The 132747-nt window shown below is 44.3% G+C and overlaps 2 protein-coding genes across 3 annotated transcripts in view; both read left to right on the top strand.

Annotated features, from left to right (window-relative positions):
- The first annotated feature begins 11813 nt into the window (after positions 1 to 11813).
- CPVL (carboxypeptidase vitellogenic like) lies at positions 11814 to 108190 on the top strand. Of its 2 annotated transcripts, none has more exons than XM_084897027.1 (13): positions 11814 to 12031; positions 27686 to 27874; positions 32429 to 32547; positions 45867 to 45981; positions 47117 to 47175; positions 48899 to 48978; positions 53618 to 53684; positions 65973 to 66095; positions 66595 to 66726; positions 69472 to 69567; positions 71163 to 71336; positions 86641 to 86823; positions 107938 to 108190. In XM_084897027.1, exons 2-13 carry the CDS (start codon positions 27709 to 27711, stop codon positions 108040 to 108042), a joined length of 1419 nt encoding a protein of 472 aa, XP_084753153.1. In that variant the 5' UTR covers positions 11814 to 12031; positions 27686 to 27708; the 3' UTR covers positions 108043 to 108190. The 2 variants fall into 2 exon arrangements, with proteins under 2 accessions (XP_084753153.1, XP_084753154.1); XM_084897028.1 differs by having other exon boundaries at positions 11931 to 12042.
- Positions 108191 to 132144: 23954 nt separating this feature from the next.
- TRIL (TLR4 interactor with leucine rich repeats) overlaps positions 132145 to 132747 on the top strand; it is a 7631-nt gene continuing 7028 nt past the window's right edge. Inside the window, exon 1 of the mRNA XM_084897026.1 lies at positions 132145 to 132747. This exon is cut by the window's right edge and continues 7028 nt beyond it. The gene's annotated coding sequence lies outside the window, so the exon portion shown is untranslated.

Genomic DNA, 132747 nt, shown 5'->3' with positions numbered 1-132747 from the left:
AAACACACTTTAAATGTTCTACTTAAAAAATAATAATAATAGTTTTTGTTCCACCCAAAGCCAACTATCAACCCAGGTAGTTTTCCATTTCTACCATCCAAAGCACATCGGTCTAGAATAATTGTCCCCACCTTCAGAAAGATGAAATCTGTAGTGTCAGGATGTTATAGAGATCTGGGGCTTAACCTTGACTGTTCCTCTAACCAGTTGGAGATCGTGGGGAAAACCATTTAATCTCTTCTATGTTCAGTTTCCTCTTCTGCAAATTGAAGGAGCTGAAGAGAATGATACCCAAGGTCCGGCTCAGGTCTAAATGCTGTAATTCCTGGATTTAAAGCACCTCCTTGCAGGAGTCTGCAGGAGGCTCTGTTCACCTGCTCCAGGAGGGCTCCTTATGCCCTGAAGCCCAGCAGGGCAAGAAAGCTCACAAACACTGAAGAGCCACCTAATGACCCAAATGATTTAATGGGATTTCATATGGGCAGCTCGGTTTTAATCTTCTCTTCTAGCACTTTCCCTCTGGTAGAGTGTACTTTCTAATGGAATAATAACTGCACAGGATATTTTGATTGCTGGAGGGTATCTCATATGGAAATCAGATTTAAGCCATGTTCCTCTGGTAGTTTTTATTATCAATACAAAATAAAAGCCCCCCAAAGAATGTTTATACTTAGAATTAAGAACTGTTGGAATGTTGAAAGGATCTTCTAAGAGTTAAGCATCTGTAAATATTTAAAACAGGATATCACAAATACTGCTTCTAATAATCTCCTTGAAGTTTGAGTAGAAGCCAAAAGAAATGAGCAAAATCCCAGGGAACACTTTGATATATTTAACTGTTGACTCCATGGTCATGCCTAATAACTCAAGTTATAACAGAGAGTTGGGAGAAACTCATCAACTGTCCCTGCAAACACACAATCAACTCTCCACATGAAGAAATGGGTCATGTAGAGGATGCTGAAGAGGGCTTTTTTCCCCTTTCCGATAAACTTTGGTAGATTCTTTATTCACATCATCTTATTTAATCTTCTCAACAGTCCAGAGAAGTAGCAATTGTTCATTTTATTACATGCTGGTAGAAACTGAGATACCAAGGTTTTGTGTGAGCTATAAACTACTTTTGCTTCAAATGCCAAAGAATATTGAAGGAAGGCAGTCATTGCTCATAGTCATTCACTTATTCATTCATTTATCCATCTATCTGTCCATTCATCCATTCATCCATCCATCCATCCATCTTTTCATCCATCTATCCATCCATCAACTCATTCATTCAGAAACTCCTATTTTTAACATACACTAATCTAAGGAAAGCTTCATATAAATCCAGCCCACTTCTTCTTTCTTATTCAGTTTTCCATGGAGATGGAACTCAGAGAAACCTCCATTGTGTCTTTGCCTCCATTATTTAGTTATCCCTTCATCTTGCCTTTTCTGGGTTAAATTATAAAATTTCCTTTTTGTTTTTCTTTAGCATCATTTTCAAAAGACATCTTTTCTCATAGGGCCAGAATTGTTAACGAGAAAACAGTATTTTAGTAGGGAAGAAGAAAACAGAAAGATCATCATAGCGTTTTTACATTAGTGCCATGACATTTCTAATAATCTACAGAAAAAGATTTTTTCCCCTAACATCCTCCTAAGTGCCTCTTGAAAACCTCTAAGACATACTCAATAGCTACTGACTAATTTTTTCTGGCAGAAAAATGAGTTCAGTGTTGCTGAAAATACGTTTCCTCTCACCAGATCTGATTCAGGTCACTGAGTGGCTTCTCACTGATGGAAAGGAGTAGGATTTACCTTCAATGAAACGTTATTGAGAAGAGAGAGAAAAATAACATTTTGACCCACTCTGACATTAACAAATGCAAATCATAGTCAATTTTCTAGGAGGTAATATTTCAATAGTTTGCATTTTTGGAGTTGTGCATCAACCTGAATAGTTGAATAAAAGGCGCATAAAGGGAAAAACTAACTTGAAGCAGCTGGCAGCTTAGTGACTGAGGTAACACCATTTCTTAGGGAAGTACTAGGTATAGCAGGATAATAGATAGCATTCACCACAAGCTCTGCAGCTATACACCCACAGTGTGGGGGCATTGACTGGGGTAGGACTGGACAGTCCCACAGCAATTTGGGAGATTAAGGATCACTAGCTACAGGTTCCCATGGGTGTGGCAAGGTCAGGGAGGGGTCACTTCTGATTCTTTCCCCCCACCCCCCATGCAGAGGTATAGGTAGCTGCAATACAGATTGCACACTTGGTGATCAGAATGTTAAGTGGGAGAAAAGCAAGCTCTTCATGACTCTTCTTTGGGAAATAAAGTGGGATACAATTCAGCAATCATCAAGCCTCTTCATTCCTCTTCTTCAATTTCTCAGCACCCTTAGGGTGCCAGCTTCCTCTCTATAGTGAGAGTTCTTGCTGCTAACATCAAGGTGGGGGGGAGGGGTGTCAATGCACAAATATGTGAAAAAGAAAACCCCGCTCTAAGAGTAGCTTTAGTTTTGATATTTCCTAGATGTCTATTCCTGTGTTAAAATTCAAGATGTTAAAATGATGTTAAAATTCAAGATGTTAAAATGCTGCCCTGTGTTCTCAATGATAAAATCCTGTGGCTGCCAGTAGGCTACTGGCAGCCACAGGATTTTATCATTGAGAACACAGGGCAGCATTCTCTAGAGCAGTGTTTCCCAAACTTCTCTCATGATGAGATCACCTGGTGGAGTTGTTAAAATACAGATTCCTGAATCCCAACTAAGTGCTAAACTAGAATTTTTGGGAACATATAGGTAAAATTGTATACTCCACTAGTGCTATACAATTTTACCTGTATGTTACCAAAAATTCTAGTTTAGCACTTAGTTGGGATTCAGGAATCTGTATTTTAACAACTCCACCAGGTGATCTCATCATGAGAGAAGTTTGGGAAACACTGCTCTAGACAAATCCTCAGATGCATAAAGCAATTGTTAGCTTTAATAAAGAAGTACGGCCTCGTGGCTTTTGTCTTTAGCTATGCAGAACAGATAAATCTGAAAATGGAACATGATGCCCTGGGTAAGTATGCCAGAGTACCAGTCGCTTCTACACTCAAAATCACATCAATACATTCATATTTAATTAGAGCGAATAGACATCTAAAGAGAAAAAGTTCAAAGGTTCCCTCATAGATGACCTTTCTCAGATGCCACAGGGCAAAATTTCAACCCAAATGAAATGAGCTGAGCTTAGGTTGGCTATTTAATAATATGTCTTTAAATAGAATTTAACTCATTTATTTTTTTCAGAGTGAGAGCCTTATACATATTTTGGAGGTGACCTGGTGTAACAGAAGCTTAGACTGATAATATTCTAATTCAAATGATATCCTCTATATCAACTTTAGAGAAGTAACAAGCTTAATCCATGGCATTTAATCATTGAGATTCATTTTGACATTTTTAGAACATAGAACCTAATACTGACTTGTAATAACTGCAACCGATTTGCAAGGAAGGTGACATGCTATACAGAGGGGGAAATGGTCTAGTCTGGGGTGAGAAGATAGAAAAGGTCTCCAGGTTACAAAAAAAAAAAAAAAAGAAAGAAAAAAAGAAAGAAAGAAAATACGTGGTTTTCAAATTGCTTCCCTCTGAGGTGTAGGAAGAACCTGTATACATTATCTAAACTTTCCTCCCTCTCATCACTCTTCATTCTTCTACCCGACAACCCTCTTTAGATTTAAAGGGGGAGAACAACAAGGTTGAGTGTGAAAGAAAGTTTCCTACCCAGTTGCCAAAGGGTGAATGCTTGGTCTGCTCTGTAGGAAAGAGCACGTGGCTGCTTCTGGACCATCAACTCTCAGACCCTGACAGATGCCCTAACTGTCTATACAAGGACAGAGGGCATCTAAGAAGTGTCCTTTCCAGTTACCCTGCACACTATAAGAAATTTACCAGTTCAACAAAAAGATAATATATTTTTTTGGTGTGCCACAGAATTTTAGTAATTAGTGTGTCAATGAGATGGAAAAGGTTGAAAATCACTGGTTTAGAGGGATAGGGAAGAGGGATGGGGAATGTCCCTTCTCCTCGCCAGGGACTTGCTTGTTCCTCGTACACAAATAGGAAGGGGCCTGATGTTGAGGTTCACAATCTCCCTCATCCTGATCGTTGTTCCTTCACTTACTCAATGCACTTCACCAGTTTGACTCATCTGTCTGTCAGCATCCTGTCCAGGCCAAGCACAGAGATAACCCTCCCAACCGCCCTCACCATAGACTACAGGCCTGTTCTCACAGCTACCAGGACTCCTTGTTGAGTGGAGCCCCTTCTGACACCCACAGTGCCATTACTATACTACGGATGTTCTATAACAGGGACTCCCACCATCTTTTCCCCCAGGTGTAACAGTCACAATAGACTAGGTTATGATGTGGTCACAAACAGGTCCCAAATACCAGCAGCTCACGTCAACAAAGGCTGATTTCTTCCCAAGCCTGCCTCTTTCTTGGGAAGTCTTGGGGGGGGGGGGGAGAATAAGAACATATAGGAAGATCCACATACCACGTCTAAATATTTAAAAGTTATAAACCAAGGTAACAAACTGGAAAGTAAAATAAGTTCTATCCTATTTCCTTGAAAAAACATACCTTTATGACAACCCTGGAAAACAAGATTTGAATTTAGAATTCTGAGACTCCTTGGAGTTTTATGCCAGGAACGTGGTGGAGTAGATGAGTTGTTAAAAATTCCATTTTCAGGGGAGGAAACCAAAGTTAAGAGAAAGATAATAGAGAATGAAGACACTTGGGATTGGTAGTGCATCTTCTCTTCCCAATCACTGTGCTCTCCTGGTGTAGCCATCTCAAACGCAAGGGCAGTCCCTTTAATCTATAGCAGTCACCCAAGAAAGAAGTTCCCCACAGTCAGCCCTGACCACCACACATAAAAAGCAACAAATGGCAAAGACTATGCTGCTCTTTGCCTATTATAATTGTATTAGAGGCCTGGTGCATGAAAATTCATACCCTAGAGGAGGGGTCCCTCAGCCCAGCCTGCCCCTTTTCACAGTCCGGGAGTCCTCAGGGGTGAGAGGTGACCCAGCAATCAGAAGGTGGCAATGCCACATCACACCTCTGCTGCTGCCACTGTCGGCAGTGCAAGCCTCTGCTTGGCCCTGGCAAGCCTCGGACAGCCCTGGGCAGCTGGATAGCCACCATCCAAAGCTTGCCTGCACCTCAGGCTGGCCCTGGGCTGCTGGGGGGCTGAGGGGACTGGGAGACTCTGGAGGCAGATACATGGGGTGGGCCCAGCCTTGCTGCACACTTGCCGCCCTGGTGGAATTGAGGGGACTGTGTGCCTCCATCTTGTGGCTGGGGGTGCCGCCATCTTTGAGGGTTGGACAGTCAGTTAGCATATTCCTTCTTTATTGGATGTGGGCACCAGCATCTTTGCAATGGTGTGAGGATCAATTAGCATATTCCCTCTATATTAGATAGGATTCCTTATTTGATGATATTACTTAATTCCTGAAGCTCACGAAGCCCTCAAATGTACAGAACCAAAAGAGTGGAGTCACTTTTCTAGGTCAATTCTACTTTGAATCATGCAATTAGCCATAGGCATAATATTTCATTAGTAAGTATAGCACCTGAGCAAACCACCATTTGAATTAGAAAAAAAATAAAACCTAAATAAAAGAAAAAGACAAGACACCACATGCCATTTTACTTAGTTTCTTTGATTCCTGTTTATCACTTGTAAATTTCCTGCCTTTAACAAATGAATGACCAGTTTGCTATGGGCCAGGCGCTGTGCTACCAGCTTCACATACAATTTCATTCAATTCTCAGATCAGTCCTGTAGGGCTGTCCTATTTCCATATATGAGAAAGCTACTGTAAGGCTTGAAGAGGTTAATTAACATAGTAAAGGTCACACAGCTAATGAGTAGCTGAGTTGGGATTCAAACCCCCATCAGTCTACTCCTAAAACCATGCTGTGCCCTTACTCAGATATTGTACAGAGAATATTGGCAGGTTCATCCTAACACCTTATAGGGCTGATATGAAAATTAAAGAGATGATGTATATGAAAAGTATTCGGCAAACCACGAAGTCTGACAAAGGTTTGATGGGATTATTCCTCACAGTCTTACACCGGGTTAGTTCTGCTGTGCTTCATAGCCAAGTCTATTAATCCCATCATTCATCCTTCATCCACCAAAGTCTGGCTTTCTTAATAGCCAAAGGAAACTGGAAATATGCCTTTTGTAAGAAAGGCTTAACACCCGCTTCAAAGAGTGCTGGGTCACCAGAGAAGAAGGGTTCGCTTACAAAAGACTGAGATTAATTTGGACATTGTTTCCCTACAAAAAGCAGACACCCGGAGGCAAGCAACTCAGGGAAGGATAATCATGCTGAGAGTGAAAGCACTTACCTAAATAATCACCATGGAATTACCCACAACCTCCCTGACTGAGTCTGTAGCCTGCAGCTAGTCTTAGGAGGTGGCCCTTCCTCAGCTATGTTTAAGGAGCTGGACCCTTCCACAAGTTAATCAGGGCAGGTGTCTGTCTGACAGCAGGGTCACCGCCATCTTGGCCCACTTCTCAAAGCTACGGTCACAGTGCAGAATAGATGTGGGGTCTCCTCAGCTGGAACCACTCTCCTCTCCCCTTTGAATAGCACAGTGGCATTTACAAGTGTGTGAATGCAACACATCTGACATTTTACTCAACATATTATTCTTTTTCAATGTGCCCCTAGCTGTGTGTGTTTTCAAGCTCTGAGGCAACCAAATTGAAGCCACGTAACAACACCGAAAAGAAGCAATGACTTCCACGAGGGGAATGTTTGTCTACAAGGTTAACCAATTCCCCTTGTTTTCATTCCAGGTCCACCTTTATCTCGGTGGCAGCAGCTACAAATGTGAAATGAAACATCCAAATCTAGACAACTGGAATTGTATTTACCTGTTCAAGATGTGCAAAAGCTATTCTCTGCATCTTAGCTGGAGTATCAGGCACACTGCAGAGCTCTGGCCATGTGAATGGCATGCATATTGTGGTGTCCAGTTACAATGGAAACCCTGCGGGGGAGAATATACTAGTAATTCAGTATCCTGGGTGAGGCAGTTGAAAAGAATGACAGTCACTGGCCTAGGATCTCACAGATTGTCATGATCATTATTATAGACTAGAGGCCCAGTGCACGAATTCGTGCACAGGTGGGGTCCTGCCGGCCCACCCCACTCATGGCAGATCAGGCCAGGCCAGTAGGGGAAGGGGCTGTCAGCGGTTGGCCGGTTGGCACCATCCCCTAGTTGAACTCCAGGTCAAACTCCTGGTCGAGGGGACAATTTGCATTTTAGCCTTTTATTATATAGGATGCTGTTTATTGAGCCCATACCATACCACATGCACTTTATGTCTATTGTCTCATTTCACCCTATAATCACACTGCAATGTAAGTAATATTATTTTACCATGAATGGATGAGAAATGTGAAATCAGGCAACTTGCTTAAGGTCACCAGATGGCGGGTTCTAGATGTGAATCCGAATCCAGCTCATTCTCTGAACTCCCAGGGCTTAACAAACCAGAACCTTCCAGAATGCACAGTGCAGAGAACACAAAGCCTTGGAGGAACCCTGAAACCAACTGGATTGATCAACCTAACAATTTTAAACCTTTGTTTGCAGAAAAGCTAATCAGATAGACTTAACCAATCTTTTTTTGCAAAGCCTTCTTTTGCCTACCTTTGAGTACTCTCAATACAAGAAAAGAGTTAAAATTTTTTATTTCCAGTAGTTTGATTTTTCTTCTATAAGTTATATACTTTGATTCTTCAACTGTTTGTTGTAGTTATGGTCATTTGGAAAGAAATGTAAAGAAATACTTTTTAAAATATTAGAAATATTTGACCAAAATATGGCTGCTGAATAGTATAGAGAAGGAATATACTTGACCCTTGAACAGCACATTTGAACCTCATGAGTCCATTTATAGGGGGATTTTATATATAGTCAACCCTCTGTAACCCTGGGCTTCATATCCACATATTCAACCAACCACAAGTTGAAAGCAGTATTTTTTATCCAAAGGGCCAACTGTATGCATTGTTCTATACCATTTTATACAGGGGACTTGGGCACCTATAGATTTGGTATCTGCAGGAGTCCTAGAACCAATACCCCATTGACACCAAGGATGGCAAGTTTGGGGAAAGTCAAAAGTTATATGGGGGTATTGATTGCATGTATCAATTAGCGATTGCCACCCCTAACCCCTGTGTTGTTCAAGGGTCCACTGTACATGTATCTTTTATGAAAGACCTATACCAGAATCATCTCTCCCATGCTGCTGCCAATTGAACCTGCAATCTGGCTAGAAGCATGCCCTTAATGAAAATTTATAGACTCACCCTCTTTGCCCATCCCATGTTTATCTGTCCCCAAATTCTCTCAGGGCATTTAAGTATATGTCAGTGGATTTTGAATAGGTCCCCCTCACAATCCATGTCCACCAGAACCTCACAATATGACCTGGCTTGGAAACAGGGTCCTTGCAGATGTAATTAGTTTAGATAAGGTCAGACTGGATTAGGCTAGATCCTAAAGGCAATGACTGGTGTCTTTATGTTATTGGTCCCCAAACTTTCTAATGCCACGACCCTTTAATACAGTCCCTTCATATTTGTGGTGACTCCCAACCATAGAATTATTTTCCTGGCTACTTCATAACAATAATTTTGCTACTGTTAATGAATCATAATGTAAATGTCTGTGTTTTCCAATGGTCTTAGGCTCTATAGCAGTGGTTCTCAACCTGTGGGTGGCAACAGGTTTTAAGCTTTAATTACTGTTGCAGCTCACAAGTTGAGAACCATTGCTGTAGAGCCTAAGACTATCAGAAAACACAAATATTTACATTATGATTCATTAACAGTAGCAAAATTATGGTTATGAAGTAGCCACGAAAATAATTTTATGGTCGGGGGTCACCACAACATGAGGAACTGTATTAAAGGGTGGCGGCACTAGAAAGGTTGAGAACCACTGCTTTATGTGAAGAGGAGAAGACACTCTGAGACACACAGAGAGAAGAAAGCCAGGTAAAGACTTGGAGTGATGCAATTACAGGCAAGGAATGCCACGTTTCCCCCCAGAGCCTCAGCATAATCCTCAATTTCAGGCTTCTCCCGAGCTGTGAGAGAGGACATGTCTGCTGTGGTAAGCCACCCAGTCTGTGATCATTCGTGAGGGTACTCCTGGGCACTAAGAGAGGGCCTCCCTCATTGTCTTTTGCAGGAATTATTTTTACTTATCAATTCTGCTCCTCCACCCCATGTTGCACCCTGCAAAGTAAAATATTTTACCAACAGAGTCCACGTCTTTGAACCTAGATAACCTTCCAAGGACCCTCTGACTCAGGGATTCTGCTTTCCAGATGTTTCTTTCCTAAGGGACTAATCAGATGCACATAATTTTTTATAGGAGAATATTTCTTAGTGAATTAATAAGGGAAAATTGGAAGCAACCCAAATGATCAGATGTTGGAAAATGGTTGAATAAATTACAGTACATTTCTATGATTGAACATTATGCAGCTATTAAAATCATGACTTTGAATTAATAATGTGTGAAAATAATTGGGATATAATGCTAACTGCTAAAAGCAGGGTAAATAATTCAATATAATATGATTCCAATTTTGTTTGCAACACATGTTACTATACATAAAAGACTAGATAGAAATACATCATTTGGTAATCTCTGAGGAGTCACAATGGGGTTTTTATCTGATCTTTTTGCATATCTCTATATTAATCAGGTATTATATTTCTATAATAATCAGGTATTATACTCATCAAAAGAAAAATAAGCAATATGTCTATCTTATTCAAAACTTTAGAGACCTCCAGTGAAGTAGCTTCCAAGCTTTTTTGACCACATTGCATAGTAAGAAATAATGGTTTTCCTTCTGATAATACAAAGTCCTCACTTCATGCCGTCTATAGGTTCTTGGACACTGGGACTTTAAGAGAAATGAAATCTAACAAAACCAAATTCACCATAGGCTATTGATATAAAGAAGAATTAAGTTTTTACACCCTATTTCTGGTCATGAAAACATCACCAAACTTTTAAATTAAGTCCCAAAATGCTTCTAATATTAAATTATTAATATTAAACATTGATATAAAGGTGAGCTCTATGTATAATACATGTGGGTGTCCCAAGTATGTTAGTGCAGTTTTAAGCTTTAATTACTTCATCAGTATAAATGCTACAAACTTTAAAAACTGCCACTTGAAAGCTTACTTCTTTTGACTCTAAGTTTTAATTGTTTTAATAAATGTATTTTTTTTTCTTTAGGCAACATATGCCATTTTTTAACTTGTGAGCTGAAACAAAAAAAATTGTGTTACTCAAAATTTACAATGCTAAACAAGTGTAAAATACATTTAAACTTTCAAATGTTGGTGTTTGTTTTTTTTTTGGTAAGTAGCAGCATGTATATTTCTGAAGTCATGAAAAGTTCAGTAAGACTTTTGCAACCCCGTCTTTGAGTGTGTACACTAAAGCATGACTCATTGTATGTGTACTGTAAGCTCCATTCGGTTTGCATGTAAGTGGCTCCCATGTGGGTGCAGGTATTCCCGGGCCAGGAGCTGTCCTTGTGCTTAGAGCAAAGGGCCTTGCCCAGGGCCCACAGTTTAGAAGGCCCCTCTCTGGCCCTTGATGGCTGTGCTCCTCCCCACAGACTGAAGTATCCATGGGGCTGTGCCCATTGCTCCCCCTGCCCCCAAATCCACACCTCCCCAAATCTTGTTCTGAGAGTCTAGGATCCTCAGATTGCCTCCCCAAATGGCACTGGGCCTCCTTCAAGGGCCTGTACACCAGCTGTGATGTCTGCATGTCTATGCTGTCAAGGCAGATAACACTGCGATGGGTGTGCCCAGTCCCAGGGCCAGGAGAAAAGCCAGGTTGCTGGTCTTCCTTCCTTCCTTCCTTCCTTCCTTCCTTCCTTCCTTCCTTCCTTCCTTCCTTCCTTCCTTCCTTCCTTTCTTTCTTTCTATCTTTCTTTCTATCTTTCTTCTTCTTTCCTCCTCCCCTTCCCTCTCCTCCCTTTTCTTCCTTTCTTTCTACCAAAGGATTCAAAGCCAGGTGGCTAGACTGGGGTCCTCTAAATAACTGTGCCATCTCTGAGCGCCAGGGCATCTGCGGGACCTGGACATGGGAAGAATTGTGTGTTTTGTCTTTTCTGCTTGCAATACCTTTGCATTCTGTCTTCCCCCAGAGTCTGGCTCAGTGCCCAGCGCCCAGTGATGGTCATTACTAATAAGTACTCAGGTCACTTACAAGAGATGTGACTCTCAATGGGATACCTAACCTCTCAATCTCAGTTTCCCGCCTGCAAAATGGGGCTAATTGTGGTCATAGCACACGCGGGTGCCCTAATTCCTGTGCGGTAACGCAGAGAAAGCTTTCAGCACTCAGAGCTGGCGCTGGCTGCTCTCCGTTAGCGCTGAGCCCGTGGACCATCCAAGAATGCGCCTGGGCTTTGTAAACGGCGGGAGTGAAACACCTCTGGGTTTCCAGATGCAAACTCTCAGCTTGCAAGCAAAGGGGCCTGTAAGGCAATGATTTCCAAATACAGCGCGGAGAGTCTCAGACAGCGGCTTTTTAAAGGCAGGAGAGAAAATCACAACGCACAGAGGAACAAACCCAGGGCGTTGACCTGTGCCCACCTTCCTCCTTTCATTTTTGAGATCCTCCTCCCCTTCCCCCCGGACTGCAGGCTGCTCCCAGGATGGGAAGTGCTCCCCGGGCGAGGCCAGGTCGCGGGGGAGGAGGGTGGGGTCCTACCTTGGGTCCCAGAAACCTGGGTCACGTGCGTCGCTGAGAGGGGCCCTTAAAAGCTGCGCCCTGCCGGGCACCGGGGACTGGGAGGAGCCGGGAGGGCAGTGTGGCCTCCGGACCGGACTGGGGACCTGCGGGCTCGGGCTGCGCGCACGGACGGAAGGAGCGCTCGGCCCAGCGTGAGTGCGCGGTGCGGGCGCGGGGCGGTCCTCCACGTTCCCGGACCCAGCGGGTGCGGGCGGGTGGTCCTGGAACCCTGGGCCCCAGAGGGAGGGGGAAAGCGCGGGGGAACACTACCGAGGACTGGACGGGTGGGCTTGCAGGCTCGCGATTCCCAGGGCGGGGTCTGCGGAGGCCTGACCCTCTCCCCTGCACGCCCAGCCCCGGGGACACCCCCAAAGCGCCAGGCCAGGCGGGATCCAGGCGCCGGGACCCGGGTTTCTTCCAGATCTGGAGGCGACTCCACGTCCAGGAGCAACTCCTCCCCTCGGGGAAGCAGGGAGCGGTGGGGTCTCTCCGTGGCTCTCAGTGTGAGGCAGGAACCCGTCTCCTCCTTCGCCCGCTTTGGGGGTTTGGATTCCGGGGTGCTGCGGAGGAGCGGAGCGGAGGATGCCTCTGAGTGGAGGGCGCCCCACAAAAGGAGAGCTGGCTTGAGCGCAGGAAGGAGGCACAGCAGGGAGACCATTGTTTCTGGGGTGTGGGATTAGGGGGACGCCAGGGGCGTGGGACAGGCGACAGTCCCTGCCCAGTGAGTGGATGGGGCCTGGCAGGGGCCTCTGGGAGCCAGTGGGATGTGCAGAGAAATGGGAGCGCCAGTACCTTTAAGGTCAACTTGGTCTCATGGGAAAATGGGCTTTTGCCATATTTATGGGTCCGAATCCCAGCTCCGCCTTTTATGAATTGGTGACCTTGAGCAGATTATTTGAATTCACTACACCTTAGTCTCTGCACATTTAAGACAATTGTTTCCTTAACCCGTTCGCCTCGGTGGATGATAGAGCTTTGGCCTGAGGACTGAAGGGTCCTACGTTCCACTCCTGGTCAGGGCACTTGCCTGGGTTGCAGGCTGATCCCCAGTAGGGGGCGTGCAGGAGGCCACCAATCAATGATTCTCTCTCATCATTGATGTTTCTCTCTCTCTCTCCCTCTCCATTCCTCTCTGAACATCCTCTCCCCTTAATGTACAACTATTTTTTACTGTGTGTGATGAGTGATGAGAAAGAACAAAGATGTTAGGAGAAAAAGAGATCCAAAGAAATTTTACTAACTTGAAAAGTAACTTTTAAGAGAGTTGTTTCCATAGGAACCGGAACTTTTTTTTTTCTTAAAGTAGACGCACTGGCTTTGTTGGCATATGAAAGCCTGTGTGGTTGCCAAGCCCCTTGGGCTGGTTGGGCTTTCTAGACGTCTGCCTCAGGTTAACCTAAGCCCAGGGGAAACCCTGTATATAGAATGCCAGTGTTCTTTCTAAGAAGTCATTTTATTCTTCTTTCTTAAGGAATTGGCTGTTTTGGACGGCAGATCCCAATATATGTGAATCTAGCTTCTAAACCAGTTTGTGTGGGTTTCTACTGGCCTGATGTTAGAGCCTGAGAGATAAGTGAGCTTTGACTGACAGGAGGTTCAAATGACGTAGATGAGTATGAAGCAAGTCCACCGGGCTTACCAGTTCACTCCCCTTGAACAAATAAAAACAAGGAGTGTTGTGGGCAGTGGGAATGGCACCAGGTGTCCGACCAGGGAGTCACACCAAACCCGGGTTTAGCTGCCTTGATACTTGGGTTCTGGCTGGGAAAGAATTCAGAGCCAAGATCCAAACCGAAAGAGAACATTTATTTGGTAAATCAGAGACAGAAGAAGAAATTCCTAGAAGAAATGGGCTTAGGAAATGAGTTATGGAGGTAAAGCAAGGGCCCTTGGAGCTTGGGAGTGAGGAAGCTAACAGTAACATGCCTGGGGCAGGGAGGGGGACATAGAGGAGGAGAGAAAGGGGGAGAAGGAGAGGGAAGGGGGGAGGGGGGAAGAGGGAAGGGAAAGGCACTGGCCTGCCCCTGGGAGATCACACTGGGTCCTCCCTCCTAAGGGTTTTAAGGGTGGAGATTTTCACTCTTCAATAGGGCTGGCCCTTCGGGTAGCTCTGGCTGGTTTTGCTGCTTTTCTGGGTCTGAAACTGAACTACAATTGAGGCCTAGATGTTATCTCTAGGGAGGAAAGGTCAGGGATCCAAACTGCAGGAGGTATTCGCCCTGGGGGAGAGGTCCCACCTACAATTGTCCTTTGTTAGGCATGCCCTGGTGACCTTCTGTACCTGGCCCATCTCCTTGTTCTGCTCACAACGTCTGTCTGAGTGCCTCCCACAGAAGCAAACAGCATGACAGTATTTTGTTAATGGCTTTGTTATGTTTCCAGAAGCATACCATTTGTTAGAGGAAACACTAAGTGTTGAATGCTACTCTGGTATGCACAGAACTAAGAGAGTGAGGGAAGGAGAGCTTAGTTACTGCCTCAGAAAACAGCATATACCCATTTATTAGCACCCAAATACCCACAGAACTGCCCCATTCTTAATAGGAAGCCTAGTGCACTTACAAGAGAGAACATGTTTATTTACCTTCAAGTGTGGCTCTGATACCTAAAGTACCTTTAGACGAAGTACTTCTGTTCTGAGTGGACAGATAGATACATGAGATGAAATACATACATGCTTACTGTGTGCAGGCATCATGTTAAATGTTTGCACCCATGGGGCCCTTCTTGTGCCCCTCTAGTGTGGCCCCTCAGTTTGGTTATTAGCTCTGCCCTCTGGCCTTTTCTTATTTCCACCCCACTCCTTGAACTCTGTCAGACTCCCTCAGAAATGCCAACTCCTGCAGCTAAGTTTAACACTCACTTCATTACTTCTTAAGATCACACACCCAGTCCTCTGTTGAGTTCTTTCGGAGTGAACTAGAGGAAAGCTCTAGTTTTGTTTACTTGTGTGTTTAATTCCATCAATCTTCTGCTTTTCCCATGGTCCTGCTCATTTACATATCTGTGGCCACTTTCTTCTTTCTCCTTCCTTTCCTTCCATTGTGAGACTGTAGAGAGTGTGGGATAGGATCTGGGGCCTCTAGCAAGATTGTATTGACTCTATCATCAACTCAGTTAGACACAAGGATTGTGCTCCATTTTATTTCCTGAAATCGAAAGTGGCCAGTTGCACACTGAGCAATATAGGATTTGGGTTGAGAGTGAGGTCATCACCCATGAGAACTTGAATTGAGTACAGTGCTGATTTGTAGTGGCTTGGAGAACTGAGCTTCTTGTACCCTATTCTAGCACAGTGGATGGCAAACTCATTGGTCAACAGAGCCAAATATCAACAGTACAAGGATAGAAATTTCTTTTCTGAGAGCCACATTTTTTAAACTTAAAACTATATAGGTAGGTACATTGTTATTAACTTAATTAGGGTACTCCTTCAATCGCACTGTATGTGCCCGCCCACACGTGGTATTTTGTGGAAGAGCCACACTCAAGGGGCCAAAGATCCGCAAGTGGCTTGTGGGCCGCGGTTTGTCGACCACTGGTCTAGCACATGCCCAGTCTTCCTGGAGTTGCTGGGTTTGTGCCGGTCTCTTCTCCGTGAAGGCAAGTATTATATCATTGTCACCTTTGACTCCACGAATTTTAGCAAAGTATCTCATAAAGTTTATCATCTGCCCAGAATTGAATTCTATTAAAGGAGAGGAAACTGTGTGTGGAAAAGAGTGTGGGGGACGCGCTGTGTTTGAAAAGAACAGGAAACATGATTGTGCCTGGGCAGAGTTGAGCAATAAGAAATGTAGAAAGTTAAAGACTAACCCATTCTGAGGCCTGTGTGGACCCCATGGTGCAAAGTTGATATTTGACACCTAGGGAAAGTGACACTCATAGCTAATTCTGAAAATGAAACAATTTTCTGCCTGGTTTTCTTGATGAAGAATAGTATTATCAATCAGCAAACCAACCAGAAATAAGGTTTTTTCTCTCCCTCTAAGGATTGAAATGTCTGTAGAATTAACTTGGTTTGGGAAAGAGTTCTGTACACTTGGGAATGGGGGCCGGTCTCAGAATAAGAGAGCCAGCAGCTGCCCTGACCTCTGGATTTATTGCCTCTTCTCTCTGTACTGTATGCTGTGGTCTCCCTAACTTCTCTACCTGGTCTCAGCACACCTTTCAAGGGCATGTTGACGTTCACTGATGAAAAACTACCAGGGATACACTTACAATGACACTGTTCATTTTATTAGCCTGATTGCAGCAAAGGAAGACACCAGGTCAAAGGATCAGGGATGTAGGTAGTAGGGGACTCGGAAAGGTTTGGCTGTGTGCCAGTGAAGAGGGGGCCCTGGATGGGCTGTTGTTATGTAGCCATGGCAGTTCAGCAGCTAACCACTCAGCAGTCTTTGTTCAGGAGAGGAAGGAACAAGTGGGGCTCGGGCACTTAGGTAAGAAACCAGGACTGCTCAAAAGAAAGGGTTGTCAGTCATCGGGCATTGGCACTGAGGCCTCGGTGTGTAGAAGCATTGTCGGTGTTCTGTGGGGAACATCGGTGTCATTAGCAGGGAGCTGATTTCCACTTTCTCAGGGATCTGGTATTCCCTGTTTCTCTGTCTCTTACACACACACACACACACACACACACACACACACACACACGAATGCACTAATGCATTTGTTTCACACAAAAATCACATAGTGAGGAATCTTAGTTAATGATGCCACCTTAGGCCCAGCCATCTAAGCCAGATTTGGGAATCATCCTAGATTCTGTTCTATTTCAGCATATAATATTTCATCACTCACAAGGTTCTGCTAATTTTACCTTCTAGTTATTTATTTTTAGTCTTCCCTGTTTACACTATTACTATCTCCGGCCTGGCATCATCATCTCTCTTCTGGGTTATTATAAAGCCCATTCAATAGTGTATCTCCCTTCTGTCTTTGTAGTTGAAGTCCATCCTTGCACCATGGCCATATTATTCTTCACAAATATGAAGCCCTAGGTAGTTTCTCGTTACTGGAGAGTGAAGACTCAGCACACCTCCAACATTCCCTGCAATCGCCTCTCCATGATTTCTCTGGCTTCTTCCTGCTCTTTAGCACTTTTACTCTCTGCGTATATCTTGCCTCAGGTAGTGGTTACCTATTGCCATGCAACAAAGTTGGGAAAAGTGTAACACCCACAGCCCAAGAAAACAGGCAACAGCGAATAAGGAGAGTAGGGAAGTCATTCAAGTAGGCATTAAAGTCAGAGTTAGGTAGTAGCTTGGAGTTTCACATTGGTCCAGGTAAGTAATGGAAAGGACCTAGATTCATACCTGGGAGTAGAGTTAGAGAGGAGAGGAAGAATTTGAAAAACTTCCAAGACATGCAGTGGTGGTTGGTTGGCTGTGGAAAGGCAGCAAGAGGAGTCAGTCAATCTGGGATGTCCAGCTTCAGAGCTTGAGTATTTCCAATCAAGACGAAATAGGGAAGTAGAGACATATTTAGGGAAGAAGGTAATGAGTTTACTTTTTTGAGTTACCGTTAACTACTTTTGATTTTTGTCAACATAATTCACATCCATGGGTGAAAAAGCCAAGTCATAGTACCGTTCTCATGGGGAAAAAAAAAAAAAAATGTATTCCTCTTTCTACTACTCTCCACACTGCTCTTATCTCTGAAGTCTTGTCCCAGGCTTTCCCCTGTTTCTTCTTGTGTTTACCTCCAAATTTCTCAGTAACCTGCCTAATCTATTTCTTGATTTCTTGAACTCTTTCTTGATTTAGAGTTGTACTTCAAAAAACTCAACTTGAGGTATTTGTCTATTAAGGTGAGAACCTATCACTCTTACTGAACTTACAACTCAACTTGCCTACCCTCTATCCTGACCAATGGTTACAGAATTCGTTGTTGTTGCTAAATCTGTTCCAGTTGAGGACTTTATTATGTAAGTATTGCTCATTGCTGAGCTAAGTAGTATGCTCTCATTGCAATACCTTTCTTGTACAGTTTGATATTCTTCATTGGGTTAGTAATTGCCTCTTTTCTGATTTTAGTTTTCTATGTAATTATCAGGACTTCTGTCCAAGCCTGCTGACAGAACTGTAGTATCCTTATGGATATGATTTTTCACAAAAATGCATGAGGTAGTTAGTTACATGCTTTTTTTTTTTTTCTTTGACCCTTTCCTATGGATTGCTCTGCCTCACTGCTCCAGTGGCCTTTAGGTAGAGCTGTCATCCTGGGACCTCTGTCCTGTTAGTTCCCCTGTTCCTGGGAACATCATTCTCCTTTTTACTTTACTTCCTCAGTTTGGTGGAACACATTTACCGCTAGGTTTCTGAGAAATGGCATATGAGAACCAATTTTTAAATCATATGTACACCTGAACATTCTTTATCTTTACACTTGTTTGATAGTTTGGCTGAGTATAGAATTCTAGCTTAAAATTCATTTTCCTCTTACAATTTAGCAGCTGTTGCCCACCCCTCCCTGCAATGTATTTTAGCTGCTTTTGAAAAGTCTGGTGCCATTTTGGTTCTTGATTCTTTTAGTGTTTGTTCTTTGCTCTCTCTCGCTCTCAGTTTATGTAGTCTTTTTATTCCTGGAAACTGTTCCATGTCTTTCCATGCCTTGATCTGGGAAAATTGTTATCCCTTTAATTCTGCAAATCATGTCCATACTTATGCTAAATGTTTTTGTACTAATTCTTTAATAATCTCCTCCCCTGAATTTTATCTGCCTTATTTTTTAATATAGTATGCCCATTACTCAGATATCGGTCTTTCAGAACAAATCTCCTACTGACCTTTTTTCCTCTTACATTTTTGTCCTTATATTTTCTGGGAGATTTTCTTGTCCCTTCTTTTATTAAAATTTTAAAACTGCTATTACCCTATTTTTAATTTTCAGGAGTGTGTTCTTGTTCTTTGTTTCTTTTCAAGACAACTTTCTGCTAGTTAGTGAATGCAACGTTTACTCTTATTCCTTCAAATAATTTTTTTGTTGTTTTTGAAGGGCTACCCATTTCATGCATTACTGTTTCTTTTGAGGTGTTTTTTTGTTTGTTTTGTTTTGTTTTGTTGTTGTTGTTGTTCAAGTGGTTTCTGTTAAAATAGAGACTTCCTTCCAATTTGCAGTGGTTCTTTGCAGCCTGGTTGCATATTAAATATGAAAAACGAAGTCACTGAGTGTAAGTTTTGCTGCATCCAAGGGATTTTTCAGCAGTTCCCTGGCTCCATGGAATTAATTGGCAGGACCGAGAAGTTCCACGGAAGACCTCTTATGCCAGTATTGCTAGGCCCTTTTTCTAAGAGGTTTCAGTAATCCCAAAGAGGAGTCCTCAGGCTCCTGTGCAGGATGAAGGATGGAGGCACATAGTATGTGCTGCCAGCTCTTAGAGCTGAGTGGTCAAGGCCTGGGTTCAGGTCACGTTCAAGTTCAAGGGGGAGTGTTCAGGGTATGTCAGTGTGGAGACAGCTTTCAATTGGGTGCCTCTTCCCCAGTTTTTACTGTATGTACTATTCCCAAGTCTAGAGTTCTCCTGGTTTCATTTTTCAAAGAATAAGTGTTTTACAAAATAAGTTAGAGCCAGGCAGGGGGCGGTGGGATCTGAGCCTTTGCCTGCTGTTACAGACTTGGACCAATCCTTCTCTGCAGCCCTGTGTCACCTTTGCCTTCTGCAGTCTCCAGCCCTCAGAATGTCTGGGCTTTTCTGTGGCTTTGTAACATGAATTAGCTGGTGCCTCATCTATAGTCTGCTTTTATTCTCTGCACACTATTCGTTCCCTTTCCACCTCACGACAGTAAAATTTGACCTGACTTATGTGCTGTTGTTTCTCCTGTTCTCATGGGCCCTAGGATTTATACCTTTTTAAAAATGTCTTTACTTCGCTCTAGAGCAGTTTTATGAGGGGGCAGAAGTAAATGTGTTCAATTCACTATGTCTTAGCACAAGGGTTAGATTCCACTTTGACAAGTTGCGTTCACTGTGCCCATGGGGCCTCGGGTGGAAATGTGTGGCAGACAGTTGGATGGATGAAGCGAGGCTTTTAAGAAGAGCTGTTATTCGGAGCGGTGTCAGTACAAGGTGCTACTTAAAGCGATGAGATTACCCTGGAGAGAGAGTGGAGTGAAAGGACCAAGGAGAGAATCTGAGGCATCTCAGTGTTTAAGGGAAGGCAGAGGAAGAGGGAACTCTGAAGGAGAACTTTCTAGAAGATCTATGAGAGCACAGATTACAGAAGGCAAGTCAAAGATAAATTGTCCTGAAGGATAATGTCATTGTGTCAGATAAATCAGTTAAAATAATGGCAGAAACTTTTGTTTTGAGTTTGGGGATATGGAGATCATTAATGATTTTGGAAAGATGGTATGGACCGAAGTCAGAATGCAGCAAGCCAAAGAGAAAAAATAGCTTTTCTGATTTTAGAAACTGCTGATAGGAGTGATATAGAGGTGTTTCCATGCTTTTTCTGTTGTCTCTGCTTTGGATACTCTACACACTTGATTTTAAAATACGTAATGAGGGGATTTGGTTTTCTATCCTTTTGTTCTCACTAACTCATTCTTATGTGACTTTGTTGAATATGATCATCCTGTGAAGATAGTTTAGCTGATTTAATTTTAGAAATTATTTCTGTGGATCAACTCTTCTACCTTCAGGGCTGGAGTGGCCAAGCCATACTGTGTGGGCTTCAAATTCTGGATATGTGGGTGATGCTGATACTATTACTCATGCCTTTGTGTAGTTACGTGTATGATGAAATGTTTGCAGCATAATAGAGACACTGGGGTACACTGAAAAAAAAATATTCCAGCCTATTACACTCAGAATAGAACCCAAATTCCATTCTGTTGAGGTCTGTGAGGGAGCCCCAAAATAGCAAACTTCTCTCCATTGCCTGAGTTTTGGAGAAATTGAGAAGACAAAAGAGCAAGGCAGGTGGATAGCAATAGATCACTTTGATTACTGAGAAAGGATGGGTTGAATTGGAGCTTTTACTTCTGGAACAATGGGCTTCCAAGGACTAAAGCCCACAGCCTGCTGTTCACAGGCTCACACCTGGAGGAGAGAGAAAAACACTGCTTCCTGTGTGACAAGGAAGTTGAGACTAACAGTTTCCCCAAATTTATCATCAGATATTTTTCCACCTCTTCCCCCCACCTGGTAGAGTGAGCAAGAAGGAGGCAAGAGGCCAGCCTCACCATTTATGGAAACAGCGTAGCTGGGAAGAAGTGAGCCCAAACACCCCCATGATTTGATTCCCAATCCCACTTGGTACCACCCTCCCATCACTCGCTGGACTCCAACCTCATTAATTAAGTTAGAATGGGGTCATAACGGCAACTGCAAAGATACCATTTCCAAATAAGGTCCCATTCTGAAGGACTCCCATATATATTCTGGGGGAAAACAATTCAATTTTTCATAATTCATGCAGCCAGCTTGGGCAAAAGACATCCTTGCTTCTTTCCATTCTATTTCAGTTTATTAACAAATATTCATGGATGTGCCTTCAAAATGTAGCTAACCACTTCCCACCACCTCCATGGATACTCCCTGACCCCGGCCTCTGTCACCTCTCCTGGATTATCACATCAGCCTCCTAATCCTTATTCTTTTAAAGTCTATATGCTGGGTAACAACCAGAGTGATCATTTCACATTTCACAATTCTAATTAGACTGGTATTGCTCCTTTATTTAAAAGCCTCCAATGGTCTCCCATTGAAACTAGAAAAAAATACGAATGCCTATGAATACAGATAAGACTTCACATGTGTTGACCCTGACTACCCTCTAAATTCATGTGCCACTTCCTCCTACATCCTCTCTATGCCTGTCAACCCACAAACAAAGCTTGTTTGCAGCCGGGACCTTTGCACCGCTTCCTCCAGGCTGGCTTCACCCAGAAAATTGTTTCCTGCACTGTTAGCCCAGACACTTTCTTGAGGTCATTTGGAACAGGGAGGGCCTAAGCTAAAGGTCACAGAATGGTGTTCTATTCCATTTTTTTAGATATTACACAAGAATAAAAAAGCCTCTTCTAATGAAATCTTGTTGGTTTGGGGAGTACTAGGATAAAGTTTTAACACATTTATTTACAGAAGAACTTCTCAGCAAAATAATAATTTAATTCTGGGAGAATAGAGTATGTTGTACTTCCAAACTTACTTGGATAAGGAGGAGGATCTTGGCCCATGTAGCACCTTTTGGGACATGCTGGTATTGGGACTGTAGAATGGACTTTGGAGACAGATAAGGACTGGCCTGAATTCCTTGTTCTACCACTTATTAGCTGTGTGTATTTGGGCAAGTAAGATAAATTCTCGGTTTCTCATCTGTAAAATGGGAGATAATAATACCTGCAGGATAAAGCTTAGAAATAAAAATATAAAACCATTAGCACAGTTTCAGTGCATAGGGAGCATTCAATAATTGATAGAAGTTATTGGTATCATTATCATGATAATGCCTTTTATCATGGGGATGGTCTTTCTGTTTTTCTATTTCAAAACTGTTAACATTTTGGGCCATGTCTACTTTTTATTTCCCCCCCTCCCCCCCCCCCCCTCAAATTTTCCTTCTGGTTAGAGTTTGATTTCAAGGTAAAATTGTCCTACTACACTGTTAATATTTTCTCTGGTTCCTGATCCTTTTCATTCCCTACCTGCCACATAACTCGTTTGTCTCTCTTTCCTGGGAATCCAAGGGTATGGTGACAGAGATAGGCACTCCCGATTCATTTACAAGATGAGATACCGCTGTGGGATGCCAGAGGGGTGGCCTGTGAGTAGGCGATAGGCGTGGTCCCAGTGCCACTTGTGCAAAAGTTGCTCATCACCAGATGTGTCAGGTGCTGTGTCCTCTCTGAGAACAGAGCACTTCAAATATCAATTTTAGAAACTAAAATGATGCCAAAATAAAAAAATGAATAGTAGTTTCTTCAAAACAAAGGGTTTCTTTTATCACCTGTTTGCATGGAAATCTTTTTCACAAAATACCTAGATTTGGGATCTGGGTTGGTATTTAATTGAGGGTTGCACAGGAGTCCTTTAACACAGGATCCAAATGCTGTGGATATGCATGAATAATCTTGAGAGGTGACTGAGTCTTTTTTTTTAACTAGAGGAACCACTTTCTTGTACTATTTTTAAAAATTACAGATTTTGTGGAAATGTCTGTTACTAGTTGGCCGGGTTTTGTTGTTTGGGGCAATGTTTTCATTGTGTTGGGAGCTATTAACGCCAATTCAGCATGTGACGGGGACCCATGTAACTTTTTGAATTTCGGCTATAACAATTACTACCTAAGTGAATTTTACCCTTTAGTTGGAATCATTTAAAATGGAGAAGCTGGGAGGAGAGACGAAGAGAACACAGGGCTGCTTGAAATGTTGGCTCTGTGCTTAGTCCTTGTTCTGGAATTTCTGTGTGCTTCTTTTCCGTTGGTGGAACACACACCTTCCAGCGGTGGGCTCCTTCCCTAAAGGCCTTGCCTGTGTAAGCAGGTCATTGGTTGCTTCCACACACAGATGACAACTCGGCAGGACGCTCCTGTTTGCCTTTTCTGTTGGTCATTTCAATTATAATTACATTTGAGTTGATAGAAAGTGGTTCTCAGCTTATTTTTAAAAATAAGAAACATGAGACCAACACATGCAGGTGTATATTCAATACCAGTTCTCTGGCGGGGAGTGTGGGGGACAAGAAAACCCTGATTTGTGGTGTTGGCTGATGTCCGTGGTGTAAATATTCCTATCATGGCTGACTGAAGGCCGTCGATAGATGTCACTGAGCACAGAGCTGGAAAGAAATGCCTGTTAACAAACTGTTATGTAATCCACCCACCTGACAAATACAGAAAAATTTAACTCCAGGACACAGAGAACAGGAAAATGAAGTAGGATAATTTAGAAGTGGTGAGTTTTAATATTATGACGCTTTTTTCAATATAACTTATTTAATGGTAAACTTTTATAGCATAGTTTGTAACAATGGCCATGCTGCACAACTGGTACTCACCGCTCCTGGAATTCTAGCTGTTGGTTTTAACACACTGACCAGGACCCACAGAAGTCACTGTCTTGCCCAAGGTCTACTGAGTCGGTTATGGCAGGCTTAGTATGAACTTTCGAAAACCGAATTTCCCTGGAAAGATTTACTTATTAATGTTTCTTTTCTATTTGTTTAACTACATCCTCTACTGGTCTAGGAAAGGATCTAGGATCATTACAGGCTGTTATTATCTTATCAAGACAATAAGAGTCAGAATATCTGAACGTAACTATAACCAAGGACAAGAAAGTGGAAAGCAGATTGGATTTGAGCCATACACAAATCCCTGCTTTGAGTATTGCTTGGCCTTACTACTCACTCGCAGAAGAATCTTAAGCAAGTCACTTACTTAATCCCCTGGCTTCCGCTCTCTGGTTGGTAAGATGAAAGAACTGGGCCACGTGAACATGTATTATCTCATGTAGGTCTAAAATCTCATGATTCATTTTTTGGATCCATCTGTTCAACAAATATTTGCTTAGTACCAACTCTATGCACATCTGTTACAGACTCTACTTCAGGTGGGATTAAACACAAATGTAAGAACGGTAACTGTTATTAGCACATCTCACATTTATGCAGAGCCTTCTCATTGACCAAGGAGGACATGTACCCTGAGTCTCCGAGGTTCTATGGCTTCAGCAGGTCAGGACTCGTCCTCTCAGAATGTTAGGGAGAGAAGGACCTATTATAAAAGAACAAACAGAACCTGACTCCTAGGAAACGCAAGAGGTCATAACAGGTAGTAATAAGGAATAAGAAACACGCATTTTTTGTTGTTGCCGTGTCTCTCAGTTGCTTCTCTTTGTCTTCAAAACCAAAAATTGTTTTTTTTCTGATTATAAGATTAATTATTGTAGAAGATTTAGAAATTCTTAAGAAGTATTAAATAAGGAAAAAAAAAATACCACCTATCCAAATTTAATAGCTTGCTTTACTTTACCTAATATTTTAGTATATTTTCAAAGCATTGTCATAGATATATTAATTGCTGTATATAATTTTATCTTTTCAGTGTACAGAAACTTAAGTTGGTTACATTGTTGACTGTTTTTATTATTCTATAAAACTCTGATAAATAACTTTGTTTATATTAAATATTGAATATTGGATACAATTTCCAACTCTAATATTTAAAGTTTAGTAGACAACGTTAGCAAATCATAAACTTCTGACCTTTAGCTTATTTGATTCTGCCAATATTCCTTTGTATTTGCCTAGATTTTATTCTGTTTCTAAACAGTTCTTAAGAGGAACAGTTTGTCTGAATCCTTCAGAATGGTATATTTGAACTGGAAATAGTGCCAATGTTTCATATTATTTCAAATAAACATACAATAAAGCGTATGGTGAGTAATTTTTTCTTTCACTTTCTATGGGTAGTCGATTCTGGTAAAGATTTATTAGTTTAGAAAGTACTCAATATGTGTTCAATAAGTAAAAAGATTCAGGCTAGTTTAGGATAAGCAAAAACATTTGAGATGGATGTTATGGAAAAAAAAAAAAAAAGGACTTTCCCATTCAGGGGAATAGCTTTCATTTCATTAAGAGAGATGACAGCTTAGCACACAATTCAGGAATTCTGACTGCTAAATGAGAACTGTGAAATGAAAAATATTGCTTTAATTCACCTACATGAGAAGCCATGACTAAGTGTTGTTTAATTAAATGTTAATGTGATCTTCTAAATTGACCCAACTCTTACTTTTATGAATTAGATATGTCAATTAAAATAAGACCAGCTCTGCCTTTCTTGAACATCTCTGAGTCAACATCTGCTCACAAGGGAACTTGTGTAACTAGCCTGGTTATTTAAATATTAATGGCTTCCATTAAAGGGGCCTGGAGGTTTGCAGCAGGAAGACTGAGAAATTAGATGGCATCATTAGTTTCTTGTTTCTGCCTCCAGGAAAAAACCTGCTTACTGGAAAAGCTTCTTCCACTATGGTTTTAATACCACAGATATTTTTTTCCTGGGTTAGAGTAAGATTGTTGATTTCAAACATTCCTTAAAAGTAACTGCTATTAAAACATCAGTGTAACAAATTCACATAATTTTAAAAAATTATTAGTATTGTACTAGTCATTACCTGTGGCTTCTTGGGAACCTAATTTAAGTTTCTAAATTCATCTTGTTCTTTATTATAGTCAATAATAGGTGAAAGCATTTTTTAGTTACATACTATAGATGATTGAGCAATTATGGGGAATTCTATTAAATTAACCGTGAAAGACTTTACAAGGATTACATTTTCAATCCAATTCTAATTATACATTTTTATCTTGTTGGGGAAGTATGGCTAAAAAGCTTTTTAAATTTGCTACCAGTATTTTCATATTGTGCCAAATTGAGTCGTGGTAAACAAGTGGTTAATAGACTTTTGCCCATTTTGTGTTTTTAAGATGTTTTAATAGTTTGCTATTTTAAAGCACCAAATAGCAGGCATTATATTTGCATGGTTGCATATTTCTTTTTGCATCCAGTAATCTGAGTGGAGTCTTTATTCACTTCATATACTTTACCTAGACTTTAGAGCTAAGAACTTGGACCATGCTTCAATAGCAGTGATGCCCAGTAAGTTACTAACTCTGATGTAGGCATCATAATACTTAGCAGGTCAGAATTAAGGTGAAGCAAGTGAGGTATCTGCCTTTGGGTGTAACATGTAACAGTCCCCCAAAAACTCAGTAATCAAGATAAGTAGTATTTTAATTTACTCTTGGGGGGGGGGATCAAAATCAATGCCAAAAAATCCATAGTGAACCAAATGTCAAAACTTTAGATAAAAAGATGTGATTTGACCCTCATCTCCACCTGACCCTAGTACTGACTCTGGCTGAGCTGTAGTTCTGACTTCTCCACTTTCCTGCTTTGCACAAAACACTCCTTGGAGGCAAATTATCTTATCTAATCATGATGGTGATAATCTCGCTTTCCTGGTGGAGTTATTAAGAGATTGGAATCGGCTGAAAATACAAGGGAAGGCTCACTGTAAATACAATTTGCATGTTTGTTTACAAGCTAGGGAAATCACCATGCCATTTTAATCTCCTGCTATTATCAACCCAGATGAACACTCTTAGCAAACATCAGATTCGAATATCCTTGGAAAGCTTTGTGCTAGTAAAACTTAAGGCCTAACTCCTGAGTTTCTTTATCAGGGAGCTCTAGGGGCAGGGACCTAAAGATAGGCCTTCCTTCTTTCTTTCTGTTCTTGGATGCAAAGTGTACTGATTTTTGTAAGCTATGGCAGAGGGACCCAGACATCCATTTTGTTTATTTTAAATTTCCCTGCAGAGTGCCCATGGACAACTGAGGTCTCACCTTTGCTCACGCTCACCCACCCACTGGGAATGCCTCCCCATTCCTCCTGCCTGCCTGAGTTCCACCCATCCCACTTTGCCAAGGCTCTTCTAGGTCTGCCCTCCTGTTGTGGATGAACTGTCACTACCCCTCATTTGGGGATCAGTTACTGAGCCCTTGTTGTCTTGAGGTGTTAATTAACTCCATTGAATTTACTTCCCAGACCAGGGTTTTGTAAATATAAACTGTTTCTCCAGCTACATAGTAAATCCCTTGTGTAACCCCCTATTAGACAGTTAATTTCAGGGTGAGCAGGAATTGGATTTATTTTACTTAAGTGGTAGCAAAAGGCATTTGCACACAGTTGTGTTTGGAGTGGGTAAATGGCCATGGTGCATGTGTGTAAAAGGGTGAGGGAGATATTTACTCTTTTGATTCATTTGTGGAATGTTGTTTCCATCCTAGGCCTCGAGGAAATAGTTGGTGCCATGTGGAAGGTGACTGTCCTGTTGGTCCTGCTGGTGCTCTGCCCCGGTGGGGACGGGCTGTTCCGCTCCTTATACAGTAATGCCTTGGTTTCCCTGCCGAATAAGGGAGATGCAGGGCAGCCATTACTTCTCACTCCCTATGTTGAAGCTGGGAAATTCAAACAAGGTAAGTTTAACCAGGAAACCACTGGTGTACTCTCAGCAGTTCTTTTCCTTTTTTAAAAAATCAATTATCCTACAGGATCCAAAATATATTCTGTTATTTATTTATTTACTCATTGGGATTTTTTCAAATATGAATGCTTTTGTATCATCTATTATCAGAATTGTGAGCTAAAATGAGAGTGTGTCAGGCCATTTATCTGGTGGTGGAGTCCCTGCACTTCTGTTGATGAAACTAGAACAGTGTCTGTCTACCACTGGGCACTTAGTAAGGTTAATAGGAACCTTACAACTTACTATGTGTCAGTTATGGGGCCAAATATATACACTAATAAAAGAGAAATATGCAAATTGACTGTGCCTTTGTGACACCCACCAGCCAATCAGGAGTGAGTATGCAAATTAACCCAACAAAGATGGTGGGTTTATTTGTATACACAGCCGGGGGCAAGATGCTTGCATCATTGCATGGCGATGTGATGGTGTTCCACACCATCCCAGCTGCTCTGGGCCTCTGGGCAGCATGGGGAGGCAGAAAGGTGGCTTCGGGCTGGAGCAAAGGCAGTGCTGGCAGATTATAAAAATGAGGCCCAGAGAAATTAAATCTCTTCCCCAGGGCTATTTAAACCTCGTAAGTGGCAGAGCTGGAATAAAAACCTCTCTCTGCTCACTCCAGAGTGTGAAATAGGAACCACTGAACTATGTGACCAGCTCCAGACTGGAGGGTATTGGGCAGAATTGGGGTAAATAGAAAAGGGCCTGCACATACTGAGTGAGGAAACAGCTTAAACAAAGACATAACGAGAAAGTGATGTCTGTATCAGACATAGGGTAGCATCAAGTATGAAGACTGTAGAGAGATCCACCTGAGAGGTTGTCCACACCCCTCTCATTCCTGAATTTCTTGATTATGAACATTTCAGCTCTGGTCAAAGTAGCAAAGAAAGATTTTGAGGGAGAGTGTTTCATGTTCTGTCCTTCTATGCCAGCCCTGATAGATCTTCATGTGATGAGTGATGATATTTAAAATATTAAATCTAATGTAATGTCACTGTGTAATCTTCTGGAACACACTCAGAATCTCGAATGGAATTTTAAACGGCTAATCCAAAATCTGGTACATTTGGGCATTCAAATGCAACCCTGATAACATAATCAAGGGTACTTTTATTCATCATCTTCAGTGAAAGTTCAGGAAACTCTCATTCTCCTAAATCTGTTTTGTTTATCGAGTCTGTCAAAACCTTAGGAACATGAGTCTTGATGCTGCAATGGAACATTTTGGGGATGAATAATCATTCACAAAAAAATGAGATACATTTTTTTTTTTCATCCCCAATTAGCTGGCTTCATTTTATGTCATTGTAATTGCATGTTTACTTTCTCTGCAGCTAGACCAAATCCTAACTCTCTGAAACAAAATGAAGCTAGGAGGCAAATTTTAACATGTTCACAAACACATACTCAGCATGTTCACAAATATTAAAGGCTCCCTTGCTATTAGGTCTCCATTTATCAGTACTGAGGGTCTGGTTGTGTCTCTGTACATCATGGTGATGGCCTGAGTCTTGGTGAATGTGAAGTCTGCCCTGATTAGCTGGTTCATGCTCTTCTGTGCTCAGACTCCAATCTTTTTGAATGTGGTAGAATTACTAACCCTGGCAACCACGGTCCATAACAAGGAGGAAGTGAAATCACTTCAAAGAGACCTTTTCCCTTTCTGTAACGGTTTTGAATGTTTGTGTTGTTGAGTCACGGTTCCAGGAAGAAAGAAACCTCTACGTCTTGGGGGTTTATTTTTCCACATTCCATTAATAGACTCGGAAGGATGAACAGAACACTTGAAAATATTTTTAAAAGTCATTTGAATTGAAAAAACTTTTTAAATTATTTACTGTGGTTTAGTTAAAGGAAGTTTAATATTTGAAACAAGGGTGAACCACTTTTTAAAAAATTTTTATTTATTTTATTTTTTTGTGGGCCAGAAAAATCTTTTCTGTACATTTCTGAAGATCTTAATAAGGCCTCTCTGCCCTAAAAGGCTTTTGTAGAAGGAAGCTAATTCTAGTGCATTATCAGTGTGGCCTGTTTTGTCTCATTCATTCATTCATGCATTCACAGTCATTCATTAACAGTATGTATTGAGTGCCATAAGTATATAAGTCAGCATGGTATGTCCCCAGGGATACAAAGATAAACTAGACAAATTCCTTGCTTTCCCATAGCCTCTGACCTAGAAGGGCAGGTAGGAAATGAGCCTGAGTAAGGACAGGTAGTAGAGAAACCACTTAGGGTGCTCAGAAAGGGAGGCTGGCTGAGCGGAGTCATTTGCAGAGCAGGACAGCGGACCTGCTGCAGGACTGCTCTCAAAGAGATGATGATTCCACCATCTCCTGTCCATCCTATATTTTCTCTTCTCCTCATTCTACTTTGACGGTTCTCATTGTTTTCTTTGTCTTTTTTCACAAAACCTCTCCTGCTCTCTTATCCCTCCTGATTCACACCTTTATTCATCCCCAACTCCTCATCTTCAGTTCTCTGCCCTCCTTTTTGGAGAGAGGTCTCTGATTTTCAGAAGAGTAACATCTTTGTGAGAAACACTTCAAAAGTGTTTTTTAAGTACAAACTTTTAGTTATTGAGGAAAAAAAACCATCGTGGGGATGTAATGTACAGCAGTTAGTTAATGATATGGTAGGGCGTGTTTGACAGTTGCTAAAAAAAAGTCCTCATGACAAGGAACAACATCGTACAGCTGTGTAGTGATGGATGTTAATGAGATTGACTGTGATGGTCATTTTGCAATATACACAAATGTCCAATCACCAGTTTGCACATCTGAAACTAATACCATGTTATATTTCCATTTGAAAAATGGCCCCCAAACAAGTGTTTTAATAGCTGCCCAACCCTGGAGGGTGACCTTTCTTTAAGCTAATGGACAGGCCAGCAAAGAAGGGGAGAGGGAAGCTTGTCTGCAGGAGGGAAGGATATGGCTGGGAAGAAGGCGTCAACCAATTATCTCCCTTTTCTTTTTTTCAAATCCATCTGTCTCCCTTTTTCTCTCTCTCCGTTGGGGAGGTAGGTCTCATTGGAAGAGGAGGAGCAGAGCTGGCGAGGTTGGATTAAGCAATCTTCGCTGGGGGACCTGGGCTGGGGCGGGCAGGGGAATGGTATGGATGTGTTTCCCTTTCAGGAGGCCGATCATTTGAAAAGGGAACCTGTGGCCCAGAGCAGTGGTGTCCTGGTGAAAGTTAACAGCCATCTCTGGGGCCGGGCCCTGATGGATTGCACTGATTCCCTGAGTGCACACGTTCTCACTGTGGCTGCTGCTCCCTATCAGGGCTGTCCCTGAATGCCCAGGAGGGAAGACATGCGAACCATCAGCACTGCGGGGCCTGAGGGCCCTGGGACCCACACTGGCAACTTTAGTCAGTGACTGTGTGAAGGATCAGGCTTCCTCTCTGATCCCATCCACTAACCAGTCTCAACTAATATGTCTCAAACTTAAATGGCTCTCCCTGAGTTGTTAGTTTTTATCGGGGACACTAGTTTTGCCACCACCACAGGACTCTCTTTACCTAGACTTCCCCTTCCACTTCCCCACGCTGCCTGTCACCTACTTTCTGTTCCTTCTCCACTCCTTTCCTAATCTCTGCTTCCCCTTCCACTCACCCCTTATGACTAACTCGCCAGTGAGAGGCAGAGGGGAGGGTGGGAGAGGTTTAAACCTCAGCTTCCCTTGACTAGCTGTGTTACCTTGGGCAAGTCACTTAACCTGTCTGTGCTTGTGTTCTGTCACCTGGCAAGTGAGGATCATAATTATACCTGCCACTCAATGTACAGTGACCTTTCCAGTGTTAGCTCCTATCAGTATTATCTCCTCCTGGGCGGCCTTAGCTATATGAACTCTTCCTCCTTCCCTTCCTCCCCCACTGTCCTTGCCCCTTTGCTGCCATAAGACCTCTGCCCTCTACAACTGTCCCATCGACTTAGTTGGCTCCCTCTGAACAGCCACCAGGCCCACCTCAGTCTCAGTGTCTGCCTTTCCGCACCCTCCCAGCCATCCTCAGCCATCCCGCCACCACAGGCCTGGAAACGTCCCTTCGTGGCCGGGGCAGGCCTCGGCCTCCATGATGAGGGGAGTGTGCAGAATCCAGGCCTCCCAAGGCCGAGGGCTACTTGACTATGCTGTTCCTCTGGCATCAGGTGGCTTTCCTCTGCCCTGGCCCTCCAGGTACCCCTTGGCTTACTTACCTTCCTCAAGTGGAACTGAGATTAGGTGATTGTTCTTTTAATCAAAATCTTATCATCACTTGTAAATTATATTTGGGGATTAAAAAAAAAAATCTGAAAGATGTCACTGTCCTTGGCTAAATTGTGTATGTAGATGACCAGAGCATGCTATGATTGCCTGCTGTGAGCTCCCTTCTGCCCACCCTCTTAGTCTCTCTGATCACTGCCTCCTAGACTTGACCCCTGGGAGGAGCCGGTCCAGGTGGAGGTGGCTAACCCTGTATCATCTCTCTCTAATCCTTGGGTAAATTTTTCTCTCACTAGGGAGACAATTGAGTGCGGTGGCTCCTTTCCCAGGACAGAATATGGAGAGCTACGCCGGCTTCCTCACTGTGAATAGCACTTACAACAGCAACCTTTTCTTCTGGTTCTTCCCAGCCCTGGTAAGCCTGCTCCAGCGCCCTAAGGGACCTGCCACTCCAGAGCGGCTGTGCTCCCTCCAGGGTAGAAATGTTAACCTACAACTCAACGAAGAGTTGTGGGCTTAAAAAAAAATTTTTTTTTTCCTTCTAAAAATAAGTGACTGTGTATGGTGTTCCTGTTTATGGGCAGGAAACAAATGTTTGCAGAGAGGTCCAGCTTTTAAGGTCCCGCAGCCTTATTAGGAACATTAATCCTGCCACCTCTTCCTGCCGCCGCCTTCTTCCTATCTCTTTGTTGTTTTGTTCTAAGAAATACCCGGGTAGTGGGAAGCCGAGGAGGATAAGGAGTGGGGAGACTCCTGAAGTTCACAGGTAATGCATACAAGCATGGCTGACTGTGGTTGATTGTGGTCTTGGATGGTTGTCTTCTCTGTGGGTTTTGCTAGGCCAGTGATGGGCAAACTGTGAGCCCATGCTGGGTAAATTTTTCTCGCGAGCCACATGTTGCTCTTTGGCCCCTTGAGTGTGGCTCTTCCACAAAATACCACATGCAGGCACGCAAGTACAGTGGGTTGAAACTTCGTGGCCCATGCGCAGAAGTCGGTTTTCGGCTCTCCAAAGAAATTTCAATCGTTGTACTGTTGATATTTGGCTCTGTTGACTAATGAGTTTGCCGACCACTATGCTAGGCCAATTAATATTCCTACCCTCACTCCTTCGTGACTTCAGTACCCATGAATTCAGCAGTACTCTGTGAAGACACAGGAGAAGAAACTAAACCCATCTACTCTGGACCTCTGGGGGAGGGGTGGCAGATTGTGGTAATATAGGTTGGCTTTCTGGACAAGGGGGCCACACACCCTCTCAAGTCCATAATAGACACAGGTAGGTATATCCTTGTACTTTACCAATTCTAATAAGCTTACTTCAAGGTCACATAGTCCTTCAGCATAAACAAATCACGTTAGGCTTCTGGGCGCTGTTGGGGGTATTGGTAGAGGTGCTGAGATGCATAAATGAATGCTATCCCACTGCAGGGTAATTTTCTATTTTTATTTTCCAAATTGGATTTGCTTTAGAAGCCAGAGAAAACAATGAAAAAGCTGTCCCTATGGAGGATCGTATTTACATTTGCATATGATTTGCATATAGCAGTGCTGCATGTATAATTACTGGGTAAATTGCTTAATCCAGGGTGGTTTTCAAATTAAATTGCTTCTATTGGTATTGTTGGGTTGTATTTTTAAAATATATTTTATTGATTTTTAAAGAGAGAGGAAGGGGGAGACATAGAGAGGTAGAAACATCAATGAGAGAGAAACATCATCCAACAGCTGCCTCTGGCATGCCCACTTCTGTGTATTGAGCCCAGAACCTGGGCATGCGCCCTGGCCAGGATTCAAACCAAAATATCTTGGTTCCTGAGTCAACACTCAATCACTGAGTCACACCGGCATTTTCTAGACTTCTCATTTCTGCTTTCCCAATCATGGCTTCTGATGGAATTCACAACCTAATTGTGGGTCGGGGGAGGCATGTAAGAAATGGTGAAGAATCCTAGACACTTTTTGGGAGTCCTTTGGCTGTCATCTACTCTGGAAAGTCTTTCTTGGACCCTAGAGAGTTCTGTATCTCTTCCTTGGAGTCACCATAGAGTGAGGCAGGTGAGGAACCTAGAGCACAAGTTCTAAGGAGGGATTGTACAGGTACAAGCTGGTTGTCCTCCAGATTCCTGCTGGTCCATCCCATTGGTGGAACCAAACTGGAACCCAGAGGGAGAGGAAGTTTGTCCATAGAGGTCTGCCTTCCAGGCCACAGAGCAGAGAATAGACCTTCAAAGTAAATCAGGAAAACATGCAAATACCCAGCACATCTATCTTAGGGAGAATTGATAGAGATTAAGCCTAGAAATATGAACTAATCTAACAGGTGGAAATTATCCATGTGTTCTTGGAAGTCTCTTATTAAACTTTACACTTTTTAGAAGCCATAATGCACAATCGTGTTTTAATATCACATTTGTTAATATAATTAAGCACAGACATTTATCATGTCTTCCATTTGTCTTCTATTGCTGCTGTACAAATGGTCACAAACGTGGTGGCTTACACAGCACACATGCGTCATTTCACAGTTCGGGAGGCCAGCAGTCTGACAGTTCTCACTGGGCTAAAATCAAGGTGTTGGCAGGGCTGTGGTGCTTCTGGAGGCTCCGGGGAGAGTCTGTTTGCTTGCCTCTTGCAGTTTCTGGAAGCTGCCTGCTGCCTGCTTTGGTAGGTTGAGGCCTCACATGTGTTGCTCTGGCTGACTCCACAGTCACTTTGCCTTCTCCGACTCTTGTCTTTTGCCTCCTTCTGCTACACTGAAGGACCTTTCTGATTACACTGTGCCCACCTGGGTAATCCCAGGAACTCTCCCTATTTGCAAGTCAGTTGACCAACTACTTTGATTCCATCTGCAATGGTTATTCCCCTTGGCCATGGGGTGAATGGGTTTGGGGGATTAGGGTGTGGATATCTTTGGTGATATCTCAGTCTTCTTTGTAAAGTGAATGCTTGAAAAGTTTGCCTAGATTAGTGGCTCTCAATGTGTTCTCAATGATTCCCACACTTTATTGTATTTGAGAATTATCTCCAAATCCCCTCCTGCCCATCCCCATAACCCCCAACGATTGTGACCTAAACTTGAGAGAATTAACAGGCAGAATATGCTTGAGAAATCATCACTCTAGCCTATGGACCTTCCCCCTGTGTTCAGTGATCCTGACCCCAAAGTGGCTCATACTTCTTTTCTCCAGAAACTTCTAGAGCAGGCAAACCCAGATACAGGTGGCACTGTCCCCTGAATTCCCCCAGGGATGAGGGCTGGAATGAGGGACTGAGGAGGCAAGTGCAGCCTGTGGGGATCAGGTCCCCTAATCCTGCTTGGTTTTCCTCTGAAGCCTGTTGGTCCTCGGCCTCCATTGCACTTCCTGTGTTCCCACCCCCACCCTCACCCCCACCTCCACCCCAGCCCTGGCCCCAGAAACCTCATTCCTTACTTCCTCTTCTGCTTTGTGGCTGCTTTTGATACCAGGAAGTTCCTCAATGACTTCTGCATAGTGAGTCTTCTCTAATAACGATCCTGATTTGTGAAAACGGGAATTAATTAAATTAACGGTGGGAGAAGTGATCTTTTGTCTTGAAAACAAAACAAAGACCCAGTCTTATCTTTCTTAGGTTGCCTCTTGGGTCACCTCTTAGGTCTTAGGGCGACCAGCTTTGTCTACAGTGCAGGTGCCACAGGGGGTGGGAAAGCTGGTTAGGAACGTGGGCTTAGGTCCTGCACCCTCTCCTGGTTGCGAGACTGAGCTCTGAAACCCCCGCCCCCTGCATGACACAATGGCTGAGCTGTTGGGATTCCTCCCTTAATTAAATGAAGACCTAGCTGTGCATCTCCTGACCAGATTCTGTTTTGGGGGATCAGTCATGTAGCCCTAAACACGTTCAAGATGATCCCAGAGTACAAAAGGCACAAGGCATTGCCATGCCTGGAAGGAAGACACAGAAGCATAGTGTCCTATTGGACACAATATACCAAGCTTCAGGGGAGAGGCAGAGATGAAAAGACAGTGTCGCTGACCGCTATCACCTCAAGGCATCCAGGATAGATTGTTCCAAGACCTCCTGAGGGGCGGGGGGCAGGGAGGATCCACCTGCAGAGCCTCTTCTCTGAGGCCCCAGAGCAACCATTCCAGCCCAGTCAGTTGGGTTATAAATTATGGAACCGGCCAGTTTGGGTGAAGGAGATAAAGCATACGGGAAGGAAAAACAGCGGTCACCCAGATGGGGGAAGAGTTCCTTTTATTTGGCAGAAATATTAATCCATTGCCTGTCTCGGGGAAGCAGCTGATATTGTCATCAAGAGAGAAATGACCCCTTAGAAAAACTGGAGGTAGAGAAAATAAGAGATCCAGGAAGGATGCCACATTTGTAATATCCTCCGAGTCATTTTTTTGGGCTGCTGTTTCTCAAATTAGTTTTGTTTTCCTGTTATTTCTGCGAGACTCCCCTGTTATTGTATACAAATCAGGTCATAATGGAATCTAGGACTGGAAATTGGTGTGCAGTGGGGATGCACTCTGCAAGCGAAATGAATAGGCATTTTGCATGGGGAAAAAGTATAATGAAGCCAATAAAAAATGTAACAATTATGATGGCTGTTGTTAATTGAACATTGACCCTGTGCTGAACGCTGTGCATTTTTAAAAATTTAATCCTTTCAAGAACCACCCGAGGAAGGAATTATTATCCTCATTTTGTAGATGAAGAGGTTACAGAGACTAAATAATTAGTCTCCTATTGCCCAACAAGAAGTTGGCAGAACTGGAATTTAAAACTAGATCTGGGACAGAGGGATCTTTGCTCTTGATGGTCACGCAGTGATCCTGAGAAAACCAAACCAGAAGACACTTGAGTTAGTCAAGCAGGCATAAAATCTTGACTCCACTCCTTGGGCCAAATATGACCTTGGGCACATTTTTTTTTTTTTAAAAAAAACTTCTTTGAGCATTGGTTGTTTTGTTTGTTATGTTTAAAAATGAAGACCAAAATACCTCCTTGACAATGGTTTTGAGACCAATGAGATAATGTTGGAAAGCCCTTACATTGGTGCCTGATTCATAGTAAGTAAAGTTGCTGTTGTTACAATTTTATTATTATCATCATTATCTTTATTACTTTTCTCATTATTAGCACAATTTGGGAGGTTAAAGGAGACAAACCCCCATATGGGAGGATGTGGGACCTCCACCAACCTGGGATGAAGTTCTTCTAGACCAAGTGGAGCTTTCAAGAGAAAGCAGCCCTGGCTGATAATTTGATTGCAACCTCATGAAAGACCCTGAGCCAGAGCTGTCCAGTCAGATACCCCCTGAATTCCTAACCCACAGAAAACAGGAGAGATAATAAGTGATTATTGTCTTAAGCACTAAGTTCTGGAGACATGTTACACAGCATTAGATACTAATACAGCCTCTTGTCTTTTGGGCTGTGACTGGACATCTTGGAACAACTAGAACTTCCAGAGTGGTGACTGCCAGTATTTTGTTACTGTTTTTGGTTTGTTTGTTTGTTGTTGTTTTTTTTTTTTTTTTTTTTTTTTTTTTGCTTCTCAGATTCAATTCTCCTCTCTTGCCTGCTCTTATGATAATAGAACTTGAAACACTGTCTTATGCAGCGAACATGATATGAAGCTTCGTCAGCAGAGGGTGCTGGAGGGACATTGCAGGAGGAGGTTGGCATCTCTTCCTGTTCCCTTGTCCATTGTTCTGCCTTCCCTTCACCCTGCTGCCTAGTTTGTCAGCAGTATGTGTGTGGGGACATTCAGTGGCACTCTGCCTGAGCTGGGGACCCAGACCACGAAGACACCCAGCAGGCACACAGTCCTGGCTATGGTCCCCTCAACATGGACACCATTCATCTCAGGCCTTGCCCATGAGCAGGCTTCCTACAACCCAGCTCTCTCTGCAGCCATCTCACCAGCCTTGACCACCTATACCCCAAGGGTGGCTTCCCACAGCCCTCCCATCATTGGTACCATGCACTCCAGGTGGTGTGTCACCCTTCAAGTAACTGGGCTCCGAATATTCTGACTTCCTTTGCACCTCCAACCCCGCCAGCCACAGCCCACTGCCTCTGGAGGCTTTTCCTATTTGTCCAGGATTGTTGGAAGCTTTGGGCCAGGCCCCCTAGTGAACTTCTCAGCCCCCACTTCTTGGGAAGAACCCCATTCACACTTTATGGGCTTGTCCATCCATGGGTGCTCTTCCTGAACCCAGGTTGTTTTTAGAATTCACTTTACATGTTTATGGTTATTCTCCCATTATAATGAATACGTTTTATATTAAATGTTTCCTATTCCCCAGTATTTGGCCAACACTGAGGATGTAGCTCCACACGCTTGCTCATGGCTGATGCAGGCCAGAGCAAACACTGGAAATTGTAACAGAATTGTAACATTGAAGGTCAACCTTTCCAGGTAAAATAAATAATAATACTTTTTTTTTAAAGGAAAATATTTTAAATTTATTTATTTACTTATTTATTTATTTATTTCAGAGAGAAAGGGAGAGGGAGAATGAGTTAGAAACATCAGTAAAAAGAGAGGATTATTGATTGGCTGCTTCCTGCATACCTACACTGGGGATGGAGCCACAACGTAGGTATATGCCTTGACAGAGAATTGAACCATGACCTCCTGGTTCATAGGTCAATGCTCAACCACTAAGCCATGCCAGCCAGGCCAAAGAAAGGAAAAATTTTAACATTAAAGTTACTGTGGTTTCTATCGTTTGGTTGGATCCTAATTTCAGATAGTCTCCCGATTCTAAATCTTTCTTTCCTTCCTGGAGACACCAAGGGCAAAAAGTGTTGTCTGGTTTAAGGAACCAGGACTTGAAACCAGGATCAAGGGCAGCCAGTCTTTCTGTCTCAGCCCTATTCTGCCCAAGATCACAGGGTCACCCATCTGTGCTTCATTCTTCTCTCTTGGCAGATCAACATGTGTTGCTTTTCCAGGTGTTTGGGAGAAGATGGCTACTCTAGAGTTTCTGAGTTTACCTGTTTCAATCAACAAAAATCAATTACCACTTCTCCTAGGGACAGAATGTGATTGGTCCGGTTTGGGTCAGGTGTTCTTTCTTGAGCCAGTTAGCTGAGGCTGAGGGAGTTGGGCCATGTGACATAACATGGGCAATGGGCCCTCTCTACTGGAAATGCGGAGTTACTTTTTAGAGAAGGGGTTGTGGGCTGAACAGATCTCTCAAAATATGTCTTAACCATAGATGGCTATGAAACCAGTAGCCACACAGCAAAGATTTGGAAGTCACGGACATTAGTTTTCTCTGACCTGTCACCATCTTCTCTTTGCTGTGTATGTAGGGCATCAGGAATTTGGAAGAATAGAAGGTAGGTGAGACAAAACAGGAAGAAAGTAGCTAAAATGATGTTATAGCTCATTCCATTCATAGATACATTTGAACTGTGCAGAAACCTATGTGTGTATGATCCCCTTTGAGAAATGAAAACTTAAGAGAGAAAGAAAGCAACTCTTTCAGCCATTTCTTTCTCTTTTTAAAAAAATATATTTTATTGATTTTTTACAGAGAGGAAAGAGGGATAGTTAGAAACATTGATGAGAGAGAATCATTGATCAGCTGCCTCTTGCAAACCCCCCACTGGGGATGTGCCCGCAACCAAGGTACATGCCCTTGACAGGAATAGAACATGGACCTTTCAGTCCACAGATCGATGCTCTATCCACTGACCAAACTGGGTTCGGCCAGCCATTTCCTTCTTTGCATCTTTGCATCTTTGCATCAAGTAGGGAAAGTCAGGCCTTTCCCTCCCCCCTGCCCCTTTCCTTCTAAAGTCCAACTTTCTGACAAGAAACACAAACAGAAGACATAACTACCTCGCAAAGGAATGAGAGGTGAGTAGAAAGATTAGGAAGGAGAAAGATGGGAAGGGTTCTAGTGTGGTCTGAGCTGGCTCAGATAAATGAGACAATTCAAAACTTGACAAGAACAAGTGGGTGCTTGAATGATGTAAGGAGGCTCAAAACAGAAAAAAAAAATGAATAAGTTAATTTTCCATCTGATAGTACACTGGCAACCATCATAAGAAAGGAAGATTTTGTGAGTGGTTAACACCAACCACTATCAGTAAAATTCCTCTGAAAAGCACAGAACATCTTAAGCAAGTGGCTAGTTATGCTGGCAGTGTGTGTGTGTGTGTGTGTGTGTGTGTGTGTGTGTAGAATTAAAATGCTATTAAGGTACCTAGTTAATGAACCAATAGCTTGAAATAAAAAGCTCTGCCCTGATAAACACTATTAGTGTAGCAGCTAAAGTATCATCTGAACTGGAATCTCTATGGCAAAATGGGAGTCCACTCAAACACACTTGGGGGGATTTCAAGACATTTGCTAGGGACACTAATGACTTCCATAAGATAGAGCATGTTACTTAAACCAAACAGATGATCCGCCTCTGCATATAGAAGTGCGAAGAGAGCCTTAATTAATTTACCAGTTGTGCTTCTCATCTTAAGCCGTACCATTGATCTTGGTCTGTTGGTGGTTTAGTTGCTGTTTTCTCTTATAAAGTGTGGTGTTCCTTGTTGGGGATGGGAAATAGGGGTTGGCTGGACTATATACCCAGCCCTGGGCATTGGCAGCAAATATTGCCCTAATATTTGCCGAGATACCCACGATTGCCTGGAGTCACTCCAATGAGTCCTCTGGGTAAATACAGTCATGGTACCTGAGAGTGCTGAAATTGACAAGTCTTTAGTCGACACCCTCCCCCACACCCCAGGGTATGAACGTACTGCCTCAGTGGTATGTGTAAGGCCTGAATAGAAGGTTATCTTTACCATGTTACATAGAAGAGGCTTGGGGGATGGACCAGGAGACGGGTATGGCTTGATAGGGGGCGGGGTGGAAGGAAGACTCAGAGTATCAGGGGATGCTATCCATAGGGGACAAGTCCAATGGGGCAAGAGGATTGGTACTAGTTTAGCTCCACTATGCTCGCTTAGAGGCCAGGAGAAAGGAAAAAACTCCCAGTTTCTAAGAATCTCTTTATACACAGAATGTTCAACCAAATAAATGAGTTTTACTTTCTTCAAATGGCAACCTGTAAAGACATCAGGACAATGGAATGCGCTGATGTGAGAAATTGTGGAATATTCTCCTTTGGGGATTTAATAAAAAAAAGGAAAACAAACAAACGAACAAACAAACAAAAAACTGGAATAGATAACCTGCCTCTGGGTTGTTCATTCTGGAGCCAACTCAGAGGAAAGCGTGCACAAGTTCAAGTTGGCCACCAGGGGTCACCAGAGAATTGAAGAGGGCTTCTGAGGCAAAGGCATAATTTATTGTTCATTAACAAGAAATGCTGGTTTGTGGGACCCACAGGCCCATACTCTTCAGTTGCAAGAGAGACTTCTCACTTAATTATGTAGAATTCTCTTTATATTTGGAATTTATTTGTCCCTTTTTTTATTCATCAGCACTTGCTAGACTACTCTAACCTATTTGTCCTTAAGAGAGATTTGATTTGATTTTTAATTAAATATATAAATGCTTATCAGTAGGGGGTTACTCATCTTTTAGACCAAGTGTTAAGCTATCACCAGAGGCATTCTTTAAGTATTCACTATCCTGTCCCTCCATTGCTCTCCAGTAGCACCCATTTATTTACTTCTTTACACTCCACCTCACCAGAAAAATTAATCAGATCCAACGTTTAGATAAGTATGCCAGGCACTGCTGTGAGTGCTGTGCATATGTTCATTAGTTGAATCTGCACCATAACCATATTACAATAGATAAACATTCTTGGTCTTCTTATTTTTAAGCAGAGGACACTGAGAAACAGAGAAGTTAAGCAACTTGCCCAAGGACACACAGCTGTAAAATCGTGTATTTGGAATTCAAACCTTGGCGGTCTGGTGTCAAAATCCATGCTCTTAATCATTCAGTATATGACCTGTCCACGAGTGGGAACGGGTCTCCATCCTCAGCTCTAGAGCAAGGCCTATAGATAGTCTGTGGTATAGGTTTAATGAATTAATACATTGTCATAACTTCAGTGTCATATTCCTCAGCTAGATGATGATATGCACTGACATGAAGAAATTTTCACAGCAGGCTGATAAATGAATACAGCAAATACAGAGTATTATTTATAGCCTGATACTATTTTTGAATAAAATATTATATAGCATACATAATTATCTATCAGAAAAATGTGAAAGACTAAACATCCGATGATCATCTCTAGGAAACTTTCGTATACCCTATTTGAATAAAGATTATTATGAATAAGTGCTTTCTTTGTAATATAAAATGTTTTAAGTAAAAGTTTTAAAACTTTTGGCAAAAATCAATGCCCTATCTCTCTTGGCTTCACACACTCTTGAATCAAGGCTTCAAACAATAAATATTTTTAGCCTTAAATTTTGTAAAAAACTGTGAATGAATTAAAGCAGTTTCTTACTTCATTTGACCATAAGCTCTGCAATGTATTTATGTTCAGCATGTTTTCATTCCCTTTTATTCTTGCCTAATTGCTGGGTGGAGAGTGCGAGAAGGGCTGCATTCTCCCGATGGAGCGCTAAGTATATCCCCTTAGAATTGTCACCTAATAACTCTGTGCCATTCTTGTGGAATAATTATTTTATATGTTATTATATTACAATGTCGCACGGTATTTAAAAAGTCTACATACTGTGATAACCCTAACTCAGGTTTCTAGCATTGACCTTGTAAATCTTTATCTTCCAGCATCTGACTTTCGCATGTCATTCCAGCTAAGGGCAGTATTAGTTCACAGGTTGGTTGGCCTGTCAGGGAAGGAAGATGTGTGCATGGAGTTTCTTTTTAAACGGGCTTATTCAAGGGTGGTTTAGCTCCTTCACCTCCTTCAGGAAAGTAAATTCGAGGAGCAAGGGCGGCTGAGGTGAGAGGTGTGCAAGCAGGTCTCTTAGTGTGTAAGCATCCCAAGAATGCAGTGACCTGGCCTTCCGAGTTGCGTAATAAAGATGTTTGGCACCAAGGTGCTCGGCTTGACTTTGTAGTGTGGCCTCTCAGGATCAGGCTATTTTTCTGAGAGTGGGAGCTCCCTCATTGTGCCAGGCCACAGGAAGGGACATGAAAGGCTGGGAGGATAGGGTGGAGACCAGATGGCCCGGGGCATGCAAGAGGGCAACCCCCCACCCCGCCATGGTCCAGCCAGATTCTCAGCCCTGCCTGCACATGGCCATGAGGGAACTTTAAAAAGACTGATGTCTGCTCACCCCGTACCAATTGATTTGGAAGCTCTGGGATTTGGGCCTGGGCAGTAGTTTTTTGTTTGATTGTTTGGGCTTGTGTGTTTTAAAGCTCTCTAGGTTATTTTAATGGGAACCGAGGTTGAGAACCAGGGGTTCGCGTGTAGCACACCAAGGTTTCTAGAAGCTCAGGTGCCTGTTGGGGAGGAAGGAAGGAAGGAAGGAAGGAAGGAAGGAAGGAAGGAAGGAAGGAAGAAAGGAAGGAAGGAAGGAAGGAAAAAAGGAAGGAAGGGAGGAAGGAAGAGTGTGTGTGGGTTGAGGTGGGGTGCTGGATGTCCACTGGATGGGTGGGCTCACCTCCTGGGGGCTAGAACTCATTCCACTCAGATCCTATTGTTTCTCCCCAACTAGTATCTTCTACGGTAGGGGTGTCGAACTCAATCAGAGAAGGGGCCAAAATCTAAAATCCAGCCTAAATCGCGGGCCGAATGGTTTACTGAACAGTCATAAACTGACAATGTCATAAACTGACAGCGGAGTGCAGTGATGATAGCGCGGTGCGGGCCACATTGCAAGGCCTGGCGGGCTGGATTTGGCCCGCGGGCCTTGTGTTTGACACATGTGTTCTATGGCATGAACACAAGTGGAAGGTGGTCCTGGTGAGTGGTATTGAATAGCAGCTTTGAGGATCTGAGCGGAGATAAAAATCACTTCTTCAAACAAAATACACACAGTTGGAGCTGGCTGTATTTATTCAGCACCGGAGAGTTTAGAGTGTGGTGCCAATATGTATTTTTTCATCGGGGCCGTGGACAAGCCTATGAGCTGGGCTTTATCACCATTGGATGGATGGAAACTGAGGGCCAGGAGCCTCCCCCCCCCCAAAAAAAAAAAACCCACAGCTATTATGTGGTCAAGGTGACCAGAACTTGTCTGGCTCTCAGTTCCAGGGCTCACTCTGCTTCCCTGCAGCAGCTTTGAAAGGCTGTCTTTGATTTTATTATTATTTTTTTAAATATATTTTATTGAATTTTTACAGAGAGGAAGAGAGGGATAGAAAGTTAGAAACATCGATGAGAGAGAATCATCGATCAGCTGCCTTTTGCACGCCCCCTATTGGAGAATAGGGGGTACATGCCCTTGACCGGAATCGAATCTGGGACCTTTCAGTCTGCAGGCCAACGCTCTATCCACTGAGCCAAACCGGTTTCAGCGGCTGTCTTTGATTTTAATTTTTCTTACTTCAACGTATATACACTAAGTCCTTCATTCACTTGAATTTCTTATGTACATTCACGACACTTGAGGCAAGAGGACTAAGTAGTAAAAAATTAATTAGAGAAAATGTCGGCCAAAGGAGCAAGGAAAAGCACCAAATCACCCCCTTCTACTCTCTCCTGTAGACATGGTTTACCTTAAAAGCATCTATAACTTCTTCATATTTATCCATTATAACAATAGCTAACATTTGCAGAACCCATGCTATATGCCCCCCACTGGGCTTCCTGAAAATAAAAGTATTTAGTCCTCCCAATAACTAAATGACATAGGTACTATGATTGAGTCCCATTTTACAGGTGGAGAAACTGAGATCCAGAGAGCTTAGGTAACCTGCCTGAAGTCACGCAGCTTGTGGATAGCAAAGCCCAGATTTGAATCCAGTTTAGGGCAAGAGCTCACAGACTTATCCTTTATACTGTGCTGACTCTTGGAACTATAGCCTGCCCCTTTGACTCTGGACTCCTACCATTTTTACCTATTTCTTTAGTGATAATCACCGATTGTGGTTATCACTAAATTAAATGGGATACTATTTATAAAGTATAGGAGGGGCTCCAGAGCACAGGTGTGGGCTGAATGAAAGAACTAAGGACTCCTCTGTCATTGAGAGTGATGACATTGACACTGCTGCAACATCCCAACCCCGCCAGGGACCTTTTCTTATTTCCGTCTTCAGCATCTCCTCCATTCACCCGTCTGATGTACAGGGTTTTGTTACTGTTTGCATGGGCTGAATGCTTCTCAGTTTCCTTGTGTTGAATGAAATTGCTGTGTCCCTGGGGACACCTTCTGAGTGAATAAAATCAGAAAGGCCAGTGAAGGAGGCAAACGGTCATTGAGAACGATGGATTCTTTGTGCCTCTTTGGGACTATGTTGGTCAAATGGAAGAGTCCCTGGAAAGCTTAGACAGCTGAAAAGCTGTAACCATGTCCCAGACAGTGTGCTGAGTACCTAGGGACATACAAAGGCACGGCTTCTGTATTCATCGGGTTTTCTGACTATGACTATTGGTGAGAACTCAGACAATGGCATAAGATAGACCCCAGGATATGAGGCAAACACTATTTCAAAACTACGAAAGAGGGGGATTACTTTGCTTGTGGTGGAGAGGGTCACTGGGTGTGGGGTGTCTTCATGAGGTGCAATCCAGACTGGGAAGACAGAAGATTTGCCTGAATTTGCTTATGCGTATTGCACCGTCTCATTGCTCTGTGTGGTCACTGGCCTCTCTGTCCCTCCAGGTAGATCCAGAGAACGCTCCAGTGGTTCTCTGGCTGCAGGGCGGGCCGGGAGGCTCATCCATGTTTGGACTCTTTGTGGAACATGGACCTTTTTTTGTCACAAAAAACTTGACCCGTAAGTATTGCTTGGACCCTGTTTTCCTATGGAGAATTCTTCATCTGAACCTTATATCTGCTCCAGGAGTAATTTAGAGTGTGCACTGAACCCCTAGGAAGAACTTAACAGTTCCAGATTATAAAAACATTGTCTGCCCAAGAAGGAGGGGCCAGCAGGGTGAGCCTCCCGGCTGGGCTGCTTTCTCCCTTGAAATTTGGGTGAAAGGTTCTCAGCTATTTTCTTGCAGTCTGCTGCTAACTTGAGCAATCTGGGCCTATGAAAACAGGTGGTATTTATTACCACTTGGGCAAGCTCTTTTGCATGGTCCTAATGGGTGGAATTATATCCCTAATTATTCATAGGAATTGAACACTGTGCACTTCAGTCACGTAAGTGATTGGATATCTTGGAAGCAGGATACTGTGGGTGGGGACTGGAATGAAGGAAGGAGTGGAGGAGGAGCCACTTTGGCTGTAACCCAGGATAGCCTCCATCTATTTTGGGGGCTGGGGTGTGGGAGGGGGGTGTTTACTTTTCCTGGGTTAGAAGCTGGAGGGTGACCCAGCTTGTGACTCAGCAGAAAAGTGTATGCCAACTCTGTTGAGGTTGCTCTCTTAGGCGTTAGGTGGGAGGAAGAGGATTGGGAGGATGGAACATGAGGATGATCCCTTGGATTGAAGAGACGGGTATACCGGATAGTTGGTTGATGCGAGTTCTACACAAACCAAGTAGTATAGGGGTTTGTTTTATTTCAGAGAGGAAGGGAGAGGGAGAGAGAGAAACATTGATCGGCTGCCTCCCCCATGTCCCCTATTGGGAATTGAGCCCACAACCCAATCATGTGCCCTGACTGGAAGTCGAACTGTGACCTCCTGATTTGTAGGTTGATGTTCAACTCCTGAGTCACACCAGCTGGTCAGTTGCAAAGAGTTTTGTTTCCAAATTGCCTCTTAGATGTAGAGACCCTCTGGGTCGGGGAAAGTAAGGGAGAAGAGAGCAGAAAGGGCTGGTGTCCATTCCACTGTGAGAAGACAAAGCAGTTGGAGGGGCGCCATGTTGACATGGTGGGGACAGGTAGGCATGTTGGGCTCTGGACCTTTGGTAGGATGTTCGGTTAACGACCGATTCGCTAACCTCTTCTCTTTTTCCCCAGTGCGCGCCCGAGACTTTCCTTGGACCAACACCCTGTCCATGCTCTACATTGATAATCCAGTGAGTACAGGTGGCCCATGACAGGGCAATGAAGGCCTCTCATCTTTGTCCTTTTGATTCAGTACATTTAAGAAATAGGGGGAAAGGGAAATAGAGATTTAGTTTTGTTCTTTTTAAAGAAAAATTTAATATATTAAAACTTATTTTTTAGATGTAGTTTTTCTCATGGATTATTACATCCAAGTTTGGGGATTTTGCATGGTGTTTTCTCTCCATCCGTCAGTCTTATGGAATGCCCTGTTCATTGAATGACATCATCCAGGTTGAGGGATTCGTTTCTTTCCACTGATGATGTGACTTCCCGATGTCATGGTTATTATATGGTGGCAGGACTCCTAACCTTTCCAATAGAATTCTAGATATAAAAAGCCAAAACTGGTCTCCTTCACTGTCACAGCGGGCAGAATGCCTCTTCTCGGCACAGAAAGCACACTTCTCCTTGGGAAGTTCTTCTGAAACTGAGTCCAATAAGCTGCAGAGTAGGAGTGTGAATGTAGGACCAGCTTCTGCTTTCTTTAACCCCTCTCACTTCCCAGATGGTTCAAAAAGAAAACAAGTAAATAGCGAGGAAAAATGTCCCAGAATTCTTGTCCCTGCTCTTCCCCATCAACCATTCTCTTTCCTGGTCAGTAATTGCATCCCAGATAATAAAGAAATATGCAAATGGTCCTCATGCCCTTGCACCTTCTCGCCCTCGTGCTGGGTCTAGGGGACCTGAAGCCGGGCCAGGGGACCTGAGGCTACACACCCCACCCTGCAGGGCTTGATAGGGGACCTCAGGCTGCACCTGGCACCAGGCTGGGGGACCTGAGGCTGTGCCTCCTCCCTGTGGAGCTTGATGGGAGTGAGGCTGGCAGGGTCTGGGTCTTGCACAATTTCATGCGGGTAGGCAGGGTGCACCTCAGACTCTGACAGGAAGGAGATTTTCATATACATTTTACTAATTTTCTTTCATCTCTGACACTTCTAAAGGGCATATAGTAATATTAAAACATTTCCTCTAATTAGCCCCCTTTTAATGTGCACGAATTTTGTGCACTGGGCCACTAATATTAAAATACACATTGAATTAAATGTCCTGTTCCCTGTGTGTTTCAGGGGGAAAATATTTATATCCTGTGGGTGGTGTCTTCCTTAGACAAATTATTCATGCATAATAAGTAGTAGCTTCTTTTAGTTACAACTCAGTTATCTATGAACTTCTCGGTAGAAGGAAACATGAGTTTAAAACTAAATGTTAATTGTTTTAAAACCTCTTGTCTACTGAAGGTGAAAGGGGTTAGTGGCCATACTTTTCACACAATCTGGGACCTCCAGCCTAGAGAGTTCCTTCTTGGCAGGACAGCAATGCACTCTCCAGGTTTCAGAGAGGAGACAGCTGTAGGTCTTTGATACTGTAGCAGGGGCAAAGGAAAGGTGAATTCCTGGTCCTTAAATCAACATCTGGCAGGGTCCCCACAGCGAATCAGGACAGCTCGGCCACTGACTTAGGGCAGAGTTTTGTGCTGATGCTTTGTATTCGGGCTTGGAGGGGGGAAGGGAAGTAGGTGGAAGGTCGCATCCTCCTGGGAGGATGACTAAGTGCAGATGGCGATGGCACAAAGCCCAGGTCAGAGGCGTGGCCCTTGGAACAGGTCTATTTCCTTCCGGTGTGGTGACCCGCTGCAGGGCTCCAAAGCACATGTTTCTCTGTGGTTATACCTGCTCGTTATTTCCCCTTCAGGTGGGCACAGGTTTCAGCTTTACTGATGACCCCCAGGGATATGCAGTCACCGAGGATGATGTGGCTCAAGACTTATTCAGGTAAGAGGCCCTGGCTCTCTCTTCAGACTCAACCCTTTTCTCTTTCAGCAGGAAAGTGCTTGTGGTAGTAGAAATATTACTGATTGGTCCTCCCAGCACTAGTATAATTCCCAAAGACATTTTTTAAGGCACACACGGTCTACTTTCCACTTTGTTACCTTATCCCTGATCATTGTAAAAGTGCCAGCAGAGAAAGTAACGAGGGGGAAAAGCTTAAGACATAATTATGATTGGATAAAGTATACCCTTTAAGAAACAATGGGAACAGAGCAGATTATTCAACCAAACGTGATCTTCAGACCTTTTGACCAGGTGCCTGGAGGTTTCTGTTGGCCATGCAACATGAACTTGGCATTCCAGGAAGCAGCATCTCATCTCGGATGTCTGTTCTTCCCCCAGGGTTCCCCCTCGTGTGGCCTTCGAGGCAGTTTTTCATTCTCTTGCATCTTCTCATGACTCTTCAGGCTAAAAGCTCAGCTCATTAGCTAGTCTCCTCCTTTCCCCTTCATCTTACAAAATTACTACTTTACTCAAAAAATTGAAGGAAAATGGAAAGTTGCAAGCTTGATCAAAAAGTATACATATAATTTCTTCCTTTCTTTTCTCTACATGACCATAGCTATTTTTAGTATATGCATGTATTTTTTAAAAGTAAGTGATCTTTCATATTTGTGCACGTTTTTCCAGCCTATAACTTATTACTAGAGACCAAGTCCTGAGTTCTTTCCAATTATTGGGCCACCACTCTTTGTAATTATTCACTCCAAGAACCCCAGTGGCCAGAAAGAGTTAACCGGCTCCTCGACCCCCAAACTCCTCCAAACACTCATTCTGCTAATTACTTGGTTAGGGAACCACAGCCAAGTCCAAAAGCGAAAATGAATCCAACAGAGTCAGAGGTTTTTCATCTGACAGAAAGCTTTCCGTTCTATTCTTTGTCCCCAGGCAGGTGGTGGGTTGGGGGGTAGGAGTGAGGGGACAGGAACTTCCTGCCTTTCTCCCGAAGACATCACTCTCTCCTCTGCTGTCTGACCCAGAAAAGAACATGGCTGCTGTCTCCTACACTTCATTGGCCAAGTGTTCAAGTGTCCCATTATTTGAACACTTCCACCCGGTTTCCAGGGGGGGATGCATAGGGCACCACCCTCATGTTTCCAGGTACAGTGGATCCTGGGAGCAGGTGGGGCAGATCCTGGCAGAGGTCCCCACCCCCGCCCCTCGGTCTGGTTCCTTCCCCTACCCCCTGCACAGATACACTCTCCATGGCTGTCCTTCCCAGTGTGCTCAAGTTCCATGTCGTTCTCATTTAGTACTGACTGTGGGCTCTCTTTTGGTTTAAATCCAAACCAGCTTAGTTGTTTAACTAGCAAACACCCCGGGGGCGGAGGTTCTGTATTAAAGAAACACATCAATCCCCTCTAAGCCAGGGGGTTGCAACTCTCCTTCCCCGCCCCCACCCAGGGTGGTCCCCGCTTCCAGCTGACCCTCCTTGTGGATATTTACTGCGGACATGTGGTCCATCTCCTCTTGCATGACATGTAAAGGGAACCTATTTCAAAGCATGCATTGTTTATAGCTGTTTGAGTTCTTTCGCTTTAGGCTCTCAGAACTGGAAAATAGCTAATCAAGGGTCGTGCAGAAAACTGACTTCAGCTGTTCCCTTCCTAGTTTACACTATTTGTTTCTTCTCTTCTGCTCCCCAGATGGGCGGTCGGAATAAAAAAGGTCTCTTTGAAACCTGTAAGGGGGCTACTGCTGGTTTAAAAATTAAACCTTTCTCCTTCTCCCTTTGAAAACCACCTTTCTTCTGAAAACCCCATTTCTTGGGGCTATTACTAGTAAGGAGAAGATTCCTCCAGGGACATCTGACAGTCACATTCAGGCTGCTTTTCTGTGTTTGGAAATGAAACGTTTTCATGATCAGATGTTTAAATGTTTGTGTCTCCTTTGTTTCTGTTCTTCGAGCTTGAATTGTGCTATTGAGCCACAGAGCCTCTCCGGTTTAGAAAATAAAATAAATGTGCCAGAGAATCATAACTTTACTACCTTTGACTTGGAGTATTCCACCGCTATTGATCGATTGCCTGCCCTGTGCTAGACCCCATTCCTGGTCTGGGGTCACAGAATCAGCAAGCCCACGGCCCTGTTCTCGCGATCGCTCCATGCTCCTTTCTCACAGCTAAATGGAAATGGTAGCACTATTCTATTCCACGTGCTGGAGTGCATGGGCAATGATGTCTATTGCTGCACAAAGTCTCACAACCACGTGACTATGAGATAGCCATGTGTTCGGTGAGAACGTGGCCCGATCCTCACAGGTTGGAGAAGATCATGGCCCAGTCACTCCAGAGATGGAATGAATGAACGCAGATGGTGGGCCCCATCTGTGGCAACAGCAGGAAACCACTAAGATTCCTCTTGCTCAGCTTGTTTTGGGAAAGCATTGGTGACTAAAGATGCTCCTTGTTTGGCTTGTGTGACTATGAAGCTTTTATTTAGATTATTTTAACCTCAGTCCTCCCGAACGTCTTATATTTGTTGTGCCTCTGCCACTGTCAGACCCAGTGCTGTCTTGCGTCTCTCGAGCATTGTCATTTTCACACACCTTCTCGGACCCGAACTTGTCTTCCCTTTTTGGGTCTGAGGAGTATTTTCTCTAGTCATTTTCTCTTACAAGCTCTGTTTCTTCCTGTTGTCTTTCAATGCACCTTTCCGCCATCAGGTAGCTTTTGACTTAAATTCTAATTATTCGAGAAGGTCTTGGATCAAAGCCAGCAAGGTTGTCAAATAAAATTGCCTGAAAGTGGCATGCTTCCTGGTGCCTAAACACATGCATGGAGTTAGTGCACACACACATGCGTACACACACACACACACACACACACACACATTATGTATTATATATTCTAGCAATTTCACTTCAAAAATTTGAATTTTTATGTGACCATAATGCTACATTACAGTTTTAGGCAAACCTAGCATGTAACAAGAAGAATCCTTGAGTAAAACACAGTTAAATGAGCAAGTGCCATATGTACTAGTAAATCTAACTCATTAAATTTATCTTTTTTTTTAATTTGTCATTCCCATTTAAGAAAGACCTACCAAGGGCTTGCTATTATTAGCTTTTTTGTTGTTGTTCTGATCTTACTGTTAAGTTAAAACTATGATAACTTCAAGCAGGGCCTTGCATTGATTACTTCAACTAGATTGTCCTGGCTTCCTTCGAGCTAGAAGCAACTAAGATTGCCAGGTAAAGGGCAGAGTGCTCAGTTACATTTGAATTTCAGATAAACAATGAATACTTTTTTAATCTAAGTATGTCCTATGCAATATTTGGAACATGCTTATGCTAAAACATTATTTGTTGTTTATCTAAAATTCTAATTTAATTGGGCATCTTGTATTTTTATTTGCTAAATCTGGCAACCCTCACAACTCAACAACAAATTCTCCAAGCAAATAAGCTTTAACCTAAGGCATATGGCTAAACTGAAATGTACTAAATTAAATTATCTATTGCCTTTTCCCAATTAGCAGGAAGAGCGAAAGGGAAGTGGCTTTTAGCCTAAAGGTGAGAGAGGGAAGGGAGGAGGATCAACTCCTATTTTTTTCTGTGCTCCAAAGCCAGCTTATTGTCAGCACTCACATGGAAGCTGTATAGAGCAGTTTCCCAGACTTACTTGCTCCAAAGATCTTAGTTTCTACAAATAATAAATAGAGAAGTATGCTGAAACTCTCCGGTAGTGTATAATGGTGGGTTTTTATGGAGCCTTTGGAAAGTAAGTGTAGCCAGGATCATGGGGGTTGTAATGACCCAGTTGTGCCTCTCTGTAAGCCTGGAACTTCCTCCTCCTCCTGATTTTGCAGGGCGTCCTGCCTTTCATCTTTCCTGGGTGGTTCATGGCTTTAAGTCCCTCAGCAGGAAGCTGGAACAAAATCCCTGCCTGGCTCCTAAGGCATTGCAAGCTGGGTGAAAACAGTCACAGAGCGTCTGAGTTTCACACGGTTTTATTTCCTTGTGTCTGTTTAAGTCGGTTTCAGCATCACTCACCCAAGTGGCTTTGGCATTCTTTAGTAAATATGATTTTTTGGAGCCTAGAGGCCATGGTACATTTCCTTCCATACCTGTGGCCTTTCAGTGACTTCCTTTAGAGTACAGTCATTTCACATCTTTTCTGTGTTTGGTTATTAAAAACACTGACAGACAGGGGGCCCCATTAGAAACGTTCAGGGTTGCCCACGGGGAGAGGGAGGTGAGCACTGAAGGTTCCCATTACCTCACCACAAACCCGGGTTAATGAGGTCACAGGGTTTGCAGAACTGCCTCCAGGTGAAAGCCTGGATTGCAGGGCTCAAAGTAAATGATCCAAGTTGCTAACCCAGAGATTTGCAAACATGCCCAGGGTGTTGATGTCCACTTGTCTCAACTTCTGAGTATCACAAAGTAAGACCATAAGTACTTTCTAACCATCAAGTATGGGGTGTTGTGCACATGAGACATGGACAATGATGCCTGCAGGAGCTTACGCCATCATGGTACCCAACTCACATGTGAAACGTATTGTGCAAAGGCTTGGACTGGGTAGCATGAAGCCTTTCCGACTCCATGTGATTTTTCTTGCTGTGCTTTTTGCAGCGCCCTAATCCAGTTCTTCCAGTTGTTCCCTGAGTACCAAGAGAATGACTTCTATGCCACCGGAGAGGTGAGTTGAAATCATGTTTTCTTGTGGTCTTCCAAGAGGACTGGAATATCTTAGCGGATAGCATCTGTCAGTCTTCTAAAGAGATTGTTCACTCCTATTTTTCTCAGTAGTTTACATTTTAAAATACCACTGTGAGCTCATAGGTTGTAATTTCTGTTTGATGTTTTAAAATTTCCTGCTCAGATTGTCCCACATTTGATCAATGGGTGCCCCTCTGTCTGGTTCCTATGTCCTTTTGACAGATCTCCATCTCTTTGAGCACGACTGCGCTTTTGGCACAAATATATTTCTAGAATTATCCTGTGCTTTCCCTGAAACCAATCATTTCTTCAAGGAATCTTGGTTCCTTTTAATAGGGAATGGTATATAGAAACCAAGACCCGAGTACTAAGTGTGCTCATTACTACTGGGATGCAATTTCGTTTAGATTTGGTCTACGGACAGAGATAGGAAACAAAATGGTATAAAGTCATCCCATCATTCTATTTCAATGTCACAAGCTTCTCCCCTCCTTCAATTCTGTATTTGTATGCCCCTATGAAGACCAGCGTTTTTGTGTGTGTGTGTGTGTTTTTTTTTTCACTTTGAAGACCAGGGTTCCCAACAGCATAGGTGTATTTATTCTTTTGCTCAGTCTTACAACGTATGCAAAAATGGTTTCACAATTACTTACCACCACAACAAGAAACCTCCAAGTTACTGTCAATATTTTTGCTGTAATTATTTTTGTCATTAGATTATTATTTCACTGCAGGTTTAAAAAAAGTACTATGTTTAAAGGTTATAAGAATTGATTCTCTTTTTAGAGTGATATGTTACAGTTGAATATACAGGTTCACGTGCATATATTGGTTTCAATTTTGGGATTTGTTTTTTCTTTCATTTACATTTAAGGTTATTTTAAAAATGTGCAGCAGACAGTATTTTGAGGCCAGAAAAATTTATAGGTGCTGGAAATACAGTTGTGAGCAAAACAGAAAAAAGTTCCCTGCCTTTATATATTCTAAGAGAAGACAGTGATAAATAAAAAAGAAATATGCACTGTACAGTCATGCAATGACAGGTGTCATGAGGAGGAAAAAGCAGGGTTATGGTTATACAGTGATGGAAGTGCTGCTTAGGACAAAGTGGTCAGAGAAAGACTCTCTGGTAAGGAGACAAATAATGTCATAGGTTGGCTGTAGTATCTGGAAGAAAAGCTTTCCTGGAAGGAGGAACAGCAAATGCAAACACTCTGAGGTGGGGACAGGCTTGGTGTACTCAAGGGAAAGCACAAAGCCACCGAGGAAAAAGCCAAGATGGGGAGGGCAGGCAGGTCATGTGGGGCCCTGATGCCCATGGTAGAGTTTCAGTTTCATTCTAAGTGTAATGGGAAATCATTGCAGGGCGCAGTGAAAGAGTAGTTAGAATCAAATTCAATTCAACACATGTATATTGAGTATCTACTGTGTCAGAGGTATTGGATAAGTGTTGGAAATTTAATGATTCATATGACATTGACTCCATCCTATAGCTGAAAGTAACAATTTAAGCACAGTACAGAATGAAAAGTGCAATCAGAGAAGCAGCTATAAGAATAAATAGCACAGGAGAGTGCAAATAGTTACTTCTCAATATGGGATCATCAGGAAAGGCCAGGCAGAGGAGGCAAAAGTTTAACTGCATTTTGGAGGATGAAGAGGGGTATATTACTCTAGGCCCTTTTGCTTGCAAGTGACAGAAACCCTATTCAAGGTGGCTTAAGGCAGACTGACTTGATAAGGCTGGATATGGGTGCTCAAACATAGTCATCGGAATCTTGTCATTCATTATCTCTCAATCCACTCACTTGGTTTTGCACTTCACTGGTTTTATTCTTATATAAGTTCTTTCACCTGTGCCCTTGCCCCTCCAGCCCCTCCGGAGCTCTGGTATAGCCTACCAGTTCAACTTATCTTTCCCAATAATCCAACCCATATTCCTGAATCTCATATGATCCATTTGGATCCCATGCCCATTCTAAAACTAATAACTGGCGTTGGGGGGTGGGATATCAAACTGGCCAGAGTGGAACCTGAGGGAAGGATCATAGTGGGGCCTTCACCCCCTGAACTGCAGGCCTGGGAGATGAGTGGTCTCCACAGGACAATCCAAGTGATGATACCCAAGTGATGAGGGAGGGCTGGGAGGATTCTGGGCCAGCACAAATCACAGATGTCCACTCAAAGGGACTCACCATGAAAAATAGACTTTGTTTTCCAAGGAAATCACTAGTTAATGGATCTGGGAGCTCCCTTCTCTTCAGCCTGCATTCTTCTAAGCCATTTGGAAAGGGCATTCTGATTGCTTATTTTTTTTAAAGCTAAAAAGCTAATTATCCCTTTGGGATTATTTGGGATCTCTACCAATAATTCCCTGCTATTCCCTGCCTTTTAACCTATTTCAAAGGGGCAGGAAGAGACCCTCCCATCATTCTTGATAGCAACCTTGGAGAATGCCCAGTCCCCACCCCCACCCCACCCCCCACCCACCCACAGAAGAGCCATCGGCCTAGAGTGTAATCCCTTGTCTTGCAAATAATGTGGGGATGTTGGTAACTATGATGGTGAACTTCCAGCAAAGCTGCCAAATTCCGGATGGACAGTTTGTCTATTTCACATCTGCCTGGTGGTTTCCACGCATGTAATTTCTGATGTGGGTAGGAAAGGGCCATTTCATTTTTACGTGCTTTGCTGCCAGGATGGATACGTTTAAGGAAACCTGTGCCTTCCAAGTGATGAAGGAAGACTTGAGCCAGGGCAGGCAGCCCTTCATAAAGGCTCCTTGGGATACATCGAATCTGGGGGCACGCCACCTAGAAGGAAGACCCCAGATTCGATAAATAAATAAAGCCTAGATGGTTTATTGTTCTTAGAAAGCCATGTTTCTGCAGGCTGGTTTGCTCTATCTGGTCTTTTGTTTCACGGCAGGATGGAGAAGTGGAAGGCACTCGGTAAATAAGCAGTCATGGCGGGCCTTGCCTCTCTCTGGATGATTCCAAACATGCTCTTTAATGTCTGAAGCCTTCTGCTTCTCATCTTCCCATCAGAGGGGTGGGTGTGTAAATTAGATCACTTCCAGGGGTAGTTTACTTTACCAGAAATCCAACTGGAGTTACCTACATGTACTCTTAAAGCATCTGTGGGCCATTGCAGTTTTAATATAATACCACCCACCCTTCCTGTCTCCACCACAAAAAAAAAAAAAAAAGAAGAAGAAGAAGAAGAAGATATTTCAAGAAGAGGACAGTTTTTTTCCCTTCTGAACTCTTAATTTCCTTGCAATCTTTGGGAGATTGAACAATTAATGCCACTCAATTTGTAGAATCGTCCTTGGAAAATAAATAGGTAAACTAGAGAGGGTTTTCAGCTTCTCGGTGCAAATGCCCTGGACCTAAATGTCCTTGACCTGTGAGTACTATGGATGAGGGTAGCCTAACTCTCCAAGGGTCTGGAGCAGCTCTTCTGTGCCCCAACTTTCATGCAAGGAAGTCTGGAAGCAATAATAGTACCTACTGCATAGGGTTGTTTTGAGCGTTTAATTAGGTAATCCTCCTCAAATCTTTAGCAGAGTGCCTGGCTGTGGTGAGTGCCCAACACATGATGACTATTATTACCATTCATGGTGAAAAGCTGCACTAATGTCTCATGGCTCCAAAGCCAATGGCTTAATGCATGAGGCCTGGAGCTGGGCGCTTAGAAAGCTCTTCTCACTTGGTTGGGGATGTGGCTTTGTCTCCCCTGTCATCCTGACGTCGTCTTTAAAAGAAGTGGTTGCTTCATCTACGGGTTGACAGTGCAGCTCATAAGCTGATACTGGACATTTTGGAGAGCAGATGCATCAGAAGCAACCCCAGGCTCCTCGTTGCTCCCTGTGGACCATGGCGAGACCATGGCGAGACCACGAGGCTCAGTGCGGCCCTCAGTCAGCGCGACGAGGAAGGACTGCTTTCTCTCCATGTCTGCCCGGAACACCAACTGGAATTAATTTGCTCTAAAGAGAGAAAAATGTGTCTGTAAATCACCCTCCTCCAGGCATGAGCAAAAAAGAACTTCAAAGAGGAGAAACAAGCTGCGTTTAATTCACATCATTAACTTGCTTTCAAAGTGTTATTCTTTCTGAGCCAGCGACTATTGGAGAGGTGCCTCTTGTTCCTGGGGTGCAGGCCCACTTAGCCTCCTCGCCAGGGGACACGGGCCCAGGGAGACCTTAAACCAAATGGCCCTCCATTGTCCTCGGAGCATGTGGCTTTCTGTCCACCCGTGAAGGACCCAGCGCTCATGGGGCGGCGGCAGTGCATGGGCGGATGGAGCTCTTTCGAAGGCACAGGGCGCCTGGTGGAAACTCTGGCTGCTCTTCCGATCAGCGGAAGGGGCCTCTGCTCCTTAGAAGCCATTTTGCAACCATGGCTAATTTCAGGGCCCAATAAAGGCAAAACTTGGAAGCTATTTAAAAATTAGTGAGCTTAATAGGATACTTTATCTTCATTTGCATGAGCGAAGTCCTGCTGGCATCAGGGAGCCTGACAGCCTTGATTGAAAGCATCATGGTTCACTGGGCTGGGAGAAACAGGAGGGGCAGGCTCCCTGTAGGCCTGAGCCATGTTTGTTTAATGGTTTCATATAATACTGAGCACATTACATATATATATATGTATATATTGATTTCAGAGAGAGATGGCAACATCAGTGACGAGAAACATTGATCGGCGTAGCATCCTGCACACTCTGACTGGGGATCAAGTCCACAACCCGGGCATGTGACCTGACTAGGAAGTGAACCATGACTTCCTGGTTCATAGGTTGATGAGCCACACTGGCCGGGCCTGAGCACATTACTTAATGAATGTTAGAGAGTGGCTTCTTCCACGGCTGTTACTAGATGAAATGAAAATATCAGTGGTATTTCTCTCCAGCTTCCTTTCATGGCCCTTCTCTCCCTGTACTTCCCAGGCCTGGGGGCCCTCCTTCCTACATCCTTATTTCCCAGGGCTATCCCATGCCCCACTCACTCTCAGCCTTCCTTTCCTTGACTGTATTGTGCTCAGATTCTATTTTCCAACACTTCCTTTATCTCCATCGTGATTTATTGTTTCTCTCCTCCATTCTGACTTGTTATCAGCTCGCTATCTATTAGAAAGGATCTGAAAAATTAAACGTATTCCCAATAGACTTGTATTTGACTACAGCAGCAGCTGCCAACCTTTCGGACCTCACAGATCACCAGGAGTCCACAGACCATGGGTTGGCGACTGCTGGACTGGAGTACAGAGCCTAGACCATAAAAATATATTTGTAATGGGGAATTTCAAGCAGGGACTTACAAGTTGTGGGGTGACATCTAAGGTGTGTGGGGTGGGAGAACTCTTCTAGCAGTGGGCCTGTCCTCATTCTTTGTAGGTCTGCACCATTATCCCATCAGCCCAGGCTGTGATCATTGACTATGGTAGCTGGAAGTGGTCCCAAGGATTCACTTGTTTTATTTGTAGGTCTTGTTTGAGGATATTTATTGAGAGTGGATCATATGACAGGCATAATGCTAAGCACTGTTTCATGGCTTACGTTGCCTAATCCTCACAGCTACCTTACGAAGCTGACACTGTTATTGTCATTCTCATTCTACAGATGAGATGACTAAGGCTCAGAGAGGTTAGGGAGGCCTTACTAAGGACTCCCAGCCAGCTCCAGAGCTGGCTAAAAATTGTTACCCTGCTTGTGGAGGTGCAATCTGGAGCCTGGGTGCCCTCTCTTCGAAACTGCACTGCCTCTGAGACCTGCCTCTTCCCATAAAACACACCCACTTTCTATAGAAGGGAGTCAAACATCCTTCCCATACTTTGTGCAGAATCTTTCAACCTAACACAAATGGAAAAGACGTAGCTTCTTGGATGTGCCTGTCTTTCTGGCCAAGACTTAGTTTTTAATCATAAAGACTTGGCTTTGATCACCAAGTTTTATGGGGCAAATGGAAGTTTCAAGTGATGTAAAGGCTTGACGTCCTCGGAATGCAATTATTTCCAAAAGCTTGGAGCTTGCTGAATTTTATGAGATAACATCCAAGCTGCTTTAACTCTGAAGCTCACGACAAATGTCTCTTTTCAGTTATGTTTATCTGACTTGCCAATATTTTCGTTTGGCATTGAGAATGGGTTGGTGACCATTTAATGCATTTAATCTTAGATAAGTTAAACTTTAAGCTGCAACCTGAAAAACTGAACAGGGACATATGGAACTGTTTGCAAATTAGGCCTGAGGCTTTTGGATAGCATATCTGAGTGGAGTCAGCGCATGTTTACTGATTCCTTGGTTCCATGGAAAAGAAGATGAGTAAATGGGAAATCATTATAACTTTGTTTGAGGTGACCCACCATGCTGCCACCTGGGTAGTGCCTGATTAGATGGTGGGGACAGGAAATGCTAAGTTTTATCTATTATGCAGCTTCAACCTTCTGATTTTATCTGTGGTTCGCAAACAAAGGCCTCAATTTGTTGACCATGGCCTGATGTCTGTACTCTTTGTTTAAAAGTCAAATTATCTATAGTCTCTTTAAACATAAGGATTTATTCATCTGGTTGAGTCACCTGGCTGCAAGCTAGGTTTCTGCCAAATCCACACAAGATCACTTGCAGGGGAAGGGGAAGGCAGGTGCATCTTTTTCACCTATGCTTGTAGTCATTGATGGAATTTTTTTTTAAAGCATCCTCTTGCCCAGCCAGTGTGGCTCAGTGGTTGAACCTTGACCTATGAACCAGGAGGTCACTGTTCAATTCCCTGATCAGGGCACATGCCTGAGGTTGTGGGTTGGATCCCCAGTGGGGGGCATGGAGGAGGCAGCCAATCAATGATTCTCTCTCATCATTGATATTTCTATCTCTCGTTCCCTCTCCCTTTCTCTCTGAAATCAATTAAAAAAGAAAGAAGAATGAAAAGAAGCATCCCTTTAATATGAAATAAGAATTTATCATTTGGAAGGCAGCATGTCTTTTTGCCTAAATTTATGTAGCTAAAAGTTGGGTACAGATCTAAATGTGGTTTTTTTTTTTTCTTATGCCTACTCCTGTAGATTCTGAGCTCCTTTTCAAGCTCATGTTCCAGAGCAATAGATGTTTAGATAAAGTCATATTGTTGTTAGAAGCCATATTTTTTTCTTTTAATTGCAGCAGTGTGGTCATGAAATTGGATGACGCATGGTCTAGAAATGTCTAGGAAGTTGTAGAGATTACCACAATACCAAAGTTTCAGCTTTCCCCATTCATTAATTTTCTGAAGTGGCCCTTTTTAAGGCCACACCTCTTCCCTCCTCAGAGAAAATAACGGTCCCGTGAAATTAGATTCTACCCCCAAGGCTGGATGAAGTCAAGGTCGCCCTTGCTTAATCCTGTCCTCTTGGCCGCTGCTTCCTGTGTTACTCCATTAGGTTTTGTGGTTTGCAATCCGTGTATAAAATTTTCTCCAAGGCATATTTCCTCTGATCACCCCCATAAGTGTTGGGGGGAGGGGAGGGCTCTACCATAGTCTGTGTCAGCTAAAGGACACGGCACTGGTGTGATTCTCCCCAGAAGGGCAGCCCACCTTGTCCCCTACTGGGGACGTGGAGAAGTTCTGAGCATCCCCTAGGAACTTCTTCAAAGAGACTTTCATGTCAGCTGGAGTGCCTGGGGTGTGGGGGTGGAACAGGCAGAAAGGTGTAGAATGACCCTGATCTTCCTCAACATAACAGGGCTGAGGTTGACACCCACCCCCCTTTCCCACTGGCCAAGCAGAGGGTGGGAATGAGGGGCTGTGGACGGTGACACTGTGTGTGTCCGGGTCGAAGTGTGTCTCATTTCAAAGGCCATTGCTCATTATCACCCATAAAACTGCATGTTCACCATAAAATGCACACTTAGAAGCAAGGCAGAGAACGAAAATGTATTAACTGCATTTTTTTTTTAACAACTAAACTTGAGTAAGAAATGTAGACCACTGAGAGAAGCTTAAACAATAGTAACTGCTAACACATGTGAAATTTCTGTATAGAGGACATTGTTTCCATTATAGTATTATTCTCCGACACGATTTTTTTCTTTCTTCAGGAGGAGGAGATTAAAGCTAGGTTTTAGATACGAAATGTTTTTCCCTCCCTTAAAAGTCACCGGTTGCAGGGAGAGATATGGGAAGTCTGCTACGAATATTGTTGAAGCATGTAAGAAGGGAGAGATTCAGACGGAATACACAGTTACAAGTTTTTTAAAGTCCAATTTCATTGTGCTTTTACACATCTGGATAATTAACCAAGCATTACATTCTCCCCAGACTATTTTTACAAGTACAATGTGCTCTTAATGTGATTTCCATTAGGCTGTTCCAAACATCATTTAAGAACTCAGAAAGATCGCAGACCGAGATTCAAAACCACTGCTCCCCGGTGCTATGGAGACCTTGCTCTCTCCTGGGGGACATAAAAGACGGAGCTGAATGCTGAGATCCTTCTGATGCAACAAGGAAGGCTGGAGGCTCGCTGCTGCTTTACGTCTCAGCGTCCAATACACATGTTTCTGTGGCTGAGTTCCCCATCTGAAGGTCACTGCTGAGTTCTAAACTAATGCGTGCCCAGATACTCTCTGGCCTCGCCTTTCTGCTTTCCTTTTATCATCACTTTGATGCTGTTCTGAGCCTTTATGAGGCCAGGGCCTAACCCCATGGTGGAAGGTTAGCGGGAATTCACAGACTTCGGGAGCCTCGTTGGCCAGCTGCTGCCCACATTGGTGAGCGCCAGAGCGAGATCAGAGGAACCGCAGGGCTGGTTTGTTGCCTTTGTCCTTGTAACAGGCAGAGCTCGGAACAAAAGAAGCAAGAGTTCATAAAATTACAGGATCCCAAGTACAAGTCCGGAGGGGCTGTTGAGCCCACCTCTAATCCAGCAGACAGCCACACCTCAGTTCTTCCTCCCAAATAAAGGGTTCTAATATATATATATATATATATATATATATATATATATATATATATATATGTCCAGAAAAGGGAACACTGGGCAAAATAAAACAGGATTTATGATTTATGGTCTGGTTGCCTTTGTGTGGGCCCGTGGTGATCAAAGAATCATTAACTTGAGAAATAAATAATCGAGGAAGAATAAACAAGTCTTATCTTGCAAAAAAATAAATAAAAAGAAGAAACATCTGTCAACAGCAGAGCCAAAATAATTGCAATTTCACTATCCTGTTTCAGTCTGTTTTCCATAAAACGATCCTGTAATTGTCTTCTGTGTGACAGCCGGAGTCACTCAGCCAGGGGGATGATGAATGGGGATGGCAGCGAAGGATTTGTCACACTGACACGGGCAGGGAAGTGTGTGATAGTCATTAGGAAGGAAAAACGAGGTAAACACCATCATGGTTAGGTTAGCAAATGCGACTGAACGTTGAGGAATCTGTTTTAGATGTTGTTACAGAACTACCCACCTCACTTCTCGTTTTCCAGAAGTGGCCAGCTTAGCAGGCCTGTCGTGGATAAACCCAAGGTTGAGCCCCCACTTGGGGGACCAGAGACCCATAATCTATTCCAGGTCTATTGACTGGAAGATGATTTGATGTGAGAAATGGGAGCCATGGAGGCAGCCAAGCCTGGATAGAATTCCAGCCAGGCATGTGATGGCAATGCACAGGCCCTTGTTTCCATCATTTTAAAATATAGGAAGATAAGGTTAACCTTATTTAGCTTAAATTAAAGTAAGTGGAAAAGCCTAGTTTTTAATAGAAGCTCAGAAATTGAGTGGGTGTTTGTTCTTAATTTCCTGCCTGGATATATCCCAGATACTCATGATGGTCATAATGGGGGAGTGCCCTCAGAATCTGGCTGCTTTAGCCTATGTTTGTCATCACTACCTGGTTAGTAAGTTAAAATACATACCCTTCCATCTCAGAAGGAGAGGTGTTTTATTGCCAGGTTTTATAATGAGACAGCCGTCAACCCCTCTGAGCCTCAGTGTCCACATTTTGCAATGGGAACAGTGCTATCTCCAGCATATGATCATGGCCTGAAATAAATGAGAGCTCCCAGTCTCTGAACTACCGGCCCGTGGAGAGCCTTGGAAATGTTGTGAAGGGTCTGTAGACTCAGATGTACCCACATAATGCCTCTAGTCTACTTTGCATTGCTGTTCTTCAAATGCATTAGGTTAATTCAAGATTAATTCAACAGCTGCTTATTGAGCACTAACAAATAAACAGCATCAGGCAGAAACAAGCAGACCGATATACCTGTGTTCACTAACCTTTTAGTCTGGGTGAGGGAATAACAATTCAAGATAAACAAGTAAAAGAGTGTTAGCAAGTGATTAGGAATAAGATAAAAAAGGAGAGAAGGGGACTAAAAAATGTTAAAAAAAAAAAATAGGAGGTGTGACAATTATACACACACACACACACACACACACACACACACACATACTAGAGGCCCGTTGCACAATATTCATGTAAGAATAGGCCTTCCTTCTCCTGGCTTCACTCCCAGCCACCTAAGATCCAGCAAGTCCTTGCTTCTGTCCAGTAGCTCCCTCTGCTACCCCCTTCCCCTCATCATGCCCCTACCAGCCCCGCTCTGTGCCTGCATATACAAATTAACCTCCAATTTTGTTTGGGTTAATTTGCATACCCACTCTGATTGGCTGTGGGCATAGCAGAGTGATGGTTAATTTGCATATTTCTCTTTTATTAGTTAAGATACACACACACACACACACACATACACACAGAGATGTATTGATTTCAGAGAGGAAGGGAGAAAGAGAGAGAGAGAGAGAAAGAGAGGGAGGGAAACATCAATAATGAGAGAGAATCATCAATCAGCTGTCTTCTGCATGCCCCCTACTGGGATCGAGGCCCCAGCTCTAGCATGTACCGTGATCTGGAATCAAACCATGACCTCCTGGATCATAGCTTGATGCTCAACCACTGAGCCATTCTGGCCAGGCAAAAAGGAGGTGTGACCATTTTAGATAGGGTGGCCAGGAAGGCATCCCTTAGAAGGCCTCCCTGAAGGAAGTGAGGGAGTTAAGCGTGTGGGTATATCTGGGAGACCATTCCTGGTGCCGGGAACTGCTGCTGCAAAGGCCACGGGGGGAGCAGTGAGCATCACAGTGATGACTGTGGTCCCACACGTGCTGGAGAGGAATGAGCAAGAGGGTGGAGGGGATCATGTTAGTGAAGTGATCAGATCACATCAGCCCTTATGTCTCAGGATAAACCCTTTGCTCTTCCTCTGAGGGAAGTGGGAAGTCCTTGGGTTTGAGCAGAGGGGTGGCATGATCTGCTTTATCCAGACCCCTGCCCTGACAGTAGCCTGGACAAGGGGGAGGGTGAAAGCAGGGGCCAGCTAGGAGGCTACTGCAACAGTCCGGCTGAGAGATGGTCTACCTGGAACAAAGCGGTGAAGCGGGGGTGTGAGAAGACATGTCAATGATGGACTTTTGTGGGGTATCAGAGCTGAAGAATGGCACTTGCTCTTGGCCTAAGCAGGAGAAGGTCAGAATTTATGGGAACGGAAAGGGAGGCTGCAAGGAGACCTTGGGATGGAGCTGCATTTTGAACAGGTGAAGTTTAATATTAAACATGTTAAGTAAGAAAGTGACGTTTGGAAAAAATACAAGTTGGCTTTAAACTATTACTGAACTCATAGTAGCGTTTTCAGCATACTCTTAAAAGCAGCATTATTATTATGTTTGTGTCCACGAAATGTTTCAAAACCGGAAAAGAACCTTATACTGGAAAAGGTTGGATATAGAGGTGCGTTCAAGTGACAATTTTAGTGGACAATAAGTAGTGTTTCCCATTTCTTCTTCCTTGAGCACACGCTGATGTCAAAACTTGTGTCATTATACAGAAGTTGAGATCCTAATTCTGGCCTAGAGATTTAAAAACTAAAATAAAATAAACCTTTTAATGGAACTTTCTCTAAGAAAAGCCAAATGGAGCAGAATTGTGTTCATTGGTCCATTTTTCTTTACTGTTTTGAAAAAAGATGAAAACGCTCACTATTCCATGTTCATGCATTATTTTTGTATGTTCCTAACCTGTGACATGCATGTCACTGGGTGCAACTTGGGATGACAAAGGAATAAGAGACAGCACTCTCAGCTATTGTGGAATTTGCCATGTGAGGCTAGGAAAGTCTTGGTGTGATTGTGATTGTGATTGTGATTGTGATTGTGATTGAATGAGCTTAATAAACACGTGGTTTTGTCAGCATACATTTCTGATGGTTCATTTTAGCATCTGCCCTTCTCAGTCTTACGCAGGCAAGTATGTGCCGGCCATCGCACACTACATCCACATGCTCAACCCCGTCCTGACGGTGAAGATCAACCTGAAAGGAATCGCTATTGGAGATGCATATTCCGATCCTGAATCAGTAGGTGTCTCCTTTTCCTTTCCGTTTTGTTCCTTAAGGAGAATAAACTTCCTTTGATTTGATGGAGGCTCCTCTTACCTTGGAAATCAAACTGATAAAGATGTCTGATAATTCCAATCCTCTAAATTTCCCCAAATGTTTAAGGTGTAGGGGTGTATGTGTATGTGTGTGTGTGCATGTATATGTTTGTGTTATGTGGTGTGTGTTTGTAAAGTTGTGTCTATGTTGTGTGTTATGTATCTGTGTATTGCATGGGCGTGTTTGTACAACATGTGTGTGTGTTGTGTGTTTGTATATGTTTGATGTGTGGTGTGTTTATATTAGTACTGTGTGTTGTGTGGTACGTGGGTGTGGTTGTGTGTGGGGCTGTGTGATTGTCCTGCTTGGCTAATTCCAGCCCGAGATGGACAAATTACAAAGGGCTACTTCACCAAGTACACGGGCTTCCCTGACTTCTTCCACGCCCTATGGCTCTTGTGTTTGTCTCTTTTCTCCCCAGATCATAGGCGGCTATGCATCATTCCTGTTCCACATTGGCTTGCTGGATGAGAGGCAGAGAAAGTACTTCCAGAAGCAGAGCAAGAAGTGCATGAAATACATCAAGGAGGAGAAGTGGCTTCAAGCCTTTGAAGTGAGTCCTGGGGCCCATGTGGCCCGGAGCAATGAGAACCATCTGAGGGGTCCCGGAAGCACCCTGGTGCTCACACTGTTTGTTGTTGTTAGAGAAGGTGTATCTGTTATGCCATCCGAGCTCAGGAGGGAGACAGGGGACTCCTGATGGAGAGAAGGATGGTGTGGGCTTCTCTGAGTGTCCTGTGGCTCTATGTCCCACCTGACACCATGTCCTTCATTGACTGTCCTGACTTCTTTCAACACCACGTGGCCCTGAAGGCACGCCCTGGGTGAGGAGGGGAGGAGGCAGCCTGGAAAGTGGACCATGTGCTTCCACATCTGCTCTGAACCCTCTGACCCACCCTGTTAGCCACACACAGGGTTTCAGCCCAAGATGTGACCAGCATGTGTAACAAATGTCACCTGTTCCTGTGCCAGGAACCAAGATGGTAAAGCATAGTGATTAGAGACTTTTACCAAGAGCCTTTGGTATTTGTAAACATTGGCACATTGCCCCCCTAATATTGAAATTGAGAATCAAATAATGTGGTTATATTCTTCACCCTTGTTGTTATTTAAAATGTTAGACTCCGAAATATTAGGATACGGGAGGTTGGGATTGGTTTTGTTGTTCGCCTGTGCAGACAGAGATGAGGCTTAAGCAGTCTTTCTCAGGGGTTTTGCCACCTTTAGAATGGAGCCATCATGTGGATGAGGCCAGGTTCAGTTTGGAGGACTTGAACCTTTGTTACCGGAAGCTATTGGTGATGCTTGGCTAAGGGCACTGTTGTTGGGAAGACCGAGGCCTGCTGTTAATGGTCTTCTAGACGCCGCAGGTCAGCTGGTTCAGATCAAAGCAGGAGGCAGATTCACTTAGGGAGAAGGGGAGGAACATGAGTTATACTCCAGTCTGCCCGTGGGTGCCAGGGTTAGCACTACCTGAAACCCCAGGCAGTGCCTGCCCTGCCAGGAATTCTGGTTGCAGCCAGCTGTGCAGCTGGAGGGGGCACAGGAAGTCTCGGCTCCCCTTTCTCTGGATCAGGACACCTGCCGTGGCTGCGGAATGTGGTTCAGAATTTCTTGGGCGATTTTAAGTATGAAGGAAGAGGGAGCTTCATGGGGAGATGTAGGATCATTCTTCAATTCACAACAACAGTATTTTCTTTTTAAAAAATTCTCATCTGAGGATATTTTTTTCCATTGATGTGTGTATGTGTGTGTGTGTGTGTGTGTGTGTGTGAGAGAGAGAGAGAGAGAGAGAGAGAGAGAGAGAGAGAGAGAGAGAGAGGAGAGGGAGAGGGAGAGAGGGGGGGAGAGAGAGAGAGAGAGAGAGAGAGAGATATCCATTGGTTGCCTCCCATATGCACTCCTACCCAGGCCAGGGATCAAACTTGCAACTGAGGTACATGCCCTTGACTGGGAATCAAACCCTGGACCCTGTGGTGTGTGGGCCAACACTCTAACCACTGGGCACACGGGCCAGGGCCACAATGACAGAATTTTCAAGGCTGGTTTTGGGCTATCAACTGTGCTAGCATGAAAAGGACTAAACCTTTAGAATTTAGCATTCCTATCAAAGTTCACATCCTGGGAGACCCATCTGCAAGTGAGACATTTGATGTGTTTTTGGCAAAGCATACAGGGATTAAGCAGTGTCAAGAGCAAAAATATTTCATAGGCCCAAAGGGATAAGGAAGGCAGAAATATGCTTGTTGTACGTGAAGTGAACTAGCAGTTGTGGAATCCAGTGACCCTGTTTAAAAGTTCAAGTATTTTGTATATCCAGAGATAATGAGGAGATGGTGCCTGAGGTTAGGTAGCATCTCTCTCATCCCAGATTCATTAGGAAACAAAGAAAACACCCCAAACCCTGGAATGTCTCTCTGGCCACCGGTCCAATATCTTGAGTAAAGAATTAAAACATAAAGACTGTTGCTTTTTCAAGGGAAAGAGATAAAATGATTCTTAGGAAAGTTCGAAAATAGTGGTCAAATGTGTTTCAATATCAGTAATAGAAACTGTAAGAAATCCCAAAACCCAAGAGGAAAGCGCTGTCAGCATCGCAGGCCTAAATAACAAAGCCCGCCTGATGCTTTGCTCCTTGACAACGATTCCGTTCATCAGGGCTGGAGGGGAGGTCGGGAGCATCTCTACACACACACACACACACACACACACACACACACACACACACACACCACGTTCCCTGATGAGGATGCTGAGGCCGGGAGGGTGCAATCAATTGCCCAAAGCCTCCCACATGACAGATTGTGGGAGGTCTGGGGCTAGACTTACCTCTCCTCCCCAATTCCCACCCAGGACTTCTCCCATAGTAATTTTCCTGCTTTCTAGAAAAATCCTGGGGCATCTTAATGATTCTGTAAGATGTGCCCGGGCCATCACTGGTCCTGTGTTGTCTTTTTCACATGACAGTGTTCTCTTGGAGAAACAGTTTTGATTAGAAAGTGGATCTCACAGATCTTGACAATCCACCTGAGTGATTTGACAGTAAATGATTTTGACTCTTTTCAGAATCAAATCCGTATAAGCTCCACAAGGGAGAACTTGGGGTCTGTCCTGATCGCCACAGTTTTCCCAATGTCTAGGACAGTGGCTAGCCCAGAGGACAGGTGCAATAAGTGGCTGTGGAATGGAACAGTGCACAAGTGAAAAAGCCATTGAATAAAAGAAATGACAAATGCCTGTATATTTTTTTCCACCCTGATGTGGTTCTTCCTTCTTTCTCTCCTCTCTTCTGATCTAGGTGATGGATGAACTACTAGGTGGTGACTTAACAAACCCTTCTTACTTCCAGAATGTTACAGGATGTTCTAACTACTATAACATTCTACAGTGCACGGTAATGGCATTTAAAAATACCACGATAGTGTTTGCTTAAAACCTTTGGCAAAAATCAAACTTTTTAAAAAATAATTTTGGAAATATTATAGTTGACTTTATACTAGACAAATATGCATTATTGGGTCTACTAATCTGTAGGATTCCTTCCCATCAATGTTGTAAACATTATAATCTGACCATTGAGACTGTGTGATATTCCAGATAATTCAGAACAATCTCTGATGAACACAATCCTCCCTCCTACCCCCAATGACCCCAAAGAGCTTGTGATATGGAAGTTCTTTTGTGACGGACAGAGGCTGGGACTGCAGTTCTGGGTAGCAGGTCTCTGAGTTCCAAGCCTGCAGTGAGTTTTTGGAAGTGCCCACATTGTTTGTTCTGTACTTAAGACAGTTTGGATAACCAAAACTGCCAAAGCCTTTATGAAAATATTTGCTTTGCCTTACTTAAGATGTTTCTTGCATTTAATACAGACCTCACTTTGAGCCCTTGAGTATTTCTCAAAGTATTCAAGTAGTTTCTTTCATTAAAGTAGGCCAAAGTTGATGCCTTTTGGGTAGAATTAATCACAAAGTGAGCCAAAATGGGAATGTGGGTAGTATATTCTTTGTCTAGTGTGTGTGTGTGTGTGTGTGTGTATATATATATATATATATATATATATATATATATATATATATATATATATATATATATAGCAATGCATTCTGTTTATAAAAATTGCCTTATTCATGAACTACTTTGTAAATAAAATATAAAGCTAACATCAATGGAATTTTCCAGCTTTGTGGTTTTAGATTTTATCAAGAGAAAAACATGGTATCAAAAGAGAAATAAAAATTTTAATTTGATTTTTTTCAAAGTAATAATTCATAGTTAGCAAAAACTGTTGATGATGCACAAAATTGTTTATCTCAAACTCTGACAATTTTTTATCCTTTTGTTACTTTTTAAAACAGCTTGGAGTCCTTTTTATTTTGGTATAATGGATATCAGAGACTTGTACACAGTATTGTTTTAAAACTAAGGCTCATGAATAACTTCTTTAGTGTTAGGTGCCCCCACAAAGTATATCATCTGTCTTTACACTCTGTATGTACCCCTTAAATCACAGTCAGCCGATTATTTGGTGTGAGTGGCTTTAGCAAAGGGGACATGGGAAAGAAATCCTCAGCTTGTGACCCACTCACTGTCACCTTGGGCCCAGGTATTCCTTTGATCTTCTTCCTATAGTTTCTCCAGCAAGGAGCAAATTAATTGGGATAATCTCACCTCTTCCATTTCCCTGTATTTACCTCCAATGGGACTGTTCATTGGAGTCACAGATTGCAAAAGATGCATTTCCGAAAACAAAAATTCCAGCATTTAAAAATTTGTTATTGGTTTCAAGAGTCTCCTTAGATCATCCAGATTTGTTATTAGTGAAATTTAAATTAATTCAAAACCCCCAAGTTAAAATTTTCAGGGTGGGAGCAAGTAAATAGTCATGTCTTGTCCTGTTCCTTGCAGTGTAGGTTTTGAGAAATTTGAAGCTTTGGCCAAATGTAGGCTGTTCATGTTCCTTAATATCTTTTGGGTGCCTCCTTCTGACAGGAACCCCAGGACCAAAGTTACTATGGGCAATTCTTGTCCCTCTCAGAAGTGAGACGAGCCATCCATGTGGGGAACCGGACTTTTAATGATGGATCCAAAGTTGAAAAGTACTTGCGAGAAGACACAGTGAAGTCAGTCAAGCCATGGTTAACGGAAATCATGAATCACTACAAGGTGAGAAAGTTACTTCAGTTACTATTTTAGGAACTTTTTGGACTGCCCAGAGCAGAGGGGGCTTTCTTGGATTTGTCATTTGACTCCTACCATTTTCCTTCTTTACTTGTATGATGTTTTACAGATATAAATAACAATCCCTTTCACTGCTTGATTTCTTTCAATGAAAAGTTTTGTGGTTTCTTTCTTCTAATTAAATCACATACCCCGATAGTTCCTAATGTGAAATTCTCCTTGGCACATGCCACCTCTCATCATTTCCTAAGAAAATAAGTCTTTGCAGAGCTAAAAGGATGAGCCAATTTTTGCTTATTGTTTGCTGTGTAATATTAATCCCAGTGAAGTCAGGAGTAAAGGGAACCAACTGATTACTCCACAATGCATATTGCCTAATAATTGAATTAATTCATGTTGCTCAAAAGGCAGTTTTCTCTTTCTGTAGCCACACGAAGCCAAACACTGCTAGGCTGTCAGGTTGAAACAATGAATGAGAAAGGGTTTCTGTTTGGAGGTGTGGAAAGCCTACCACTATGTTACCTGATTGAGATGTTTTGCCTGATTTGCTGCTGGAGGTACCAAAAGAAAGTGAAATTGTGGAAAGGAAGCCCTGAGGGCTCTGGAAAGGAGCCACGGACTCTCACCAAAAGGGTGGACACCACGAGCAAGTGCCATAGGGACAGTCATCCTGTGCATTCCCTCCCACTTCTCTTCTCAGTTCTGATCCTCCAGGGCTGCTGTCATTTGTCCCAGGCATGGTCTCTGGGGCATCTGTGCAGGAGAAGTGTGCTTACAGGATAGAGGAGACCACCAGTGAGCCAGTCCATTTCCTCTCTATTTCCTGGCAGAAGCAAGAATAATCCTATATATTAAAAGGCTAATATGCAAATTATTATTTTTAGTAACTTGGGAGTTTGACCAGGGGGTGGGGCCAGCTGGCCAACCTCAAGCATCCCATCCTCCAGGCCAGCCCAGCCCAATTGGTCCTGATTTGGGGTGGGCCAGCCAGACCCCACCCATACACACATTTGTGCACCGGACCTCTAGTGTTAGAATAAAAAACAAACAAACAAAAAAACACACAGAGCAGCCAGGAGCCAGCATACTTTTGTATCAATTATAAAAAAAAAAAAAAAAAAAAAAAAGGCAACCTCTCAAGGTACTTTATTAATAAAGTATTATTCATTACTTTAATAAAGATATTTTATTCCCCTCTGTCATTCCCCTGCTGCCATTTTCTATCTCGAGAAACACACATTTCTACAATGTCTATATCAGGAATAGTGTCACGTGGGATTGTTCTGTGCACAACCTTCAGTACTGTCAAGGGATTTTCTGGCTAAATATACAATTACAAGATTGGGTTTTAGAATATGCCAGATCCTGGAGGTCATTTTTCTGGTCCTGTTTTAGTACAGAGTTTGAGTTTCTAGACATACAACCCTTTTTGAAAATAATCTAGCATCAGTGACATACAGAGTCTACAACACTATTACAAATCTGCTCAGACAGACTGCATACTCATTGCTCTGCTGGCAGAGCCACAGGCAGCGAATATCTTTGGCTTATCCATGATGGTGGTGACCCTCAATGCATATGCAATGGAATTGGAACAACGTAGATGGGCTTAAAACATTAGTACCCTCAAAGTGATATGTATGTAAGACTCCGTGCTAATTTGTCATAGAAAATGATGCACACATTTCTATTCCTGGGAACCTGGAAGTCTTTTTCCTGTGCTAGGTTCATTTTAGCCAATGCAGACTATATCATTTGGACGGGGAAGACCCTCCTCAGCTCCTGAGAACTAATGGAACTCCTGTGGCACCTCTAGGCAAACTGTATGAAACATAATCCTTTTCTTGTAATGACCTCTCGGGGATGAGTACTCAAACTGACTCTACTCAGTAATTTCAGACGTTTGGGTGGTAAATTACAACATCATGTTAATAATTTCCAAAATAACTAGAATGGGAAATAATCTGCTGGGTTATTGGGATTCTTCATGATTCAATCAGGTCACAATATTGTCAGGATTTTTAGGATTCAGCGGGGTTGTAGAACATGGTGGTTAGGAGTGTGAGTTCTCAAGTTGGATAGCCTGAGTTTGAATGCTGGCTCCACCATTTACTGGCTGGGTTCCTTTGGGAAGGATACTTAAACACGTAGCTTCAGCTTCCCCATCTGTGAAACGGGAATAATGATAGAACTTACAGGGCATCTCTAAAACCTAAGAAGTGCAACTCATTCTCCCTAAGAGCTGTTGGCTTTGAAAACCTTGCTCTTTGTAGAGGTCCCCTGGTCCTTAGTTCTTTCTGATATAGAAGGTACATTGTTCTTGTGAAGATTCTTGCTAAAGGTTCTGCATGTTTTTAGCCTCTCTTTCTTTGTCTGGTTATAATTATTTCTAAAAATATATGGGCTATAGTTTCAAAGACATGAGAATGAGTATCAGTGTGGGTGTGTTGGGGGTGTGTAGTGCATTTCCTGTGTGAAACCTTTATTTTAACGAATAGGAGCCACAGCTCTATACATGGAGGCAATTTGGATTCAAAGCAAAGCACTGGCCTTGGATTTGAGGCTGTCCCCATTGCTATGTTGTCTGGAAGCCCACTGGTAGGGGGTACCATCTCCAAGTGCCAGCTCTTAACCTCCATATGCCTGTGCTTCGAAAGGTTAAATTGCCCTGGGGTAGGGCTTAGTTTGCTGTGTTTAAAAGTTCATCTAGTCAGGAAATTGTAAATATAAAGTTACATTTCCCTGTCACTTATCATTCTCAGCTCATTAAGTTCCCACTAATTGCATCTTCAGAACCCGGGATCTTACTGTTTTCTCAGCTTCCCCACCAGACTGAAATCTTAACACCCAGGTCGTTCGAGTTTTGTTTACTTGTCCGGAGCTAGCAAAAGGTCTTCAGTTAGGAATGGGCAGTTCCTGATTAAAGGAGGCGGAGTAGAGGTTTGAGGGATACATACTTCTAGTAAAACTGACTCATTCTCACAGTCATTCTATTTGCTTGTGACATTTTCCTTCATAACATCGCCTGATAACAAAATGTGAATAGCAAAAGTGGCCAGGAAACGAGGCTGGATAAGTGTCTAGCAAACCAAGAAAAAGTTTACGCTTCCATGGGCCTGGTTCCTCGGCGGCTCAGTTGGAATCCAAGTGCCCATGAAACCATGACGGGAAACCCTTGGCTTTGTTGACTGTACGCTGATGTGATCGCTTTCTTCCAAAGCCTTTGAAGGCCAGGAAGAGAATGCCAGTGCCATTCCATGAAGAATGTCTGGGAGGAGTAAGTGGCTCCTAGTGAAGCATAACGGAAGAGAGGAAGCTAATCCTGGGGCATTTATTTTATATAACCACAGCCCATAGATCAGCCAGCGCCACTTACGGGCAAATAAAATAGTGTACTCTATACTGCAGGGTGCCTGGTGAGGTCATTGTACCTGCTTCAGTTATAATCCAAGTGCAAGAGTGGGGTTAGCTTTTTTTAAATTTTTTTATGAGACATACTTTTGGACTTTGTTGATTTGTAAGGATTTCAATGATTATGGGGAAACGAGAATACCTATATAGTATGAAACAGACTTCGATTTCACTCAAACTTGCCATGCTTTTGACAATTTTTTTTTTTGTCTGTCCTTTAAATTTATGTTGGGACGAAATGTTCAAAGGAGAACCAGGGTGTATTTTTATGTTCTCTGACTTTTTTTTTTTAAACCCTTTGATATTATATTCTGCCATGTGGACCAGTTTGTTTTAAACTGCTTTGCTTGGTGAGCACTCCGATCATTTTGCAAGAGCTTTATTTTGTTGTTTGAAGGGACTTCATGCTCAAAACATTAGAAGGTGCATTTGTGATCTCTGGCAACAGGAAAAGTAGAATTTATCCTGGCATCACCCAAATATGGCAGGGCAGAGGGTGGTGTAAGAAGAAAGACATTAAGTGGCACTACCATTTGCTATGCAGATTCTAGGGAACCTAAGAATCATTAAGTTAAGAAATGCATATATAGTTGCCCCACTGTGTCCACCGGTTCTGCAGCCCCAGATTCAATCAACCATGGAGCAATAACATTCCAGAGAAAAACTGTTCTTTTGTTGTTCCTATATACTTAGGTCAATGATAATTGCATCTGCACTATTTTTCATATCATTATTCCCTAAACAATTCAGTATAACAACTATTTATACAGCACTCACCTTGTATTAGGTATTATAAGTGATCTAGAGCAATTTAAATTGAACAGAAGGATGTATGCAAATATATAGGAGGGACTTGAGCGTCCTCCAATATTGGTACTGGCAGGAAACCTGTAACCACTGCCCCATGGATACCAAGGAATGACTGTATTTAAACTCAGTTGCGTGAAATCCAACTTCTCCGAACCAAAGGCCATTGTATCAGCTGATTTTACTTTGAAAAGGTAAATAGAGAAATGGCGGGGGGGGGGGGGGGGGGAGGGGAGAGCACAGCTTTCTGGATACAGTGAGGAGTAGTTTGCGTGTGATAAATGTCAGGACTCGGTAGTTGCCTCTCAGTCTATGTCTCGTGTCACAGTGGAGCAGGACGTGGGCAGACTGATGCCTCCAAAGCCGTGTGTGCCACCACCCTCCCTGGAGGTGAGGGAGGGCAATAGTGCAGCCTCAGTTTTTATTTTGCAAAAGAAAACAAGACAAAAAGCTTTGCCAATGATGGCTAGATGGATTGGCACTGGGGCACTTTTTTGGACTGTATGTGAGAGTCCCATATTAGAGTCATAGAGACAAAATGCAAAGCTGGTATTTTGGTTCTGGTCATGGTCATCACCATCTGAGTCCATTGGCCATGAGATGTGACTCCAGGTCCAGTGCTCTTTCCACTGCAGTTTCCTCTTCTTCCCCTGAGCACAGGGGACTGAATTCAGGGGCGGCCGGCCCTGGCTATTAGCCCAAAGGGGAAGGCCCTTTCCCACCCTTCCCAATGCCTGTGAAAGCCAGAGTCGCAACCTCTGGGGGTCTCCCTGGGGGCTTTTCATCCCTGGACTTGCCTGGCCTGCTTTGTAGAAATCCCCCCTATACGCCTGTGTGGCTCGGTCTGAGCCATCTACTCGCTGCTGATGAGAAGCTCCCATCCTCTCACGGGTAACAGGCAGCACCACAGCGCAGGCTTCCCGTACTGAACGGCGTGTGGCTGAGTGAAAGCCCCAACCTTCAACCCAGCTATCTGAAACGAGAGAGCTCTGGGCGGGAGCCACCTCCTCTGTCTAGATTTCCCTGTCTCCCTGCACTCCTTCCACTCTGAATACTCAAGTCTGTTTCTTCCGCCTCCTGACAGTCCCCGTGTTGGTTACAGCGGCTTGCACAATCCTTTGGAGCCTCGTTGACATTCTCAGGGAAGAGCGGGGAAAAGGATGCTTTACTTGCCGAACAAGGGGAAGTTGTGTTTGGAGGAGGAAAAGGCTAATCGCAGACTAACGGGGCGGCGCTGGTGAATAGCCCCATTGAGAGTGCGGGCAGAGGATCCTGCACCTGCTGATAGCAGGTTTTCCTGTGCAGCTGAAACCCCAGAGGCCGCAGACATCAGCCGGGCTTCTCTGGTGAATTCAGTGAGGGAAAGTAGGCTGGGCAGAGAGGCACCTGCCCCCTTTTCACGGGACTGGGGTAACCACTGTGGCAAGCAGGTGGCAGTCTTTTAAGGTTTCCCTCTGCTCGGCCTTGGGACTAACATTCTGACCACCAGGAGGACTTTCCCCTCCAGACGGACTAGTGTGGGCAGCAGCAGCCTGCTCCTGGGCACTTTCAGTCCCTAAACCCAGGGATGGACGATGATCATAGGAGACCCCGGAGAGGTGAGGTCAGAAAAGGGCTCTGACAGCAGAGCCTGGAGTGCACCTGGGACTTCTCTGTTCAAACCAGAGAAAAATATTACTCTGGGCCATCCTTAGAAGTCCTTTTTTTAAAAAAATATATATATATTTTATTGATTTTTTACAGAAAGGAAGGGAGAAAGATAGAGAGTTAGAAACATCTACGAGAGAGAAACATCGATTAGCTGCCTCCTGAACAACTCCCCACTGGGGATGTGCCCGCAACCAAGGTGGATGCCCTTGACCGGAATTGAACCTGGGACCTTTCAGTCCGCAGGCTGACGCTCTACCACTGAGCCAAACCGGTTTCAGCTAGAAGTCCTTTTAAGTGTGCTATGCAAGGTGGTTAATTTCTCCTCAGAGATGCCTGGGTTGGAGTGATGGCTTGCTGGCTCTTTGCCACTCTGGCTTAGCTCCTTGTTCCCCTCTAAGAGCAACAAAATTATTTAGAGTTAAGTTGCAAGAAAGCAGGAATCATTTTCTTTGGCTGCAAGACATTATTTGTAGAATGGCTGCACACACTCTCAACCTTGTTTTGCTCCATTCTCATTTTTCTTTGCTCGTCTTGGCAACGCTAGCGGGTAGGCGGATGGCAGGCACATGGGGGTGTTTATGCCAAGTTCATTTTCTCCCTTTCATTGTCTTCCCTTGTCCTTAAACTTGGAGGCAAAACATGTCCCTTTGGAAGCACAACGAGGTGGCAGACGTGACTGCCGTTTCATTCAGCGGTGGCATTAGTGTTCTACCACCGTCTTCTCCGAGTGGACCACAGGGATTGGGCTTCCCCAGCCTTCCAGCCCGATATTCCTGCAAATTCACCAGGAAGAGGGAGTCCTGGGAGCCATAGGCAGCTGGGGCCTGGGGCCAGGCATTGTCAGGGAAGGGATAACAGCCCTGCCTCCAGGCGGGAACATTTCCTGAACCTCACTGTGCACGGTGGAGGTGCTGCTCTTCTTTTGCAGCTGAGCTGGTGAGAAGCCCCAGGGAATGGCCCTGGGTCAAGTTGGATGTTAGTGAAATTAATTCCCTTCTGCTCAGAGAGCACAGTGGTGAGCATGCTAATTGCTTCAGGCAGAAAGGACTCCTGGCGCTGCCGGGGTTTGTAACAGAAGAATGATAAGTAAGGCAGCCAGAGGAGGAAGCGTGGAGGGCCACTTGGTAGGAGTTTCATTGATTTAGCATCTGTAGGAAAAGCTTTTTTAAACCAATTTTTTTTTTTTTTTTTTGGTTGGTGAACAGGAGAACATTCAAAACCAAGACAGATAGCGGCCAACTGGGAACGCCGGGGCCGCCTGGAATAGCTTAGGCTGCTGTTCAATCATTTCCCCAAACAGGAAACCACAAAATATTAGAGATTAAGGTCACTAGATCATTGGGAAAAGAGCATAACTTTGTCTGCAAAGTATTATGATGGGATGTAAATGGGCCAAAATATAAGCATAAATCTTTCGTCTAAAAGTGCAACAACAAAACGCCTCGCACACAAGCACGGCCTGCTTTCCCGTTGTGCTGAGAGACCGAAGCCTCCTCCAGCGGCTTTCAGTCATTTTCCTAATAGGAGCCGCGCAAACGGGCAGACAGAGGGAACAGTTTTGTGTTCTTTTGATTTGATTTAACAAAGAAGTTAAAGTTTCGATCAGTCAGTAGCGCTCACATGATTTATTTCCAACCTTCTGCCTTGAGAAGGGAGGAATGACATTTACAACAAAATGCACATTTATATACATCTCTGGCCCCAGCCCCTTCTTTCAAGAATCCAGTTGTGCGGGACCATGGAAGAGCCAGATGTCTCTTTCCCTGATGAGTAGCATGTGGCACCCCCTCCTAACGTACTTGGAGCCCAGATCTGAGTTCTGAGGACATGGGATCTTGTTAGTTGAGTCTGCAGGTAAAGTGGTGAGCAGGTACTGTTTTGCTAACAGTGGCTTGCTTTATATCTGCCCAGAAAATACCTTGGAAAGGCATACACTGCAAAATAAGGGTTCAGCACCCTTTGATTCTGCTCACTAGGTCTGTACTGGGGAGAATTTTTCCATGCTGAGAGAGGGAAATGTAGAAATCATTTGTATACATCTGATTCATATACATCCAGAACTTGAAAAGTTTGTGGTTAAGTGATTAGGTTTTAGGAAGATGCATGTGAAAGAGACTTTTGTTGACCTCTCCTTTAAGGCAAACTTAGAGAATGAAAGGGTAAACTTGCCTTTCCTCTTCTGATGAGTCATGTTTTGAAGAGTTAAAACAAAACAAAACTGGAGCATCAGCAGGGCAGAGGTCATATTTTTTCCTATCTGTCCCCCGAGTGCCTAATCCTTAGGCTTAGGCACTTCATAAATATTTGCTGCTGAATAAGTTGACATTTCAGATGAGCAGAGTAAACAAACAGACACAACACACTCCTTACGTAAGTCATGGCTCTTCTCCCACTCAGACAAAAGGCCACACTTCCCTTCCATTTCGGATGGAAGTGAACTTCAGCTGCCTGAGGATCCAGGAAGGAAATGAAATCAATGGACAGGGTTGGATTGAGACCTATTGATCTTTCTGTTTTGCCCATGACAAAGTCATGGATACAGAGAAATATTTTTCTCTTTGAAGAAAAATAATAGCATATGCACTGAAAAAAATGGCAACTGCTCTTGCACCTGAGAGGGTGGAGGGGATGGAGGAGGTACTAAGGAAGGGGTGGGGCTGTGTGTAAGAGGGACACCTAAAGTCTAGGGTTACTCACGGTGGCCCAGGGGAACACAGGCCCAGCAGGGTCAGATCTCCTGGGATTTGAATGCTGGCATCTATTATAATTGCAAAAACTGTGCCACTATGCAGACTCAGGCAGCCAATCTAAAACCTCTGCACTCCACTATCTCAATGTAATTTTCAGGTTAATCTTCATAAGGAGTAACAAAACCATTGATGAAACCCTACTCATCAAGTTACAAAACATTTTTACACCTCGTATCCCATGTGGCCCTCATAGCAACTCTGCTACGTAGCTATTTCACTTCTTGGAGGAGGAAGTTAAGGCTAAGAGTGAGTAGATGCCATGTCAAAGTCACCCCAGAAACACAGGCCTTGGAGGCTGAGCCAGGGCTGGGCCTCAAGCATTCTGTTTGCAAGATACTACTTCCTAAGGCCCTGCTCTACGTTTTACCAAATTTATGACCTCATGCTAGAGAGGTTAGAATGCTAACTCCTTTCTGACTCACAATTGTAACCCACAGGTGACATTTCTTTTGGAAATTATGCAGCTGTTTGAATAGCTATATTGAGCTCTTTAAATGTGGTGACAATAATACTAGCTAGCATTAATTGAGCACTTACTGTGTGCCTAGGATGCAAAGAGCTTTACATGCATTATATTATGTAATTCTCCCAGTGACTCTCTGTCCTGTTTGTTTCCCTTATACCCATTTTACAGATGAGGAAACTGAACTCTAGACAGGCTGAGTAATTAATTAAGGCAATCTCATTAGTAGGTAGCCGTGCTATGATTCAAAACCCAGACACAGGACCTGTGCTCATAACTGTAAACATGCATCCTTCATTTCAAGGAGTCACACTTATCATTAGGTTTGTTCCTGGCATGTGGAATTACAAACACAGAATACATCATCTGGTCATGTGTTTTTTTAGGGCAAGGACTTGGGCAGGGAGAGAGTGTAAAAGAGAGGTTAGAAGCACAACCTTTTGGACTCGGGCAGATCTGAACTTGAACCTGTCACCAGTTGGCTCACGACCCTGCACCTCTGTCTCCTTGTATCTGAAAAAAGGATAACTATCGCCTGCCTTCTGGGGGTGTTATGAAATCGTCATGGATGCAAAATGGTTAGCCCACTTCCTGTAACATAACAAGGATAGATGTGTTCGATTATTATTTAAAATGTCCTTTTCGACGCTATACTTTTACCATACTTCCCTAGCATTTAAATGTGGGGAAATTCCTTGTCATTTTGAATCCCATGCTTCAAATCTGTAAGTTCCTTTAAAAAGAGGACTTCGTGAACTTATGGCTCTGACTATCAAGAAAATATTTCTGAGATGCTATGCCCAATGTGTGTAAAGCCCCAGGGAGAGGTGTGTTATTTCAGGAGTTTGAATACATAGAGTTCAGGTTTACCCTGGCTGGATTCCCTCCTACCACAGGCCTTCGTCCAGAAGAGTGAGCTTGGCAACCAACTATTGAGCACAAAAAGATCATCCATACACACTGGGGGTTTGCTTTAGAAGAAGTGCTTTGTTGAGTCAAGTTATTATCAAATGATCAACCTGCCTGACAATGAAGAGGACCTAACTCTCACTGGACTGCCAGTTTGTACCAGGCCCTGTCCTAGGAGCTGTACTCACATGACCTCATTCACCCTCACTGCAATGGGACGGAGGCCTTACCATCTACATGTCCAGAAAAGAGAACTGAAGCTCAGGGAGGGTAAGCCATGGGCCAGGAGTTCCCTGTTCTGCATGCTGGGGCCTGTGTGCACTGCTCTGACGGTGGCATGCTTTTAGCAACATAAACACCTCTGGTTCCTTGAAGCATGAAAGGACTTGATCAGAAGACATGAGAGGTCACAGAATTCACAGAAAAGCTGAAGAGCTGGCATGAAGAGGAAAGCTAGGGACTAGGAAAAATCCGAGCAGATTCATCCGGGAGGCCTAGCTTAGGTCACGTGCTCATCCCTGGCACAGAAGAGGCGGGACTCTGTGATTGACAACTCCACTAGGGCTGTATCCTTTGAGGTTGTTGGGAGGCCAGTTACCAGGAGAAGGAAGAGTGGACCTGGGCAAGCCACAGCATTAGTCACTCTACAGGATTGCAGAATGCCTAAGGAGAGCAACTGACCATGCCTTGTAAGTGTCCATCTGTCCCATGGGGTGCCGGGCACTGTGCAAGGGCTGTGGATGGACTGGGTCCTCAGGGAGCCTCCCTCTCCAGGAGCTGATGCTGCCCACAGCAGCTTCACTAAGGCCACTCCCTGCAGAAGTGAGACATCTGCCACCAGCTGAGCAACGAATGCTCTTGCACACATCCTTGCCCATAGAGCCAAAGTGAGAAATGCTGCAGCTATGTCACTGGACTTGGGCACACAGGCCAACGTTGTTTCTGAACTGGAGATGCGAGCTCTGTCATGCTCAACCAACTCTCAGTTTCCAGGGCACCACGCTCTTCGCTGTGGGGAGTCAGCGCATGCTGGTTGGTTCGAAGGACTTCCGCTCCTTTCCCGAGGAGTTCCAGGTACAAGTTTGCAAGTTGGGATCTAGGATGCATTCTGGCACCTGGCTGTGTCACAGTCTCCTAACGCGGAGGTGAGCTCTATAACACTTCCATCCCAACCGCGCGGAGCAGAATGAGAATAAAGCCACGTGGACGTGAAAGCACTTCAGAAAGTAAAGAACATCATAGAAATGCTTTTCTCACCTCTGTCATTTGACACTCTCCCACACCCCCAGGAAAGATGCTTGTAATCCAGATTGCCTAGTACTGTCTCTTGCAAAAGCTTGAATTCTGGAATGAGTCTTTAGGATCAGCTGTGAACGAACTGAAGTTGTGCTTTTGACTTAGTTGTCATGAAAATTTGGGAACAGGTAATATTGGAGTTTGCACAGGTGATTCTGCAATAAAACCCACCTTTTGCCAAACGGAGGTGCCTAACCTCTTAATGCCATTGTGGTCTTTTTAAAAATTAGTTTTTCATTATAGAAGCATCCTAACCACATTTCTAAAATAAACCTAGAAAACAGTCAAGTTAAAACAGATCCCCCATACGTAGACTACCCTGGCTGCTTGTATTGGATGTTTTCTTCTCCCAAATTGGAAGCATCTTTTTATAGTAATTATAGAGCACAGACAGTGGAATCATAGTTGTTCATTGATTTTTTTTTTTAATAAGAAATATTTTCCATGTCTTCACATAACCGTCACCTCCAACAAGCTCACCAGCCAGTCCTCCAAGTGCTGACAGAAAAGAACATTCTCTAAAAGGAGGCCTCACAGCTGACCACCCAGGACACGTGTTCCGGATGCTGCCTGGGAAACCAGCTCCCGGCAGCCCTGTCCCTGCTCCGGGTTTTGTTAGGCTCGCTGCTGACAAGGGGGGGTGTAGCTCAAGGCTGCATTCATTTCTGTCTCCACTGTCTTTAGATCCCGCTGCTTAAAATACCAGCAAGCCTCCGGGGGAGGTTTGCCCCAGACTGTCCCAGTTTTAGCCTGAAAGCCCTGCATCCTGGGAAAACTCCTCAGCCTAGGACAAACCGGGACAGCTGGTCAACCTCCAAGGAAGAAATGAAGTGAATGTGTGTGTGCAGATCCTGCATAACTGGCCAATGCGTCAGGGTGTATACCTTGACCTTGAACTTTTCTGTTAGGATGGGGGTTGCCCACATGTGCCCGTGGGCTTCAGGACCACCCACCCATGCACTTCACCCACCTGGCTTCTCAGCTCACTGTCAGTGCCCCCTGGGATATTGCGTCCACTCCCCCAGCCCCAAAGGCAGCTGGGATATTCCTGTGAGGTCTGCCGAGAATAAACATGACATCTAGATAAAAATAAAAGCTCAGGAATTTCTTATATTTAAGGCTGGCGACCTTAAAGGCCAGCCCTGAAATCGCTTCACTTGCACATGAATCTGATTTCTTTTTTGGTTGCATTTGACTTGTGTGCCCTTTAAAAGTTAAAAATGTTTTCCTGTTTTGTAAAGGAAGGATTTCCATTTGCCCCTCTCCCTGCAAAGTGATGCAGGTCAGCCCTTCACTGCAGCATTCTGGGGAGCTACTGCTCTGGTTTAGGACCAGCCGACGCGACCAGGGACGTAGCTCAGGGCAGGGATTCACCTCAATTCAGTTCAACCACCATGCACACTAATGCCGTACACCTTAGCCTGTTTTTGCTGTAATCTGTGGGTTTTCATCCCTTAAAGATGACATTGGTTGATGAAATCCCTTAAATCAATTTCAGAATAGACTGTTGATAGCAAGTTGCTACAAGAGACCCTCAGCAAGCTTCATGGAGAGGAAAACGCCAGAGACTCCGGAGCATCCCCTAGCTCAGTGGTCGGCAAACTCATCAGTCAACAGAGCCAAATATCAACAGTACAACGACTGACATTTCTTTTGAGAGCCAAATTTTTAAACTTAAACTTCTTCTAATGCCACTTCTTCAAAATAGACTCGCCCGGGCTGTGGTATTTTGTGGAAGAGCCACACTCAAGGGGCCAAAGAGCCGCCTGTGGCTCTAGAGTCGCAGTTTGCCGACCACGGCCCTAGTGAATGAGCATCTTTCCATTGAGGTCTAGCAGAGGAATTACTTCGGCGATGATTATCTTTGTTAATCAGCTATAATCAGGCCTTCCTAGAATGGGGAAGCATTTAAGCCTTGTTTGCTGGTACAGATCGTATATAATTGTTTCCATACTGCTGGCGACCCAGCTGGAGGAGTTTTGCCTGGGCCGAAGTACTCAAGGTCTTTGAGGCAGCGTCTTTGTATAAACAATGCGGAATTTTATTGCTGTGGGGGAGTTGAGTCTTTTCAAGATGCTTTACATCGACCAGGATTTTCCCCTTTGGGTTTCTGCTGAGGGGAGTGAAGTGGTGATGGTGACGGAAGGACATGAAAGACCCGCGTTCTTGCGGCAGAGCCCAGGGCTCTTTCATCTCCCACTGAGCCCGGCCCGGACTACCGGAGGATTTGCAGTGTGTCAAAGTCCCGGGCTTTTTAATTATGTGTGAGCCTTTTAAGAAGCCTATACCAGGGAGGCCAGGATGGAAACCTTTTCTATCAGTTCAAGGATTCAACCAAAAGTCTTCAACCAGCTGCCAAATAGATGAACAGTGGCCTGGAGCTGAGGAACACCACTTGCTGGGGACAGGGACAGGGCGGTGTGAGCATTCATACTGTGGGAGTTGCATAAAAATAGCCTAAGAAGAGTAGAAAGCTAAGAAAAGGACTGAAATTAATGGGTTGTATTCATTTTTTTTAAAAATAGTCTCATTCCACACATGAGAATATGTATACATGTTTTATCCATTCCTAATGCTGATATATATACTGAGTGGCCAGATTATTATGATCTCTGAATGCATAATAATCTGGAGAGAGAGAGAGAGAGAAATAGAGAGAGATCTGGTGCATGAATTCGTGCATTGGATGGGGTCTGGCCAGCCTGGCCAGGGGGAGGGGACATGGGCGGTTGGCCAGCCTGCCTACTGGTCAAACTCCTGATTGAGGGGACAATTTGCATATTAACCTTTTATTATAAAGGATATACACCGAGTGACGAAATTATTATGTGTTCAGAGGTCATAATAATCTGGCCACTTAGTGTATATTTGACTTTTGGCTCTCCGACTTATGGAATAAGGGTTTTCCACATTGCTTCATGGTTCAGGCAAATGGTTTTGCTCTCCCATAGAATGTCCATACCACAGTTCATTTAACCACTTATTAATCATGGTACCTTTAAATTGTATTTGAGTTTTTCTTTATAATAAGACCAATGAATATAGTTTCTTTGGGCTTTTTCCCCCCCAAAAAAAATCATTTAAAAAATCAGGACTAGTGAGATGGAAGGTCTCAACAATGAAAGGGTTTGTGTTGAATGGCTCTGCAGAGAAGAGCGCCTGTTACCCTGTCCGGGGAGTTCCACAGCTTCACCCGGCCGGGTGCGATCGGATTCTTCTCCAAGCAAATTGGACATTGTTTGGGAAGAAAAGAGAAGAGCTTCCCCAGGCTTGTTTCTTTTTTTATCATATCCATCAAATTGGCAAGAAGTACAAATGCATTCTGGGAAGGAAGGACACTTCTCACTGTTGACAAATAGCTGTCTTATTTAAGAAAAGGAGGTCTTAGGAGTCGCATGCCAGACACAGTTGCCTCCAACAAGTAACAAATCTGAGGCACCTGCATCTGTCTGTCTGCCTCAAAGAATTATAGTGGCCACTGTGAAATGAATGTGGAGAGGAGAGCCATATGGGTTAACAACCCCCAGAGAAGGCCCAGCCCGCCAGCTACTGCGGTGCCTGAAAGCCCAGATAATGAAATGCAGGCCTCATGAAAACCCGGGGTGTAGTATTCCTCAGCTCCACTAAAATGTGCTAAGTACAGTCCTACTCTTTGACATAGCCATACCTCCGAGTATGTAATATCATCAAGTGAGACAGCACAAACATGTTTGCAACCAAGAGAGGCCTTGAGGTAGATTCCTATGAAGAATCAAATGTTGGGAGAATGCAATGGTTGAGACTAAGGCTCCAGTTTATTTCCGGTTGTTGATGCACGTGGCCAACTGGAAGAAAATGACCCCACTGGCCTGGGAGCCGGGCCTCTGTGAGCACCACATGGGAGAAGCTCACGGTCCCTTTTCTCCCATACATGTGCATGTGCGTGGGCACGTTCTCTACCTAGACAGAGTCACTGGCTTCACTCACTGACTCCTGCATTTGTACCCGGCTCAATTTCCTGTAGGTGCTCATCTACAACGGCCAGCTGGACATCATCGTGGCAGCTGCCCTGACAGAGAGCTCCCTGATGGCCATGAGCTGGAAAGGATCCCGGGAATACAAGAAGGCAGAAAGAAAAGTTTGGAAGATCTTTAAGTCTGATAAGGAAGTGGCTGGTTACGTGCGGCAAGTGGGTAACTTCCATCAGGTAGGAACGCGCGTTGGGGCCTTCGGCTTGTGGGAATGGGAGAGTGGGTTGAAAACAACATCTGAAAACACCGATCAGGCACAGCTGGCCTCAAGCAGAGGCCCACAGCAGCCAAAATGTGGCCCCTGCGGCCTTGCTTTCCACAGGGAAGAGTGGTCTGAGTTTCTGTTGAAGTACACAAGACCAAAGTGCAGGCATTGTTCAGCAGTGAGAAAGAGAATACTCAGTCCCCAAAAGGTGGATCGATAAGAAGAGAATTAGTGTATTTGGGAACAAAGGGGGAGCTTGAGCCAATCCCGTGAGGAAAGGACAATGCAATCTCCTCTGGCCAATCTATGATCATATTTGTGTATCACACATGGAGCCCAAGACAAAATCTCTCTACCTGATGCCCTAGTGTAGGGGTGTCGAACTCAATCAGAGAAGGGGCCAAAATCTAAAATCCAGCCTAAATCGCGGGCCGAATGGTTTACTGAACAGTCATAAACTGACAATGTCATAAACTGACAGCGGAGTGCAGTGATGATAGCGCGGTGCGGGCCACATTGCAAGGCCTGGCGGGCTGGATTTGGCCCGCGGGCCTTGTGTTTGACACATGTGCCCTAGTGTGACCTCCCCTTTAGGGATCAGATATTACTCCTGGCCACACTGGTCCACCGCACCTTTGCGGATCTTGGCTCCTCTGGACAAGGCTTCTCCAATGATTGCATGACGGTTGCACTGTTCCCCTCCAGAAAGTTTTTGGAGAAATTAAGAAAGCCCCTCAGCAAGCATCTGCTTAGTCAAGAGAAGAAATTTAAATGTTTTGGATTTGATTTTTATGGCCTTGATTTTTATGAAATTTAAATGTTTTGGACTTGAGTTTTTTATTTGAGGCAACTTTGAGACCTCGGTTTTGGCTCCCTGGGTATTTGGGATTCTAAATGCTCGAGTTTTCCATTAGGCAAATCCATGCTCCAAACAGAAATTAATCAGACACAGACTTCCTTGAAAGTACTTCAATTCGACATAATAAATGAGAGCTCACAAAGAATTTCATAAGGGGTTCCTGAGTTACTTTTATGTTAGAAGAATTGATAGATCAAGTAAAATTATGGGTGTTCTAATTTGCCTACCCCACCCTACTCATTCTAATCATTAAAAGCAAGTAAGAAATTTAAATATTGCCCAAAATGTTAACTGCCTTGCTGAACAAAAGAAACAGTTGAAAAGCCTATTTCTGAGCTCCGGTGAGAGGAATCTCTCCTTAGGCCATGAAGGGCAGACTTGGGGGCAATGGACAAGTCAGGGGTCCCCCAACTGCTCTCTGCTTCATGAGGAGGGTGGCAGCGGGCACACTCCGTGTGTCCTCCAGATCCTTTCACGGCTGATTCCACCACCTGCTATTCTGTGTCCCAGCCCAGCCTGTGAGTGATGCCGGGCTTGGCATTGCATATGTGTCCCGTGTGGCTCTGTGCATAGAGCAGCCGCTTGGGAGACCAGATCGCAGCTGCATGTGCCACAGAGGTGGACAAAGGGATCACCTGCCACTCAGAAGCTGGTGGCAAATATCACAGGCGCCCGCTGACCCTTCTCGTGAATGCAAAACACATTGAGAGGGGCATGGCACTCCCCCGGCTGCCAAAAACGGGCAACAAAAGGAACAAGGCCCACATATGTTTGTGATAGGGAGGGCTTCACCGCGCAGCATGTCATGTAGGTGATTTACACATGTTGGCAGAGCTCCTGCCCCGAAGTGCTTGGTGGAGGGTGGGGTGGTGGGTGGAGACGAGGGCAGGATGGAGGAGGGAAGAGGTCCCGGGTGTTAATAAAGGCATCCTCCGTCCAGCTGGACTGAGGGCACCATCCAAATGTCAAGCGACTGATAATGGAAACAGCAGACCTTAGCCATGGACTGGCTTTTCAGCATGAGACACACAGAACAGAAGCATGCATGTGTGTCTGCCAAAAAAGAAACCTCCCTCCCTGCCAAACGCCACAGCTCTTAATTTAAAAATCGAAACCAAAGTAGACTTATTTTTGGATGGTTCCTTAAAATGCCCACTTAAAGGAGTGGCAGCTCTCCGCAGGGAACAACGGGGTGCTGGGGAGAGGGAGCAGGTGTCCCCTGGACTCCCAGCAAGCCACGCCCAGGGAAACCAGGCAGCTGCAGCCAGCCTCAGAGGCCAGGTGAAGGGCAAGGGGGGGCGGGGGCGGGGGCGGGCTTTGGCATCTGTACCATCCTAACAATCGGACAGGGCCTTGTGGTCTGGGGCAGTGGCCTTTTCTGAGCCTCAGTTTGTTCATCTGTAAAATGCCAGGTTTGGACTGAGTTATCACTAAGATATCTTCTAAGAAATAGCTGAAATATCTGCTTTTCAGTAATGCCCAAAGGGGCTCGGTTAGCAAGAAATATAGAACAGCATAGTGGCCTTCAGTGCATATGTTTATAGGTATAGATATACTAGCATTGATTCAGGTATGTTATGTGTGTGTGTGTGTGTGTGTATGTGTGTGTATAAATGTATATGTGTGTATATGTATATATGTGTGTGTATGAGTATACATGTGTGTATATATGTGTATGCGTGTGTGTGTCTAGTCAAGTCAATATATATTGACTGAATAGTGTTACAGGTAGATCAGAGGTCTAATTCTCTTTCTCCTTGGCTGGTGACAACCCATGGCCATTGCTGTCAAGGCCACTTTGCTGCTTCCTTCGGGGTCTTTCTCTGTCCTCCGAATGTCTGAGTGGCTGCCATGATCTCTTTCGGTGTTGTCATGGTCTTTGAAATGCAGGACATTTTGCTCCTACATTACTGAATCGTCATCTGAACCCCACGGAAGTTTTGACTCCACCTTTAGAAATATAAATTTGCAATCGGAATACAAGCAACACTGATGACTTTCTTCAAGAACATTTTCCTCGAACAAATTTTATTAAGCTACATTTTTCTGGCAAAAGCATTGAAACCATTACAGGTTTTTCTATCTTTATTTGTATGAAAATATTTTTATTGAAATTATTTTCCATATGAACATTGAAAGAAAAGGCACTGGTCAGTTTTCATTCTTATCAAACCTCACTGGACATAGCTTCTAATATTATGCCTTTAGCATAATATCCAACAGGTCTGTTTTCCATGGTTGTAGTTTACATCATTGTAATTTTATTTTGTTTTCATTACCGATATCAGTTCAGGTTATTTAGTTTTATTTAGTGATTACAGGATGGAACCTCTCAGAGGGGTAACATTTTACAGCTGGAATGACTTTCAGATCTAATGTTCCAGATGGAGGAACAAAGCCCAGAGGTTAAGGGACTCTCCCAAAGTCTCCTACCAATTCCATGTCGGAGCTGAGATCCCAGGCCTTCTGGTTTCCAGTCCAGTGGTTTTCTGCTTCTCAAGAGTACCCACCTCTGGAATGACAGATTGGCAGCAATATGCTAATATATTTAAAATGGGACTCCACATATGTTAGTTATAATTACAGCAGGTCTGAGAAATAATGTGTTTCACCTCTAGGATTAGCTCTGAGGTCACATAGCTCACCTCCCATAGACAGAGCATCGGGTTTTCAGAAAGCACTAGAGCTGCTAAGTAGGTGGTGAGACCAGGTCCATGCACTGATAGGAAAAGTTATGACTCTATCTGGGAATTTGTGCTAAAAGAACAGATGCTAAAATTGACTAAGTTGAGCAGAGAAAACAGGGTAGGTGGGCAGAACCTTGAGTATGAAAGAGTATTTGGGACAGGGCACCTCGTTTGGAGTCTGGATAGTAAAAGCTGGGAGAGAAAGTGGAAGGGGATTGTGGGGCCCCTGCGGTAGGCAAAGGGGTGAGTATAGGCACTGGGGAGCCATTGAAGGTTGTTTGGGTTTTTCCCCACATTTTTTGTTGTGGTAAAACACAAAACATAAAATTTATCACCTCAACCATTTTTAAGTGTACAGTTCAGTGGTATTACATATGATTGTGGGCAACCATCACCACCATTCATCTCCATAGCACTTTTCATCTTGTAACACTGAAACCCTGGCCCACCGAATAGTATATCCCCACCCCAACCCTCTCCCTAGCTCCGGAACCACCATTCTACTTTCTGTCTCCATGAATTTGACTCCTTTAAGTATCTCAAAGTGGCAGCAGACAGCACTTGTCACCATGGAAGGTGTTTAAGCATGTGTGTTCTTTGGGAAGTTTAAAATGTTAGCAAGAGGATGAATTCAGGGTGGAGAGAGATCATGTTAGGGAAGTCCCTGGAAAACAGGGGATATATTAGGAGCTTTATGGGAAGAAGGTGCTCCCCGAACTTTCTGATACCTTCAGCTAGAGGTTGAGTCCAGAGCAAAGGAACCACCACCCTCAAAGCTTGGTCATTCTGGAGAGTCATGATCCATGGTGGGTTGTCTGGTATCAGGAGAGGAAGGTAGACTATGACGTTAGACAAACCTGGTTTGAATGTCAACTTTGTCACTTACTAGCTTTGGGCTGGTTTCTTGTTCTGTAAACTCAGAGGGACATCAGTTACTTCACAGGGTATCAGGAAGGCCACAGGAGCATGAGCAAGCCCTTGGGCCTGTGGTCTGCCACACCCCTTTTTGTAAAATTCTGGTAGCTCCCCTATAAATTACTGGATTGAATTTACTATTTTATAAATGGGGAACCAGAAGTTTCACCCTAGAAACTCACTTAAGGCTTCAAATAGTAGTCGTATCTGAGATTTGATAACCCTAACCAACCTTTCCCCTGCACCACTGTGCCTTTGAGCCTGAGAGGGCAGTGGAGTGGAGAAGGGTGGAACACTCTGGTTGGCCAGAACTAGCCCACATGGCTGCCCTTGAGTGTGTACGAGGTGGTGGTGGTCACCAAGTTGGGGTGGAGTGTTGGCAATGGACAGTCTTTGGCAGCGCATCTGGTCCACATGGAATCATTTGTCCCCTACAGGAAAGAGGGTGCCTCCAGGGAGGAGGAGGACGGGGAAAGCATGTTGTGCAGACAGAAAGCATAATTCCAGCTTCCCAACTGTGCTTTTCCAAAACGAACATGGTCTTTATTGCGTTTCTTTGACTACACACAATTAAGAAGAGAATAACCATGGTGCTTTGAGTGGAAGGATTTGAGGGTTTCCTCAGATAATCCACAGAGAGCTGGCCACCTGCCTTTCTTGAATTTCCTGCTGACAGATCATTTTTAAAAATAATTTTAAACAGCTTTGGGAGCATTATGAACTATTTCTGAAGGAAATAACAGTTCCAGGCAGGTCTTTACCAAGTTCTTGATTGCATTGACAAACTCAGAATAAGCAATGAGCAGTAAATGTGACTGGTTGAGAGGGAGTGAGCATTTAAGACACTATGTAATGGAGAAAAGTAACTGCTAGACAGATCGGAGACAATGATTACCAAATGCAGCTAATTCCCCGGGAAAATGTTTTGGCGTTGTTACAGAAACTGTTCAACAGGATCTTCATCTCTCTCCCAGCGCTGTTCCCTTCCACAAAGAGGGAAGTCCTGATTCATGGGTTCTTTGTCTCCATCTTTTAGACCTAGGAAAGTTCTTCTGTCCATTTATAGGAATCAGTCTGTGGCCAGCAAAACCAGAACATAGCAAACAACCCACATCCCACATCCTCAAAAGTAAAACCGCCTAGATCTCATGGCAGTCACAGGTTGGGTTCTCCAGAAGCAAACATTGAGGCCAAGTTTGGGATACAAGATGTTTACATTAGGAAGTGACACGTGTAAAAAGAAGGGGTGGGAAATCCAGCTGTGGCCAAGGCCATCTAAACCATGGCCAACCTGTAGGGAATCCAGAGAGAGTCTTTCACATCAGGCTAAAATGACCAGGCCTTTCTATCCCCACCTCACTCAGTCACCAAATGTAGGCCTCATCTTAGGAAAGACTGCTCTGTGCAGCTGAGGCAGACCCCGAAGGGGCTGGGCAGCTGGGGGCTTTCTGTTGCCTGGACTCGCTGCATCCAGGCAGCAAGTGCATCTTTGTAGGGGGATCTGATGGTGGATCTCTATGTCCATCACAATGGCCACCCCACTCACAGGAGCAGGAGGTTTACCTAAGACCACATGGGATATTGGTCTTTTTTTGTCTGTATTAGGTAAGCTTTCACCTAAGCTCCCAGTGTACCCATGTCTTCTATCTGCCTTGCTTTTCAGTTCATGTCAAGATTCCAAGATAGGAACAACAGATCTTTCAAGAAAAGAATAGAGCATTGTCAGGAGAAAAAAAAAAAAATTGTTTCTTATGGAATAACAAGTCGCACCAAAATGTAGTGACTTAAACACAGTAATGTATTAATCCTCACAATGATATGGGGGGTATGGGCTCAAGTGGTTCTTCTAATTCAGACTGAAGGTCACACATGATTGCAGACTGAGGTTACATACCAAATGCATTAGCTGAGAGTTTGGTGAGAGCTAGTCTATCCAAGATGGTCTCCTCTCCTCTAGGGCTCTCTCCAGATGGCCTCTAACCATGCAGTGTCCTGGCCTGGCCTGCACAGCATGATGGCTGGTCCCCCAAATTGAGAAGCAAAAGATACCAGTCCTTGTAAAGCCAGGGTTCCAAAGCCCATTCATTCTCTGGGTCATAGCAAATCACAGAGCAAGGCCAGATTTTATCTTGATGAGAAAAATAGCAAAGAATTTGGGGCCATTGTTGATCTACTACATTAATTAAATCGGTGTGTCTCAACCTTTACAAGTACAGATTCCCAGGCCCTGTCTCCAGATATTCTGACTTTATTGGTCTGAGGCAGGACTTGAGCATCAGTATTTGTCTTAGGGAATTCTAATAGCTTTGTCCTTTGTATGTGCTTTGTCCCTTTATTGCTACTAAAATGGCCTTCATCTTACAGGAATCCTGTGTGGCTTATGTTTGGATAAACTTCCACTCTGATGTTTTCTAAACTCTGTTTTCCAAACTCTGACCTATGATATTTACTTCTAGGCCAATCAGAAACCTGAGAACATAGTTTTACTCTAAACAAACCAGCCATTGAGCAGAAGCATCACATTTAGCAAAGTGCCTCCTAGTCCACAGTGTCTACTGGTGTGGCACTGCTTCTCTGAAATCTTCAGCCAAGACCTGAAGTCAAATTTCAGATCACAGTCTCCACCATGCATCATAGGTTTACAAGTGGCCTTTGTTCTCTCAAAACACTGACAGATCGAAGGTAATTCAGACTTGTAGAAAAACTCTTTCATTCATTCAAAACATTAGCTTCCCTTTCCCAGCAGAGTTTTTGCCCTATCCTGAAACAAGCTGATCCTCCATGCAGTCTTTAGGTAGCAGTGGATGTGTGTTGCTTTCCAACACAGACACCATTAGATCAAGCATGGTCTACTGTAAACACCATCCACAGAGTTCTCAGCAACATGTGGTCCACCAGTCACAGTGAACTTGTTCCTGGTTTTTACGTCCTTATTCGTTGTTCATGTGCTATAATGGATGAATACAACTAATTCCATGTCAAAGCAAAAATTCAAATGCATCAAAGCCTTATCAGGAATAAGCTTAGCACTTCCAGGAGGTGATCTTTAGGTTATTGAAGAAGGGTTCTTAACCTGGGTTCAGGCCTGTGCTTAGGATTCAAGGGGTCAGTGAAATCAGAAGGGAAAAAGAATTGCAGCTTTATTTGTACTAACTGCTAAGCATTTCCTCCCATTATGAATTTTAAAATTTAGCATTTCCTGCCATTATGAGTGCAGGCAACAAACCACAGTAGCATTGGCAGTGCCTTTAACTTTGTCTCCATTAGAAAGCAGAAGTATCTCCATATCAAATACACATGTCATTGCAAATACCATAAAACAGTGTTTATGGCCATCACTACTTTAAAATTATAGTAGTTATCAGACCCATTGGTAGTTCTTATTGAATATGTTGATATATAAATATGTATGTTACTATATCACAAATGTGTTTCTTATTAGATGGATAATTTCAATGTAATGGCTTCATGTGTGATCTATTTTATTATATACTAGAGGCCCAATGTATGGATTTGTGCACTGGTGGGGTCTCTTGGCCTGGCCTGCACCCTCTCGCAATCTGGTACCCTCGGGGTACATCGGAAACCTGCAGGCCAAGCGGAGGGAGCCCTCCGGTGCACGAATCCATGCACTGGGCCTCTAGTATCCATATAAGATCTTTGATTAATCTCTTCCTTCCCTCCCCCTCGCCGCTTCCCTCTGAGATTTATCAGTCTATTCCATGTTTTCATGCCTGTGATTGAGCATCTGCCTTCTGGTGGTCAGTGGGCATCATAGCTACTGGTCAAATGGTTAAATGGTCACTTAAGCTTTTATATAGATAAATATTTGTATAATATACATATTACACTATATATATATATATATATATATATATATATATATATATATATATATATATTACATTTTAAAACATTATTCTAAGAGGTGTCCCTGGCTGCACTAGATAATAGCCATAGAAATCCATGGCACTAAAAGACCAAGAACCCATGTTTTACACTATTTTAATTGTTAAAAATAATTTATAGACCCTCACCAACCCAAACCACTGACCACCTTTGGTGACTCCAGATGGAGAAGTTACAAGCTTAGCTATCAAGTAGACTTGAATTTTATTTCTAATGTATTTCAATGGCAACTCTAACTACTTCTACTATCACCATACTCCAGTGACCTTGTAGTATAGGGATTAGGGCTAGATACTATGTTAGACCCGGTTTTCCTCCTTGTTACACCACTTCCTAGTTGTGTGACCTTCAGCAAATTAAGCTCGCCAAGAGATTCCTCATCTGTGAGGTTGGGATAATATTAACTACTACCTCTCTCACGGGAGGATTGATTATTAAGATTAATTGAAAGAATGCTTATGCATTACTTGACACTCTACCTGGCACCTAGTAAGCATGTAATAAATACTTCTACTGCCTTTATTGATGTCCAGCATTAATCTGTTTTCCTCTAAGAGGGTCCTTAAGAGATACTGTGTTTTAAAGGCTCAAATGACGAAATGGACTGAATGTTATTTATCAGAAAGGCCAGGACCTACTGTAATTGTATCCAGGTTCATCTTCACTGTAATAAGGAAACTCTTGATGATACATGGAAGAAATATTGGTAGAGAGGGCTATGAGGTATTCTGCACTTTGCTCCATGGCAGTCTAATGATAGCACGTAAAGTGGCTACATCAAATAATGAGATGTTTCTAAAGCACTGAGCTCCTTCTAGTTGAACAATAATCTGAGCCATCCCTGTTGACAATAAATGGAGCACCCAACCTTTTTGTTTTTGTTTTTCCCATCTGGACTTAGCTTCTAACATATGGAAACAGAGAAGAAGAGGAATATGGAGTTTAGATTTAGAGAGTAAAAAACAATCCAGAAAAAAAAAAAAAAAAAAAAAAAAGACAGTCAAATATTTGGCAACTTGCTCTTCTGCTGTCCAGCATGGAGATGTGGGTGTTTGTTTTTGTTCCGAACATTTATTTTTTTATGCGGCAACCGGAGTCCCAAGGTTTAGATTCTGGCAGCAGCTCTGTCTCCTTCGAGCTGCTTTCCAGAAGGGGACTTCCCGAGGTTGCCTTTGTTTCCATTCAATTGCTTCTCTATCTCCTCCCGATTGGCTTTTAGGCTGACGGCCCATCTCCTCCTCTCTGGGTTGGCCAGAAGAAAACAGCACAGCAGAGAACATGTTTAATTTCTTAAAGATTTATGTTTTTTTTGTGAGTTGGCAACATCAGAAGGTGGCTTTTCTCTTCTTAAATTAAAAATTGAATAATAGCCAAAGAATAGGTATACTATTTGTGTAAAAGTAAACAAACAGTGGTAAATGAACACTCTTAGACTTAGCCAGCTAGTTTAAGAAATGCAACATGAGCGTGAGTTTGCCCTCCCCAATCCCATCCCCTTTCCTCACTGCCCTAGATTTTGTTTCCACCATGCTTTTGCCCTTTTTAAAAATTAGTAGTTTTATTACAGTTATGAATCTCCATCAACATATCTCCATAAATGATATTTTACTTTTTATGTTTAATTTTAGTGATTGCTCTGTATGTATTTTGCAATAACATACGTTTGCTATGCAAGCCTTTGTGAGAGTCACCCATGTTGATATGTGCAGTTGTGCCTCATCCTTTTTCATCGCTGTATAGTATTCTGTTGTGTGCTTCTATTCTCTGTCCATTCCACTGCTACCGGACATTTGGGTTGTTTCCAGTTTTCTACAACTACAAATTTTGCTGCTGGGAACATTCTTGCACATGTCTCCTTGTGCCCTGTGTATAAGAGTTTCTGTTAAGAATATTGCCTAGAGGTGGAATTGATAAGCTTACAGGATTCTAGCGTCTTCAACTTCGTAAGGTAATGCCAACTTGTTATCCAGATTGATGTATTCTTGCCAGTAATGTGTAAGAATTCTGGTTATTCCACCGTATTGTCAAATTTTATTGACCTGTCTCTAGTCATCTTTTCCTCGGGCTTCAGTTGAAGAAGGGATTAATGTCCTTCCCATGTCTAACACTCATGGCTTGCTTTCTTCTCTTGCTGTCTTTCCCATCTTCTTCTCTGGCTATCATTAGCCTGAGACCAGCATCCACGCACAGGGATGGGGGCCGATGAACATGTCATGTCTAAGTGTTGGTGCTGCTTCGGTTTCTCAGAGGCATTTTTCTTTTAGGATGTCCTGAGCTGAGGTTGGCTACCAAAATATCCAGCTTTAAAAAAAAGAAATGTATTCTTTTGGCATCTTTTTACATCCACTCACTCACAGTGGCTCAGTATAAGAAGCAACTAGATAAAATAGACAGATTTCAACTGACATCGTGGCTTCGCAGACCATTTGGGAGAAGGACCTGAGTATTTTTCCGACACAGCACAAGGCCCCTCACTTCCATTACTTTTCCATTAAAACAACGAGGAAGGGAAGTTATTTAGAAATTGCTTTGCTCTGAGTCTTACCAGAAAATTAAGAAAAATTGTAATTGGCAAATATTACTCCCCAGTCCCTGAGCTAGCATTTCTCACATCTGCTTTCCAATATCCTTCTCATTGCCATGGCTTGATTCATTTCCCAGTGCTCGGCACAGAAACCACACAGAATTACTTAAAAAGAAAAACACTGATTTTATACAGCATTGTGGAGACACTAGGAAAAAAAATGATGGCTACCCCACATTATAAATTCTAAACTAAAACAATTTCTCCCTGTGGTGTTTGAAGAAAAGGCACAAGTTTTAAGAGCTGCTATTGAACAACTCTCTAAATATGTGTTTTAAGTTGTTGTTTAAATGTTTTGCCTTTTACAAGGGCCCCCATAGCTGGTCTTAACTAGTCTCCCTCCTCTCCAATCTCCCCTCCTCTTTGTGCTTTTTCCGAAAAGCAAGTCTGGTCGTGTTTTCTCTGTTTAAAACCTTTCTCTGACTACTACCTGCAGAACCAAGCCCAAGCTCTTTACTGGAACGGTGATGATGGTTGATCTGGCCTTGGCTTCTTTCACCAACTTGACGTCTCACTCTCCCTTTTTCCCAATTAGAATTTTGAAAAAGAAAACAAAACTCCTTATAATTTTCCAAACACACCCTGCTGTTTTGTCAGCCAGCAGTTCCCATGGGCTGCCCTCCCTCTTTCTCATAAGGCCCTTTCTCCTCGTCTGACTGACTGCCTGGAAGCCTCCATGCACCGTCCAAAGCTAAGCTGAGACGTCACCTGTAGGAAGCCCTGCTCCCAGAATGCCTCACTGTCCTCTCTGGGTCACTTTCCCATGACAGGTGCCACACTGTTTGTTTGTTTGTTTGTTTGTTTGTTTGTTTTAACTCTGTAGTCCCGTTTCACACTGAGCTCATTGATGGCAGGAAAGATGTATACTTTCTGTTGGTAGCAAGCCCATAGCACAGATCCTGGCACTCAGTAAATGGTCAACAAATAAGAATTAAAACCAAACTGGCCCCTGCTTCATGCCTATGCCCTTCTAGTGTGTGTGTGTGTGTGTGTGTGTGTGTGTGTGTGTGTATGCCAGTAGCAAGAGCCTTGCACGAGCTCTGGTGCTCTGAGTATCTCTGAGGGGCTGTGAGTCCATGTCTTCTAAATTTTCCTATCAGACTACGCCAGGGCTGGTTCTTGCTTGAACTCTGCCCACTCTACTAATTGTTGGGAGCTTAGTCCAAGTTCCTCCTTTATCTTCTGCTCACCAGACAGCAGGTGTTGGGTCCGAGCCCCTCTACCTGGGGCTGGACCTCCTAAGATGCCAGGTCTCAGACAGAGAAGCCATGAGAGGTTGTGGGTGCATGAGAATGCATCTTTATTGCTGAAACCAGTGGCCAGATAACCATCAGACAAGAACAGTCCTCACAGCAAAGTCCACACAGGCAGGCAGCCAGTGCTGGTGCACACTTATCTTTCACAGAAAGCAGCATCAGCCTCTGTGCCCACAGCTGTTATCTGAGCAGGCACACGCTGCCTCCCAGACTCACTGCCTCACATCATAGCGGTATCTGAGCTCTCTGGCTCAGCAGCTTCCTCTGTCTCTCCTGCCCAGCTGCTCTCTCTAGCAGACTTCTTCTCACTCCATCCTCAGCTGACTCCAGCCTACTCCATCCAACTAGCTGGTCAGTACCCTATTTTATACTACTTAGACAAAGAAGGTTTTGTGCCAATAGTTACACCAATCATATTGGCCACTGAAGGGCACAGTGTGCCATGTGTCCTTGCACCTGCTCATGGTCTCTTGGCCTGATTAGGAGTCCCAGGCTCAGAGTCCTTGCACATCCTACTTAGGCACATGCCCAGAGCAGCCTTTGGCCATTCTGGTATATTGATAACAAGGCCTCTGCTCCGACTGGCCTTGACTATCCGGGGACCTGGCATGATTCCCACAGTGTGTGTGTGTGTGTGTGTGTGTGTGTGTGTGTGTGTGTACTATAATTCTCAAGAAATGCTATTGTCACTCCCCACTTGTACACACCACAATGTCTTCTTGGAAACAGACTAGACATGCAGAGATAATGAATAGTTCAAAACAATCCACTCGGAGCCAAAGGATGCGCTGCTGATGTCAGCTGAAAACTATTTCCTTTCTGTGTGACATAGGGGGAGTGAGGGGAAGCAGCCTGGGAAACCAATTTATGGAAGATCCTGCAAAAGTTTCATTATCTCCAGGGCTGACTGCAGTGTCCTCTCCTTTTAAAATACTGAACCCTTGGTATTTGATTTATTTTCCTTTCCTTAAAAAAGGACACAGCTTGCTTCCTGAAAACAAAGGGAATAATAAACAATAGCAACTCCCAATTTTACTCTGATTATTTGCCAAGAGTCCTCTTGGTTTATGTGGTTCTTTTTCGTGAGAGAGGACTTCGTATAAAAGAATTCTTCTAAATTAAGCTACCCAAATATGCACTTAGCTAATTCCGAGGGAGCTAATTTATTGTATTATTTAAAACATAAATTGGATAGCAAATCTATTTACCAAGGTATAGCTGCTAGGCAATGATGCATAATCTTCTCTTAGCCATTGAGTGGTCTTTAATACTCTATTGAAATTTCACAGAGAACCATTTCATCATGGGAAGTGAATAAATACGAAGAAGTTTCACATCTAAAGTACTATCCACACAGGGAGGATGGGTTTTAAAACTTTATGCTATTTGAGGAACAAAGAAGGAATTGGATTTGCTTTTTAAACAGTGGCTTTTTTGTTGTTTAACTTAAGGAAGTGTAGGTCGGGTCAAGAAATTGCTTGTGGGGATGTTACACAGAGCCAGAGAGTAAACAAGGTGGAGGGTGGAGTGGGGTAGAGAAATGGACAGGGGGACGAAACAAAATAAAGTTATGTTGAGACTGTTCCATTGTCCCCTGGACTCAGGGCCCCGTTTTGCTTTGCGCCATCTTTGCTTTGGCAGTAACAACTGTGGACCTTGTTTTCTTTCAAGTAATGGCATCACGAAAATGCTGTGCCCTTTGGCATGTTCCATATCAGAAGTCCCTGGACATTTGCAGGTTTTGGGTCCTCTTAGGCTATGGGCCAGGAACACAGTTAAACCTAGGAGCCCTGTCTGGCCAGTTGTCCCAAACAGACCCACTCTGAAGTGTTTCAAGGGCTCTGACACCAGCGGAAGTTCCCTGGAACCCGGTGGTGTGCCCTTCCAGGACTCTTGCCAATTTCACTGGAACTAAGTTGGGGAGCAGGGTTGGACACAGGCGAAGGGGCGTTCTCGCCTTCCTGCGGGTATTTGCGACCCGGCCCGTCTGATTTCCTGAGCCAAGGTGTCAGAGACGTTTCGACCCACGAATGCAGACTGTAAAGCTAGATACTGAGGAAGGGTCATTCATTTACCCATTTGGGTGATTTATTTTGAGAAAGAGGAAGAAAGCCCAAATACTTTATCTTTCCCCAGTAGAATCAAGACGTCAGAGAACCAGTGGCCTGAGGGTGAACGGGGTTGGAGGGGGAGAGACGCTGATCTGTAGTGGCTGTCTGTTGCCCTGGTGGGAATACGCCCACCACAGCTGGGTTCAGCTACCAAGGCAACGTCCTGGGTGTGGAGCAGGGCAGCGATGTGCACAGGTGCCAGAGCCCAGCACTCCACTGTGAAGTCCACCTGCTGTGTCTGCAGGAGACACAGTATAAGCAGGCTGGCTGGCTCTGGCTTCCATGTCACCGCCATTAGCATTCCCTGCTGCCCCTCTGCCCTCTCCTCCCACTCAGTCTGTCCTCAAAGAAAAACTATGAATGCAGATCGTAAAGCCAGATCCTGAGGAAGGGCCATTAATGACCTGGATTGTGCTTCTTATCCTCTTGTGGCTGTCAAATATAAAACTGGACATGGAGGAAGTGGAGTTTCTATTACTTTTTAATTGCATCAAATCCTTTTGTTGTTTAAGTGGGTTCTTAAAAGGGAAAAAAGACAGAACAGCTTTCTCTCATTCTGCTAAGACAAGTAAGGTCTTGCTCGCTTGACATTTCTGTGTGGGGAGAAGAGGGTGTTTGGCATTGAATGTGGCGGAAGGGGGTGGAGGGAAAGAATGGGGTGGATCCTGGTGTTGGCAGACGTAGGGCTAAAACTCACTCTTGGTAGTTAGGTCAAGTCTATTGACAGAGGCTAGAGCTTGTGTTCAAGCTGCTTTCTTACTGTCACTGGGACATTGCCCATGGGAAGGAGGGGCTCATCGCATGGAAATGAAAGAAGCCTGGAAGAGAAATACCCACTCCTGGCGAATATTTTATCATCTTTTCTTTCTGAAAAAGTATAGTAATGAATTTTGTAGTTATTACTATCTATCTATCTATAAAACTAATATGCAAAGTGTCCCTTTGGGAGTTCAACCAGGAGAATGGGAGTTTGATCGCTCACTATGATGTGCACTGACCACCAGGGGGTGGCATGGAACATGGTGGGCAATCAGCAGCAGCAGTGGAGCACTGAAGGATCAAGAAAAGGAGGCAGTGGGGAGGTGAGGAGGTGGGGGACCTGATGGGCCCTGATCACCAGCCAGGTCTAGGAACCCTACCCATACACAGATTTCATGCACTGGGCCTCTAGTTGTAACATATGCTCTTCCTCCACTCTTAAAAGGAAAACTATTCCTTTGACCATAAAAAGTCAGTCAATAGTAGCATGATGACCACTGCTTGAGTGCTTATTATTTATCAACATGGTACATGATTCAAGCTTAAGCCATACCTGTGGGCTGAATGCCATGTGGCATTCTATATGCATTCTCCCTTTGAATCCCCACAAAAGGTTAAATATCCTTAGAGTGACCAACCATCCTGGCTTGCCTGGCACTTTCCAGTTTGTAGCACTAGATGTCTGTGTTTCCAGGAGCCCCTCAATCCGGGGCAAACTGGGACAACTGGTCACCCATATGTTGACTTCATTTTACAGATGAGAAAGTAGAGGCAGTTAAGTCCCTGGCCAAAGTCATGGAGCTGGGCTTAAAGCCAGAGAGCTGGACCCTGAGTGTATGCTCTACTGGAATGAAGTGATGTGGCACACGCTGTTGTGACATAGGCAAAAGTGGAAATCCCGAATTACAATACGGTTGCAACTGATTAAGCAAGATGGTGCCTCTGGGAGGCCCTTTGGGAACTTTAAGGCAATACCAACAGTAATTATTGACTACTCTAAAAATGTGTACCATTGCAAGGGCATGTGTAGCTGAGCAAAAGCAGCCTTCCCCCTCTTATTTAATGATCACTTGCTACCCTAGAGGTGTAGAGCTGTAAATCTCAGGAGTTGTCCCTGGGTGTCATGGGAGTAACTGTGAGCCTTGATTTTGGCTCTGTTTTTTTGTGTATTTTTTTTTAAGTGACTTGCCTCATTCTTAGTTGGGAAATGGCTGCTAACAAGCTTCAGCTTGTTTTTAATTCTCCTTCCCAAGTACCTTTACATCTTAGTATATTTTTTATTTGAGTGCATATTTATTTTATTTCTATGTATGGGTCGTTTCTGAAAGCTAACAGGTAAGATTTCATAAATGTGCAATGAAATAAAAAATAATAAATAATTTAGTGTAAGTCAGAAGCCATAACAAACAAGGTTCCCTTGTGTCTCCATCATTCCATCGTGACAAACAAGAACTACACATCTGTGCTGATTTCTGCCTCTTCAGCCTGCATCTCCAGGGGCTTCTTTTCTTCCGTCTTGGTCAAAGCCAACATCCCTTGCGCAAAAGCCTGAAGTGGGGGACATGTGGGTGTGACTTAGGGGGGCTGCTTTTACTCCATCTTTACGTATAATTAATCACTAATTTCACTGCTTCCACCCTTCCCCTTCTCATCACCTGTGCTATGAACCTACGTTACTTCTCACCTGAACAGCTAGTTGCCTCACTTGCCCCAGTATCATTTCATTCCTCAGCACACCTTCAGTCATCTTTCTCTAATGCACATCTGAGCATGTCCCTACCTGGACCATACGTCACCCTCTGGGACAGGTAAACCCATAGAGACAGAAAGCTGAGCAGTGACTGCCAGATACTGGCAGGGAGAGAGGAGAGGAAGCAATGGCAAATGGTAATGGGGCCTCCTTTGCGATGAAAACATTCTGCAACTAGAGAGTGACGAGGCTGCACAGGTTGTGAATGCACTAAGTGCTATTGAACTTGTTACTGTCAAATGCTTAGAATAGTCATTTTATTTTATGTCATGTGTATTTTAACACACACACACATCTTATCAGATAAGGTCGATGCGTTTCAGCACCATGTCACACAGGGTTACTTGTTCACCCTCCCTCTGTTTTCCCTCTATGCCTTCATAAATGGAACCGTTGCAGGTTAAGGCATGGCATGTGCCATGAGTTCCATGCCTCAGTGCTTGCACACACACACAGTTTCCTCTGTCTGCAATGCTCCCCTCCCCTTATCCTCCCTCTGCAATCTGTCCAGTGATCTGTTTCCTCCAAGATTCCCTTGCAAGCTCCGACAATCCACATCCACACGCCCACTGGGAATTTCCCTCTATGTTTTGTCCCCTAAAAAGGTACGACTGGGAAATCCTTTACTGCCGAGTCCATGTTTCTAGTTCCAGGCAGAATTGTACAGCTTTCTAAAACACGAAGTGAACTGAGGTTTTAATGTGTTTTATAGAACCTTTTAAAACCCATGACATGTTTGCGACCCCTGGGACATCTGGAACACATGAGCCCGGCGGTTTCGGCTCCAGTGTGGAAACAGCCCAGACGTATCGTTTCTGGTGACGAGGCCATTTCCATCCAGGGAGCCTTGAGATTAATCTTGTCACATTTAAACAGGTGATCACAGCGCTGTCACATCTTGTTGCACACCTTAAAGCTGTGGAGGCCTGTGCCCTCCATCTGTGAGTGGGGAGCAGCATGGCTGCAAACAGAAGAGGCGCTATTTGTCAGCACACACACATTTATTCCTGAGGCTGACCTCGGCAGCATGCTGGCTGGGAGTGTGCTGGAGAGCATCCTTTGAGAACCTGCAGCAAGTGAATTTCCTTCCCCATCTTAATGACACCATTTTTCATGCCCTTGGCCATTCCATATGGCAGCTCAGCATTGGACTGGGGTCAGGCAGGTCTCTGAGAACAAGAAATATAATACCCAGCTGTGTCGTCCCTTCCTGACCACATGATTATCATGGACATGGTGTGTGTGTGTGTGGTACCAGGAGAGCAGAACATCAGGAAGAAATACCCTAAGGTGAGGTCATACATAGGTGTTAAACAAATCTCTGTAATCTCCCACGAAGTAAATAAATTGCCTGATCTGTCACAGGATAGAAATGGTTCTTCTAAACAGTAGTTCTCACAGAGGAAGCCCTGGACCAACAGCAGCAGCATTCCCTTGGAAGTGTTAGAGATGCACATCCTTAGGCCTCGCCCCAGCCCTTCAGAATTAGACCCTCGACGGGCAGGGCCCAGGAGTCCACTCAACCAACTCAGGAGTTGTTATGCACATTCAAGTTTTACGCCACTTCCTTCAACCAAGATTGTCGATGCTAACGTGGGAAGACAATATTCGAGGGTCGTTGATATAAGCATTTTGATGCTGCATTTTGAATAAGGATAATTGTTAGGGAATAATGACAGTGACTAATATTTCTTGAATATCTCCCCAGGTCACCCATTGTGCTCAGTGTCCCATGGACGTGATTTCATTAATTTCTCACATAGTTCACAACTGTCCCCCGTGGTGATACTTCTTTCCCCGTCATACAAAGAAACAGAGGCTTAGAGGGTTCAGTTACCTGGCCAGAGTCACAGCTTGCCGTGCCTGGAGTCACGTTCTGATGCCCTCACTCCCCTGAGCCCGGGTTTTACCACACTGTGCTGTCCCCATGAGCTGCAGGCTGGCCCTGGACAGAGGGTGACCTTGGCTCCGGGGTATTCGGTTTATTGCTGTTCTGGACCACAGCTGCCAAACTCATTTCCAGTGGAAGCAGCTGGCTTTTGTCACACACATGACTTCATTAAGTGTCCTCTGCTGAGCTGAAGTTGCATAAAAATCACTCATCGGATTCCTGCCAAGGCCAGAGATTTGGATGGGAAGTTACAGGAAGAGAATTGTACCCTGAGAGGGTGGGGGCAGTGAACGTTTTCCTTCAGAGTCATCCACAGGGTGGGTTTCCAGACGCAACCCCGGACACGCGTGGTAGGTGGGCCCCGCCGCACTGCAGCAGGGCACAGAGGACCCCGATGGACTGTAACACAAAGCAGGTATTTCCAATCGCAGAGCAGGAGTAGGTGCAATCTCATGCCTGCAGTGGTGGTCTCCTCCCCTCACCTACGTCGGCGGGCTGTTGAGAAGTGGGTGAAATGTTCTGTGACTAAGCTGTAAAGTTTGGCCCACGAGGAAGGAATTATGGTACCAGAACAATGATTTGATTGAAAACACTGGTGTTTGCATCGGAAGCCAGGGTTCCAGCTGATTCTCTCCCTTGCGATGGTGTGGCTCGGACAAGCCACCTAATAGCTCCAAACAGCTCAGCCCCCTCGAGGGAGCCGGTGTGAATGCGCTCTCACCGTTTGTGGGTGCACAGCTGGGAGAGCTGCTAAGTCTAATTCATCCAGCCATGCTGTTCCCTCTTACCTCCAGCAAGGGTGCGTGCACGATGGTGGGTTGGGGGATTCATATCATAAACGCACTATGTAATATATGTGTACCTTTTCCTGCCTCAGCGCCCCCCAGGCTGGAGCAGGTAAAATGGGCACAGCCTCTTCGGAAGGGTCTCGTCCAAGTGGCTTTAATTGCTGGGTGTGATTCACCAGCTAGAACTTACTAATGTGATGCTTGTACTGCGTGTGTCCACTCCCGCCATCCACTACTAACCCCTGTGTTGTCCACGTGCCACAGGACAGCACAGGCCACGTTGGTCTCTCCTGCGTGTGGCCTCCTGACCCTCAGTGTCAGCCCTTTCCTTTTGGGAATTGAATCCCGCAGGCCCCCCTGTCCTTTCTTTGGGACATTTGCTGGACCTCGAGGCTTTCTGAGTGTAGAAAGTGGTCCCCTTTTGTCAGTGGGGAGCCTAGCACAAGGGTGGACCCTTTGTAGGACCATGTGTGGTTCTGAATTCACCTCAACTGGATGTTTTAAGAATGTTTTTTACTTCCTGAGAGGGCTACTGTTACCCAAACGTAGTGAGTCTGCCAGCTGTTGTGTGTTTGTATTGCACACAATTTGGGAGAAAGTGTACTGATACCTCCACTTGACTTTAAAATGTTCAAAAAACAAGGTGGATTAATGCATAAATAGTGGAACCCTTACGTGTGAAAATGAGTAGCATGGGTGTTAATGAGAGAATCTAAATGGTGCATGTGGAAATCTTTTAAATTTGCTGTATGTTTAAAAAAATTTTCATAATCGGGTTGGGAGAGAATGTTCTAACTCTATGCTGCTAAAAAAAAAAATAGTCTTTTAAAATTTCAGGTGGCAAGGAGTTTTTGCGTTACTTTTTTTGGATAATGACAATGTCCCCTTTATTAATGGTAAAGGCTAATGGGAAGGTACCGTTCAGGGTGGGGGTCAGGCGGACCAGATAGCTGAAGGGTGAAGTTGGGTACATTTTTCTGCCCAGTTGTAGACAGAGCTGACCTGGGTGTGGCTCCCCACGTCAGGGCCTAACCAGGTAAGAATTATAGCTCAGCGGAGGGTCGGGGAGAGCAGACAGCTCTTAGCTCCCTCCCAAGAGGAGAAAGACAAAGAGAAATTTTCCAGTTTTACGCAAGATAACGATGAACCCAACTTTGTGAAAAATTCAATATACAACTTCAAAATTTTCCCACCTTAAAAGTGCCTCTTACTGAAGCTGTCCAAGGGAGGACACTGGCATAGCCCAAGGCATGAGTTTCTAGAATATTCTGTGTTCATGTAAGCTTTCAGAATGCTTCAATCTGAACCAACACTTTTCCCATTTATCTAACAGGGGTCCTCAAACTTTTTAAAGTGGGGGCCAGATCACGGTCCCTCAGAGAGCTGGAGGGCCGGACTATATGAACTACTAATTCCTACTGTAACACCTCGGCTGCGCTCACTGCCCAAAAAACCTGACGGGCCGGATCAGACTCCTCTGCGGGCTGCATGTGGCCCGCGGGCAGTAGTTTGAAGACCCCTGATAGAATATGCATTTCTCCACATTGCTATTTTTCTTTTCTTTTTCTCCTACCAGGTCATTGTTCGAGGTGGAGGACACATTTTACCCTATGACCAGCCTCTGAGAGCTTTCGACATGATCAATCGATTCATTTTTGATAAAGGGTGGGATCCTTATTGATGGTGAAGCTGCTTTTCTCAAACAGTACGTCAAGGGTTGGAATCTTTAATAAGAAATTTTTCAAAACGGAAAATGTCATACAAATAAGAAAGCTGTCTTTTTCTATCTGCAAAACATTTCTCACCAATAAAAATTACCCTTGAGATGACCAGTGAGGTTCTGTGGTGTTTCATTACAAAATTAACTTTCAGGAAGTGCCGTGGATGAGGGAGAATTGCATCTTTTAACTGAAAAGGTGGAAAGAATGGACTCTGAGGCACTGATTCGGATACATATGGATAAATGGGATGTTGGGAACTTGAATAGGAATTTTTAATTTCTCCTAAGAGTATGTTAAAAGCACAATAAATGAATAGAGCTGTAACAACATCTTGTTCTATAAATGATATAGTTTCTTCAGCTCACAAGTATGAAGGTGTTTGGTGAATATTATTTGGATAAGAGTAGCTGAATTATCACCCCAAAGAAATGGGTGAAATTATAACACTGGTGGGAAAGAGATTCTGGAATGTAGAAAGTCTTAGCATGAACGGTATCTTGGAATTCCTTGAAACAGAAATCTCTAACACCAAACTAACGATGTACCAATTGATGATAAGCACAGGATCTTAGAGCTCAGACTGAATCTTTGCCTTTCCTTTCCCCCCCCTCTTTAATTTGTTGGTTCATTTGAAGTGTACACGTTCACCAGCCAGCCAGCCACATTACTTACGAGCCATTTCTAACTTGGGTTGTAAATTCTGTACATCTGTTAGGCAAATAAACAATGACCTAATTTTGTATATTTGTTGAAATACCAAAACAATTTGAGATAATCTGGCATCAAAACATATGTACTTATAAATAGAATACATTAGTAATTTTCCAACTAACATATCACATCTGGGCCCATCTTTCCTATTTATGCAGCATGTTCTCAGATCTTTGAAATTCTACAGCGTGTTTAGTTTAAATTCTACATAGTTACCCTCTCCTATTACCCATCTATGCTTGGGGTCTCCAGAGAACTAAATTTAAAAAGTTAAAGCTTGTTCTTGCTGCAGATATTTTATTGGGTTCTTTTAATATTTCATTTTGTGTCTTATTTCATTCAGGTTTTGATCTTCCTTTGGGTTTTTTTTATATACATATTTCAATGGGCCCATCGACTACAAATCATCAAGTCAAATATTTTGATCAAAAGCAACTTTAATTATTCCAGGGGGGAAAACCCCCCACACTGGAGTGGGACGGAGTATGCAAACACGTTTACATAGAGCCCCATCAGCAAGTTGAAACAGTTGTATTTGGTCCCACAAATATGTGGTGGAAAGGGTGCCAGCTGTGCCTGGGAGACCTGGGAGTTAGCTCCAGGATGTCATACATGCACGGATGTTTTTGGATAAGGCTTTTGCTGTACTAACCTCCCAGAGTCTCAGAGAAGGTAGCCAGGAGAGGAGATTGCTGGGGTTCGCCATTGTAATAGGACCTATTTTAAAAGGATGTCACGACATGATATAGTCAATCTTCATTTCATGGATTCCATATGCGTATTCACCTATTCGCTGAAATGTATTTGTAAAACCCAAATCAATACTTGGGTCATCCAGAAACACGTGTAGAATGACAAAAACTTGTAGTCATCCATGTGCATGTTGTCAGCTGAGGTCAAGTGAGGTCACACTCTGCCTTCTCATGGCAGCTCTCCTACTGAGAACAGAGCCTTTTTTTTTTTTTTATACACTTAGTGCCACATTTTTCACATTTTTGCTTTTTGCTGGTGACTTTGCTGTTTAAAAAGCTCCTAAGCATAGAGCTGAATTTAAGTGGCCTTAAAATTTGTACTAACATGAATATGCTTTCATTTAGAAGGAAGGGAGGAAAGTAAGGATGAAGGGAGAGACAGAAGGAGGGAGGGAAGGAGGAAGAGAGGAAGGGAGACAGGGAGGGAGACACAAAAGATGTGCAAAGAATAGAGTGTCTTCTTTAAAATATATTTTTATATATTTCAGAGAGAGAAGGGAAAGGGAGAGAGAAACCTCAATGGTGGTTTAATCTTTAATCTCCTGCCTCCTAAATACCCTACACTAGGGATTGAGCCCGCACCATGGACATGTGCCCTGACCAGGAATGGAATCAAACCATGACCTCCTGGTTCACAGCTCAACGCTCAACTGCTGAGACATGCCTGCTGGGCCAGAATAGTGTGTCTTTAGGAAGATAAATAAGACACTAATAGCAATAAGGGAGGAGGGATTGGGTGTTATAGGCATGGGTAGAAAGTAGACTTTATTTTCAAAGTCTATTTTGATTTTCACACAGTTTTGTGTTTATATTTTATACAACTATATGTGTGCATATACACGTGTAACAAAATGAAATCTGGCCCCAGAATCTCAGAAGAAACTGCCCTTTGGCTCATTGTGTGTGGAAGCAGAGCCCTGAGGACAGGCCCTGAGGGACCGTCTGCTTGGCAGAATGCCCAAAGGAGAGTGCTTGGGCCCCTGAGCAGCCAGGCAGTAGAGGTGAGGATGCCAGAAGTTTGAGAAAAGGAGGGGTTAGAGGAGGTAAGGGAGGGAGAGTCTGACCACATGTTGGCTGTGACCAGAGACATTTAGAATTCTGTGGAATCTGAAATTAGAAGCAAGTTCAGCACAACTCCGCTATGCAGTAAGCAGGGCAGTAAGCTGAGTGCTGTTTCTACATTGTGCTGAGGCCAGGCCCAGGGAGCTGACTTGACCTTGGGGTTGCAATTGCAAAGAGGCAGAAAAGGGCTCCTATCACAATGGGCTGTCTGCTGGGAGGCCCATGGGAAAGGTCTAGAAGGCTCAGCCTTGACCTCTGAGAGGCTGCTCCCACATGGTGAAACCAGCCTTCCCTCGGGGTTCATTCCAGGTATAAACACCTGATTCTGTGAAATCAGAGGTAATAACATCAGCTACCCTTTTAAAGTCTCTAAAACGGGCCACAATCCACCAAACATCACCAGGTAGATGGTTTCCCCATTTCATAGCTGAGGTCATGGAATTTCATAGATACAGAGACTTCCCTGGGCTTCTACAGCCAATGCCAAAGCCAGTTCCCATGCAAAACCAGGTGCCTCTCCTCAAAACCCACACTCTTCCCACAGAGGAAAGGAAACTGCCTGTGACCCTAAAGCTCTCTCTCACCCGATGACACCAATGGGTCAGTATCAGTGAACTCCTCCCCACCCCCCCACCCCCGGGGCTCGGGTGTGCACCATCATGAAAAATGTGCTTCATTTTGAAAGTTGTGTAGACCAGATTCTTAGAAATTTCTAGACCCAGTATCTGCCCCACCCTAGAGGAGCTCATTTAGATTGGAAGTGTGACTTTCTGGAAAAATACCCCGAGAGCTTTCATTTAATTATCTATTGATATGAAGCTCTAAAGTTGTCTTCTCTCATGCCACCCAAAACCTGATCCACAAGGCCAGAAACCAAGAACTGAGGTCCGGTGACCAACGGTTTGGCATGGCCCCAATTTACTTTGGAAAATCCAGCATTCTCTTTCTTCATGGGAATGGCAGGACCCCTACCTACTGGTACTGCTGATGACATGTGGGCCATGGCGGTGTCGGTCTCTCTGCCAGGTAAGCCTCTGGTTCTAAGCTCAGAAACTAGTTCCTGCTCCATGATGAGCCTCTAGGGGCTGACTGCAGGCCGGCCAGGAGGCTGGTTCCACTCCAGCCTCACGGGAAGTGTGTGCCCTGGGATGAAATGCAGCTCCCAGCGCAGATGTGCTTACGTTTTCCTGCACACTGTAACGGTCACTGCTGTAATCATTGTGAAGATCTAAAAAACATTCAGAAAGCCAACCTGAAAGTGATGGATTTTGTTGCCCCAAAGACACCGAAACCAAGGAATTGAAAGCAGGCCGTGATGGTTTATATCCGCTTGATCCCAAGGAGAGACATCTGCTCAATCATTTTAAAGGGAATTTTAGCAAGTTCAGGAGTATGACGTGGGGCCTTCTGCATCCCCCCCGGGCTCCGTGCGCTGGAGAGGCCTGGCCTCTGGCTGCTGTTCAAATGGATTTCACAGGGAAATGTGTTGTATACAGCCAGGTCTTTTGGGTAAATCTCAATCTCTTTCTTAAATCTTTAATTTGCAAATTGTACATTGCAAAAATTTAGTGAACCTTCCCACCCACCCTGCCCTCAACCCCACACCGTACCCAGTGGTAACCACGGATAACTCATGCCAGGCTAAGGGAGGGTGGGTTACCTTGAACTCAGCACCACCGACTGCACTCAATGGAGAGAGACAATTACCCTCCTCTATCCTCCCCACAGAATGGTCTTTTAGAGAAGGCTAAGGATGCAGAGGTTTGCGTTCTCTGCTTCTCACTCCACACAAACCCCTACGTGCCCAACAGAGGTGACTTCAAATAAAAAGAAGAGATCAGATCTAGAGACGAGAGAGGAGTGGGGGAACTTGGAAAAGACCCAAAGGCGGAAAACAGAGATGGGTTCCTGAATCACCCACTGGAGGGAAGCGCATGGTGCACACCCCGAACAGTGTGGTGGATGCCAGGTGCCCACCCCAGATTGTGTGTGGACTTCAGGGGCTCATCCCAGACAGGGTGGTAGATTTCAGTGCCCACCCGCCTCTCCAGCTCCAGCTGCAGATGCAACCACAGCCTTGAAGTCCCAGGTGCCAAAGGTCTTCACAATGAGATGTCTGGTGAGCGGTTCCTCCCCCAGTGCCCGAAGCCACTGAGTGAAAAAACACTCTGGGAGTAGAGAGCAGGTGATAATGAGCTTCTTTCTCTGGGGACAGAAGTTCAACATCAGGAAGACAGCTTGGGAGGTAGGAACACTGTCCATGAAAAGTTGCTGCTTTCCCATGTGTACTGTGTTGAATGGATTCTGGCCTCTTACTAAATTCCTAAAAAACAAAATCCCAAATGAATGGCCTTAACCATAGGTAAGGAAGAGAGAAGTTACTAGCAGAAACCAGAGAGAATGATAAAATCAGATATGCCTCACACGAGATATATAATGTAAAGGCTATTTCTTCTTACATCTGTCTGGACAGATTTCAGAAAACCACCATCAAAGGGTTCTGTATTTATTGGAGAGAAAACTTGAGGTTGCATGGGTCTGCTCTTTTGTTCCTTGGGAACTGACTCTTTTCATGTTCCCCAGGAACTGAGTCTTTTCATGTTCCCCAGTGCAGCTGTTTCAAATTGTGTCCACTCTCAAGCTCCAATAGGACACAGTGACTGCTCCCCTTAATCTCAGCAAGTGGCCTTGTTTCCTCCTTCCTGAGACAAAACCATCTGACACTAGACTCCTTGGTTTTCCTCCTGCACACCAATACACTGAGGCAGCATCATTACGCATATTTCTTCCTGTCACGGGAAGGTTATGACCTCTCGGCTGAGCCTCCTGCCCACAGCTCCAACCTTGCTGTGGAAATTCAAATTCATCATGGCTACATTGACCACCTTTCCCCCAAACCAGTCGCTTCTCTTTGTTTTCCCTTGCCTGCTGAGAACACCCCATTCTCGCCATCCTCCTCTTTCTCTTGCCCTTCTCATCATCAACCAGGGGTCAAATCCTGTTTGTTCTGCTTCAGCAAGATCTTTTGCATCTCTCTCCGTTCCCTTCCTATTTCCAGACAGTGCATGGCCTATGGAAACTCCTCCCCGCTTCCAGCCTTCCCATCACCAATCCCAAGCCCATTGGTCCATGCTAGACAATGTTGCTATTTCATTTTCGAATACACAATCTAACCTACTCACTTCAGAAGCACTGGCTGCCACGTTAACATCTACACACACTGGCTTCGAAGGCTTGTCACAAACTGGGGGACTTCTTTTCCCACTGCTCAATCTATTCAGTCAGGGAGGTGATTTTCCTTAGGCATATACCACCTCTATTTTCTCTTTGCTCCTGCCTCTCTTTCCATCCATCTCACTTGATGAAATGAAAGACGGCCCAGCCTTCCAGGCCCATTCAAAATGCAAGATGCCATAAGCCTTCCTCTGCCAAGGTTTCTCTCTCTCGCCCCTGCCTCAATAGAATCCCTAGCTTCTCTGCCTTTTCTGTCTCACTTCTGCTCTACTCCAACCCTGTTCTTCCCTTGGGTGCTGGCTTTCAGAAAAGAAAAACAGCACACATTTCTGCCTTGTATCAGAGTTACGTGAAGTTTTCCTTCTTTGTTCCCTATCTGAGCAGGTAGCTGACCCCCCATCGCTTGCGTCAGGGAGGTAAGTGAGAAGATGAGAAGCAGAAAGAGTCTGGCTTTTCTTTTCTGAGAGCCGGAGCCCAGGGGAAGAACAGGGTTGGAGGAGAGCTTTCTTGGTGGCTTGGGAAAACAGGACAGAAACACCCGTTTAGAGGGAGAAGCAAGTTCTTCAGGTTCTGCTTCCTGGCAGGGGCTTGTGGGGTAAGACCCCAGAGAGGAAGACCCCTGGTATGGAGCACCTGGGAGCTGAGGCCCTGGTTACTGACATCCCAGCTTCGCCCAGAAGCAACAGATGGCCACCAGGAATGAAGGGACGGGGGGCAGACACAACGGGATGGGCTGATTAGCAGATGACCTTCTCCAAAGCCCCTGTCACTGCGTAAGATTCTTGGAACCTTGACCCAGCCCTCTGGCCAGGCTGGGGTGGGGGGTGGAGAGCAGAGCATAACTGAGATGACATTTCCCATTGGCCCAGGAGGGTAGGGTTAAAAATAAAACAACTGTAGAAAATAGACCCTATATTTTGTATAATCTGAACTTGTGGATTGATAATCATTCTTGAAATGATGGGAGGTGAGCTTGATGGAAGGTGCTCAGGGAAGGCCTTCCAGAAGGCTGATCTCTGAGCAGGGTCTGGGGGAAAACTCGCCTGCTCTTGAGAGACTCCAGGACCTGCAGGCCCAGCCAGGGCTCAGACCCAGAGAACAGAATGAAAGCTCACCATCTGACAGGGAAGGAGGGGCCGGTGATGAATGAGCCATGGGAGGCAGAATCCCAAGGGAAAGCCTGGGGACCAGTTCTGCTTCGCTTCTTCACAGGGTAACACACACACAATACGTGCTCAGACAGTATTTCTGGAATAAAGGATGGGCTGGACCTGAATATTTACGCTACTCTGAGAAGTAAGAGTGAACATGTACAAATATGAGTGTTTCAAACACAAGGTGACCCAGAAGCCAAGGTGGCCCACGGATAGAACCAATTCTAAACTTTTCATACAAATCCATCCAGCCCTTTATGATTGGCAGATTCTTCCCCCCCCCCCCCACACACACACACACCGCATTGAGACAATGCCATGTTCTCTTTTACGCACTTTTTAACATCCTCCTGGACTCTCTGAGATGCTCTGTACCTCTAACTGGTTTCAGCAAAGTGGTCACAAGGCAATCGGAGCCTTCAAAGACCACAGGAGGTGCCCAGCAGCCACTGAAGTTTATGAGGAAGAGGGTCATGGGACACCAAACCCAGTAGGTGGAGACAGAGGCATAGCCCACTGACCCAGCTGCCCCCGCTGGCCCCTGGCTCCAGGAAGCCAATGTTCATCCTCTAACACAGGGAGAGGCCCTTGTCTCAGTAACAGAATGGTGCCTCTGACATTCTCCCCTCTCCAGGCGGGCCTGAGGTGCAGGGACACTTCCCAGAGAGGCCTTGCGTGCCTCTCGGGTTCCTGCTTTCAGCTCCCGGAGCTGCTCCAGCTCCTCCTCACTCTCCCTCTGGGCTCCTCCTCACTCTCCCTCTGGGTGGAGGACTCGGTTTGATTCCACGTCTGCAGCTTGTGGCGTCAGAAAGGAGCCAGGCCATTTTTAACAACGAAACAGCTAAGCGCACAACTTCACGTTAGAAAATATAAAACATGTTTATTTTCAACGTCCAGGATTATAAACTCTTCAACTATGAAAATAAATACGGACCTGGGTTTTTAAAGAAACCAGAAATTACTTCATAGAAATCAAATCGGGCAGCCTCTGCCCTCCCATCTGCTTCAGGGATGGCAGACGGCTCTTTCTGGAAGAGTTTCCACTGAGGTGTCTGCTTAATCCCCCTCTCCCCCCGCAAGAAGTAGAAGGGCGTGTTCATGGCCAAAAGGGAAGGCCCTTCCTTACGTGTTTTTGGAGCAAATGCAGGTTTTCTAAGTGAACGAACCTTGCTATCACCTGATGAGGTTTGGGGCTGGTTGTTGAAGCTGCTTTTGCCCACAGATTTATTCAAGATCTGCGTTATTGAAAGGAAGACAACCCTAAGGCAGAAAAAGTGAATGGGAAATTGAAGGGGAGAAATAAGCAGGGCCAGATGGAGAGGGGAGGCCAGGTGCCCCGGAGGGGAGGGGGGGCGTGTCTGCGGACAGAAGCAGTGCCCCTGGGCCAGCACCGTCCAGACCAGGGGGCTTCAAACCACATGCGGCCCCCAGGGGAGTCTGATCCTGCCCGCCAGGTTTTTTGGGCAGTGAGCGCAGCCAAGGTGTTACAGTAGGAATTAGTAGTTCATATAGTCCGGCCCTCCAGCTCTCTGAGGGACCGTGATCTGGCCCCCACTTTAAAAAGTTTGAAGACCCCTGGTCCAGACCCTCCCATCACTGGCCACGCAGAGGAACCGCTCCTTTCTTCCTCTCTCCCCTCCTGTCCCTTCTCTTCTGTCCTTCCCCTCTCTCCCTGCGGCACTGGGGACTTTCTAGTTGGAACTTTTCCTGATGAGAAGGCCTGGGGTGATGGGGCTGGGTACCAAGAAGGCAGCCGGGTTGGATAAAATGGAGCAGAGCCTGTAGGCCGGTGGGCATGGTGTCTCCTCCCTCTCCCCACACTCTGCATTTCATGAGGGCTCCGTTCAGGAGACAGTAAATGGTGCACCAGCCGCCTGGCAGGCTGTCCCACAGTCGCTTCCCGGTGGCCCGTTGGAGGCTTTGAGCTTAACCAGACCTGCGCATGTCCTCCTAATTCCCTCCGTGGCTGCCAATGCCAACAGATGCAGCCTCTGGCAGCAAGGCCGGCTTCTAATTGCTAATATCCTCCCCCTGTAGCACTCAGCCTGCCAGAGTCACTCACAGCGCGAGGTCTGGCTCTTCCCCAGAAAGATGATATTTTTTCCTGCTTGGTAAGATGGTTTCCGGAAAACAACCCTCTCCGAAGGGCAAATACACGGGAGAGTCCCGTCCATCCCCCTCAGCACCACCTGAGGGATGCAGGGTCTTGGTGCTGCGGGAAGAAAGGCAATGGCAGGAATTCCTTGTGGAGTCTTCTTTTACTCACGCTTTTATCGCATTTACTGTGACTTCACCCAGTGAGGGAAGGACAGTAGCTTGTTCACCAGATCAACACTTGGTTAAGGTCTCCATTCATGTCCCAGCCCTTCGGAGGAGCTCCGGGAGCTGCGTGCAGACAGGGTCCTTGGTCTGCTGTGTTCAGCTCCTCCTCGAGTACCCGGCACTTACAAAGTGTTCCTTAATGCTTATTGTGGGACGAAGTGGGATATTTTCTAATGGCAACCGAGAGTCTGGCCATCTGTTGTGGTGACTGATGCAAAACAGAATTGCCTATCGCAGAGCTAAGGAGGAAAAATTTGACCCAGTTTCACTCAGGAGCAGGGAGACTCTTAAAATAGATTTTTATCTAGCTTGCTTTCAGTGAGCGCACTGCCACTAGAGATTTCGAAAGGCAACTCCTTCTTCCATTCCAGACACATACTGCATTTCATTTCGGGCCGTGGCCAAGCCTGCCAGCAACTACAAACAGATTGTTCCCCTGCGCTGTGCTGAGAAGAGGATTCCAGACCCCAGCCGAAGGGATGTACTTCTAATTAGAGAGGCTGCAAAGAAATGCTCTCCGTTCTCTTCATTCGGGGGTAAGCAAAGCAGAAGTGCGTGTATAATTCTAAAACCTACTCCATATTGTTTTATTTTTCATCATTTTCAGCTACTTGATCCAGTGGCTGAGGATTTGAGAAAATATAAAATTTCAACCTCTGCTTTTCATAGCTAGAAAAAGCTGAGCTCATAGAACTCCAGCAGCAGTTGGTCAAATCCCAGAGGAAGCATGCAGTGATTCTTAAGTGACTTTTTTTTTTAAGTCTCTTATTCATAATGAAATTATAAATTAAAATCCAGACTGCTGTACAGGCTTTTCCCAGAGAGGCAGTCTGTTTCCGAAAGTGCTGACAGCGAACGAGACAGCCTGCGCTTCCCCCCACTCTGACCGGGCGGGGATGAAAGAGGAAGACAGAGACCTTAGACGGAAAGTCCGATGGAGACCTAAGAGGTCTGGGTTTTCTTTGAACCCGAGCGCAGGGACTATGCACCAACAAAGAGGGAAGACCAATTTGTGACCCTGTCAGACCTGGAGCTTCTCCTAGCCCTGTGTCTGCTTCACAACAGACGAGTGGAATTCCAGGGACGGAAGAGCATAGCACTAACCTCCCAGGTGCCATGGAGAAGGTGGACTTTCCGTGTTCATCCCGATTCCATCCTTTTAAATGCAATGACCAGCCTGGCCGGTGTGGCTCAGTGGTTGAGTGCTGACCTATGGACCAGGACGTCATGGTTCGATTCCCCATCGGGGCACATGCCCAGGTTGTGGGCTCCATTGCCAGTGGGGGGCGTGCAGGAGGCAGCTGATCAATGATTCTCATCATCGATGTTTCTCTCTCTCCCTCTCCCTTCCTCTCTGTAATTAATAAAAAAATATACTTAAAATAAATAAATAAATAAATAAATAAAAGCAATTACCATAAAGTGTGTGTATGATCCAGCTGTGGGCTGAACCAGTGCCTGTGGCTATCTAGAAAATGAGCAAATCGATGCATCATTTACCTTGGGTCACTGCTGCTTAATGTATTAAATGTCCAGTGTAAATTAGTGAGTTAATTGTAATAAAAGTGATCATAACTGTTAAGTGTGATTATTCCTGAAATACAAAAAAAAATTCCTTTTCATGCCTTCTCGTTTTTTTTTCAAGTATTTATAAGTATAATCCACGCATAGCTTCTAGGATTCAGCCCCACAAACAGGAAATGTGGTTGGCTAGCATTGATGCTTCTGAGGGTTAACCGCATTTGGCTGTTGATGTCTTACCAGCATCCGCTTGGTTTTTAGAAATGGATTTTGTTAATTTGGCTGGCAAGGAGATTGACAATATAACAGCGTGACTACAAAAAGCAGATTTGTTTTTGGCTCTTATTTAGAACTGTCATAACTTCGCGGCTTGGATTGAATGAGGGGGTTTGTGCCTTAAAGAGATTATGTTGAAGATTATAGACGTGGAACCCTCGTGGCTGGATAGTTGCTTTAGGGAAGCAGCCCGTTGCCTGCTGGCCGAGATGCTGGGGAATGCTTGCAGATTCCTGTCACAGCCTAAGTTGCCGTGAAAGTGTAGAGCACTACAGAAAAATTCTCTTAAGGAAAATGGGGTTGGCATGGCAACTGTAAACAAGACCCTACCTTTCCCATTTTAGAAAGTTCAAATAAGTCTAGGGGCTGGAAGCAGAATGCCGGAATGGTCTGAATGCCTAAAAGATGAGAAGATAGCAAAAGTGCTGTTTAATTAATTAAAGAAGATAAAATCAAAAAACAGAATTGTAGGGTGGTGGTAGGAGAGAGCCAGCCAGGCCTTCATTCTTCAGCCCAGCGGAAGAAGACTATCAGATGGCTGAGATGGGGATGGAGGCAGCCTCTCACGGCCAAGGCCATTGTGCTGGTCCGGGCAGCTCGCCAGCCCCAAGGTGGACCAAGGTGACTAACTGCACAAGCTGAACAAGAGCACTGCCCGCAAGTCATTTAAAATAGCTCATATTTTGTTTCATTTTAAAATTTATTTTCAATGACAGTTTGCATGCAATATCATTTTGTGTTAGTTTTGAGTGTACAGCATAGCAGTTAGACACCACACATCATTATTATTACAATATTAATTTACATCCCCTTGACTATTTTGTAACTGCCAACCTGTACTTCTCAATCCCTTCACCCTTTTCACCCAATTGGCCAACCCCACTCCCTTCTGGCAACCAGTAGATTGTCTAACCACTATGCTGTACATCTGAAATAATACAAAATAATATTGCATATAAACTATAATTGAAAAAATATATAACTGTAAACAAGACCCTACCTAATGTTATACATTAAAATACTGTATAACATTAAAATATTTTATAATTAAGAAAACTTTTTTTACTTTTTTTTTTTTTTTTTTTTTTTTTTTAGCAAGCACTACCTCCATGAAAGGTATTTGGAAAAAGGCCAATAATAAAAGTAACTAAACCTCAATTTATGCCACTACCCTATGTGGCAGTATGAGCTGTGTCATTGGCTCCTTTAAGAGAAAGCCCAAGGCCCATGAACTTGAAAAAACATAGGTTCTTCCCAGTCTGCCAGGCAGTGATGGATTCAGATGATAGCAATCATGAAGAAGAGCGGTTCCACTAGCCAGCCCCCTACACACCACGCTTACACATTCAAACGGTGACCTCATATCAAGCCTTAAGGAGCTCGCAATTCATTTGCAGGATATAAAGCTAGCAGGTGGGAGGGCAATATTTTAGAAAACCTATTAAGCAATAAATAACTAGCTGCAGATGGACACGCTCTGGATTCCAGAGTCTAGTTTAATCCCATTTCGGCATTTAGATTCTTGCACAGGAGTTTTGGTGGGTGCAATTCCCAACTAGGGAAGACACAAGTGTTGCCAAATGTATGTGTTGACAGTACTTTCCTAAAATGGAAGTATCATTATTGCTCTTACTGACAAAAAGTAAAAAAAATAAAAAACATTGAGAGCAACTTAAATCTCCATTATCCGGGTCTTATATAAACATGATGCATTCCTTTTTTAAAAAACTAGAGAATGATGAAGCTCGTTTTATATGAATATGAAGAGATCTCTCTATCACACAGTGTCCAAGTAGGAAAGTCAGAAACACTCTATATATTTCAAGCAGAGAATAATGCAATGTAGGGAACTAGTTAAAAACTGCTGGAAGTCACTGAGGGTCACAAAGGGGGTGGAGGCTCTTACCTAAAGGCTGGGAAGCTGCCCTGAACCGCCCTGCTGGTGCCTGTAGCAAGAGCAGCCAAGCCCAGCTGCAGTCCCTGTGCTGCCTGTAGCCAGGAAATGGTCAGTCTCCTCCTCCCACATTGGAACCTACCACCTGTGCCTCCCATTGAAGAATCTACCATGAAATTGGCTGGATGATTGAGTCTAGGAAGGGGGATGGAGGGAGTCTAGAAAGATGGATTTGGTCCAAACAGCCAAGAGAAACAATCGGGTCCATCCAACCTTTCACCATTCAGATCTAACGATACATCCACTGTACCCATCCATCAACATCCTCCTCCCACTAACAATGCAACTACAATCCTCACACAGAGGAATGCAGGCTCCCCCTCTCCCCCAAAGTGGGGAACACAGTTCAACATATAAACTTGCTATCAGGAGGTTGGCTGGTGCCCCTGGGAATGATGCCATACCAGGGAGTGACAGCTGGCTGGTCTCTGCTGTCAGCAAATTAGGTATTCAGCAATGACAGTAGCCAGATCAGCCCTGGTGAGGGGAAATCCCTATTTCTAAGTCCTATGCATAGCTTCTGTCCATGCCATAATGGCCACACTCTGCATGAGCCTACTGAGCAAGTCTGTGGGGGCCTGAAAGAGGGGTGACTGATATTCATTGAATGGCTCTTCCTTTCCAATCAATTATTGAGTCCTTCATCAGTGGGTGCCCTATGGGAAGCAATCATATAGTACAATGCCCATACAAAGTGGTCCATCTGCAAACCTATTTTTTAAACTCCCTTGTCACCAATATGCCAGTCAATCCACTAGCTACCCATGAATTGATATAAATCCCTCTACCTCTGGCCATCTATCCACCTAGACAAAGTGGACAACTATTCATTGGTCAGCCTTGAACTTCCCTTAGTTCCACATTCCTGATTTGGACTGCAATGTTTCAGTAATCTATATCAACCTGGTGCCTTCCAGTGATAAAGGACCATCTGTAAACTTGGCCCAAATTATATTTTCCTCTGGTCAACTGTCAATCCCCAAAGGCCATAGGTGGAAAGTTGTCAGGAGGACATTCTGAGAAAAGGGAAGTGTGTGGAAGGCTGCCTGCCCTGTTTATCGGAATTCCAACTTAGGGAAGACTTAGGGGATGTTGAAAGTGGGCCCCTAATTATTCCTTGACCTTTGCAAACAAGTCTGTGCATGTGCTGACCCCTGGGTGTTTACTGGAATCCCTATGCTTACTCCCTGGATGCCTTTGCCTAGAGGACAATGTAAACACATGTGTCCTCCCAAGATTACTCACCCTGCTGATTGTATCTAAAATATAAATTTTATTTCAAACTGCTATTATAATAAAAGACTAATGAGGCAGGCAATGGAGGCTGCCTGGTCCCTTTGGCCAGGCCATCCCTTAGCCCTCTCTTTCACAGTGAAACTGTTGGAGTAATTTGTTCATCCGTCATTCAGGGGCTGCTGGTCAGCCCCGGCAGTATTAGTCATCTATTGCTGCTTAACAAATTATCCCCAAACTTAGCAAACAGCAATTGTCATCTTATGTGGTTTCTGAGAGTCAGAAATCTGGGAACAGCTTAGATGGAAGGATCTGGCTCAGGGTCTCTCATAAGGTTGCAGTTGTTGTGCCCAGGTTTCATGATCCCCAAAGACTACCAGGGAGTCGAATCCGATGCAATTGCAGAAAGTCTGTATTTCGGACTAGCTTGAGCTCAGTCCCACTTACACCAACAGACAATGGTGTGGCGGGAGAAAGAATTTAACATATCAATGGGTTTTATAGGAGTGATGATGTCACTACTTTGGCTGACCCTGATTGGTTGGGTTAGGGCTAGGGTCCAGTTTCACAAAATAGAGTAGGGAGTTGCCCCACAGAATAAAATGTAGTCGGGAGTTAGCCCCGCCCTGCCTTCTCACAGTCAAGCTGTGAGCCAGTGCTTGACTCACCCCGAGGCTTAAGTAGACATGCTGCAGACCAGTGGTCCTCAAATGGGGACAATTTTCCCTCCCTCCCTGAGGATATTTGGCAACATCTGTAGAGATGTCAGCTGTCACAATTAGAGAGGAGTGCTGCTGCTGGAATCTAGCCGGTAGAAGCCAGGGATGCTGCTCAACAGCCTACAGTTCTTGGGATAGCCTCCCACATCGAATCATTATTTGTCCCCAGAATGAAAACAGTGCCAAGGTTGAGAAATCCTGCTAGCGAGCCTTCTTTTGTTCTGGTCCTCACACAAAACTGACTGCCTTGTGGATGACTCAAAACAGTGCTATGAAGAATACACTCAAAAGAGTCTATGTTATCCCCCAAATCAAGAGATGGTCAAAAACATTGTAGCTCACTCTTAGTGGGAGGTGGGACCAAGTAGAGCCAATTTCCTTTCCCTTTCAAAAGGAAATGCCAGTGGTTTCCCAGCCTACTGGACCCCTAGAATCTTTATTGAGGTAGGTGGCCTTTGATTTTTCTTGGGGTTTCTCTCCCACCCTCTGGCATACATATGTCTTGTTAGGCATTTCCTATGCACCATGTCAATAACATAACATACCAGCACAATGTTCTGAAGAATATCAAGATGATCAAGACCTTGTCAGAGAGCAGAAGAGTCAACATAGGCCTGAGGTTAAGACAAGTGACTGTGTTTTGCGATCCTTCTAGTTGAAAGAAAACTCCATCTGGCAATCTTTCCTAATTTGGTATTGAGGGGGGAAAAAAGCATCTGCCAGATCAATAGCTGCATACAAAGTGCCTGGAGCTCTGTTGTGTCATCCTCTAAAGAGACTACATCTGGTCCAATACCTGAATAATTTTACAAGACTCTGCAGTCATTCACCAATAACTGTCTTCCTTCTACACATGCCAAACAGATGAACAAAGGCAGGCATGGTAGAATAACCCCTGAATTCTGCAAGATTAGATGGTAATGAGAATCTCCACAATTCCCCCAGGGCTAAGGTATTACTTTCAGTTTGTTCTCCCACAGGAAGAGGGGACTCAGGAAGTTACTGTGTGGCTCTGTCTACCATAATACAGCTACTACAGGGATTAGGGAATCAATAGGGGGCGTGTGGGGGTGTTCTTCTAGTTGTTGAGGATGACCTATGACAACTCCATTCAAGAATGGGAAAATAACACACAGTGTTATTGGACCCCGTGAGACAGCCAGGGGCCAACTTTCATTTATCACCTAATTTCCACAAATGACACCCTTCCCCCATTCAGGTGGTCCGAGGGAATTTGGGTCTTGAGAGATTAGCAAGGACTCAGAATCAATGTCCATAATCTCCGAAAGATCTAGACCCCCTTTCCTCTGTGCACAGACACTCTGGTGACTGGCTGCAGATCTTTTGGGGAAGACTTAAAGGGAGATTTGTGCCAGACACTTACTCAAATGTTGTAGGGTTCTCTCATCTAAGGTTGGTGGTCTCAAACCTTAGCATACATGGATTCAGCTGAATTGATTGCTAAAACTAGGAGTCTCTGTGCCCCTAGAGCTGGGAGAGGGCCTGAAAATTTGCATTTCCAACAAATTCTCAGGTGATGGCACTGCTGCTACTCCCTGGACAGTTTGGGAATCTGATCTGAGGATTTCCATGTCTTTGAACAGATTCAGATTTGAGACTTGGGTCACAGGCTAGCTTATCACCATCCCTGGAACAAAGGTTTCTGTTCACTAGACCTAGGGATTTGCAATTACATAAAGCAAGTAATTCTTAGCAGACTGCCCATCTATTTTGGTGCCAGGGCCACCAGGAGCCATTGGCCAACACCCAAGACCCCATGTGCTAAAATATTCCGCTTGCTGCTCCCGGCACTCTGCCCATCACAGTCACTGCATCCACCGTGCTCCTCCTGGCCGGGAAGGGCTGCCACTTGGCTCTGCCCCTCCACGAGCCCGTCATCCGCTGGAATCAAGAAGCCTATTTTAATGAAGGTGTCTTTTCTTTCATCAATGAGTCCCTTAAGAACTCTCGAATGAGAGACTTAACTTGAAACATCTGCCAGGTCTGCAGGAGGCTGACCACAACAATATCAATCAGGAAAGACCTTCCCATGTTTCTGACTACTCTGTCTCCCCAGATCCCCATCCTGGAGGGACAGAAATTGTGGGTAGCCTGACAAGGTAATACTAGTAGACTCACTCAGTGGGCAAAGAGAGAAGCTGATCACAACCTCACCCCTGTTGCAAGCTTCTCACCTGCTTAGGAGACTAGAAGGAAGCTTAGCTGCAAAGCAATGCTTTGGTTATTACCTGCATTTTAATTACTGAAATCAGAGTGTGTGTTGTGATTAGAGGTCCATCTATAATAGTTAAGAGTGACCAGAGGACTCGGGTGTCAGCCTGAGTTTCCCTCCAGCTGACGGTGAAGAAATTTCCCATGGAGTGGATTCTAAAAAATCCCGGGAACTGCAAAGCAGGGTGCTTTATCATTAAATTCTAAAACCTGCATGTTTAACGGACATGGCAAATGGTGTAGAAACATACAGAGATGGTCACATCGCCATAGAGAAGGTGAAAGGGGGCAGAAATGGAATGTGGGGGAGCCAGCTGATATTGTAAGAAATATGAATCATGCTCTGTGAATCGCGATTGTCTTATTCTGATTAAAGAAGGCACGTCTAACTGGCTGGAGCTGGCCTGGAGATGCAGCCCTTCCTCCCCATTTGGAGCTGCCTGTTATCATGGAAAGGTTAACAAAGGTTTGTTAGAGAAATCAGAATCACCAGCCCTTTGAAGATCTCCAGCCCTTCTTTGCACACCTGCAGGCCTTTGCAAATCTCCAGCCTGCTTACCAGTTGGTTTTGGCACTCCATTTGGCTATTTCCCCATGTAACCCCAACCCTTGCATATCCTTAAGCCCTTTGAAGACACCTAGTTCTTTGGCATTATCTGTAAATTGCCCCTTTGCTGTATAAGCAGCCGGCTTATGGGAGGCTGCGGAGCAGATTTTTGTGGCTAACCTGCTGCTCTCCCGTGCTGCCGGCAATACTGGAATAAATGCTCATATATGATTCAACCTGTCTCTGCTTAATTGGCTCGAGTAGTGACAGGCAGCTCGGACCCATTGTTTGTCCACTTACACAGGCAGGGGATGAAACAAGGTGATCCCAGGCACAGCCCCAGCTTCCCAGGTTCCCAAAGGACCACAGGGACAGGCAGCTATGGAAGGTACTATCCTGAGCAGTGAGGGTTCTGACCTGGCCTAGAAGCTCCCTTATGGGCTCTCATACCCTCCTGGCTTCCCCTCACAGCAGATTGTTCCAGACTCTACTAACGTGCCCATTACCCTCAGAGCGTGCCAAACAACCCAGGGTGCTTCTGGGTGTCAATGAGAAGACCGGGAGAAATGCACGGTAATTTCATGGAGTATCCTTCAGGAGGCTTAGTCTTTAGATCTGGCCAAGGTTCATTCTTTAGTTCCAAGTATCTTTAGGAGGTAATAACCACTTTTTTCCAACCTACAAAATAAAATAGCCAACAACAACAAACAAAGCTAAAAGCATTCACGTGTGAGGCATATCAACTGCATTTTGGAAATTAAATGGGAATGCATAGGGGGCTGCAGGAGTGTCCTTACCCATCCGTTAGCGCTCTACCAACAGACATATCTGCTCCTGCCCACAGCGAGGGCTAGTGCTGTGGCTGGGACCTTTGATCTTGAATCCCACTCCAGCATATGGCGCTGCTAAGCGTAATCAAAGCGCAAATCTTTATAGAAAATTACAGAGACTCTGAAAGGAGGATGAAGGCTTCCTTCCTCTAATTTCCTTTCCTGCCAGGTTCCTGGTCTTAAGTGAAAAACATTTGGACTTTTGATTAAATCTGTAAGCACTTTGAGGGCATTTACACTGTATATAGTCAGTTATTGGACTGCCTGAGATTATTTCCATGACTGTGATTGACAGACTGTTTCTTGCCAGGACAGAGCCACAGTCTCCAATGGCATGGGTATGAAATTGCCTCCCTATACAGGGACATTAGACAAAGGAGACAACTTCAGCTCAGGGGGTGAGGTGACAAGGTGGGGGAGGGTGGCTGACACATGTACATGCAGGTTTTGATAATGTCATGAAAAATTTACAGGATGAGTTGCTAATCCTTAAAGTTGAAACTCATCAAAAGAGGTGCCCCCTACGAACATTTTCAAACTATTAATTATAAACTGAGATCAAGTTGTGAGAAAAACATTGATTTTTTTAAAGAATTAAATTCCTTTCAGATTTATCCACTGAAGAGAGTGGAGACAATTTTTTTTTCTTTTTTAATTTCTTTATTGATTAAGGTGTTACATATATGTCCTTATTCCCACATTACCCCCATCCCTCCCTCATGCCCTCACCCCCCTGTTGTCAGTGTCCATTGGTTAGGCTTATATGTATGCATACAAGTCCTTTGGTTGATCTCTCCCCTTTACCCCCACCCTCCCCTACCTTCCCTCTGTAGTTTGATGGGCTGATCGATGTTTCTCTGTCTCTGGATCTGTTTTTGTTCATCAGTTTATGTTATTCATTCCATTCCATAAATGAGTGAGATGACAATTTCTGAACTAGAAATTAAAAGCGAAACTCGTGTTTTATCCGGATTGGTCATCTTTGCCCTCTTACTAAGGGTCTGTTGGTAAGCTGGAGGAACTACGATGCACCTCCGTCCAGGAAAACAGGTCCTGGGCAAGTTTGCAACTTGGGAAAACTTTGTCCCAGGAAGGCTTTGTGTGTTGTATCTCATGGTTACTGAGGATGGTACCCAAGCCTTGAGCAAACTGTCTATACTAATGTAGTCATTAGGAAAAAGGAGAGAGATATCTGAAGAATCATTCAAAAAGTTAAATCCAGTACAGGTGAGGCCACTCTCAGCTGGTGGGCACTGGCACACCTGGGCTAGTTGTTCACGGCCTCTTCCATCCTGACCGGAAAGTGCCAAACCTGTTCTCACTGAACCAGTTGATGAATATTGTGAACGTCACCCTGAACTGGCCTCATTAGTTGTACATTGAGATGAGTATCAACAGGGGATCAAGCAAAGCCCAACTATCAACACCTGGGGTCAGGAGCCAACTGTTTAGATTTTGGTCTGTACTCGATCATTACCATGGCAGATCATTCTAGAAGCTAACTAACTTCTCTAGTCCTTAGCATCTTCTCCTCCAAATCGGAAATGTGATTAATCTTCACCCAACTGCCTCATGAGACTTCTGTTGAGGTTCACACAAGACAGTAGATAGGAAAGCATTTTTTTAAAAAATAAAGCTTTTAATTAATTTAAGAGAAATACATAATAATTGTATATTGTTCAGAAAAATGCCAAAAAGTAGAGTGTAGATAATTATTCATGTTCTCACCACGTAAAGACAACTGTTAACATTTTTAAACATTTTATTCCAGCTCCCTATAAAAACTGACAATTCAACAACAGCTGCTGAGTATAGCAAACATGGGATAAGCCACGCTGCTGTTCTTCCTGCTGGGTGGGGATGTAATAGGATAAATAAATGTTATTACTGTAGCATAAAGAAATCCAAATAAAAGAATAGTGGGAAGTTGTACCATAAAATACAACTACAGGTCTGGCTCCTAAAGATGACCAATATTTTAAAATATTTAGAAAAATAGAGACACTTTCATACCCAAAGGATTTCTTTAGGCTACTGACTCAATTCTATTCTAAGGGAAGATGTCATTGTATTACTGCTATAAAATTTCAGTTACACAAAGGCAAACTGGATACTGTGACCAGCTTTGCCTTATTTCCTAAGCCATTATGCTCAGTCAACAACTGCATTTCCTGTTTTAGCTTGCCAGACGTGCCTGCAACTCACAGTGGTCCTTGTAGATACACCATCTGTTTATACATATTGGTTTCAAATAATCAGGCATCTTCGTACTCATGGATAAGAATTTTCCTTGGACATAAAATCCAGCTTGCTGGAGCAGCCACCTTGCCAATGGCTTTAAAGACATAGAAGTGGGCTGATTCTTCCACAGAGATTTTAGTTCTTTATTATTTTTTTTCTCAGAAGATAACTGCTATTTCAGCAAATGGTACTCATCTCATCTCTCCGGGATGGCACCATCCTCCTAGATTCCCATCTTAGGAACGTTCAGCTCTTGGCCATGCTCAGCCTGCCCACTCCTTTTCCTATCCCTGGGCTCCTGGCAAAGGGGACATTGCCTGTCTGAATAAATGCTTAAGAATTCTCCTTCAGTGACAGTATCTGAGAAAACAGGATCTGGGAAGGTGCTAAAGAAAGAATTCTAGATCCTATTCTGGAGGTGCAGTATCAGGTTCTCCTGGGAAGCATGGCGGGAGGGGGGGGGGGGCGGCGCTGAGGTCCTGTATTTCTAATAAGCTCTTCAGTTTCCTCCTACAATAGTTCCTACCTCACCAGGTAGCTGTGGAAGTGAGTTCATTTATGTAGAGCGCTTGGACCTCTGCTCTACATGAGTGCCCATCATTATTGTTGTTATTCTGACGTGATGGTGAGCAGGTGTTTTGGAAATACTGTCTATTGTTATTAAAATTAAGAGTGCATAAAATCATCTGGGGGTTTCTAGATGCCCGGGCTTCATCCCCCAAGATGCTGATTTAATAAGCTGGGCACGTAGCTGGGAATCTGCATGCCTGTGTTTCCTTAAGGGGGGAAATGGAGCGTCCGCGGATGGACTGCAAAGCAGAGCTTTTCCTTTTCCCATTCCCAATCCCCAAGGCAAAGAAAGCTGCCTCTCAGACCAGGGCAAAGATGAAGCCCGTTCCCCTAGAGCTGTGGGAGCTGTTTGATACCAGCCAAAGGACCCGGGACTCAGGCCCCACCTCATCTGTGGCAGTCAGGGTGCGCACTGCCTGTCCGGGGCTGGCTCCCACAGGGTGAGGAAACAGATGCTGTCTGCAGGCTGCCCTGAGCAAGCTCCGGGAAGCGGCTCCAGCGGGCTTGGCTGGCCTGCCTCTCCCCAGTGGGGGCTTGGCCAGCTAGCTCTCTTCCCTCTAGCCTGCCCTGCACCAGGCCTGACAGGGCCAACTCAGGCCAGGTCCAGGGGCCGCTGAAGACCTGGCCTGGAATCCTTCCTGCCTCTCCAGCTGCAGGTCAATGAAACCCCAGATTTCCTGGGAAGAAGGCATTCCACATCCCTGGCAAGTCCACGGAGCTCCCGTGACCCGGCAAGAAGGCCAAGAACCCTGACACCACGTACGTGTGCCATGGAACCAGCCCCAACTTGCTCGTGTTCTGACCTCTGGAACTTGAGATTGAAAGGGCGAGCCTTCCAAAGAGGGAGATGACAAGGCTCTTGCTTCTCTGACGAACAGCATTCTTTCCTGGATGTCTACTTGTGATTATGCAAATTATACACTTAAAGGTAATTAATCCTTAACCCCTGGAACCTGACCCAGCCTGGATCCATCCATAAGCACATTACGTACGTACAAGAGGCATTTAAATGGAGACAACTGCGTCCTTGCTTTTACTGAAAAGTGTTGCTTTTTATAGAAAATTAGGTCCAGGCTATGTTATAATAAAGTGAAATTAAACATTTTAAAAAATGTTTTCCTTTGGACTCCTGTAATTTCCCCGTTCTTTCTAAATACAAGTCCATGTACTTTCTCCTCCTAAAATGCTATGTACGGGCAGGCAGGGCTGTGTCCAATACTCGAGGAGCCCGGGGTGAGAGAAGACCCCTGACCTGAGACGCCCCCTCTCAGCCCTGACTCCAGCGTTACCAGGGGAAACCGCAGCTCATGCCTCCAGATCCTTTTTGCACAGCTGCTCTTTGGCCTTCTCTTGGCCCCAAGGGTAAAGCCACTCCTGACAAGACCGGCCCCCAGGAGAACAGATGGGAAAAAGGCCTGCGCAGACTTAGGCAATTGAGTCGGGAATTCTAGGGTCCCCCCACATTTTGGGTTCGCCAGGAACCCTGAGCAAGAGTAGGGGTGTGGGCTTGGGGTGAGCGCATCTCTTTGGAAGCCCCAAATCCTGGTCTTATGGGGAGGGGCACAACCAGGGAGAACCTCACAGGGCCTCTACAGCACAGGGGTCAGGATAGGGACACAGGCTGCTGTGTGTGTGTGTGCGCGTGCGTGCGTGCGTGCGTGCGTGCATGTGTGTGTGTGTGTGTGTGTGTGTGTGTATGTGTACACACTGAGTGGCCAGATGATTGTGATCTCTGACCGCATAATAATCTGGCCACCCAGTGTATTTGTATCTCAAATAGGTACCAAAAGTATTCTAGGCTTTTGCTGGGAATCAACCACCTATTTGCCCTGAGCTTTCCATCAGCCAGTGCAAAGGGGAAAACTGATCAAGTGCACTATTTATAATATCTTTGATATCAAATAAATGAGGTACTCATGAGAAGTACGTTTTACAGAAGTGAATACATGTCCCGCCAAACCACTGTCACAGGCTTCAAGGTTCTAGATGGCAAGAACTAGACAGAAAAAATTTTCTTTGTCGAGCACCTAGTTTATGTAGGCAGAGATACCGCTTATGGTACAAGTACTATCACGTCCACTGCTTGCTGAAATCTTTAAAGGGGACTAGGGAACATTTATTCGGAAGCCACTGTATGAGCAAAGGTTGTGTGACACTATCAAAAAGCACAAAGGTCAAAAAACATCTCACCAACAAAGATTCAGACAGAAGTGTTGGCTGTTTCTAAATCCCTCTCCTGCACATGCCCCAGGCTTCCCCTCGGAGAGCCCCGCTCACCTGCACCAGGTAACACTCAGCACTTCCTGTCCGCAAAGCCTTCCTCCAGCTCTCAGGCCAAGTTCATGTCCCCAAGGCTCCCACAGCTCCATCCACAGCCTGACCACCTGCAGCTGCTTCTTGGGCGTCAGCCTCCCCATTGAGCTGGTGCGCCCTGAGGCCTGGCACGGGCACCGTGTCTATAACCACAGCCTCCATCCGGGGACCTGGCACAGGCTATATCCTCACTGCGTGCCTCTTGCCTGCTCACCAGCGGCAATGAGGATTCCAAGCCAATGCGGTTTGGAGTTTTTGCTCTTCCCTACCAGGCACTCTACATACTGCCAGGTTCAAGCAAAATGCCACTTTACCTCCTGGAAGAGAGGTGAAAATAAACCAAACACCTGTGTTGCGTTACAGATGTGGAGACCATCGGGGGCACATGTGAATACCATATATATTTTCTCTGAGGGGTTTAAATGTCATTCATTTGTAAAGTTGACCTCAGGGTCTATGCCTTTAGAATGGAAGCATTTTTTAAAAAGACAGCAGCCACACTTTTTCAGGAAAAAACTTTATATGCGCACGCTTTGTCATTTTATCTACAGATCTCAAAATCTTACTCTGACTGAAATTGGGTTGAGGGTGCGAGGAACACCTATGGGAAACTGTACTTACTGGAGAGGTGGCACACTATCTATGCAGCAGATGGATTACTTCAAGGAAACGGAATATGATGGAAAAGGAATGGTCCTGACATGAATCTGTAGGTCATTTCTACCTGCACCCCAGGACTGCTGGGAGAATATCAGCAAAGACAGCCACAGCATTAAAAGATATTCAGTGTCTGCAGGGGTCTGATACTTCTTTAAATCTTACTTAGGAGCATTTAGAAAGAAAAGACACCCCAGGGGGGTGAGTGATGGTGGCCCTCAGGAGAAAAGATGCCTGCTGCCCTCACTCTCTGCAAGTTTTCAGTGTAGACACAGAAGAGGCTTAAGCAAAGGGGTAGGGTCTCATTTCCGCTCCTCCCTCTTCCCTGTTACACCCC

Source organism: Pipistrellus hanaki (genome assembly GCF_964339955.1).
Source record: "Pipistrellus hanaki genome assembly, chromosome: 10".
In the NCBI taxonomy this organism is placed as follows: domain Eukaryota; kingdom Metazoa; phylum Chordata; class Mammalia; order Chiroptera; family Vespertilionidae; genus Pipistrellus; species Pipistrellus hanaki.
Note: the sequence above shows the minus strand (reverse complement) of the source record. Positions and strands in the feature narration are given on the sequence as shown.

Bases quoted from the DNA above. Each gene is read 5' to 3' on its own strand.
- CPVL (XM_084897027.1), top strand. From the start codon at position 27,709: ATGTGGAAGGTGACTGTCCTGTTGGTCCTGCTGGTGCTCTGCCCCGGT. The intron at 48,979-53,617 runs GTAAGAGGCCCT...TGCTTTTTGCAG, and splicing joins GTGGCTCAAGACTTATTCAG to CGCCCTAATCCAGTTCTTCC. The intron at 71,337-86,640 runs GTGAGAAAGTTA...AATTTCCTGTAG, and splicing joins AAATCATGAATCACTACAAG to GTGCTCATCTACAACGGCCA.